At 37.2% G+C, this 135,141-nt stretch overlaps 7 protein-coding genes and 1 long non-coding RNA gene across 15 annotated transcripts; 5 read left to right on the forward strand and 3 right to left on the reverse strand.

Annotated features, from left to right (window-relative positions):
- Positions 1-3,059: 3,059 nt before the first annotated feature.
- On the forward strand, positions 3,060-8,259 carry LOC101895201 (uncharacterized). 4 transcript variants are annotated; one of them, XM_011293820.3, is made up of 9 exons: positions 3,060-3,307; positions 3,366-3,933; positions 4,006-5,937; positions 5,998-6,039; positions 6,184-6,769; positions 6,828-7,547; positions 7,608-7,750; positions 7,815-7,905; positions 7,965-8,259. In XM_011293820.3, the coding sequence occupies exons 1-9, from the start codon at positions 3,303-3,305 to the stop codon at positions 8,027-8,029; spliced, it is 4,152 nt and encodes a 1,383-aa protein (XP_011292122.2). In that variant the 5' UTR covers positions 3,060-3,302; the 3' UTR covers positions 8,030-8,259. The 4 variants fall into 4 exon arrangements, with proteins under 4 accessions (XP_011292122.2, XP_005182607.3, XP_058988307.1 ...); XM_005182550.4 differs by having other exon boundaries at positions 3,060-3,232; XM_059132324.1 differs by lacking the exon at positions 3,060-3,307 and having other exon boundaries at positions 3,314-3,586; positions 3,671-3,933.
- A 4,764-nt stretch (positions 8,260-13,023) lies between these two features.
- On the forward strand, positions 13,024-73,173 carry LOC101897852 (uncharacterized). Of its 2 annotated transcripts, XM_059132325.1 has the most exons (8): positions 13,024-13,498; positions 38,752-39,671; positions 61,369-61,601; positions 61,753-61,975; positions 62,628-62,772; positions 62,868-63,326; positions 68,019-69,455; positions 72,088-73,173. In XM_059132325.1, the coding sequence occupies exons 2-7, from the start codon at positions 39,185-39,187 to the stop codon at positions 69,277-69,279; spliced, it is 2,808 nt and encodes a 935-aa protein (XP_058988308.1). In that variant the 5' UTR covers positions 13,024-13,498; positions 38,752-39,184; the 3' UTR covers positions 69,280-69,455; positions 72,088-73,173. The 2 variants fall into 2 exon arrangements, with proteins under 2 accessions (XP_058988308.1, XP_058988309.1); XM_059132326.1 differs by lacking the exons at positions 13,024-13,498; positions 38,752-39,671 and adding an exon at positions 43,958-44,059.
- An 8,147-nt stretch (positions 73,174-81,320) lies between these two features.
- On the reverse strand, positions 81,321-84,573 carry LOC101897681 (putative odorant receptor 85e). Of its 2 annotated transcripts, none has more exons than XM_059132328.1 (5): positions 83,889-84,573; positions 83,631-83,827; positions 81,948-82,230; positions 81,628-81,888; positions 81,321-81,570 (listed from the first exon to the last, which is right to left on the reverse strand). In XM_059132328.1, the coding sequence occupies exons 1-5, from the start codon at positions 84,522-84,524 to the stop codon at positions 81,508-81,510; spliced, it is 1,440 nt and encodes a 479-aa protein (XP_058988311.1). In that variant the 5' UTR covers positions 84,525-84,573; the 3' UTR covers positions 81,321-81,507. The 2 variants fall into 2 exon arrangements, with proteins under 2 accessions (XP_058988311.1, XP_005182622.2); XM_005182565.3 differs by having other exon boundaries at positions 83,631-83,830; positions 83,889-84,572.
- Positions 84,574-89,478: 4,905 nt separating this feature from the next.
- Positions 89,479-92,789, forward strand: LOC101895031 (probable cytochrome P450 313b1). 3 transcript variants are annotated; one of them, XM_059132329.1, is made up of 8 exons: positions 89,479-89,613; positions 89,669-89,919; positions 89,973-90,170; positions 90,329-90,511; positions 90,782-90,851; positions 91,258-91,384; positions 91,453-91,632; positions 91,862-92,789. In XM_059132329.1, the coding sequence occupies exons 2-8, from the start codon at positions 89,766-89,768 to the stop codon at positions 92,489-92,491; spliced, it is 1,542 nt and encodes a 513-aa protein (XP_058988312.1). In that variant the 5' UTR covers positions 89,479-89,613; positions 89,669-89,765; the 3' UTR covers positions 92,492-92,789. The 3 variants fall into 3 exon arrangements, with proteins under 3 accessions (XP_058988312.1, XP_011292121.1, XP_058988313.1); XM_011293819.3 differs by lacking the exon at positions 89,479-89,613 and having other exon boundaries at positions 89,621-89,919; XM_059132330.1 differs by lacking the exon at positions 89,479-89,613 and having other exon boundaries at positions 89,621-89,919; positions 91,453-91,636; positions 91,862-92,083.
- A 537-nt stretch (positions 92,790-93,326) lies between these two features.
- On the forward strand, positions 93,327-94,376 carry LOC109612404 (uncharacterized). The gene is made up of 3 exons (XR_002194493.2): positions 93,327-93,594; positions 93,662-94,182; positions 94,246-94,376. It is a non-coding gene; the product is annotated as an uncharacterized LOC109612404 (long non-coding RNA).
- A 554-nt stretch (positions 94,377-94,930) lies between these two features.
- Positions 94,931-98,632, reverse strand: LOC101894864 (dual specificity mitogen-activated protein kinase kinase 4). Its single transcript, XM_005182549.4, has 5 exons — positions 98,233-98,632; positions 97,421-98,172; positions 97,206-97,346; positions 97,070-97,146; positions 94,931-96,596 (listed from the first exon to the last, which is right to left on the reverse strand). The coding sequence occupies exons 1-5, from the start codon at positions 98,261-98,263 to the stop codon at positions 96,422-96,424; spliced, it is 1,176 nt and encodes a 391-aa protein (XP_005182606.1). The 5' UTR covers positions 98,264-98,632; the 3' UTR covers positions 94,931-96,421.
- An 869-nt stretch (positions 98,633-99,501) lies between these two features.
- LOC101894704 (BLOC-2 complex member HPS5 homolog) lies at positions 99,502-104,342 on the forward strand. Its single transcript, XM_005182548.4, has 4 exons — positions 99,502-99,820; positions 99,879-100,235; positions 100,718-100,864; positions 100,930-104,342. The coding sequence occupies exons 1-4, from the start codon at positions 99,740-99,742 to the stop codon at positions 102,886-102,888; spliced, it is 2,544 nt and encodes an 847-aa protein (XP_005182605.2). The 5' UTR covers positions 99,502-99,739; the 3' UTR covers positions 102,889-104,342.
- A 15,306-nt stretch (positions 104,343-119,648) lies between these two features.
- Positions 119,649-121,870, reverse strand: LOC101897343 (intraflagellar transport protein 56). Its single transcript, XM_020036432.2, has 6 exons — positions 121,719-121,870; positions 121,112-121,656; positions 120,597-121,044; positions 120,203-120,535; positions 120,018-120,145; positions 119,649-119,951 (listed from the first exon to the last, which is right to left on the reverse strand). The coding sequence occupies exons 1-6, from the start codon at positions 121,719-121,721 to the stop codon at positions 119,753-119,755; spliced, it is 1,656 nt and encodes a 551-aa protein (XP_019891991.2). The 5' UTR covers positions 121,722-121,870; the 3' UTR covers positions 119,649-119,752.
- Positions 121,871-135,141: the final 13,271 nt, after the last annotated feature.

The raw sequence follows: 135,141 nt of genomic DNA on the forward strand, positions 1-135,141 counted from the left end.
CCATAACAAGCGTTTTCTTTTTTTTGAGAGTTTATAAGCAGTTATAATTAAAAGCCGAAAGGGACTAATATGGGGAAAGTACCTATACCCCCCTCTAAAACGATGAATCTGAACCGATATTCATCATTCATCTATTCTATTTAAGCTGATATTACACTTTTTATGAATAAGGATATATATGAGGGAGCCATATCCAAATCTGAACCGAACTTACGCATGTGAGGACTAAAAAATACAAAATCGAATGAAACATACATATGGGAGCTATATCTTAAACTATTTACACCAAATTTGATACACTTTCTGCCAGATTGAATTCATTTATAAAGATATATATGTGAGGACACATTTATCAAATCAAATGAACAATATATGTGGAAGCTATAGCAATATCTAAACCGACTTCCATACTTATTTTTAGGCTCAATTCGGTCGTGTGTGTGCCGAATTCCATTCAATTTGGACTAATACCATACATTTGGTGCACAATGAAAATCAAATCGAAAGAAGACATATACGGAAGGTATATCTAAAAGTTGAGTGATTATCTCCAATTCAATAGGATTCGTCCTTGGGCCATACAAATGAGTTGTGCAAAATTTCATCTCGATCGGGCAATAAATGCGAACTAAATTTTGTCCACAAAAATACATGGACATGCGTACGGACGGACATGTATAAATCGACTCCGAATGTGATTCTATGCAGATTATCAGAAGGAACTATGGATCTATTTCGCTCCCTTCTCTAAAAGATTTACAAGTTGAATGGCAAGAAAAAGCCTCAGCTTCATTAACATTGATAACAATGTTGTTGATTGCCTCTACTGAATTGCCAACCGTTTTTAGCAGTACTCTGGTGCAGCAACTTATCATTGCCCTTCATCATTTTGTTTTCAAGGGTCGGTTCCGGATTTATTTCATCAATACCTTTCATCATTCATTCAACCATGATGTAATCACATACGAAGTAGGGCAGGTTAACCAAATTCGAACAACAAAACTATTTATATTACAAGGCTGTAACTTCAAACTTTATGAATACAAATGCAAAAAGTTGTTTTGTTTATTTTAAGGCCTATATAAGTTCGGCCAAGAAGACTACTTTTAGCAACAATTTGGCAACGAACTTTGCACTATTGTGATTAGACACTTCGAATTTCGAATGAAAACAGCAAACTTAGTTGTCAGATAGACTTACTTATATAGGCGATGGTTTATTGGAATAAGCCAAATAAAAAATGAAATTGGTCTACAGCCATGACTTAACTTGTATTCATTGTGGCGACGTCCTAAATATTTTTTTTGGCTAGATGGCACAATTACAGAAGGCAGAACAAAGCTACCTTTCGAAATTTTTACACAGTTTGTGTATGTGTGTGTATTGTTTTGAATAAAAAATGTTGGTAGAACAGTGTTGGCATGTTTGTTAGGAATGACATAGTATTTTGTTGTTTTGAAAAATAAAAAACAAAATATTTACAAAATTAATGATTGGAAGAAACGTGCATTGCGGACGCGCATTAAGGCTATTCGCCAGTTTTGCCAGGGATTTAAAAGATCAACCTGTTTAAATCATACTTTTTGAAAGAAAATCTAGACATTTAATTCACTTTTCGCGCTATTTAATATCGAATAAATGAAATGGAAGAATATCGAATAAAAAAAATGTTGCATGCTAATTTGACAGGAATTGGGCATGGCCTCAGGGCTGTATTTCTGTAGTTTTGCGAAGCTCTCATGTCATTTTATGTAATAATAAACAGTAGGATTTCATGTTTGTTTATATGCTATAAATCTCTCTTTTATTAAAGGACGTCTCGCAAAATATCTCCCTTTTTTAAGGCACGGAATGGATTTTAGATATATGCTGTCTTATTATGCATGTGTATTTCCGTGTGTATTTCAAAATTGCCATAGGACAACAAAAAATGTTGCTATAACACACATATGTTATTTATTTCATTTGATTATATTCTATTTTATAAAAAATAATATTTTATTGATGAACTTTTATCGCATATTTAATTTTACAAACAAACAACACTTTGATTAAATTACATTTTTCGAATGCGAATAGGACTCGCTGTGATGCCAAAAGTATACATGTACTATGGTAGGTAGTCGCATCGACACAACTGTTGGGACCATAAGCTGTCAAACCAATTTTAATAAATTATTCAAATTCGTCAAAATTGTTGAAAAAGCCATACCAATTGAAAAGTTTTGGTAAAATCTCCTAAATTTCTGCCATATGCCATAGCTTATTTTCTTTTTAAACATTAATAAATTACAAACTTTGTAGGTGGTTTTTTATTTTTATGTAAGACAAATCAGCTGATTGTTTGCAAGTTTTTGCAATTAACTTTTTTGATACATAATTTTTATATATATATTTTTGCATTCGCATTATGGATACGCATGGTAGAATAATTTACAATTTGATGTCAAATCAATTTTGAAATTAAAAATATTGAATGAAAAAATGTTAAAATTCGTTAAAATTGTTGAAAAAGGCATTTCATAACAACCTTAGATTGTCGTCGTATAAGAAAACGTTTTAAAAATGTTGACATATCAATGTTCTCAAGTGTTGAAGCATCTACCTGTATTCTTCCACCATGATGCTTTACGTATGCATCAGCTGAGTGGCAATTATAACTTTCTAAGGACGCATGGTAGAAGAATACAGGTAGTCGCATCGACACAGCTGCTGGGACATTGAACTGTCAAACCTATTTTGACTTTGAAAATGTTGAATGAAAAATTATTGAAATTTGTACAAATTGTTGAAAAACGCGAATTATAATAGCCTCCGAATGACGTAGTACGTAGTATATGAAAGTATATAAAATTCTACTTATATTTGAAAAAACATTTAAATTTTTTGACATATCAATGCTCCCAAGCGTTGATGCATCTACCTGTATTCTTCTGCCATGGGCGTAACACAAGGTTAATCTTCAATAGTATAAATGCGCTATAAATGTACCTTCATTGTAGAATTTAAATCTAGTTAATTGTAAAATGTGAACCACCCTGATGACAATCAATCGATGGCGTGGCCATCGGAGAAGTTGCCGGCGTCATTTGACGCTCTCAGCGTTGTACTCTTAAAGTTTTTAAAAATTTCATTCGAATTATAAAAAACGAAGCGCGCCTGTACTAAAATTTTTGGAATACATTATAAAAAAACGATTAAAAATAAATATATGCGGATACATGGCCGTACCGTAAGTGATAACCTGTACCCAACAAAATAAGTTTAAAATTGGTCGTTTGTAAATTGGTTGCGTACTGCGGATGGCGTCAGTGTTTTTCTTGTGTATCCTTTGATGAAAATATTTTAATTATGAAATTATCTAGGTGCAGAAATAGTGATAGTTTAGAGCTGTCGGAGTACTTCAACAATGACGACAGCGAAGGATATCGTCTGGCAGAGTTCCTGCAGAAAAAGCGTGGTCGTGTACAGAGTCAGAATCTTCTTTTCGTAAACAATGAACCATTTCGCTTGAGCGTGGACGTACAGACAGAGAAAGCTGCAGAAGAAACAAATCGCGAGGAAGAAAACAAAGCCGGGGAGCGAAGTGAAAATAATACTATAAATGCCGATAGTAATGAGGCGTGTACCAATGGGGACGTGACTACTAATAAAAATAAATCATACCTAGCTTCTAGACGCGAATGTGCTAATACCACTAATGTGCGTTCGCCGCCAGCTGTGCCCACAACAAACAACTCGCCTTTATCGAGACAATCTTCACCATTAAGGCCTTCAACAGCGCTGAGTCCGAAGTTCTCGGCAGCTCTTCGAAAGAGTGGTGGGTATTCGCCAAGTGATTATCTGCGACGGTACAGTCTGAAAAGAAGGTCGAAACTTGGACGTCGAACGTTACTGCAAGAATTTGAGAATACTGTTTCTGACTCAGCATTTGTAAGTGAACGCTTTGTCCAAAAATTTTATATTAACTGATGTGTGAGATGTTTATTATACACTTTCTTATAGGCTCCCGACGTATGTAGCACCCCATTATCGCAGGAAGCCTCTCATTGCAAGGAAACATCTAAGAATGATGAAAATGTTGCGCCCAATTCAGAGGGGTATAAAAATACCACAATTGCTAATGAAAATGAAACAGATAAGCTGTTCACAACAATGCAATGTAAAGACACCGAGTTGAGACAAATGTTGGAAACTATTTTAGAGAAAACATTAAAAACAACAGAACAATTTGCTGGAAGAGATGACGAAAATAACTCCCTGGCGGTAAAACCTGCTGGAGAGTATATAGAGAAATCGCCTATTAAAAGGGTATATACTTTAGAAAAAGGTGAAAAGCCTGGACAAGTTGTACTTACGCCAGAAGTAAGTCCATTTGTATCACCACGTAGTCTTGATCACTCTAACATTATGAGAAACAAAAGCGTGTGCAAATTAAGAAACAAATGTTCCAAATCTAAATTGTCCAGCCGAAGCTTGCTGTCAAATGCATCTGTTCTGCCCAACAATACCACACGTGCTAGTCCGAATGTAACCCTTCCAGATGTTCGACTTTCTGGCAGCCTTATGGAAATAAGTCCCATTGGGAGTCATCACGTGACACATAGTAGAGGCTCTGTTGCCAACGACAACAGAAGTGCTATGAATATTACTCTACTAACACCAACAAATAGTAGTTCACTTAAAAAAAATGCCTTTTCTGAAAATGTCGTTACCAATCAGTCGCATGTCACCATTAGGGTGGAAAGCCCTAGGTTTATACGATCGCCACAGGGATCCAATCAGTTTAATGTCAAGAATAATTGTTCAGTTGCATCACATGGTGTTCGTTCGCCATCTGTAATCGCTTCACCTGACCAATGCCGTATATCTATCATATCTTCTAGAAAAACCGATAATGTTTTATCAAATGACGGCACAATCGATGAAGAGGTCCCAAATACCCAACATGTTAATATTTCTTTTCCAAACGTTTCAAATAATGAAAGTATGATGGTTCCAGAAACGCAAGAGGCCTCAATAGAAGTTCAGAATTGCGTAAGGGCTCAATCGAAATCAAACATGGTAATAATACCCGTTAATCAAACATTTAACACCACACTTCCCCAACGATTGGCAGATTCCACAGAAAAAAGAACAGAAGAAGCCGAATACCTTAAAACCCCGCCGAAAGAAAAAGAACCAATAAGTGAACAACAGATCAATGACGGTACAGATGACATAAAACTGACAGATATCATGACGGATGATGAGGAGCCTGCTCCTAAGACAATTCTGATACAATCAATGGAGAATAATAGTCAGGGTCCCTTAAACCTTGCTGCGGGAAATAGTAATACTCGCTCTAAACGACTGCGGAAAAAATCTCTACCTAGGCGGCGTCTTCAAATGGAACACTCGCAGATTGCCAGTACCGAGACGGAAACAGAATTGGCTCCTCTGTCGCTTCATCATCAAATGGGACAGCGCAAGCGCAGCTCCAGGAAGAAACAGATACCATTAAATAAAGCACCCGGCACTCCTTTAAATGGCGAGAGGTTCGCCCTCGAACTAGCACGAATGAGCAATTATGAAATACTTGACTTGCGCAAACGTAACTCCATGGGGAGAGTTTTCGCCATTAACGGAAGAAAATCATCTCGAGCTAAACAGGAAATCATTAAAAAGCAGCTTCAACTCGGCGATGAAATAGAAATGGAACTTAAAAGAAGAAATCGTGAACTGTCTAGGAAGGAGAGTGGTGAGGATGGTGAGGATGGTGAGTCCCACATCAGGAGTAGAGATGTAAGCGTGCAACATGTTTGCGTCAATGAAGTGGTTACAAAAGATCAATGTTTGCCGGCACCAGATGAGTTCCGAGATGTTACTTTACAAAGGGACATGGAAGAATACAATTCTCCTTTAATTGATGAGAGATCCAGTGACCGTGTATCATTCGTAAGTAAATTCGAATTAATTAGAATTAAAATTACATACAATATATGTTCTGAATTACAGATGACAAGATCAACTCAAAAACAAATACGTAAGGAATCAATGGTAAGTAGTAATTTAAAAGTGACAAAATGTGTTCTGCCTGTAATAGCCTAAAGTTAAAATATAATATTTTAGTATGAAAAAAGCCCAACTAAGAGTTAAATTAATGGGAGTTATATTCAATAATTATTTTTTTTTTGTTTTTAGCCTGAAGTACTGCAACACTATTTGAATATACCTAGTAGAATTAGTCAGAAAAAGAAAAGCTCTATTAGGATGTCAAAACCAAGACCACTTTATACGCGAGGTTTCTCGGATTCGGAAGACAAAACACTTGATAGTTCTTTGGAGAAAAATCAGGCTGACACAAACGATGCTGTCAAACAAATTACTTTACCATTTGTGCCCTCCCCTCCAAGATCGGATTTAAATCATTTGTCATTATATAAAGCGGTTTCCCCGCCTCCACCCGAGGAGCAAAGCCAACATATAGACATTGCATCAGCAGTGACGAACCTACCCCCACCTCCACAGTTTGAGTCGGATTCTGGTATTGATACTATCGATAGAAACTCACCAATGCAAAGTCCTCCAGAAGACCCTTTAGATGGGAAGAAGAATGAAGATGATATATTCAAAAAACCCATAGCTGAACCCCCAAAGCAACGGCGAGGCCGCAAGAAGAAAAATAAATCCATGATATCTGTTGTTAGCGACGACTTTAAAACGACGGATGCGATTGCGGAATCTGCAGACGCTTCCAAGGAACATTGTACTGACTCTTTAAGTAACTGTAAGTGATCAGGAAGAAAGTTTTTATATAATATATTCCGTTATTAATTGTTTTACAGCCAACCTTCGTAGATCGAAGCGTGGTCATGTGCCACTTAAAACTCCACAGCCATTGTTTCAGTTATTATTTCAAAAGGTACTTGGTACGCATGAGAAAACAAGAGAAAAAAGAAAACTACATGTCAGCACAAACGCTTCTGCGGCAAATGGGTCCTTGTCTAATAGTCGAAAAGCTGAAAAGAAATCAACTAAAAAAGATTCAAACTTTTCCGGAACCGAAAGGGTTCCTAAGGATAATGCAAAAATATTGAAAGTAAAAAAAGTAAAAAGTTCTAAAACTAAGAGTTCTAAAGAAATGTTGTTGGACAACAAACAGAAAGATTTGAGTGACGTATCGTTGGAGTGTGGCCGACTAAAATTATCTAATCCACCGCCTATTGATCATTTTAACAACATATTCGACAACTTGCGAAATAATAGTACTGATTTAACCTCAGACAGTGCAAAAGATGTTCCAGACAAACCCATTAAAGAAAAGAAATTGCGAGTGCGTGTGGCACGAGTGAAATCATTGAAGCCTCCGCCAACTACTAACACTGCACTAACGGAAAATAATGTGGAAAGATATGACGCTCACGCTACTTCCGGGGAAGCCGCCTCAGTTACATCAAGTGCTGATACTAATAGCTCAAATTTGGCGTTAATTTCATGGCTTAAAAACATAACAGAAACAGAGACCATACCAAGAACTGATGATATTTTCAAAGAAATGCGAATTTGTAAGTGCCTTACTCGCCATAATAAGTTCGTTTAAAGTTTATGTGAATCGTATTCTCTAGCTAGCGCATCCAGTCTTGGCTTTACCGAATTGCAGGGTGTAGAATATGCTTTTTACGATACAGAGGACAAAGCAAGTTTAGGCTATCTTAGATTTAAACCCCGACAAATAAAGCCACGTAAAAGAGCCAAAAAATATCATTTGGTAAGTTGAATATCGTTGTTTAAGGTGCGTCAAATATAATAAAAAAATTTTGTTCCCCATCAAGCATTTTGTTACTTTGGATGGTAACTTTAGAATCACAGCTAACGATAAGGAAAGAATTGTTGGTCCCGGTGATATGGTTGCTATTGAAAAGTGTAAGTTCACATACGATTTACCCACGAACACATTCAAATATTTTCTTTTATTTTTTTAGCTGTTTATTACGAAATTGAAAATTTATCTGATGACACTGGCATTCTTATGGTCATTAAAAAATGACCTGAATATATATAAACTTAAAATTATTAGTGTTTTATGTAATATTATTTTGAGTTATGTAGTTACATTTTATTAATACACAATCTATATTTTTTAAGTTATTCAAATTAATCTGGTAAATTGGAAAGCTTGTTCAAAATGAAAATTACGTTCAAATTTTTACATGAAACTAATTATGTCCTTAAAGGTATTGCTTAAATAAAGTTTTTCACATCGACACGGAACTGAAACCTCTGTTTTTCTTTTCATTTCATTTATATGAGAAAATACACATATTTTGATTACTGAAAAATGTGTTGGAGAACAATGAAAACAACCAGTGTTTCATGACTCTATGGAAACTCTATTAAAACATTTTTCGTGACAAAAACTTGCAATCTTGATAAAATTAAACATCGTTCACTCAGTGATGGAAATCTATTCGATTTGTGAAATCGGAATTTTCTAAATGCTATCACAAAATCTATATACATATATAAAATAAAGTTGTGTTAGTTACTACGCTTATAACTCAAGAACCGCTGATCTGTTTTTAACGATTCAGACAAATTCGGAATTGTATCTTGGCAGAAAAAGATAAAATCCAAAAAATCGCGTAAAAACGTGAAATTTAACATTTTCATTTTGACTTTTGGAATGTACAATAGTAATGTTTTATTTTGCATGATTTTTTTTTATTTTGACTTACTATTTTCGAGTGTACATTTGTAGTGTTTTTTTTTTTTAATTCTTATATGATGTGTAGTCTTTTTGGGGAGTTAAAAGCGGCAACGGACAAAACGGGTTGTTATAGATTTTATGTATTTATTGGGAAAGTGAAACTATACGAATGAAATCATTTCAGAAGAGGATAAGCTATTAACAAAACAGTTGCAGGCGGGCTACACAGAAGTGTTGTACCGAATCATGTGGTAGCGAAACTGAATATATGATGTCGAAATTATTTAATGCGGTCACACCACAGTTAAGGGATAATTACTCTTTTAAAGTCGCTAAACATCAAAAAAATTTTTCGAGTTTCTCTTCATTAAATGAGTGCGCAATACGATATTAAATAGCGGTCTTTCATGCCTATAATTGGCATCTAGCTTTCAACTCTAGGACCTACATCGTGCTTCAGCTGGAAGATGCAAACACGGTTAAACAAACAAAAATTATCGACAAAGCGTTATGGGACTCATTTAAAACGTGGACCTACTTCGTTCACATGACAATAATCCGTCCAATGAGAACTCAAAATGCAAAATTCATTGGGACTGCAATCAGTGAAATACCGACCTTTTGCGGGTCATAACCCCCGCATAGGGGTACAACCCGATTTCAAGCATATTTTACATTTTAACTATATTTTTCATACTAATTTCGGCAAATGTTTGTAATTTGAGAAGATTTAAGCTATTTTGGGGTCTTGGCGACTTTTTTAATTGTTTTGCCCTTATTTGATATTTTGTTTTAAAGGGGGGTTGAAAACATTTTCTCATGAAATTTTGAATTTTCAGAGTAGGGTCCATCTAAATCTTGACCTAAATCGTTTGGCTAAAAAATTGTACTTAAGCTACTCTGGGGTAGAGAACCATCCTTCATAATCGTCCACATAGGCATTTTTTAAGTATAGTCCCCACATTAGTGTAGACCAAAGTCCACTTTCCCAACCAATGTGTAGTCTAAAAGCAAATTTTGTATTCTATCGAATTTGTTGTAACGCCCAAGAGAATATTGGTTGGGAACGTAGATTTGGGATGTATTTATGAAAAAACATACGAATATTGGAAAGTAGCATGGGACCAAACATTTTTTTAATCGTCATTGAATTATACTATGACGAAAAATATAGGTTTTTAAAACTCGAACTAAAGCCTATGGCTGAAAAATAAGATCAGGCTATTCAAAATACCAAAAGCCGAAGTGGTGAATATCTATTATAATTTTTGCCATGAATATTTATCTATTTAAAAATTACTATGGAGTCATTACTTATAATAAAAAATTTGCCGCTTACATAAGTCAGATCTGTTATTTATTATCCCTTAAAAATATGCATTAAAGACTAAAAGTACGGGCCGGCAACGCGGACCGGGCCAGCTAGTAAGAATATAAAATTTAATTTCTGCGAAGTAAAAAAATGCATTATCATTCGATATTTCTAACAAAAAACAACTACAATGTGAAATAAGCCATTTTATAAAGTTCAATATTACGTAATTTGAAGTTGGACGTAAGTCAGATCTGTTATTTATTATCCCTTAAAAATACGCATTAAAGACTAAAAGAACGGGCCGGCAACGCGGACCGGGCTAGCTGGTAGGAATATAAAATTTAATTTCTGCGAAGTAAAAAAATGCATTATCATTTGATATTTCTAACAAAAAACTACAATGTGAAATGGGCCATTTTATAAAGGAGTAGTTGCATTAACGTTTACCTTTAAAGTTAGTTTATACACAAAATCTCTACCTGGTTTAACCCAGATAATTGACCAATCACAATAAATCTGACTATCAGGCATTGGCACAAGCGAATTCCGAACGAGTTAATTCCTGACAATGAAAAACGAACTTAAAACTCTAAGACACTTTTAAGTAAAAAAATGTTGCTTTATAGTTGGCAAATTTTAATTGTTTTTCAATTGACGAAGCAAATTTTTAAAAAAGTGTTGGCACATCATTTTCGATCAAATGTATTGTATATGTATTTCGATATGTTAGTCAACGCTTTAATCATTTAGGGGCAAGCACAGAAATTTATTTATAAGTTAAAATAAATTTGTTATTAAAATGTTCACAATGCACTGGGGGATCCGAATCATCTTTTAAATTCCTCCGTCGTATTTTTTCAGTATTGGTTATTATTTACAAACTCCAACAAAATGAACTTTCTTTTTTTTTCTATTTGTTCTACAGTGTTTTGTAATCATGCGGTGTGTTTTGATTCCACATTCATTCGTTCTTTTATTCATCTGCGTTGCATCATTCATTCATTCGGAATCTGAATAGGTTAAAACAAAAACGATCGTCTTTTGTGACATGCCTTGAATTTATTGTGAGTGGTAAATTGTAAGGGTTAATCCGCGTAGTGATTTTGTACGTAAACATACTTTTAATCTAATAGTCGAACTAAGTCGCCGGCGTTTTTTTTCGAATCGAATTTTATTTTCAATATTGCCATTTGAGAGCTTCCTTGGTATTCTATAAGAAAATGTGACGATGAGGCAGACTTGTATTGGTTCTGACTTTGTCTTTAGAGATTTGATGTCGACTAGTAATTGTTTAGCGTTTATTACAAAATAAAATAAAACTGTAAAATACGGGATTATAATAAAAAATTCAAATCAGTTTAATAAATGAGTTGAAGAGTTAGAAAAAAATTAATAAACAGTCAACGATGTAAGAGAATCCAAATTAGTGCCGACCTCGACAACAAGTCGACAAGAAGAATAAAGATGATTAAGTGACACAAACAAAACTTAAATTATTCGAAGACGATTCTTGGTAAACCTTCAAGATTTCCAAGAATTAATTGTTTGTATGGATGTAGTTTCCGATCAAAACTAATCATATGCAGTATTTTGTTTATTAAATAGTTTCAAAATGTATATTTATTGACATTCGAACATTCTTAGTAACAGAATTTCTTCGTCTTTACTCCAATACACTTACTCCTCCACAATAAGAAAATTCCACGTTTGTCGTAATGTGTGAATGACAACGATGGTTTTAGTACTGTGTATGACTCAAATATATTTTGTTCATTGGAGTTGTGTTTGTGGAGAATTTTTAAAAAAATTGACAGATCGGAAGGGACGAAGAGTACAGAATTTACACCACAGATACACGCTAGAATTGAAAATGTTAGAATGAGGATCATTGTTCGCTTGAGCGTTTTGGGAGATGCGTACCCAAAAGCGCAAAAAATAATCTTAATTCAGCTCCCTTGGTATTCTAGGTCAGAATTTCTTACTGAAATAGATGTTGATTAGTATTATGAGATAAGGTGATTCTACTGGAATTTCAAATACTGTAAACATTTACCATTGGCATTATGTGAGCTGGTAGAGATTTTAAATACGAATGGTGGGTCGGTTAATCTAATCGTTTCTATTTCAATTATATTCCACTAACGAAGTAGCGGGAACTTGCTAGTTGAACAATTCAGATTGAGATTCTTCCTGCACTGACTGGGCAATGCGAAATAAACTTCTTGGCAGTATCGTTAGATAAGTTTAATGAATTCAAGCATATGTAAACAAGTCTGATTATCAAAATGCATACACAATAAAATACAGCTGACGTAGCTGTCACTGCAGACATCACAGTGTCCAAGCTGAGGGAATAATCATACCGTTCAAGGGACAGTTCGTATTCCTGGAATCGTTATTAATGGCTTAAGGATACATTACACAATCGAGTCAGGGTTAATTCAAATAGGATGTCACTGAAGAGCACTATCTGCCAAACTATCCCAATATGGAAGTGGAAATGTGTCCTCAAACCCATTGCTGTCGGACGACTTCTAAAATGCAATTAACATTGCAAGGGAATATAGTGTTGCAGGAGAAGGAGTGTATTTGGCCCAGCAAAAAGCAACAGTTCGCTGGTACTGGAAGTTCTCCATGGAAATTGGCTGAGGCATGCGCACGACATGTCTGTTTATGGAGTAGTTGTATTGCCACCAGTGGTGTGGTGGAATGTTATTGAAACAAAACAGTTCTCTAGTTTAAACTCAAGATTGCGGCCACCTCAACTTATGTTGTTGTTTTATGAGAAACATCCCACAATGTCAAGTGACGACAGATGTTACATGACGAATGTTATGACAGCCTGCTTTTGTGGGCAAGCTCTTATCAGCCGTATTGGCGCCTAAATATTTTTGCCCCCACCAATTTCCAGGTGGTGCTTTCCTTACCAAGTAAATGCATTGTTGTTGAAATTGACTGGAAGTTCCAGTTATTTTAATGCCCAACGCACGAACTCAACATTCATGCGGAAATTCATTCGTTTTCAGTTCCTATTAGGTGTTCGCGGCTGACGGCTAACAAACGAACAGCACGCTACTCTACAAGGATCGAGTTTATCCCCAGTAGCAAATGTTTTCAGCTCGGAGCAAATACACTAATAATATATTTCGAATGGCAGGTCCGCAACAGTGGATTTAGTGCTGCTTCATCGTTATACGTCGAATTTTTAATTTTACGATGGTGATGGCGACGGTGCCTTCGCATATTCGTTGCAAACCGTGAAGAATGTACATATTGTAACGGTCGTTTCTAAATCCAAAACCTAGAAGTGCAAGTGTTTCTTATTTTACAAAATTAAAAGTTACAACGTGAAATAATTATACCGTTTAAGTGACGGGAGTTTACATCAAGAGTCAGTTCGAAGGTCTGTTCAAGGGATCGTTATAAATCGCAAGCCCAAGGCGTACGCTAGGATTATTGGTTTAAGGATTATTGGAGAGTAACCTAGTGCCCCGGTGAGTTCAGTGGAATTTGTTGCATTAAATAACAGTACTACCTCTGAATATATATATATATATATATATATATATATATATATATATATATATATATATATATATATATATATATATATATATATATATATATATATATATATATATATATATATATATATATATATATACATGAGGGTTGTTGTTTTTATAAAAACAACAATAAAGGGATAAAGCCTGACCATTTTGCAACAACAAAATACTACGGTATCCCGAACAAACAGGCCACACTGTTCTAAATAAATAATAATTAAACACAAAGGTACAATGTGGAGAAAAGTTTCCACATCAACTCAGATAATGAGAGTGCTTCCAATAGTTTTTTTAATTTTTAATTTAAAATTATTGAATTATTTAAATATCGCGATATAGCTCTAACTCCCACCCGATGTCCTATATACAGGCTGAGATAAAAAACTGCAAAAATGTCAAACGCCATATTTTTTAATTTTATTTTATGAAAGCAAAAAATGTCGGAAAGAGCATCAAATTTTAGAATAAGTTTAGATTTGTTCGAATTGGTCAGCTTTGCCACGAATGATGGCCTTCAAACGGCCAATAAAACCGACACACGCTGCCAGAATATTGCCCTGCGGGATTTTGGTCCATTCCCGGCGAAGCGCGTGCTTGAGGTGATCGACACTTTGGTATTTTTTAGTGCCAACCAGACACGATAGCCCAACGGATTAATATCCGGAGATTTTGGTGGCCATTGTGAAGCGAGGAACCTCATTTTGTGCGATGGAATGTCCAAGGTCTGTGGCCAAAATGTTTGCGTGGCCAAGGCGATAATATTCGGCGTTTATTCTGTTGTCACGGTCGATTATTATGGGCGGAGAGCGACCATCGGCTGTTTTGGCGGACAACACCATCACCATGGCCGGCGTTTGAGTTCTGGTGGGCAACCGAAGGTGCACATTTTCAGCTGACCTCTTTGGCAATTAGACACGATCATTTTGTTTTTTTTACAAACTGCTGGACAACAAATCTTTTCTCATCGGAGAAAACAAAGTTATGACCTTTTTGAATAAATACGATCGATCGTAACTGCTTGTCATACGGACCTCATAAAAAATTAAATATTATTTACATTCCGACAAAAATCCTAAATTTGGCGAACATTTTGTTTTTAAATTGGTATGGTTGAACTTTTTTGCATTGCACTTGAATTTTTGCATTCACTGATAATGCGACGCTTAAATCATATGTGGGCAGGAAAGATAAATGGTAGTTCTACTGTCATGCATTATTCAAGTACCATTCAACAGGATGGAAGAAAAATTGCCAGAAATTATTCTAACAACAAAACGAAAGGTACATATTTTTATTATAACTATCATTTTATTACATTCCAATTTAAAACGTAATTTGCGTAGATACAGTAAATAAAATGTTGCCATGTTGCAGTTCCAAAAGAAGTCAAGCAGATGGATTTCTGCGCTAAATGCACCGATTATTTTCGAAGATATGCTCCCCGCTTGCCCTACAGGTAAAAAAGACGTATTTTCTTGCGTGATCTTGGACTAGCATTAGCTAAACGGTACATGGAACAGTGTGGCTTGTTTGTTCGGGATACCGTAGTATTTTGTTTTTGCAAAATTGTTGTTTTTATAAAAACAACGTTTATTTATTAGTGGAGAACGATGGTAATGTTTACCAGGGGGTAAGGCAGGGAATATCTAGGTTTCGGAAAGAGCCACCAATCCTCATCAGTTCCCTTGTTTTTGTCTGGGATATTCTCCCCAGAAGTTATTTTAAAAATAACTTCTATGACAAAAAACATTTGTTACCCAAGTTACGAGATCGTAAGCTCAATAGAAGAGGAACCAAAGAATTATATAAAACTAAAATTCTTTTGGAAAGTCTTCAGGTTTATGAAAAAAGACATTCCACGATCGGAATATGCCACGTCTTTACTCACAAATATATGAAAAGAATCAGCAGCCCTTAAATTTGCCATTACCGTGGTGTTGTTTTTGCTGCAAGAGAGTTTGTAAGCATACCCATAATAGACTTTATTACTAAAAAACAAGTAAAAAAGCTTGTAAACCCTTCACCTAAAATCATCAAAATACCGAATATCGGGAGGTACCTATATACGAAGACGTCGATCTGTACAGACAATTGTCTGTCTTAGGCTGTAGTATCTATTACGAACTTGAAATATCAAATTTGAAACAGTTCCGGTGAATAATGTCGCTAAAGTAATCAAAATACCGAATATCGGGAGGTGCCGTTATATGGGGGCTATACCAAAAACGTGTACCTACATGACCCATTTTCAATACCAAAGGTCCTGCAGACATAACATACATTTGAGTAAAAATTTATCAATCTACTTACAAACGGAATGACAAACTTAATATACCCTCCATATTATGGTGGAGGATATAATATCAAAACTAGTTTTTCTTTCCGATATTACTTTTTTTTTTTCAATCCCATATGTGTAAAAAATTACACATATGGTAACATTCGGAATATTTTTTAGGGTTCGATGAGAGATTTGTAGAGTTTTTGAATGTTTCTACTACTTCTTCCAACCAATCACCACTAACTTCATTCAAATTTGCAATGTAGTTGCCTAAAAAAGTTACCTTCCACATTTTTGCAATTTGGATTGGTCAGAGGTATTAAAAGTTCGGCCCATCCGAAGTTAACATCTTTTTTGCCTCTTTACGTTTGCATTAAGTTGGAATAATAAAAGTGCTTGCATAGCTACACATACTCGCATATACAACATTGGACAGCCAGACTAGACCAGCCAACGTAAACTACCGACAAAACTTTTTCTTCTTATATACAGTTGGAAATAACTCACAATTCCCGAAACACATTAAACGAAAGACCACGAACCACTTAAAACCGCAATGGATTTTTGGTTTATTAAAAAAGTAACGTAATGTTGTTTCTTTTTTTACCGTTTGTTCATGTTTGTTTGAGGTTTCATGTTATGTGTATATATAGTGAGTGGGAAAGGGTAGGGAGGAGGTAAGGGAGGGTAGACTGTTTTTGTTTATCCGTATACAACAGTCAAAAGAAGACAAAGAAGTCGAATAGTTCCATTTAATGATCTGCCCAAATTTACTGTCCAATTTGGATCATGTTTTTCACCGTTTATTTGCCGGTTCGACGGACGAACCTCTTTGGTATTGTGCACCAAGTATGTAATATCTTCTAGAACAGAAAACATTTTAGAAAACGCATCGAGTTGTTGATAAAAGCTAATTTGCCTAATACGGTCAAACTCGTTTTAGGTATACCATAGATACCAATCATGTTTCATCCGTTTAAAATTTAGATAAACAACTAATACCAAAGATTTATGCAAATAATGTGTGCTGCTCTTGTTCAATTAGGGTGCATATTGGATCGTCTAATCAAGTTTCGACTGAAATAAAGTGTGTCAATTTGGGACCAAGTTAGGAAAAGTATATGCATGTTCTGATCCATTATAAATTAATTCATCTTATATATGATCATACCATGAGTTATTATGCCTGGGGCTTACGAAATAAGAAGGAATTAAATATGTTTGGAAGGCCAATCAAGACAAGAGCCTTAAAAGTCAAAAGTAACTCCCACGTACAAGTCTTATTGCAATGCTGTAGCTGTCCGGATATATACCAAATGGCCATGCATAAAATATTTGGAAGTAGAGCTGCATACAAAATAGGTTAAGTTTGAGAAAACGGTATGAAAGAAATCCTGTATGGACTTCTATCATAACAAATGCAACAACTTATTTAATTAATTGGCTTTTTCTAAATAAATAAATAAATAGGACAAAAAAGCGGCAACTAGATGAAGGCATTAGATTTATTTTTAAAACCGAGTTCTGTATATATTTCAAGATTTAAATCATCACAATATGGAAAATTTGCCAATACATACGTTGTAATAAGCATTTTTGTCACAACTGAATGTGAATATTTTGTAAACAATGTTTTTATCATTATCAAATATCAAATACAACTAAATTTTCCTTTTTTGTTGCAAAATAGTTAGGCTTAATCCCTTATTGTTTTTAAAAGACTTAAAAAACCTAACTATTTTGCAACTACACAATACTACGGTATCCCGAACAAGCATGCCAACACTGAGAATTAATTGGTGCTTCCATTTCACCGTTATTGAGATTTTTCAAAAAAAAAAGCAAATGAAAAGAAGAAGAAAAAAAAGAAGCTTAGGGAACTTTGGCAGCGTAGCTTTGATCCCTTCTTCAACATGCAGTTAATCCAACTTGATTCATATTGGATTTATTATTTCCCACATTGGCCAGCTGAATCGGCCAAGCGTGTATAAGTTTCACTATTTTCTGGTTCGACACGTAGATTAAATGTGATAAAAATACAAATATAGTATTTGTTTATGAAAAGTATATATTAAAAGTACTTTTTTCAGGTCTACATAAACACTTGACAGTTTTCCTTTTCTCACACACTGCATGTCATTGACAGGCAGTTCCGACTAGAAGAAACACATCCAATTATTAACAATCCATGTGACAGGATTGTGACATGTTAAAAGCGATTCCCGAATGTACCTATACTGCGATAAATAGCAACCTAAGTCCTGATAAGCTGTATTTAATATGATTTGCCAATTGTGCCAATAAGTTTTTTCGAATACACAATATAAGATACAGGATCACGTTATTGAGTGGAATCTATTATTAAACCACCACATTTTGTACGTAAATGGTCTGGTTTGTCATGTCATTTCAAAAAATTTACTCAGTAAATGTTTTTCTGATTCTTCTCCTTACAAAGACTGAACACATGCATACATGTGTGTGTGTGCACAAATAACCCAACAAATGGCGGAGACACAACCTAGCTAACGGCTAACTGCTCTGACTTTGTTTAACTTTGCCTAGAAATATAAAAACGCTTTTGTTTTCTTTTCTTTTCTCACACGGCGGCAAATCATTAATTACGAAGCGTGCTGGCCATTTAGGACAGGGTCAGGCACACGACAATTGAAAACGCTGAACAACAATAGGAACATAGATTATGCACTGGCCTACCCTAGTGGGAGTCTACAAGTGTGGGCAAAGGCCGACAATGGCTTTTGTACTTTTTTCTTTTTATCATCAACTGTTCCCAGTTTTTGAGAAACTTGCAGGCACTACTAATAGACTTCTAATTTATCCGATAACTATCGAAGGGAGAATCTGATGTGGTCCGAATTTGGTACGACGTATTATTTATAACAAACAAAAAATAAGCTCGGAGATAAGCAATATCGCACCACTTCTTCCTGCACCACACACACAAAAGTTGAAAATGTTACAAAATATACAAATATCATAGCGATCGAATGGAGTAAACTTGGCATAGCAGTATGTTGATAAACCTAACGTCAGGTTTGAAAATGGATCCTCTCGAAATTAATGGCTTAAAATGTGCGAAGAAGATAATTTTTTCCCTACAGGCAACATGGAGTGAGAGTTTGGCACAGTGCAAATCTTACCATTTCGTATGATTATAACTTTTGCGAGAACACATCTAAATTTCCTAAAAGCCACTTCTCGAAATGAAGAGGGTACTTCTGTCCTTTGCATTGATGCTGGTCTTCTAGATCCTGGCAATTTACATTCGCGAATGAATCTTGTTATTTGTAATGTTTTTTTTTTTTGGAAAGTAGTCCAATGTTTCGGGGTTCTATTCCAAGGGGTTTCAGGTTTTCGGGTCAAAGGTTTATTATTATAGCCGTTGCGGATGTAAATAAAAACTCTAACATAACCGAAAAATGTTCGTTGAAATTCATTCAAGATGTATGTGTAAAAAAATGCACGTTTACAAGTTAACAAAGTTAAAACAAAGTTTGAATATAATGTCATCGATATTGTTTATTATTACTAATAGTTTTCTCTACCAATACATAGAGAGCAATACATAGCAGCTGAACATATGTTTTTGTTTGTATCTACAGATACAGCAAATTTACTTTACTTTATTTTGTAAATAAAAATAATTTAAAACAAGTTAAAAAGCTGTAAGTTCATTCGGGCCATTCGGACCCTCCACCATTTGGAACGAATTTGTAAATTTTCCAAAAATAAAATCCGTTAAAACTTCTGTTAAAATTTAAAAAATACCGAATATAGCCGTTGTATTGGGGTCTTTACGACGTGGACCTACATAAGCATTGTTTGTCATAAGCCATTGCCATATTCAAATTCGAAACGTGAAATAAACGGTGAATAATGTAGCTAAATTAATCATAATATCGTATATAGGGAGGTACCGTTATATCTGTCACAGGCTGTAGCATCCATTACGAACTTCAAATGCCACATCTCAAACAATTTCGGTGGGTATTGCACTTAAAATCGTCAAAATACCGAATATAGGGAGGTACTGACATATGGGGCCTATACGAAGACCTGGACCTGCATAGACAATTTTCTGTTACAGACTGTAGTTCCCATAACGAAAAATTAATATGTAATTTGAAACAATTCTGGTGAATAATGACGCTAAAATCATCAAAATACCGAATATTGGGCGATACCGTTATATGGGGGCTATATGAAAACGTGGACCTACATGGCCCATTTACGAACTTAACCTGCCTACTGGTAAAATAAATATGTGTGCAAAATTTTAGCCATCTATCTCAATTCATTCGAAAGATAGCGTGATTACAACAGACGGACATCGCTAAATCGACTTAGAATTAAAGGTTGGGTCTGACATGAGTATTTCGAGGAGTTACAAACGGAATGACAAAGTTAATATACCCTCCATAGTATGGTGGAGGGTATAAAAATTGTATGTAAATGGAAGCTATATCTCAAATTTGACAGAGGTATTTCAAGGCTATATGTGAAAAAGGTATGGCTGGTGGCATAGATGGAAATTATGTACGAGAGCCAATTTACTCACTCTTAGAATACAATGTTAAACAAAGTAGACTAATAAAGCACCGGATTTTTAACAGTAAGTGAAAAATTTAATAAAAATGTTGGTGTTAAAATACATAGTTCAAATCGGTATGCTAAAATCCACCTATTTCGGGAAGATACTATTGCATTTGTACTCGGGTGAACGAATGAACTGTGCGAAAATATATCTCAATTCGTCAAGAATGCAGCCTGTACAATGTTTTCAAAAATACAGGATCCAACGGATGGACACGCATAAATCGACACACACACACTAAATAGTGTCCCATATATTAGAAGGGGAAGAACCAGAGCCTCGTACAAAAAGATTTCGACAAGTGGTAGAACGGCAATGCGAAAAATTGTCGAAAAACGCGAATTATAATAACCTCCGAAAATTGCCATTAGCTATTGAGCGAACAAACAGGCTTATGGCCCGTTTTTTTTTAATTAAAACGAAACGAAGGCAGTCACTCGAAGTCTAGTAAGTTTGGGTTTCCCTAAGCTCGTACATATATCGTACGGTATTCCACTAATGTACACCAAAAATTATAATTTTGCATGCAGATTACAATTTTGCAAATTTTCCGCAAACTGTTTTCCTCAAAGCAAGTGATTGAATTTGAAACCCATCTGTATAAGAAATGCTTACGTTTTCGATAACACTCACCATTCGAGTGGAAGACTGAAACAGACTGGATTTCTTTCGAATATGAAGCCAACGAAGCCTCGCGAGTTCCTCAGAGAAACGGTAAATAATTTTGTCAGGGCATTTCTTATTTGGAAAATAAAATTAAAAATTTTTCGATAACAATTATTATAGAAAATTAAGAGAGTTTATCTGTTCTCTGTAGAAATGAGTTTTTAAGCATGCACGTTCCTATTTGAAACAAAAACTCCCAGCCCTGTACACATGTTCCGTGACATTATTGCCAATCCATTGTATTGGAAGAAGAACGTATTCACATTTTAATTTTGACAGAATCCTGCCACAGCCTGATGTTTGTGTTTCATTTCGGCATGAGCGATGGATTCTACTATCTGGTTGTGTTTGTTGTTCTTCAAAAAGAGTTGTGCCTTACTCCCAACTCAGTCTGTGACACATTCCCAATAAATTGCGGTCATTCCAATTCCATAAAAACCACTTACATAAATACGATCATCCTGTGTCAGTTTAGAAATGGACTTATTCTTAACTCGATTCATGAATGTTCTTATGAAGTGTGGTTGGTGTAGGAGTAGAAGTTGTGATTGATGGTGTACATGGGAGAAAGTAGACTGTAGAGTAGACCTCGAAGCCAGCATGTAGAGATGGTATTTACCCGAGTTCATTAAAAAAAAACCAAATACCCTTAAAAATAGTTATTTCCCCATGGGATTTTACCCACTGCCCACTTTGGGATTCCATAATACTTGTCGCATTTATTATTTCTTTGGGTCTGAAGCAATAACATTGCCTACTATGGATTATGATTATGAATGTGATTTTCCTAAAAGGAGGTGGGGGTCGCATAGGGAACCTTTTACAAATTATATGTAAATGGCAGAAATCCTCTTGGCATAATGGGAAATAAATCAATATGGCCTTTCACCCACTATGGAAATACACATGAATATGTTCTTGTACACACGTACAAACGTGCTCGAGTACACCAGGACATTGTGTTGTTATGTGTCCTACCGCCTGAGATTATATTATCAAATTAGGAATGAAGATACGTGGGCAAGTATTCCCCTCATTCACACATCAACGTCATTGGGCAGGTTGAGATGTTCGTTATGTCCCTAACCTCCACTATGATTGCAATTTCTCCGGATTTGTATTAAGTTAATGCCTCTACTTACATATACACTTCACAAAATATGTTCCATTTTTTAGGGTGATGGTGATGGTCGAAAGGGCCAATTCTCACCACGGCCAAAGAAAGCAATGTGTAACAAATCAAGTTGACACGGTGACCAAAATGTGAAGTTATATGGGAGCATTTTGTGAGCGTGTGACCAATCTACTAATATTTCGCCATCAATGTATCCTCTCTGAACTTAAAAAAGCGAAACTACATGAAATTTGGTGGGAAAATGCGTCAAATGCGTATTAATTATTTTGACCGAAAGAGATTGTACATATTGAAACCCTTACATACGTAGGCCAACGTAGCCAACCAATTTCCAAAGTTCTACATGAACTACTTCTTATGTATAGCCCCACTAAGGAAAGTTCGACCCGGAAACCTCTATAGACAATTCTATACCTTCAGGACTGTCATCTACCAAATCGTCTTAAATACCGAATATCGGAGGGTGTAGTTATAGGAAAACGTGGACCTAAATTTACAATGTTCTGCTGGCGGAGCTAGAACCCATTATGAACTACAAATACAAATTTTTAGACAAATACGTGGAGAAATGTGGCAAAAATCATCAAACAACGGAATATACGGAGGTACGGTTATATGGGGGCTATACCAAAACGTGGACCTATACATACAATATTTCGCCACTGGAACTAGAACCCGTTATGGACTACAAATTTCAATTTGTAGACTAATCCGTGGAAAAATGTGACAAAAATCATCCAAATATTTTGCCAACAGCGCTAGACCCCATTATGCTTTACAAATACCAATTTTTAGCCAAATCTGTAGGAAAATGTGGCGAACATCTTCAAAATACCGAATATCGGGAGATACCGTTATGTGGCGGCTATTCCAAAACGTGAACCGATATATCTCATTTTCAATACCAACCATCCTAGACACAATATCTTTCTAACCTTTACGTCAAATAATATGAACGCATGGGTCTACGTTTTGCTTTAGCCTCCATATAACGGTACCTCCCAATATTCGCTATTTTGATGATGCTGTCACATTTGTCCCCGGAATTGATTTAAATTGGGTTTTTAAGACTAGACAACAATCCTTGTAGTATAGAATTGTTTGTTTAGGTTCCTATGTTGGTATGGCCCCATACATCGGTTCCACCCATTTTATTGTTCTTTGAAATCATTATCTACATTCTCCTACCGATCTCACTGGTATTTGCTGCTTAAAGTGAAACACGTTTGAATCCAGATACATTTTTATAAAAAAACGTTTTCTTTGGCTAATGGTGGAGGGTTTTTTACTTGTTCTTTTTTGTTTTTTATACACTACACCACAAGGTGGTCAGGGTATTATGTCTTTGTACATTTGTTTGTAACAGGCAAAAGGAAACGAGATAGACCCATAGTTCCTTTTGATGATCTGCATAGAATCACATTCTGAGTCGATTTATGCATGTCCGTCTGTCCATGTATTTTTGTAAACAAAGTACAGTTCGCATTTATTGTCCTATCCAGATGAAATTTTGCACAAATCATTTGTTTGGCCCAAGGACGAACCTTATTGAAATTGGAGATAATCGGTCAAAATTTAGATATAGCTCCCATATATATCTTCGTCCGATTTGCCTTTTATTGTGCACCAAACGTGTAATAGCAGGCCGAATGGTATGGAATTTTGCACATACAACCAGGTTTGGCCTGAAAATAAGTATGCCAAATTTGATCGAAATCGGTTCAGATATAGCTATAGCTCATGTATATATTGTTCATCCGATTTGTTATTTTTGTCCTCCGCAGCCCTAATATGCACTCTGTAACAACAATATTTTGGGAAATATATCAAATACAACTCAGAAATACATTAACTAAATTTTATCGAGATCGGTTCAGATTTGGATATAGCTCACATATATCACTTCGTCCGATGTACCTTTTATTGTGTACCAAACGTCTAATATTTGTCCAAATGGGATGGAATTTGGCAGTTACAAATTGAGGCTAGAATTGAGGCTATAGCTCCCATATGTACTCTTCATCCGATTTGTTATATTTGTTACCCACAGCTGTAATATGCACTCCGTAACGACGATGTTCAGGGAAATATCTTTGCCAAATTTTATCGAGATCGGTTCCGATTTGGATATAGCTCTCATATATATCTTTATCCGATTTCAAGTTAATTGTGCACCAAATGGGTAATACAAGTCCGAATTTAAAAGATACAAGTATTTGTATCTTTTAAATGCGGACTTGTATTAATTGTTATGCGGAGCTCTACTTTAAGACCGCCCGACTTTAAGACTTTCTTTACTGGTTTGTAAATAATACATCCCATAGAAAGGTAAAGGGAATACCCTATGTAGCTCAAATTGCTAAATCGTAATCGCGATAGAGTTACTGAGTCGCTTCAAGTGTCGCACATTCTATTATTAGGTATGTACGATGACATTTCTAGTAGAAATTACTCAGTACAGTTTACCTAGGCTCACGTCCAAACGTTGCAAAGAGTTATCGAACGACAATCAGTAAAATCTAACAAAAAACAGATGTTTCGAACAATGAATACGTTATACTTTCAAAAGAGTAAGAGAATGGCATCAAAACTGCAGATTTTGTTAGTGACAAAATGGTATAATACAATTTAAATTGCTTGTCAACGGAAAAATAATTAAAACGAGTAAATGATTGCCAGAAATTTGTAAGCATTTCGCATCGACCACACTGCAGCTGATGCTTTCGGTTAAATTTTACTGAGTAAATTATTCCAGTAAATTTTTGCAATCTCTCGATAACCTAAGTGTCAAAATTGTTTTCTAAACTCGCTGCCTTTAACTTTACTTTGGGTTATCGGACTAAATGTTGTCGTACATACCGATTTTGGGAAAATCAGAACGAAGATGAAATTATATTGGTTCACTCTTTCTGTTATCTCCGCCACGAATAGCCAAAAACATGGCAAATATTCGAACTGGTATAAAGTGATGGATTTGGCCAGGTGCTGACGCGAACTGCCTTCCGTACCTGAGTGTGGCGTTAGGCAAAGTGCATATTTATGGCACATTTTTGATTTATTTGAATTTAGCTTGGTGTAGTTGGCTTTCCTTTGTCATTGGTAGGAGAATTCAACACACATTTCTTGACGTTCATTCGCTTGTCCATTTGTGCGTGCGCCGTGTCTAATAGCGTACTACGTATTGTTCCAATATGCGTATCGGGTATTCCAACATTTCGTGTTGGAAAAAGTGTTTTCGTTGTTGATTCCTCAAAAAACGTAGAGCAATTCAGAGCTATTTCAACTAGGAATGGCAGTTTAAATTGCTTTTTTGTTGTCAACATTTTATGGTCTTCGTCCTTTACCTTTCATTCGGCCGTAGCATCTTGAAACATGTCCTTGATGGAGGATTTAGAAGCTTATTTTATATTTTGCTTTTACCTCACGGTCCTGCCCCATCAACGTGTATTGTATTGCATTGTTCCGGGCCATGACAAAAGTTCATGAATTTTTCATTAATAAAATGCCGATATTGATTTTTTCTTTCTTTGGGTTCTTTGTTTTAGCCGCTTATTGTTTTATATTTACCTAGAATTTTTGGTGTTGGCTTAGTGGGGAGTCAGCCGCTTTCTTTTGTCTTTTGCCTGTCTCCCCGACCAGCTGTGTGCCCCCAAAGGGAAATGACAATATGCAAAAATGTCGCTTTCAATTAACTCGTTTGGAAATGAATTCACTGCTCGGAGTAATTAGTTTTATTGACAATCGAGTTTTATTGCATTTTCCATTAGGAAATCCATCATTTCACCTCCCCATTGAAGTTGTACGCCACACAGTTTATGCATTCCGGTGGCAAATGGAATGCTCCGTGGAGAGGCCAGTGAGGGATTAGACGCGATGTCCACTGTCGTTGTTGGCTTATTCATTCGCGCCAAGCCTGGTTGATGTTGGTGGCAAGCTGAGGGCCGGAGACGGGTTAACGGATCCTTGTCATAGTTTGAACGAAACAACGTTTTTTCATGTCATTCTTAACCCTTTCATGCCCACAGTTGCCTATAGGCAACATTGTGCCCATGTGCTTCTAAGTCCCGTTATTTTGAATTTTTTGACATGCGGTTTTTTGCATTGTGTAGTTATAGGAGTTGTGCAAGCTTAAATCCATCTTTTATTCTGTCAGCTAGACACGACTTCATTCAGTAGCCGATCTCGGTAAAGTGAACATTTAGCGAAAAAAGTGTGTATAAAAAAAATTAAAAAAACATTAAAAAATTTTTTTTTACTGTAAAACCAAGTGCAGAATATAAATAAATAAAGGTAAGTGAGTTATGTAAAAAAGAAAAATTATAAGATAAGTCTTTAGTTTATTTATAATATTTTTGTAAAAGTGCTTTTGCCTATAGGCAACATTGGTCAAGTGGTATTTTCTGAACAGTGTACATTTCTTTATGTTCAAAAACATATTTAGATGCGACCAAAAGGTTTAACACAGGCAGAAATTGAAAAAATTACAAATTTTGACTGGGATGTTTCTGAGGATGAGGAAAATGAAGAAGAGGAAAAAACTGTGAATTTCGAAAACATCATCGAAGAAACGCTAAAAAATGTGATTGATAGTGGCGAAAATATGGAAGTTAATCTAATTGAGGAACTAAATAGCCGTGAAGATGTCGGAACAGGATCTGAAAATAGAGAGGTTTTACAGGAGATGATGGAGAAAATTAATTTTCAAAGTTTGAGGTGGAGGAGTCAACAGTTTACTGATTGTAACACCACTTGGAAAAGCGAAGTGCTCAGCAATGAAGTGAAACAACCAATCGAATATTTCTTCCAGTTCTTTACAGATGAAGTTTGGCAGAAGATTTGTGAAGAGACAAATTTGTATGCGTTACAAAGTAATGGAACTGAACTAAAATGTAATGTGTTTGAAATAAAAAGATATGTTGGTATATTGCTATACCTTGCTGTAGTCAATATTCCAACATATCGAATGGCATGGGCAGAAAATTTCAAATTGGCGGCAGTTGGAAATGCATTGCCAAGAAATAGATTTGAAAAAATTAAACAATTTTTACATTTTAACAATAATGCTGCTCAAACTGAAAAGGGTCAACCTGGGTATGATAAATTATACAAAGTTCGCCCATTGCTGAATTTTATAAAGAGTAAATTCAATGCAATTCCCCAAGAAGAATTCCAAAGCGTTGATGAACAAATGATTGCATATAAGGGTATTTAATTTAATGTGGTTATATTTATATCTTTCTTTCTAATCCAGTAATATATATTTTATTAGGTCAACACAGTTTGAAACAATATCTGCCAAATAAGCCACACAAGTGGGGATTCAAAATGTTCACTAGAGCTGGTGTATCGGGCATAATGTACGACTTTACTCTTTACATTGGTGAAGGAACTTGTGAGTCTTTTGGTATGGGAATATCATCAGATATTGTTTTAGCTTTGGCATCCAATATTCCGATGAACCAAAACTTCAAATTATTTTTTGATAATTGGTTTACGTCAATAAACTTGATGATTGCGCTACGTCAACGAGGAATATTATCCGTTGGGACAATCCGAAGCAATCGTTTGAAGAACTGTGCTCTATGCAGTGAGAAGGAGCTTCAAAAACGAGGACGGGGCTCATTCGATTGTAAATATGAGGCAACGCACAATTTGATTGCTTGCCGCTGGTATGACAACAAGAGCGTTCAACTAGTTTCCAACTATATAGGTAAAAACCCCATGAGTGAGTGCAAGAGATGGTGCCGAAAGGAAAAGAAGTTCATGATAATATCTCGTCCAGGTATAGTGGAATGCTATAACAAACATATGGGTGGGGTTGATCTTGCTGACATGTTGATGGAATTATACAAAATCAACCACCGCTCAAACAAATGGTATATGCGCATAGTATACTGGAGTTTTAATGCTTGTATAGTAAATAGTTGGCTGTTGTATCGCAGAGACCTCAAATATACAGACGGAGAAGTAAAGCATATGCCACTAATAAAGTTCCAGTTGGACATTGCTAACGAGCTTTTGAACGCAACTCAAACAGCTGTTTTCCCAAGGAAAAGGGGTCGTCCAACATCGCTTCTTTCAATTCCTTCATCACCAGTTCTTTCGACGGCCTCGGAGTCAAGTTCCCACAAAAGAGCATATGTTACCGAACCTCCCAAATCCAAACGATTTGACAATATTGGTCACTGGGTAGAATGGGGAGCAAAAGGTAGATGCAGGTTATGCCAGACTGGTTATCCGCGTTCCAAGTGTAGTAAATGCAACGTATATTTGTGCTGTAATCCACAAAAAAATTGTTTTCTATCTTTTCATACCTAAATTTCAATAAAAAATAATAATAAAGAATAATACATGCTTTCTTGAAATTTACTGATATTGCCCAATGTTGCCCATAGGCAACATTCTGTAACTGATGAACCAGGATAAAAAGGACTTTGAATTTTTTATCAGTTCATATGTGAGTCAAGACTAACATATAGAGCACATAAAAAGAAATTTAGGCCCGTGCATTTTAATCCGGGCATGAGAGGGTTAATTAAATTAAAAATGTAAAATGCCCTGATCCCTATTTCTGTTGATGGCGGTCGGTTAGACTGGATGCCGTCAGCAATTCTGGTTGTTTCGAATACGGAGCTAGTCAGTTGCATGGGCCAAATGTCACATTTGCATGTTCGACGATTGCACTCTTAAGGCGATCAAGGGGCACGCAAACATTTATTTTTGTGAGAGCTTACGAGAATTGGCTATTTCCAGCAATCAGAGGGACTTTAAGACTAAAATGGTGCTCCGATGAATCAAGGGTAAACCGCATTTGAAAATGAGTACTTCTGGAAGGATAGCTCAACATATTTTCTGGGTTTCTTCGTCACAAAGATGCTGCCCCTGAGATATTTATTGTTGCGGTTGGCGTTTCATTTTTAACTGTCGCGTGACTTTAGGAAAGCATTGTCCTCTTTCGAATTTGATTGGAATCATGGTACAATGATATTTTCTTGGCTTAATATGTCATCTTTATTTGCTTATGTATGTGTTTTCTTTTCAATAACAAAAAAATTGTTCAGAAAATTTTCAAATTCGGGTGTTTTCAAAATGTTTATTTCAACGTATGCATCGACAAAATCTAGAGTTTTTGTAGCGAAATAATCCTTGAGATATATATAGTACATGATTTTGAAAAGAAGTGCTGACCTTTCATTCAGTTAATTATTTATTCAAAATAAATGCAACAAGTTGTTTGATTTTTTATTGTTTTTTTACTAATTCTGACATTACAAGCCAAACAGGTAGACCTCTATAGTTGCAATTTTTCAAAGTTGGCCTACCTTCTCTTCATTGTACCATGATTGGAATAATCATAAAATTATTTATTTTTTGATTGTTGAGACAGGACTGCAATGGCAGCAATGGCTGATGCTTAGGTCTAATATAGCAAGCAAATTGATCGTTCCCAACCGACTGTATTGGCTGGTGGGTATTAACATCCATCTATATTGTAGTCGATTTTAGCTTAAATCTAATCTTTCGGGCCTCAAAGTTATGGTAAAGCCTATTGCAGATATTATTTTCCATTGACCTAATTTCCCACATACAAATAATATTTGCCCGCTCCATTTATTGTCTGTTATTTGCCGTATTGTCAAATCCTGTCGTTGTTTCAAAAGTTTCGAATTGCAAGATTGCCTTTTATGAAACTTACGTATATAAAAGAAAAAAATTATATGTTTGGCCGGCCGAACTTTTTATACACATTTTTCGGGAATTCCGAAAACGATATAACATTATAAGCTGATCATGAATGTATACTTAATGAGATCTCCGACGAATATTTTAGGGTATTGCATACCAAAAGTGACCAATTTACTTCCAATCTGCATTTCCAGTAAATGTCATGGTAGAGGTGAATTATAGGAAGATTTGAATTATCTTACATCCTAAAATATTACCCGGCAATATATGGACGTGTGCATTTATTTGCATCAGCTATTGTCAATAGTCGCCGAAAAATACAAATTTAACGGTAAGAGTTATATGTATTCTAATACAACACCCGATCGATATTTACACTATTAGCTAGTTTCGGTATTGAACTCGCCGAGTCCCGAACTTGGGTTTTGCCTTTGTAGTCGGACACACACTTCCAGAAGCGGTTATATGCTGCTTCATTTACAATGTTTTATTTAAACACAGTTCGCACGAAAAATATACATGAATATGGCGTTTCCTTTTGGACATATTTGGCACATACCCTGTAGGAAGGCTGGGGTTATGTGTATTCATGTCACCACTTTGGTCTACTACCTATGAGATATTGTCAACACTTTGTCTACAAGTTTTATTTCTCTTCGAATAAGAGGAAGCATAACGAAGACAGCTGATAAATTCTGATTCTTCTCTCTGTTGTGAAGCTTACAATTTTGACGGCTGTGAAAAGTGTTTTGTTAAAAAAGAATCTAGAAATCGATTTGATGTGTAAATTGAACTGAAAAATAAAAGCATAAGCAAACCAAGTTATAGAGGACTTGTCAAAAACTATCAGGTTTACTGGTGACAAAGCCAATAACAAGTCATCTGTTATTCACCATTGGCATTTCCCACAGGGTAGTTACTGTTCTGTCTTAGGAAGAAAGTTCAGATTGAATGTGACCAATCCCTCTTTTACTAGTATCGCCATTAAAAAGTACGGGAACACAACAATTACCTCTTAGTGGGTTATTCAGCTGATACAGCTACAATGCTGCGGTTATTTTGTATCTTGTTTTTGTTGTTGTTTAGTATTGTCATTGCCATAAAAAGAAACTATCAATAGATCGAGATAGTCTTAGAATGAAAGAATTACAATTAGTACTAAGTTGCAGGTTCTGGAGCAGACATATGCGGTACCCCAAGGTACAATGAAATCAAGGTAGGCTTAGTTGGAAAACATGCAAGTAAGGAGAACTTAGTAACATGGCCCATATACGGTTGGCCAGTAAGCCCACATTTGAAATATTACGATTTGAAATTGAAAGAGAGTCAAATCATAATAGTGCAAATACCACCAAGTTTATTGTCAAAACTAGCCTTCTAGGCCGACCTTATGCAGGCCTTGGATTGTAATTACTCTCAAAACAAATAGAACAAGTTCTTATCTTCTATATATATAAAAGAAAGTTGTGTTAGTTACTACGCTTATAACTTAAGAACCGCTGAACTGATTTTAATGATTCATACAAATTCGGAATTGTCTTCTATCCGAAAAGGATAATATCCAAAAAAAATCGCGTAAAAATGTGATATATTAACATTTTCATTTTGACTTTTGAAATGTACAATAGTAATGTTTTATTTTGCATGATTTTTTTCCATTTTGACTTACTTTTTTCTAATGTACATTTGTAGTGTTTTTTTTTTATTTTTGAATTCGAATATTAATACCAATTTATTTAATTGACTTGATTTCTTGAGAACTGAAATTGATGGCGGGTTACATGTGGTGGATAAACCGAATAGATGATATCGAAATAATTTAACGCGATCCAAAATTAAAAGATAATTACTTTTTCAAAATCGCAAAAAATCACGAAAAAGAGATCTCATTGCAAAAATTCTCAAATCGGGAAAATATCGAAAAAAAAATTCAATGGAATTGAATTTTAAAATAAAAGTACATTCTATTGACAAACTTTGTAAGGATCTTTAAACAGTTACTGTAAAACACAGCGAACAAGTTGAAGATTTTTTTCAATTTGTTACTCTTCTTTTGTCAATTTGTTTCAATTTGTATTATCATATTGAATTCAGTTGATTTTTTGTGAACAAAAGAAAGAATTTTTCACTATATAGGGTAAGTGAGCCTAAGTTCGGCATGTCCCAGTTGTCGGCACTTTTTATTTTTAAGCCCAAATAAATGAAACTATTATAACTAAATGTATTTTGTTTACTTCAAATATATTGTCAGCTATCTTTGTGCACAATTTTGCTAAGAAAAGATGTATTATTCTAATAAAAATTAAATTTTTGTCTGTGAAGGTCCTCAACAATCCATATTCTTAAGAAAAGTACAATAAAGACGTCGAATCAGTTTAACTAAACAAAAATATTATATTTTAATGAATTAATTTATTATTATTATTAATTATTCTTACAAAAAAATTGGTATGCCAACTGTTGGAAAATACCATACCGACAATTGGCAAGTGGTGCCGACTACTGGCAAAAAAGCATTGTTTTAATAAAACTACAAATTTATGAAATTTAATAAAAAGTTATTTAAACTTTATTTATTATTGCAAAAACTATACAAAATTTCGAATCTGAATAAATTAATTTTGTAATAATGAAAAGTTCCACTCAGAATGGTGAGCGATTAAAAACGCGAAAATCCTAAAAGTGCCGAATACTGGTACACCCAAGAGAATATTGGTTGGGAACGTAGATTTGGGATATACATCTATATGAAATAAATTGTGAAAACAAGAACAAATTACAAATATAAGAAAGTAGCACGGGACCGAATATTTGTTGAATCGTGATTGAATTATACTATGATGAAAAATATGGACTTTATGGGATCTCCAACTTACAATTTAAATGACAAATAAAATTAATTCCCATCTTACGGTAATGGCTGTAAAATAGCTATATTTTTGATTTGGCTTCTATTTGTCATATTGAATTATAAGGGGTAGAAGAAATTTTTCAATGCAGGTCGATGTTTCGGAGTAGTGCCCATATAAAGGTACCTCCTGATTTTACCATATTTCAAAGGATGTGGCTAAAAACGTGTATTTGGGGGGTGAAAATCTTACACAAATATTTCAAAATATCTACAAATTTTAGAATTTTCTCCATATAATCAAGTCCACCTTATGGCGGACAAACAGACCGACATGGTTAGGGGGACTTATGAGGACTAAAACACAATCTAAGGTGTTAATGTGTTTAAAAAAGTAATTATCTTTGGCTATTCTTAAATCATTCAGCCCTCAATTATGAGGTGTACAAAATATAGTAAATTCCATATTACTGCTCATTTGACTAGAAAATTTTGCTACGATTTTTACCATACTAAAAAATAATTTGATCCTTTACATGGGAATAAGATGATATATACTTTTTAATAGATTTGTGTAGCACATCCACACATTTGAAGCCCACGGCTTAAATATGGGTACAGGTATTTTAAAACTCTTATGTCAGTCATATCTGTGAATAATTATGCTTTGAAAAATATGCATAATAGACAACAATTACGGGCCGGCAACGCGGACAGGGCCAGCTAGTGTATAATAAATAATAAATACAACAATAAAATAAATGAACAAAGAACGCGAAAACTGAATGAAAGAGATCAAAGTTTATTTCAAAATAATGTTCTGTATTTCCCAATAGTTTTAACTCGCAGCAAAAAGTGTAAATGTTGTCCATAAATACATTGTAAAGATGTGGTACACGTTTACACGATTTAGTTTTAGCAATTACCTTACCTGTCTTGGGCATTGGTGCTACTCTATATACCTACCTCTATATCAGGTATTCCAAAGGGGCAGATTTTGAAAGAATAAGGAATTCTCCAACGGTCATTCTTTTATAAAAGCCTAGGCGAGCTATATCGTAATGTACATTTCCGCATAATAAGCAGAAGCATGTACACACAGAATATTCTACCTTTCGCGAATGTTGATTGGGATAAAAAACATTGCGGCAGAGGCGTTCCAAGCACTGCTGACGTTCGTTGGTTGGTGTGTCCATTCGACCATGGAACATGGGTCTTTTGCTGGGGAAATGTGTTTATATTACGTCCTTATCAGTGCCGGGACATCATGACAGTGAAATTAATTAACAATCACATTAACACTCGAGGTTGATGGACACAAACGTGGCGTTAAGTTGCCATCTGTTCGCAATGGAGTCATTCATTCATTCATTCAATCAATTAGCAATCCATCGAAGAAGAGGATGACAAACACGAATGGTTGGGGTTTTAATAGGACTTGCTTGTTTTCCACACATTCAAGTGTAACATGAGGTGTGTGATAACATTGACATTTGACCCCTTTAAGAATGTGTTCAAAAATATTCCTTTATTGTTGAGTATAATTCTACTCTGAGTTCATGAATATTCGTTTTCCAGGAAAGTTAAGCCGATTTCGTCACATCTGTCGCAAAGAATCTTTGCCGGTGGCGTGCTTTGAGGATGCTTTCCAAATTATCGTAGTGCAGAAATAGGTTTTGGTAGACTAAAATAGAAACTTATTGGAAGCTATGCTGTATTCACAGAAAAATAGAAGTCTTTTCGCATCAGCTCAATCAGAATGTATTGTGAAGTTGTAAAGAAAGGCTTTCTCCAAGCTGTTGCTTTTCTGTTTATTGAATACATATGGTGTTTTTCTCGATCAAAGGACTAGAATTCTGCCCACATTTTGTCATTAAAATCGGTTCAAGTTTAGATATAGCTCCCATATATATCTTCGTCCGATTTCAAATTTATTGTGCGCCATATTCAAATTCGACCGAATTGGGCATAGACACAACTACCTCTAATTTGGCGAAAATCGGTTCAGATATAGCTACAGCTTCCATATATAAGTTTCATCCGAATTCGTATTAAAGTCCCTCACATACGCACTTCATCCGATTCCACGCTTATTCCGCGCCAAATTTGTAATATCAGTCGATATGGAATGAATTTCGGTACATTCGACTAAATTCAGCCAATAGTAAAAATTTAATTATTTTCAAAGTCATATCATACACTTCGTCATATTTAGTGTGTGTCGGTTCGGAGTAGGATATACCTCCTTTATAATAGTTCCTTTCGATATGGCTCTAAAGCCAAAATATGCATACAAAAACGATAAATTCCAAATATGAACCTTAGTTTCTTACTGGTAGCTCAACTAAATAGGCAAAGTGGTTTTGACCTTTTTTTACTGGTTGTTAAGTCCCAACGTAAAGGCCCTCTTTGTTTGGTAACTTCCAAGGGGATTTTATCAAGCCGGTGTCATTAAATAATTAACATAAATATTACCCTATTTCCCAACAAAGCGAACATAAAAAGACTAGTCCAGGGAAATATAATTTGGGGTCATAGAGCACTAAAATGCAATAAATCGATTCGTTAATTTCAAAACCATCCATGATCGAAGATTGTACCGTAATCAGTAATTGAATTTGTCGAGATACATAGTATCACGAAATTGGGTTTACCGTACACTGATAGATTTATTATTGTCATGTAAATGTGATCCGAATATTTTGAGGAACTCATAACGGAAACGTAGGACTTACGAATCGGATTGGAGACGTCTATCATAAGCAAACTCTCTTTCCCTGTCAAACATTTAGTTGTGTAATCTTCAACATGGACTATACCCGCTTTCTAGCCAATTTCTGGAATAATATTTACTCTTTACGAAAAATACACGATTTGTACCATCAATAACTATATGAAGTTTAAAATGAGGTTTTCATCAGGGTTTGAAAGTGAGGAGAGCTCGAAATATATAATTCTGCTGTCCGCGGCAATGTTATTGTTTTAAATTCGAAATTTTAGGCTGTAGTCGCAGTCATAAACAGCAAAATACATAACCATTGCGTTGCCAGTTTGTCACTGTTATCGAGATTTTCTTCGCTGCGGTATTACCTGTCATCAACAGCGTTTTCGTATAACCCTTGTAACGGGACCTCCGATATTCCGTGAGATGAAATAACTGCAACTGACTTCAGACTGCTGACATTTCTAAGCCACTCGTCCGACAGCTGTTAAAATTACTCCAGTGACAGCTCATTATATTGTTTACAAGCGTACAAAAGCATTTTGGTGAGAATTTTCTAGAAAAAAAGTTATTCGTGATGGAATTCAAGCGTGATAGTGATTTCTTTATATTTGGCTGGAAAACTACAAGTGGCTATCGTTAGAGCCCTCCAGCATTTACATGTGAATAAATCTTTTGTGTCTCGTACCATCGCTCATTACCGTGATACTGATAGCGTAGCCCGACGTCAAGGAAGTGGACGGAAGAAAACAACAACATCAACAGAAATAGTTCGAAAAGTAAACGAGCAACTTGATCGCAACCCGCGTCACAGTGGCCGATAAATGGCTCGTGAGCTGAACATATCGCAATATTCCATCCGGCAAGAACTTACACTGCAACAGAAAGAAAATAGACTCAAGAGAGCTAAAGAATTGCTTCGCTTGGCCGAAAGTGGCGAGCTGTCGAATTTGGTTTTCTCCGATGAGAAAACATTCGTTGTCTAGCAGTTTGTAAACAAACAAAATGATCGTGTTTACTTGCCAAAGAGGTGAACTGAAAATGTGCACCTTCGGTTGGCCACCAGAACTCAAGCGCCGGCCGTGGTGATGGTTTGGGCCGCCATAACAGCCGATGGTCGCTCTCCGCTCGTATTAATCGACCGTGGCATCGGAATAGATGCCGAATATTATGGCGAAAATATACTGGAGGGTGTATTAAAGCCTTGGGCACGCAAACGTTTTGGCCGCAGACCTTGGACATTTCAACAGGACTCAACACCTTTGCACTCAGCACGCGCCACCCAAGAATGGTTACAAAATGAGGTTCCTTGCTTCATGCCAGCGCACAATGGCCACAAAAATCTCCGGATACCAATCCGTTGGACTATTGGGTCTGGAGTATTTTAGAAAGCAAAGTTGGCACTAAAAAATACCAAAGTGTCGATCACCTCAAGCAAGCGCTTCGCCGGGAATGGACCAAAATACCGCAGAGCAACATTCGGGCAGCGTGTGACGGTTTCATTGGCCGTTTGAAGGTCATAGGTGCCTTCAAAAATGAACAATTCGAACAGATCTAAACGTTTTCTAATATTTCGCTTTCATTCAATAAATTAAAAACAATGTAAAAATTATGGCGTTTGACTTGGTTGCAGTTTTTTTATCTCACCCTGTATATGTATATAATATAATCCGTGGCAAAATGTATTATATCTTTTTCGACGGACATGTTTAAAAATTGGTATTTGTCGTTCGTAATGATTTATAGCTCCGGTGACAGAGCAATGTATGTGTAGGTCCACGTTTTCCTATAGCGTACATATAACGATACCTTCGGACATTAGGTATTTTGACGATTTAAGTCAAATTTTCTAACGTATTTGTGTCATTTGTATTATATATATATGGATCCTACAATCAGTGTCAGTGTCAGTGTCCATATCGATCCACTGTTTCCATAGAAATATTACCCACCGATATTCGGTATTTTTATAACCATAATCACATTTATCCACGAAGTTGTTTCAAATTTTGTACTTAAGACTCGCCATAAGTTTCCGGTTTTGGTGTGGCTCCCATATAACGGCACCACAAACTTTATTGCTTTTTGAACACCTTACCGCTTTCTTAAACTTAAACTCTATCGAACAGTCTGGGCACAGTCAACGTTATCTGATGTTTAAATTGTCGCAGCACAGCACCAGTTTCCGTATTTTTGTTTCTGAGGACTGTGGCTGTTACTGCTAGCTGTACCTGGTCGTACACACTGTACAGACAGATCGTAGTAAATCTTGGAATATGGCAGCAAATACGATCGTCTTATTCAAAACCCAAAGATGATGTTGTACAGTATGTTGCAATGCTACGTACCATGCATATGGTACCCAGATCCAAAATAGTGACTACGCTTCCGCATTTAAGGGCTGTCCGGATTGAGAAGGCTGGCAGTTTGCACCACCTTGAATGATGACTTGCGACAAATAGCATTCCCATGGAAAAGGTAATGATGAAAACAAATCCAGCATTTAGATTTCAACACAAAAACCATTAGTCATATTAATCCCAACAGAGTCATTAAGTCGTAAAAGAACAAATATGAATGAAGGAAGGCAAAGGTAAGAGCACGGCTGAACTTTGTTACCGACGACACAGCCTGTGAACTTCACGTGGACACGGGGAGGTTTGCCGCAAGAGGAAACCCGCCCAGACTTGGCTGTGTGAAAGAAAAAGCAACACAACATAAACTGGGATAAATGGGTAAAGGCCGACAGAACACACAAAGCAGCCAGAGCACGGCCAGATAGGGACGGGGCGGAAAGACAAATACTTGTACGGTAATGAAAAATTAAAATCAAAGTACACATTTACGAGAGTATAATCGTGAATAAATTGTTATTACTTTTCCTATCCAAATGTTTTTTCTTTCTTTCTGAAGACAACTGTCTTCCGTCGTCATCTCATTTGCGGGTTCGAAGCGGGCGCGTAAGTCTTCTGCAAGATAAACATGGCTTCTGTTGATATATTTTTTATTAACTTTGCGTTCCTCAGATGAATATTTAAGTAGCTTGGACGGCAATCGTTGCATCCTTTTGATCGGAATCTTTTTAAATTATTTTTTTATTATTTATTTTGTGAAAATGCCTGAACAGCTTGTGCTAACGTCCTACAGACGTTAATGTTGTTGGAGGGTCCTTACACTACTGGAAAATTTTAATTTAATTTTATTTATTTTTCCCCTTTGCCATTTCAGGTATTGAGGGGTGGAGTGGTCGTTAATTGCCCGCTCGAACGATGAGAGGCATGTTTAGATTGAAGTTTGAAGAGGTCAGTACAGTGGCGTAGTTTTCAATGCACTGCAAGACATTTTGAATGGCCATTTCGAGAGTCCTTGGAAAACATTGCCGTCGCAGCGCACACGGCTTTGGAAGAAATCAAAAGGTTAATTACGAAATTGTTGAAGCGATTACAACAGTCAACAGCCGGAACATGGCCGTGCCGTTTTAAACAACAAATTTTCAAAATAGCTACTCAGGCCTGAAACTAATGTTGGCGATGACGACGATGACGAGGGTGGCGGAGTTCCACGGCAATTCAAACACTGCAGCTGGCCAAAGGTCACGCACTTACTACATGGCATATAAGCATTTGTAGATTCCTTGGAATAACCACCTAAGACAAGTAACATGGAGGGACATTTTAAATACGAAACGAGCAAGGAAATTTATTTAATCTACAACAATAGCAATAGCCATCAATGGCCATCGAACACAGCGCTAGATTCTGAATACACTTCGTCGCTTCACATTCTGTCCAGTTACAACAACAACAGCTATTTCGATTTCGACTACGATTCTTATTTCAAAGGAACAGACTCCCTAGCGGGCGCTGCTCCAACCCTCGTCCCCGACGCGAATCAGGCACAAGAGGCTCACACAACTTCAAGTCGGCCGGATGAATTGCTCGTCAACAGCCACTTTAACAATTACTGGGCATTATTGGCACTGATATTGGTGATAGGAACAGCTGCTGGCAACATTCTCGTTTGTCTGGCTATCGCCTGGGAACGGCGCCTGCAAAATGTCACCAACTATTTTCTCATGTCGTTGGCCATAACGGATCTGATGGTGGCGGTATTGGTCATGCCTTTAGGCATCCTGACCTTGGTCAAAGGTAAGAGTCTGGAGATTACTTTGTTAGTCACCAATGAGAGGGTCTGTTTAGTCCCGAGTTTAACCCAATTTAATTACCTCTCGACATATATTGAGGGGGAAAATACACGGATCTTCAATTGTCTCCCGTTAGATCTGCTCACATAAATGGCTAACAAATGAGAAATGCTAGAGATCGAACTCAACATTTTCATTATTATTTAGTACCCAACAGTTTCCACACATCCTGTCGTGTCTAATCGCAGTAGTGAAGCTAGCCAATATTGGAAACATCACACCTCGGTCAATAACAACTTAAATGTGTGGATACTTGCTTTCCTTGATATCTAGCCATTACTAGGATAAAATGGTATTTTGAGGATATATTCGAAAGGCGGTGCATTCTATGACTTCTTCTATGATTTATTTTAAAATTGTGGTCTAGTTACAAAAAGGGATGGTGATGTTTTGACAAAGTATCAAACATAGCTATAGGACTCCTCACATTGCTCTGTGGTGAATTTGTTGGTACACAGGAGCAGACGCACACGGACGGCTCCTTTGAATGGCCGAACTGAGTTAAGACAGACAAGTCAATATTCTGACATTACTCAATTTGTTAAATTGTCCCCCGTTAGACCCATTTGAAATCAAAGGATTGCCAAAATGTTGTAGAGCGCTGAAAGTTGTTGTGTGTGTGTGTCCCTCCAAAGGCTGTCGTCGAGCGCGGCGGGAAATGAATGGTCGGCAAAAGATTTATTCGAATTATTGTTATGTGTCACACAAAACCGAGAAGCAACACCAGCAACGAGAAGACGAAGCCTTTTGCAATGAAAGACAGTTTCTTTGGAATTGTAAGTGTGTGCGTGTGTGCGCATGGCAAGCGATTCTTTTGTGTGGGAACATCACAAATACAAATATCACTCATACGTCACTTTAATTTCGCAAAAAGTCCTTCAAAAGCCTCCAATTGTTAGCATTTTGCCTCCTTTGTGCGATTTGCGATGAATGCGGGCTACCTTTTCACGTTGCTTCCATTCAGAGTTTCATAAATCATTGAGCCGTTTGTTGGTTATCGTTTCGTTCGAAAGGGAAGCCGAACATGAAACCCTTTGTTGCAATACGAGTCTTCGGGAGAGTGTCCCTTTCCAACTGGCAGAGGCTTTGCAGCGACGAGCCTTGTGATGAGCGTAGCTGTTGGGGGTGAGTGGAACGTCTCAGGCATTCATCCGTCTTGGCTAAGTCATCAATTATCAGCGTTTTTTAAGTAGAATATATTTATAATGGCCCGACAGCAAATTGAATCCTCTGCGGTGTTGGCTGTTTGATGTTTCAGTCGCAGAAAGAGTTTCTGTTTGTCAACGCTGCCTGTCTGTCTCTATAATTCCAACGCCCGCATTTCATTTGTATTAGCGATGCCAAACACCAGCACACATACAAATGTTGTTGTTGTTGTTGCTTCTGCTGCTGCTGCTGCTGCTGTCATTTTCATTGAACTAAATAAAAACGTCAATTCGTCTAGTAATTGATGATGACAGCTAACAAAAGGAAGCTGTTCATAAAGCCTCCCGGAAAATCCCTTAACAAATGAAAATCATTTTCCTTGCGAAACCAAATTCTAATGAAACAATTTGGGTTCCCAGCCATGATCGGATTCAAGATGGCAGAATGAAATTAAAAATATACATAAAACCACAAAGAAAATTTGTACTTCGAATCAGAGTGAGCGTAACGAAAACTCTTTTTTGGCAGTCGGATCTAGGATTCGAATCATGCGCACGACACATCCAACATTATAACACATATTAGATGTGGAAGGATTGTACAGGTTGTCCAATAATAGTAGTACCGAATATAGTTAGCTTCACTGAGCCCCATCAATTAACTAAATAAGGAAAGGCTATAGTCGCACGGGGCCGACCGTGTGATACCCTACAACACTATAATATATTGGAAAACCTCCTTAGCTACAAACATATTTTAGTCTATTATTAGATATAATGCCGTACTGTCCTGTACAAATTTTACCTATGGTTTTTTACGGATATATTTACCCTATATTAACACTCTATGTCGTGCTGATGGGTATCCAAAACAATTACGCATAAAATATGTGGTCCATTTTACCCGCTAAATATAATTCAGAGGTCGTCCACAATGCTACACTTTTGCACTGTTCTAAAACCTGACCTAATGCAAAATTCCGTGACGATTGGTTGTTAACAATAATTGCGGCTTGAATAAAATACTCTCCTTTTCTGGCAAGAGGCCATTCCGAATTTGGATTAGTGGAAATTTTCGTATTTTTTTACATCAAAGTTATGATCTATTTTACCCGATAAATATTGTTTGAGGACCAAACAAAATGGTAGGCTTCTGACCAGCCTTAAACTCTAGTCTAATACTATACATAGCTAGATCGACTCAGCTCGGCGAGATTAGATCCATATTTAGTTTCCTATGTCGGGGACCAATATTTCGACGTGTTACATAAGTTTTGGCCCAATCAAACTTATAATACCCCCAACACGTAGTGCTGTATGGTATAAAAACATAATATTCCTCATGTCGAAAAAGAAGGCCTGATCGAAACATCAACAACACACATGTGTATTTTTTCTTCAGTAACATGACTGCGTGTTGCTGACTGCTAGGCTTTATCGTTAAAAATGACGATTCCATAAAATTATGTAACACATCGAGAAAAGAAGAAGCATCCATTGATTGACTTACTTACCTCATGCGCTCATTTTATTGAATCGTTTAGCCATGGTAGAAGAATACAGGTAGATGTATCAACGATGGAGAACATTGATTTGTCAATTTTTTTAATGTTTTTTCAAAAATAATTAGATTTTTATATATTTTCTTATACGACAAATATCAAAATTTTTTTCAATTCCAAAATTGGTTTGACAGTCTATTGTCCCAGCAGCTGTGTCGATGTGAATACCTGTATCCCTCTACCTTGGGTTTTGTCGAACAAGTTCGGTGTGTGAACCATGCAGATCCCATATCGAAAAGACCGATCCTTTTCCAGCAAATGCATCGGTTTTGAGCGTCCTTACAAACGTCTCTTAATTTATTTGAGCGCCAGACGCCAACATTTTGTTGGTTAAGAGGCGTAGACCGTTGAGCTATAGAACATCGCAGTGGTCTATCTGACTAGCAGCTACAAAACCTTTAATAAATATGAAGGCCACCTTTAGCGTTTTATTTAAGCGGTTCTAGGAATCTATTTCCGATCAGGCTTTTATCATTTATAAATGTAAATAAATACAATTCCGTTATTTCTATCGCATCTATTTGTATCCATTCTCCGATGGGGGTGTGCCGATTATTTTGACAATTTTCCAATTAGCATTTTTTATATTTGGGCATGTATTTCGGTACATTTATCTGCTTACATACATACACACTCCATACACAATATGACTGGTAACGTCAAACGTGTGCCCAATTTGTTATGGAGGCCTAAAATAGAACAGGGATACAAATTAAATGCTATGACTTAACGTTCTATTCATCCGAGTCCTGTGCACAAATGTCAAGCGTGTTGTAACAGGCAAAGGACCCTGCCTGATGAGTTCGTATGTCTGTGTGAAAGTCTGTACTTGCTATCGGGCTACGGATAATTTAAAGTGTGCTAGTATTATTGTAACCTGCAATTTGCCATCGATTGCCGGTTGTTGCCTCCACACAATGCTTTCTTGGTTAAGGGTTCGGCCCCTGTTGCCCTTGCAACGGCTTTTCCAGCATTGATAACATCGGTTGTTACTTTGGAATACAAGCAGTGTTCGTGTAAACTTGACTTGATGACTTTCGACCAAGTAGAAAATCAAGGCCGTTGCAATTATTTGAATATCGATTGCACGAAAGAGAAACCTTGCGTCCAGTGACCAGCCGACCACACCTATACATGTTGCCACCGTCTGTGTTGGCAAGGACAGCTCTGTCATTTCCCTCCTGAACTTGATAATAGGTTGTGTTCGTCACTCGAAGTGTATCGGACGTAGTTAGATTGAGCGATTGGGCATGCATTTATGCTCTCCGCATGGCCATGGCTGTTGCTTCGCACATGGCCTACATGCTATACCACGGCAGGATAATGAATGACGGACGGAAATGACACAATTTGCGGCACTTTGAGTAATTTGAGGACAATTTAGTCCTTCACTGCTCTGCTGCGAAGGCTTATCGAACGTCCTTTATGTAGTAAATTCCTACAGTTGTCCCTGAAGTAGGACGGATGATCCAAGTAGCAGTTGGCTTTCAAGTCTACAAAGAAATCACAGTACATCCAACGGGCAGGATACTCGTGGTTTACAATTTATTATCAGTTGACGGTTTGTTTTGGAATATTTTGACTTTTTAATGGGCCGGAGGTGAAAAACAATATTTTTTCCACACGTCCGTATTAATAGAGAAAACAGAAGAGAGGTTGTTTTCATTGCCATGTAATGTGGAATGTCGCTCATGTTGGATTGTGTTCACGAATTCAGTGAAGTGAATTTGCGATGTTAGGACTGTGCTAATAATTAAAAAAAAAAAACCTGCAGGTACTTTAAATTAGTAGTGATTAGTTGACCTACGATTTCTATGGGAGGTGCGAGGTCAATAGAAGTGTACATCACGATAGATGCTAGTAGTTGTTCAAGGACCAGGGATCATATGTATATAATAAAGTCCTTGGAGTTTGTGACCTCCCCCCCAAGATTTATGGCAGATTTGTTTTTCACATCTGTATACTCAAGTCAAGTCTTATTATCAGACGTGTTGTATTTTTATGACGACCAACACCGCCGTTTCCCATTATTCTCTCGTTTTCATGCAAACATGTTCCACAAGAAATATATTCGGACAATTGCACAATTTTAGTTTTATTTAACCTCCCCCACCCCCATAGGCCAATAAAACGATGCCACCGATGACACTTTAGAAATAAAAAACAATTCAATTGAGTTAAATGCCAATTCTTACATCTGTTGAACAGGTCTCACAACGAGTGCTGTTGAAGAGACAGAACAATTGGAGCCATGGGAATAATGACGACTTGTATTACTTTTAATTGTTTGTTGCTAGTCAAAACTTGGCATGCGACAACATTAGGCGATGCTGGAGCACCCAAGTAGAAAATGTTTCCATTGAAACACCTTTTGGCGAGTTGGGCACCGCAGAGATCCCTGGCGTGAGAGTGCTAATTTAGTCGCAACATTTTGTGTTGGCGTAATGTTCCGTTTTCGTTTCAATTGACAACGGAGTGCTTAGTGGAGCCCGCTGTGGAAAGCCGCTAAGATTATGGAAAGGCGATAGAACGAAAACCATGTATCTCAAGTGGAATTTGAATAATGCCTGGCATCTATCTTGGCTTGGACTGGAAGAACGGGAGGACATCGAACAAAATACAAATGAAAAGACTGGAAATAGCACAAAATGCGACCAAAGGAAAATGTCCACAGCGCTGCACAGTGGCTCATCTTTAAAACAGTGGCGGTCAAACGAAAAACGTTGGCTGATTGATGAGTAGTACTCTTTTTCAAACAAATATTAAGAACAAAATATGTTTTCGAATTAATGTTCTCTGTCAGATCAAATTGCAAAGACCTAAAATGGCGAAGACTAGACAAAATGCATCCTGAGCAAATGGTTTGTGGCTATACTGTCGTGAAAAACAGCTAATGCCAGAGGCATGTTAATATAAAATAAACAATTATAGAAAAGAATGACAAATAAAAGTTTAAAAAATCCAAAAAATTGGTTTCAACATTCTATTCCATAGTCCTTCCCAATTAATTGTTGCTTTTTGCTTTGGCGGTTTACGATATTTGGCTGTTGTTACGATATCATAACAACAAAGGTATTTACACCTGGTGATAATATTTTGTCTCTGTCTTGTCCTATCTTTCTACTTCTATGTCTTTGCAAATTGTTAATTCAATTTAGCCATGTTGTTAACAAATAAACTCTCGACCACATTTTCCTACCGAACTGGCTGCGATTTTCCATTTGGATCTCCTATAAAATAAAATTAATCAAAAATATAGTTCCAAAAGAATATATACATAATTCGACCGAAGTAAAACGTCAATTAGATTCTTTGTTAGGGAGAAACTGACACAGTTGGATCTTGCGGCCAAATATTTTGTTACACCCTCATCATTTGATACGCCGAAACATGCCTCAACAAAATTACTTTTTTTGGACGAAATCCGATTCAGAATATTTGGAGTCGATTAAGCGGTGACTGTCAGTCCGTCTGACTAGCTGGCGCGTTCGATCCGATCCCAATATTTTAAACAAAAAAATCTGGTCTGTCCTTCTGGTACTTCGTCCACAAAGGCCCACAATTTTCAAAGTTGGCTAATCTAAATATACCTCTCAACCACCGGTGTGATGTAAATATGGAATTTATCCGCCCACTCCTTCTGTTACCTCCCCTCAAGGGGTAAACATTTTGAATAATTATAACCCTTATAACATGCGAAACAAGTCAATATCGATATTGGATATGTCCCCACAAAAGGTTACACATATATACACAATTCGAATAGTGTTGAATCTCTTTAAACGAGGCTCATCACAATATTGTCCATCCGGGTTGGATGAAGTGTGATAATGGAATACACCTGACATGTTGAAGTACATATTTCAGACTTATGTCAGATGCGAATTGGACCCATAAACCGACTGACACTATTGCCACTGGCTTTTAAGTCAAAAGAGTTAATTTGGTCGAAATTCAATGAACGGTTGTATCAGATGGCAGCTGTTCACGTATGACAATACACCAAACATCGGCTTCAATGTAAGCCTTTTCTGTCATAGGATCGTGATATCCCTCACGAACTCCAAATACCAACTTCAAAACAGTTCCATTGAAAAATGTGTCGCAAATCATCCATATGTTGTATGACGTCTATGCCCTTACCTTAGCCTGTCCATGTAGGTTATTTTTAAGGATGTTCTCTGCCAATTTTCAGCAATTCAATTTCAACATACCTAAAAACAGGAGGTCTAGAAATATAAAGGTTATACTTAATCATGGACCTATATCCACCCATTTTCAATCCGTAAAATTTCTACGAAGCTAAAATACATTTGAGTAAAATTTTACTAACCTGATTAATTCCGTTCAAAAACTGAAGTGATTTTTACAGTCGGGCGGAGGGAGTTGCATGGCTAAATCGACACAGAATTTTATTCCGATCTACAACATATAGACCTTATAGAAAAAAGTTGAGTAGTTGAGGATGTTTGTCTGCCGGAATACCGACTGATACATTCTAAATTATTTATTTTCTGTTCCACGGTGCACTCCACTGCTATAACAGCGCTTTGTCTACAACTTTATTCTTTTAAGAATTTACCCTTGAAAATACTTAAGTGACAGGATATTAAATGATAACGAAAAAGATGGAATAACACAGAATAGCATCCCCTCAACACCCACGCAAGTCTCTTGAAAGTTATTGCTATCATTCAAAAGCACATAAAGCAAAGCTGAGACTACGTTGCTGGCCTGGATGGAAAGGTAGCCACATTTACATAAAGTTTTGCTTCAAAGCATCAACGCGCTGGGGCTGGCAAGTGAGGAAACCCAAAAAAAGTCATTCTTCATAGCAAGAAGCACATTTACCCGCCTAGTCTATATCCCAAAATCAAAGGTCATTGTCGAACCATTTCAATGGCTCGATTCAATACATATTTCAACGTCGTTCGAGAATACGTGTGTGAATGGCATGGTTCGTCATGAAAGAATTTTCACCTGCCACTAAAGCTAATCAATATGTATACTTGAGTGGAGCACCCACAACCACACAAATACACGTTCGAACGCCAATAACATCGACTCGCACTTCCTTCTACCGACCCATGTTGCTGGCAAGTACGCCAGGCCGGAAGACGTCATCGTCTTCTGATTGGGCGTCCATATTTCCATTATATCAGACTTTTCGTCCACGTCCCGCAATCGCCGGCTACTTCTGTTCAATGACCCTGAGACAATATCTAAAATAGAAAAATAAATATCGTGACTTAACTTTCGGGGCTCTTTTTACTTCGTGAGGACTTTGCCAGCTGCGTTGCTGCTATAAAAACGTAGATAGATTAATTTACTCCAGATATGTAATCAGAAAGGCGATTAACATATTCCACGCCTTCTTTAGAATAGCTGGAATTTCAGTAAAACCAAATTTTGATTCTTGCTACTACAAAATGTCCTGTAAGGACTCTGTTTTAATTTGTGAAACTAGAACAGATTATTGGATTGCAACGCGTAGCTAGTCTCATCTCTTCACTGTTTGAGTTACGTTACGAAATACCGTCATACTGTTTTTGGCCCCAAGTTCATATTGCCGAAGTTGATCTGATGTCTTTTTGGCTTATTGTTGACTTTAAGAATAACTCATTTAACCTTTCCAAACATCAACCTTTTTGATCTAAGCTAGACGCGAACGTTAAAAAGAGGATTATGGAATTTTCTGACTTGTCCTTCTTACAATTTTAGAGAAAAAGTAGACTTGTGTCGATCTAGTCCATAGTTCAGTACGCCAGCTCCTAAACGTATGAGTGATTTCATATCACTAATACGCAGTGTTTTCATACAAACTACCGGAATCCACGGAAATAGGTAAGGAACTCGTTCGTTCGATCATATTAGGTTGTCACCACACTAATATAAAGATAAGTATCCGCTCTGTTATTATATGCAGGGTCCGGCAAATAGATTTTTTTGCAAATCCTTCAAAAAGCTACTGAATATTTTTAGTTCTTTTTATACCCTCCACCATACTATGGAGGGTATATTAATTTTGTCATTCCGTTTGTAACTCCTCGAAATACTCATGTCAGACCCAACAAAGTATATATATTCTTGATCAGCGTAAAATTCTAAGACGATTTAGCCATGTCCGTCTGTCTGTCTGTCTGTTGTAATCACGCTATCTTTCGAACAAATTGAGATAGAAGACTAAAATTTTACACACATATATATTTTGCCAGTAGGCAGGTTAAGTTCGTAAATGGGCCATGTAGGTCCAAGTTATCACATAGCCCCCATATAACGGTACCTCCCGATATTCGGTATTTTGATGATTTTAGCGACATTATTCACCGGAATTGTTTCAAATTTGGTATTTGAAGTTCGTAATGGATGATACATCCTAAGTCAAAAAATGAGCCATGTAGGTCTATGTCTTCATATAGCCCCGATGTAACGGTACCCCCCGATATTCGGTATTTTGATGATTTTAGCGACATTATTTAACGGAATCGCTCCAAATTTGGAATTTGAAGTTCGTAATAGATACTTCAGTCCATGCCAGAAAATTGTCTGTGCAGATCCACGCCTTCGTATAGCCCCCATATAACAGTACACCCTATATTCGGTATTTTGATGATTTTAGCTACATTATAAACAGATTTCTCTTCAAGTTTCGCATTTAAATATTGCAATAACTTATGACAAAAGTTGCTTATGCAGGTGTACGTCGTCGTATAGGCATTCGATATTTTTAAGATTTTAACAGAATTTTAAACGGATTTTATTTATTTATTTTTGTTTTTTGTAGCAAATGGTGGAGGGTATTAAAAGTTCGGCCCGGCCAAACTTACAGCTTTTTTACTTGTTTTAAGTACTATCCTTCGTTTTAATAATGGAAAATAATTTCATTCAAATGGCTTCAAGGTATATTTCATCAATGGCTTCACGAATATTGCCCTTTAAGGCGTCGATTGTATTTGGTTCTCATTTGAAATAAAACTGCAACAGTGTCAAATCGTAGCTTTGAGGTGGCTAACCGACATGAATATCCTCTTCTCAATTTTTGTGAACAAAAATTCGTTCAACAAAAATTCGTTCAACAAAAATTCGTTCAACATGGTCTGATAACGTAACAAGTACTTGTCTAGGTGCATCAAGCATAAACACAGTCATATTAGTTCAGCGAAGAGATAAAACTAAATATCTTTCAAATTAGACATGGGCTACGTGTTATATATATATATATATATATATATATATATATATATATATATATATATATATATATATATATATATATATATATATATATATAGACTAGTTCTTTGAATCCGATTAAATAACCCAATGATAGTTTATATAGGGCAGAAACGTGACTATATATATATATATATATATATATATAGACTAGTTCTTTGAATCCGATTAAATAACCCAATGATAGTTTATATAGGGCAGAAACGTGACTTGTTTAATTTTCTTCAAAATCCTGACTGTCCACAAAGTTCTAACTATGAACAGAGTCTCGCGTAGTTCGTAAGTCAAATGGCTGATTAAATCGACTTCATACAAATTGGCCGAGAAGGCAACTTTTTGTCGTACATATCAGGAACACCACACACCCTGTTTCAACTCAACCACAACGTGTAGCGCGTATGATTAATGTTTCAACAAAAATAATCATACGTCGTCCGTGCTTTTATGTATTTATATTTGGAACAGCGGTGCTAAACACACACACACAAAACCCTACATATATGACAGCGTCGCATGACTATTTTTGGCTCATCAAAATATACAATGATTGAGGATATTCCCATTTATAGAATCTTCGTGTTCGTCTTTCGGAACGACAACTCATTTCAAAAGTAAATACTCACATGTGCATGGGTAATTAATTACGTACACGTACACACACACTTACACATGTGTTTGTGCGTTTGTCGGGTAGCAGGAATAAAAAAAAATGAACGGATGATTAGTTTTACGTTGCTTTCAACGATGTTTGGCTCCAGACGATTTATTTTTCAAAAGTTCTTAGCTCATGTGGGCGGCTATTATTCGGGCATGTAGGTATTACGCACATGTCAGTTTGCTGACATCTGGAACATGAATTATGGCGGTTCTTCACAAACACACTTTAAAACAATACCGGACGACATGCATCGCTTTATGTCACATGTGCTCGAGCCATGGAATGATCCTTGAATTACGATTGCTGTCGCAGAAAATATGATCGCATGTGTGATACACATTCAAAAGTTGTGTGACGGTCGGGTCTACTCGCTTTGTGTGAGAATGTTGTTCCTCGGGAAACACACCAAATAACAATAGAATCAGATCCTGTATCTATGCGGATATACAGAGAAGTCTGCTTTTGTCGGTAAAGATGAAGAAAACATCTGTTTGCAGAGAATGATTCGGCAAATATAAACTTTGTATCTTCCGTGAAAATTATCAGCATCACAGTACCAAATAAGATTGGAGCCTATCCATATCACACGACCACCCAAAGACCGTCTCGTCGAAACACTTTTGCCGAAACCTAAATAGTTTCAAGCATTTCGTTTTGTTTCAGCAGACAGAGGGGATTATCCTCAAATATCGGCCATGCCCATTGTTCTTAATTGATTGTTCTTAAAAAATACAAAGTAATTAACTTATTTTACTCATGGCCAATTAATGAGAGTCCGGCTATGCGGCAACAAAGCTGAAGGTTCTGAGTTCGATTAATGCTGGTGTAGAAGTAAGATTGCAAACAACTATTTATGTTTGCAACGGGGAAATGGGCTCCCAAATCCATTGTTAAACCAAACTTTTAATACCCTTCACCATACTATGGAGGGTATATTCTTGATCAGCGTAAAATTCTAAGACGATTTAGCCATGTCCGTCTCCCTGTCTGTGTGTCTGTCTGTTGTAATCACGCACACATGTTTATTTTGCCAGTAGGCAGGTTAAGTTCGCAAAAGAGCCATGTAGGTCCACGTTTTCCTATAGCCCCCATATAACGGTACCTCCCGATATTCGGTATTTTGATGATTTTAGCGACATTATTCACCGTAGTTGTTTCAAATTACGTATTTAGAGTTTGTAATAGGAACTACAGTCTGTGACAGAAAATTGCCTATGCAGGTCCAGGTCTTCGTATAGGCCCCATATATCAGTACCTCCTTATATTCGGTATTTGGACGATTTTAGGTACAATATTCACCGAAATTGTTTGAGATGTCGTATTTGAAGTTCGTAATGGAAGCTACAGCCTGTGATAGAAAATTGTCTATACAGGTCCAGGTCTTCGTATAGCTCCTATTTAACGGTACCTCCTTATGTACGGTATTTTGATGATTTTGGCTACTTTATTCACCGTTTATTTCAAGCTTCGAATTTGAATATGTAGGTGCACGTCGTACAGGCCCTAATATAACGGCTATATTCGGTATTTTTAAAATGTTAACAGAATTTTTGGCGAATGTTATCTCTTTCGAAAATTTTCAAATTCGTTCCAAATGGTGGAGGGTATTCAAAGTTCGGCACGGCCGAACTTACTGCTTTTTTACTTGTTAGATGTTCGTTTTGTTGTCCCACAACTTAATATTGCAGTCCTTGTATATAATATGTGTTGTGCATTATTTTCGTCAACTTTTACCACCAAAAACGACCATTTATTTTTGTATGAATATCAAATTTCATTAAAAAAATTACATGTAAAAATAATAGCTGAAAAATAGGCAAGGAAAACCCGTTACTTGGTAATGAGAACTTTCCTTTAAATGCTACAACTCAAACAATCCCTTCGAACATGTGGCCAAAATCATGACAAAAACTTAATTCCGGGGATAGATTTCTATTGTGAAACAAGGTGGTTTGCCACAAACTGGTTAGAATGCTAGGGATTTACAAACTGAGCTACATAACGGTAGTGGAAACTATAAATTTGGAGCTGGGATTCGAAACGTTAAGAATACTTTCTCGCAAAATCACTCAGCATTCTTAGGCGGTAACGTGCAATCTCAAAACTCAGATATTTTCAGGCCCAAAAAAATCGAGTAGTATGTAAGCTTTCTTATGGACGAGGGCATAAAACGTCGTTGTATTTGTTATATCAAATAAATTTATTCACGGCGTCAATAATTGCCAATTGAAAAGCTATTTCTTTTCGCTCGGTTTCATTTTGTAAAGTAAGATGATGGAATTCTGCTGGCCAGCATACCACGTCGCACAGTGTCACGATCGTGGCTAAAAATAGTCAAAACCATGTGCCTCGTTGTGCTAATTTATTGATGAGAATCGATAGAAAACGTATCAGTTAGAAGGAATCTTAATTTTTGTATTGATAGGTCAAGTATTTTACTATATGAGGATTTGAATCCGACAATTGTAGATAGGAGTTGTGGATATTTTTTTTCCTTTATTTGTCTAAAATAATATATTATGTTATAATCAATTTTTTGAATATTTAAAGCATAGGTCGCTTCAAATGTGATTAGTAAGCTTTCTTGAGATGTAATAAGCTTGTTTCCTCACACTGTTGTACTTATTTCCTCACTTTTGTAACGCAAATTTTGAAAATAGAGGAGTGGAAAAAAATTTTTATGAAAGTGAATATAGATTTTATTTATAGTCTGGGTTGAGAAATGTGAGTACAAAAGTCTGATGACGAACATGTTATTTATAATTTTCTGTGGCCACCTCAATAAAAAAATATGATATCTTGCGGAAATGGGTAGAAGTGACAGATCGGAATAGTTTATATGTTATGTCTACACTAAAAAAATTGTTGGGGACAGAATGGAAATGGAATTACCAATAAAAATAAATGGACAAAATACCGAATATCGGAAGGTACCGTTATTTGAGGGCTATACGACAACATGGACCTATTTTCCCAGTAGTTGGTCCTCGGCATAATAAGTGCCTGTACCATAATACATCCTCTTCTGACGACTCTTTCTATTCTTTGCCACCTTTTATATGAACTCACGACATAGTGCGTCGTAGAAATGTAATTCGAATCCATTTCGGGGGCCTAACTTGCACAAAATTAACTTCTCTGTGTAAAATGTACAAACAACACCTGAAATATACTCATTTTCGGAGCCAACCCACCTTGCTGATACCCCGACCGTCTATTATCACGACAGTTTGTCTGTTGTGTATTGGTTACATTACGTGCATTAAACACTGTTCGTATCCGTGAGATAAGCGATTATCGGTGTGAATTTTACGAATGTTGTTTTATGGTTTCAGCAGAATTGCACACCATCGCTCGACATGATAACATGTGCGTGGACACCATCCACTGACGGCGGCCACACAACGGAGGTGAGCAGTACATTTGAGCCGCATTGAGTGTTTGCAGAATTCCACTTCATAGCCACCGACGACCCATCCGGTTTTACCACCCATCAGACTCGATATACTGACGGCACTTCCCATCTGCCCATCTCGATATGCAATATTTATCCAAACAAACACTTGTTCGGAATTCCATCCAGGCCTTTCAAAATATTTGAAGTGTCCCTACAGGACGATAATGTTTGTCTGGTTAGCCATGGGTGTGTATGTTGTAGAAGCTGAGGGCAAAGGAACACACAAATGCATTTCAATTGTTTGGTACGATGAATGGGAATTGTTGGGATGGCTTTAAAATTGTGTACAAGGTTTGGGGCTACGCAAGTGTTGTGGCGTAAAGCTCCGTTTTCGTTACGGCTACAATGTGTTTGTGCAAAAACGAGAGATGCTATTGTTCCTGTACTACATCGGATTTGCAAGGCCTAACGATAGCAACGAAGCTGTCACGACTATAATATTAATTTCTTTCAAGACCAATTATTAGTACAGCCTTCGGTGTTTACATGACCACCTCATTTCAATGTCTCTGGTTTTCGCAGAGACGCTCACAAATCAAAATGCCTAAGTTTTAATAAACGATAGACAATGAAGTGAAGGGAAATTATTTATCCAATATGAAAAATAAAAACAAAATATCATTTTAAAATATAATATGGAAAAATGTTTTTTTTTTCTTGTATGCAATATTACAGCCTTCTATCTCAATTCGTTCGAAAGATAGCATGATTACAACAGACAGATAGATAGACAAACATACGGACATCACTAGATCGTCTTAGAATTTTACCTTGATCCAGAATATATATACTTTGTAGGGTCTATTATAAATATTTACAAATGAATGACATAGTTATTATACCCTCCATAGTACGGCGGAGGTATAAAAATAAATAGGTTTTAACCAGGGCATACAAAAAATGACAAGTTAAAAAGCAGGAACTTTGAATACCCTCCACCCTTTGAACGAATTTGCAAATTTTCAAAAAAAAAAAAAAAAATCCTTTAAAAATTTTGTTATACCGAATATAGCCGTTATATTGGGGTCTATACGACGTGGATCTACATAGGCATTGTTGTCATAAGCATATTCAAATTTAAATAATGTAGCTAAAATCATCAAAATACCATACATAGGGAGGTACCGTTACATCGGAGCTGGACTTGCACAGACAAATTTCTGTTACAGCCTGCAGAATCCATTGCGAACTTCAAATACGACATCTCAAATAATTTCGGTGTGTATTGTACCTTAAAATCGTCAAAATACCGAATATAGGGAGGTACTGATATATGGGCCTATACGAAGACCTGGACCTGCATAGACAACTTTCTGTCATAGGCTGTAGTATCTATTTCGAACTTCAAATACCAAATTGGAAACAATTCCGGTGAATAATGTCGCTAAAATCATCAAAACACCAAATATCGGGAGGTGCCGTTATATGGGGGCTATATTAAAACGTGAACCTACATGGCCCATTTAAGTACTTAACTTGCCTACTGGCAAAATAAACATGTCTTTTAGCCTTCTATCTCGATTCGTTCGAAAGATAGCGTGATTACAACAGACAGACAGACGGACATCGCTAAATCGACATAGAATTTTACGCTGTTCAAGAATATATATACTTTGGTGGGTCTTACATGATTATTTTGTGGAGTTTCAAACGGAATGACAAAGTTAACATACCCTCCATAGTGTGGTAGAGGGTATAAAAAAATAGTAAATATGTAAAAAAATTGTGAATAAGGAAGTTTTTAAGGAACGGTTACCATATACAGGTAACGACTACAATATACCGGAAAAGTTATGGTACACACCTACTGTAACTTCAATGCGCTCAGATTGAGCGGATTCCATTTCAGGAGTCAAGTCTATTCCGATTTTCATACTAACTCAAAGTGAAATCAGTTTTTGCAGCACACATTTACAAGTACTGATAAAAAATGTTAGCTTTAATTCAAAGAGAATATAGATCTATTAGAGTCATACGGGACCGCTTGTGTACAGGTATGCCACTAGCTTTGTGTTTTTCAAAAAGGTTATAAGAATGTGCTCTCAGCAATTGCAAGTACGTGTTACCAATAACCCGAAATGTTCATAAATGGACTTGAGTGATTCTCTATGAAACCCAGAGGAATTTCATGAGGGACAGAAACATAAATTCCATGTCATTAGAACAAGTGGGGGCAGCACGTGCAATGTTTCTCACAACCGGAAAATAGGAATACGTATCCGTCCATTTCATTATACGAAAGAGAAACCACAATGGCTTCAAACTATGGGCCCGTATTACGGGCATGACATGGTAATCCGTTAGACGACCGGTGCACACCGAGCTTCAAATTCCATCTGCCCAGAGTAATTCATGTATTCAGTGTCATCTAAACGTGTTTCAATGTTGAATGCCACAGACTCAGGCAAACAAACCACTCACATACATGTTTACAGACATGTGTGTACATACATACATACATACATACATATGTATAAACATATCCATTGCAGAACGAACACAGACCACTTACCTTCGCCCACTGAAGGAGGATGAATAAAAGGGTTTTTGTATTCCATTAGGCTTCATCATCATTCGCATTCTCAGCTGTGGCATTCATCGCGTATTACGGCCTGTGGTAATGCCTGGGCTTTCAATATACACACATATGCACACATGTACATTTGCAAACACACACACAAACACCTACGAACGTACGATTACAACATGAATGAACTACCACATCAATGTGTGGCATCATTGAGCGTCATAAGGAATACGTGTCAATAAATTCCTCCATGGAACATCTACCCCACTTAAAAAATACTCGATGGAATCCTTCGACACACAAGATTACCACCGATGAGTGTCTGTAATTGTGTACTTATTGTTTGAATGGTAGGTTGTTCCTGCGTTATTTTTTGTGGGATGAGGGCAGTAATTTGATAAATTGGAACCTTTTAAAATTACGACAGTCCCCTTACGGAAGGAAACAATTTTGGCATTGGGAAAAAGGGATCGAAATGGCAGACAAAAAAGTAATTAAATTCGGTAGGGTCAAACGCGCCATACGTTCCACACCTAGCATGTGATGAATACGTGAGAGCAAGAATGACTTCTAGTCATGGCCAAACAAGAATAATTATCTTGGAAGCTGTGTTGGTGGTGTTGGGAGGCGCAACAAGTCAATGATTGTAGAACTTGCGGTTTGGCGCCGTTTGAGGCATAAGTCAAGTGTATGTGTCATCTGATGTCGCACCCATAGCTACTGAGGGTATATATCATTTGTTATGACATAGTGGTTTTACAGAACATGTCCCTTTGAAGGAAATTCCCTTCGCTAGCCATGCTCGTCTGTTTGTTTCTCTATTTTGGGCCCCTCCACCTGACATGCCGTCCACAAACGGACAACATTTAAAAAACAAACAAGTATTTCTTTCTTATATTAACTAAAAACGCCATATTTTCATTCGAGTAAAAAAATCCACACCAACTGCAAAGTAAGCAGACCCCGCTAGCAAATCAAATGCGTCAAACATAGATATCTTTTTTTGTTGTTGCAATAAAACCATGTTCACAGTTGGACACAATTCTAATGTCTTCCCAAGTAAAAGCAAATTTGAGTTATAGCGTAAATAATAGAAATACACATGTGTAGGTAAATGCATATGTATACACACAGGATTACATGGCACTAAAACTTTGGCTGGTTTCACGTGAACACATTTTGCCGTCAGTAGACTCTGATTACCAGGATCATTATGATTCTAAGTTGGATGGATGTCGTGGTTCCATTATCATGCCGAGTACTTCACAACACTTGTTAAAGACGTTAATACAAATCCGTTATACAAACGGCTAATTTGCATTACAACACCACTTAAAACCCGTAAAACGCCGCACAAGGACATCATAGCTAAAGCTACCACATGTTGAGAATAACTCGAATGTCATTCTAGAAGTACTTAATAAGCTGCCTACCAACCGATTAAAAACATGTTTGGGTTTTGTCACAAACACAAACGGCAAACGTTAAATACTCGCAAGAAGTTTCTACGCAGTTGAACGTAATATAACTCTGTGGCATATACATACATACACACGTATACATGTGGGCTATACCCGTTCATAGACGGAATAATATGACATTAAGGACTGGTTGGTTGTGAAGTTCAGATGATGCTACAATGATCAAACAATGCCAAGAAAAGTCCCAGCAATAGATTTGGAATTTGGAAGAGTAATGAAGTTCGCATTCTAGTCTGATTTGTCATTGTCAGAGATTGTCATTTAAGCGAGTAAAAAGCTCATAAAACCTAAAATTTGCAAATGACCGGACGGTGGAATTTGTCACGGGAATTTTAACCCATTTCTCAATAGCTTGAAAGTGCCTTTTTATCGCACTTCGGTGCAATGCATTCTAAGCAGGTGTTATATTCGAATTCATTCGATAAATGATGTTTAATCGAACAACTTCATTCGCCAAACATACAATTCTATATGCCAACGCTACGCGCTGACCCGCATCAACTTCAAACTTATGAAAATCCGTATGGCTGCATTAACAACGCGTCAAAGTTGAACATTTTTTAGCTTTTTGTGTAAATTTGACAAGCATTTGTTTTGTGTGTAATGAGCCTTGTGTGAGTTACCCGAACACAACGCGCAGCGTATTCATCCTGCGTTGGCTCCAATGATTATATACTCACAGTTCAGAAAATGCGTTTATCAACTAAGACAAGAAATCCCAAGGTGGACAATTTGAAACTTTTCGTTAAATGATTGTGTACAATAAAAGGTGTCGTACTTCAAGTAAAAGATACCGAACCATGTTATCGGTATCATTTGTTGTTTCTCACCTTCGCCAGCAATTAAACATAGCCCCTAATGAATGTACATTTTTTTCTATAGTTCGTTTTTATTTTCGACCATGGTACAGTTATTGCAGGTAGCAGCAAAGCGCGGCTGATTGGACTTTAGGGTAACAATAGTGTCAAATTCAATATAGCGTTTTGTGATTTAATTGCATTTCTTGATATACAATGGGTATACGCCTTTTTTGATATAGAATTACAATGCATGACAATGTGAACAAATATTTCTAAAAATAATTGAAAAAAAAAAAAAAGAAATACTGTAATAATTTACAAAACGCCAACCGCGATGGTGGACAGAAACTTTATTCGAGGTAAAAAATCAGTGACACCACATTAGGTAATATAGTCGCGTATTTCATGTTTCCTAAACTTGCAAAATGTAGAATACTTTATTTGTATTCGCAGTTTGGTTTCAATTTGAAAGGGATGTTGGGTTTTCCATGATTTTCGAGCGATTTTCAAAGTGTTGAGAGGTGTAGACCCACAGCTAACAACTATACATTCAGGGAAAAGGATATGAACGCATTAAAATTATATATTTTCAGAACTATTCTTCTGCATTTGAAATTTAATAATCCCAATTCCAAAAATGTACATTTTTATATTTCAAAAATAATTTATTGAAAATTAATCGTTTTGCTTATATTTAAAGACATTAAATTCTGACACTTGTCTTACGGACTGAAACAAATTTGTATGTCGTTTTTGCTACGTTTGTTCTACAACAAGACGTACTGTTACCTGTTTTATTCTACCATGATTTTCGACAAAATAAAAACACAAATAAACAGACATTTTGTCTGAGTTTTGTAGGCTCGTCGGATTTCGGTAACATTCATTCCTTCGGTCCGTTTAAATGCAAAACCTTTATGTGTGTTATCCCACCGATAACTAGTTCGTTCGTGATCAAATCACCATAAATCTGACTATGGAAAACAAGTGTTTAGTATTATTGATGATGCTCTTTTCAATGAACCGTTCAATCGAACTAGTTCGTTCGTGATCTAAGCAACTCTAGTCTCTATTGATTAGAGCGATATTTTGGAAGAATTGACATTTTGTTATGAAATGTTGTGATCTGCGAACTAAGGGTGTGGAATTTTGTTTTTCCATAAAAATTGTCTTCTCATCATCGACTTCTAGAATATGTGCATACCAAACATATCCTTTGTCTATATATATGGATGGATAATGCTCCAGGTATAGGACAGCTCCGTACACAGTGCATAATAGAATATTAGACAACTGCTGTGACTAGCTATTCAATACAGAAAAGAAATGAAATAATTTGCATAAATTTTACCTAAAATAAATCATGCAATAGACAGCATCATTGGCCCGAGAGTTGTCCATTAAGAGAGCGGGATTTTACTATTCGATGTACGAACAAGCTATCACGTTTTACCACCCTCCACCATCGTATGAAGGGTATATTAAGTTGGTCACACATAGAAATAAGAGTTTTAGACTCCACAAACTACATATATTCTTGATCAGGATACAATTCTATATCGATTTAGCGATGTCCGTCCGTCTGTGGAGATCACTCTAGCTTCTGAACTAAACGAGGTAGGCTGATAAAATTTTACTCAGACGTGTAATATTGAAAATTAGCTAACTGTGCCGACAGATTTAAGTTTTTTGTGTGTTTTAGTCACAACTTTAACCTGAATTTGTTGTCAGTATTTGCAGAATGGATTTCCATTATGTAAGAAACATCCTTGAACTGTCAATATAGGTCTAAGTTTTTTATATCCCCATACGAGTATATCGGTATTTTGATGATTTTAACGACATTAACCTGCGGAATGGTTCCAAATCTCGTATTGTAAGTTCGTAGTGGGTACTACAGTATATGATAGAAAATTGTACATGCCGGTCCAGGTCTTCGTATAGACCCATATAACTATACCTCCATATATATTCGGTATTTTGATGATTTTTGCGACATTATCCGCCGGAGTTGTTTAAAGTTTCGTATTTGAATATTGTAATGGCATATGACAAAAATTGCATATACAGGTCCGTGCTAAGTACGGTAAGTCCTCATATTCGAAAATTTGCAAATTACTTCCAAATGGTGGAGTGCATTTAAAGTTCGGCCAGGCCAAAATTACTGTTTTTTTACCTGCTTCGGATTGTCGTAATGTTTATGAATTATGTGTTCACCTATTTGTTTACGAATATGTGAACTGTCACTTAGCCAGAATCCTGCGAAGGCTGTGTGTTGGTTTTCGCATAAGCGACAACACCTTTTCAGCATTCTTATTGAGCTCGTACCGAGGTGTGTCCATGAATATTACTAGTTCGGTTTCATTTCCTTAGCGTTCAGTTCCTTTTCGTATAACCCGCGACATGAATTCAATTGCCTTTGTATTTGATGAACGGAAATGACTTCTCGTGCCATTCCGCTGTTATCGCCACAAAGGAAATCACCCAAATCTGTAATCAAATTTTGAACGCATTTGAAGAAAAGTAGTTTGATTTTTCGGTGCTCACCTTCGAGGATAGAAGATAGTATTGCTTGTGACTGTAGCCAGCAGCTAATAGCTGCCGTAGTGGTGTCACTAAACACCCGCCAACTAAAATGAATCTGTACATGCTCAGATGCAACAGTTGTCGGAGTTCATCCTCAATTCCAGGTTCGAACTGTCACGAAGGACAGCCCTACTCATTGTTGTCAACGACCATAGTATTTATTTTAGTTGCAACTCCATTTCTATTCCACAGGATATTTTCCCTTGGGCTCGGAGCACTGCCTGACTTGGATTTGTTTGGATGTGCTCTTCTGTACGGCAAGTATAATGCACTTGTGTACCATTTCTGTGGATCGATATCTGTCGCTGCGTTATCCGATGCGCTTCGGGCGGAACAAGACACGCAGACGGGTTACTTTGAAAATAGTGTTTGTGTGGCTGCTATCCATCGCCATGAGCCTGCCGCTGAGTTTGATGTATTCGAAGGTGAGTACTCTACCGGGGAGTATTTGTATTATTGTTGGTCTTCCATGCGCCTATACTACTGCGTTTGGTAGCGTCAGAGGCATGCCTTTAGACAGGAAATATCAATGTGTAGTGACCGGTGTTTAATCCGTGTCTTTTCTTGTCCCTCTAGAATCACGCTTCAGTTTTGGTTAATGGTACTTGCCAGATACCGGATCCTGTGTACAAATTAGTTGGATCGATTGTCTGCTTCTACATACCGCTGGGCGTCATGCTATTGACTTATTGCCTTACGGTGAGGTTGTTGGCACAGCAAAGACAGAATCTCGGTGGTCACAACCAAACAGCCGCACCCGGCTGGGCAAGTGGATGGCTAGGTCAAACACCAGCTCTAGGTAAGTTTAATCGGACACACTCATCATCATTTCCGTGTCATCCGCCCACAGGGGGCACAGAAGGAATAAATGTCAACATTTGTGTGAATTTGTCCATAGTCAGAGGACAACATTGTCAAAACTACATATACATATGTACACACACATACAAGTTTGAGGACACCCCTCAATGTTTACACAGGGACGAGCGCATGTGGCTTTTAGGAGACGAAGTTCATGATATGTTTGCGTGTGTGCCTGTGTTTGTGAGGAGGGATGCTCCCACTTGAAGATTTAAGAATGTCATGTAAAAATCTGAATAGGCGGCAACGCGTTGTATCCTTTTCTCGAAACGTCAAATCCCTTCTCAATAAACTGTCCGTATGAAAGCGAATAAGTCGACACTTGGAATTATAATACGGAAGCAAGGAAGGATATATGAATATGAGTAAATGTAATTCTGGGAAATAAATACGTGCATAATACATACATCATTTCCGCACTCGCCTTTCATCTGGTAACATAACGAATGCGGTATACAGTGGGCCCCGGTTATACAAAATCGGGTAAATATTTCGTTAGAACCTAGATGCTTGCTCAATCGAATTGCCACCTTTAAACACTCTTCGCAGACGTCGCTAGGTAATAATCATTTATTTCTCTAATTGAACAGAGCGCCGTTGTACCTGGCGTCGGTTGCTCAAAACCGGCCATAATACCAATGCAACGTCTACGGCATTGCATGCTCATTCTGCCAATTCCACAGACACAGAGCTGTCGACGCTGGATAACCATGAGCTGTGGCTGCCAGAATCAAGGTAAGTTCGGAGGCATTTTTGAACAAAGCACCCTTCCACCTTGTATCTCGCCCTCGGTACAATGAATTTAAGGTAGCTTATTTCATTTTATGCAGTGTTCCAGAGCCAACGCCAACAACAATGACAGCCTTACACCAATTCGGAGCCGAAATGCTGAAGCTTTCCCGCGGGTTGGAATCGGTGGTCTCTTCATCGACAGGATCCCCCACAAAATCGGAATTATCCTCGGCTAACATGCTACCCTTTTTGCATAGCCCACTGCAAAAGCAGCATTCCTTACAGTCCGAGGGAAGTCAACCGACCTCACAATACCCGCCACACAACCAAGCTCAGCACCAACTCGTGCTACTGCCCGCTACCCCCACTCCAATGTATGCCACCCTGCATCAGATGAAGCCCCTCTACCACCCGACTCACCCATATATACATCAGCCGCATCTTCAGCAGCCATCGGACTTTCGTGTTCATAACAAAGCAAACCCTTTGTCTCTATCGAACGCACATCCATTCCTCCCCGCTTTGGATTTTACGAAGGACTCCAAAGCACGAAAGCGGTAAGTGTAGAGTATCACTGAAACCAATGAGCTTTTACAAAAGAGGTTTTCTAGCCAACACAATGCCAGCAACAAACAGCAAACTAATTCATTGTTATTTGGTTAGGAAGTACGGCAAGTCACTTTTTAGACATATTTGTTTTAGCCGTCTACGCCAGTGCAGCCAAGCATTACACACAGTGTAGGGAAGTCCATTACGTATAGCGTTAAATTATTCAAATCATTTCCCCTACACACCCTCCGGCTTGGATGCTATCGGCAATTGAAAATTAAATCGTGTCATTGTTTGAGTTTGCCGGTTTGTCGAACAACATGTCAAGCTGGAGTAAACGAAAAAAGTGTACGAAGAGGGATTGTGGATTCAATTCAAGCAAAGGCGATTCAGTCCTCCATTATCAACGACGACTTATTAGACAAACCCTATCGGTAATCTTGTTAGGGGTTCGAAGATAGTCTGAGATTGCCGCCAAGTGTTCTATCGGGCCTCCTTGTCGAATGGGGGATGGGAATATTGATGGGAATTGATAGAAAAATATCAATTAGATGAAATCTGAATTTTGGTTGTGATACGTCAATTCGACTTTTGTAGTAAAAATATAATGTAGTACATTACGATCAGCTCTTTATCAATTTAAAGCATCGGTCGCTACAAATGTAATTTGTTAGATTTTTTAGGGTGTAATAAGGTTGGTTCAACCTTTATTTGCTTGTAAACGCAGGTCATATGGTTTTTACACTTAACTAACCATGTAGTAGGTATTTCATCACTTTTGTGGAGTTCGAAAAATGTCGCGAAAGAAAACAAACGAATCGATTACGGTACCGCTCACATGAAGTAACAAACTTTTAAAATTTCAATGCCAGAAATACCCAAACAATACGATTGCCTTAATGTACTTCGGCTGCGAGTTGCCGAATTGTATCGTTTGCGAACGAATCGCTAGGAAATGTTTCCAAACGTTAGCTGTGCGAAATGATGACTACTATATTTAAAGTAGTCATTCTAAATATTTTGTTTGCGAAATGGCCAGGCTCAATCTCTTTATTGTTGTTTTTATAAAAGCAACGTTTGTTTATTAGTGGAGAAAGATGGTAATGTTTACCAGGGGGTAAGGCATTGAGCTATTGAGCTTACGTAAAAAAAGTTTTTTGTCATAGGAGTTATTTTTAGAATAACACCTAGGGAGAATATACCATCTTTCTCCACTAATAAACAAACGATGTTTTTATAAAAACAACAAGAAGGGGATTAAGCCTGACCATTTTGTAACAACAAAATACTATGGTATCCCGAACAAACAAGCCAACACTGTTCCATTTTGTTTGCACCTTGTCGATTGTATGATAGACATAATTAATGAATAAAAAGGCATACATTTAACTTGCTATTAATTTTTACTTTATTTGTAATGAGTTCATATAGAGGGAAACGTTTGCAAACGTTTCCAATAAGTTTTGTCCGTTTCGTCACTAAAGTTGCGTCATCCAGCCGAGTATATTTCAGTTTTGTTTCTGTTTCCACTCCTCCACACAAACAGTACAAAATAGAAAACAAGTCCCGTTATCTTAATATCTGTTCTGTTTTGTTTCGTACATCGAAAAAATACATAACGAATCGATTGAAAACGTTTGATATAGTTTATTTTCGTACGCTGATAAAAATGGTTATCGATTTTATTTGTGGGTGAGTGAGTGAGTGAGTACTTTAAACGTTATGCTGCTGAGTTTTGCGGGCGAACGTGTTATTTATAATTATCTGTGGCCACCTCAATAAAAAGTATGAAATCTTGCGAAAATGGATATAAGTGACGGATCGGAATAGGTAACATGTTATGTTTACACTTACCAAATTAGCTGAGCACAGAATGGAAATGTAAATTGCTAATAAGGCGAAAACAAAACTTCTGGGCATTCAAATAAGATTGTAAAAAATAATATTCTAACCGAGAAAGAGTAGAGACAGATTTAAAAAATTGGTTCGGTAAGGTGCATTTGATTCAGAATCTATAAATTTGAAGGTTATTCTTATTCCACAAATTCAAAACTTATCATTATTATTATTTAGAAACCTGATAACTTCACATTAATAGGTCGACAAGTTCAGCCAGAACCAAACACCGATGAATAGGTGAGCTTGTCTCATCGACTTGGGTGGAAGTCGTAACAACATGTTGTTTTTATACCCTCCACCATACTATGGAGGGTATATTAACTTTGTCACTCCGTTTGTAACTCCAACACAACAAAGTATTTTCAATTCAATTCAATTCAATTTTATTTATCCAATAACTATTTTCTAAGGAACATAGAATACAATTTTTGAGATATATCATAGTGATTTACAGCAATTAAATTTCATGTAATAATTTATAAATAAGAGCACTAAATTTTAATTGATTTATAGGAAAAAGGATACAAATCCTATATTTGAACTACAAAATAGAACACAACAAAGTATATATATTCATGATCAGCGTAAAATTCGAAGTCGATTTAGAGATGTCGTTTATCTGTCTGTCTGTTGTAATTACGCTATCTTTCGAACGAATTGCGAGAGAAGGCTAAAATTTTGCACACATGTTTATTTTCCCGGCAGCCAGGCTGTGTTTGTAAATGGGGCATGTCGGTTTACGTGTTCGTATAGTCCCTATACAACGGTACCTCCAAATATTGGGTATTTTATACGTTACCATCTTCAGGCCATTTTTCTTCTCAATTATTCATGATTGGAGGAATTGTCACTCGACGGAAATGCTTCCCGTGGGAATGCATAGAATTCCGCCCGGATATTCATGATAGGGCTGAATGTCAATTATTTTCTTTGAAAAGTTTTATCAATAAAATTATGTTTTTGAGGTACCTGAAGTTGACTATTTTACCCATTTACGGACTCAATATAGAAATATTACGATGTAACAAATTTGGATGTAATCGGATATTCCTTTCGAGAGTTACAGCGCGCGTCAGCCAATTGGTCCTGAAAATGATTTCGTCCAAAGAGACCTACATATGGCCTAAACGCGTATTTCGATAAGCCATATCTTTGCTCAGATATGAACCAGCGTAACTAATTTTCCATGGTATAACTGGAAAAAATCATATCTTCCACACGTTCTCGGCTTGATTTCGACAATTGCTGGCCTGCTGGCTCTCCTTCTGTCCCCTTTCAAAATGGATCTACACAAATACCATGGAAAGAAAAAAAAACATATTCGTACGCATGGTTGATTTTATACCAGGAGATTGTAAGAAAGTTTTTATTTTGGTACTGTCTTTGCAAAATAGAGTGGCCCTGATATAGATTTATTAGGTGTGTTCGACACCTTTCCCCGTAAAAAAATACTCTGTAACTTGCATCGAGGAGATTTTCCCTCCCACCTCGAACAAGGTTCTGTAAAAACCAGCAAAGTGTACGTGGGATACTTTTATACGAATTAAAATTATTCATTTTTAGTGAAACCCTTGTGATTTGATTCTTTCTGAGGATCCAACTCCCTCGTTAGAGTTTGAAAACTCTCATTAACTCAAGTGTCAAAACTTTTCTCCATCTCTAAACAACAGTGTTGAACAAAACTGGTTGATCTTTAATCAGAAAGGAATTATTTCCGTTCGGTTTGGATTGAATGTGGGTATTATCAAAATGTCATGAACGGAAACCCCCAATTCCGGGATAGCGAAGTTTGTTCAAGAACCATTTTTGCATCGTAAGTTCTGGTGCTGCGGTTAATTAGAAGCTATTAATTTCGTCCGAAATTAAATGTTCGAAATTTAGAATTTCGCAGAACACGTCCTGCTATTCCCCCAATCTGATCGAGGAGCCTTGTTGTCGTTGATGCCTTATCAGCATTTTTAGCCACAGATGGTGACAAATAAGGAAGGCGAACATAATCCACATTTTAACATCGATTTAGTCACGCTTGTATGTGTGTGTGTGTGGGTGTTTACGTACGCAACCCCGCACAATCGAGCACAGTCCATCTGTGTGTACTCGTGCATGTATATATTTTATCGAGTCTGTGGATGAGCCTAAGTAGCCGTGTTTGTAAATTTCCATTGCATCTGTAAATAGAATAAATTTATAATGGCGTTTTTGAAATGCTTGCCTCTTCTGTGCGACGCTGTTTCGTACCTCAGCGTGCTGAGCAGAGCCGTGTGTGTATACGAATAATATGCATGAGCCATGAATGCGAACAATTTCCACAGATTCCATTCTAGTTTCTTTGTTTGTGTAAAATACAGATTTCATTCAAATGCGTCACCAGACTTTACGAGTGCGACGAGCAGTGTGGGTGGGGGGGGGGGGGGGGGGCTTGGTACATGCCACCACTAAGAAGCACTCCGCTTGCAAAGGTCTTAGTGTCCGATATTATAATCCGTTTAGGCAAAGCCAAAGCACAAACAGTTCGTCTGTTGGATTCTGACGTTGTGTATTTTGTTATTGTATCTGTCGGTCGGCCTTCTTGTGACAATATTTTTCCATAAACCAAGATATATTTGGAAGTGTGGCGAAGTAAGGCCAAGCAGGCCAAGAGGTCATAGATAAAATGTTAAATATAGATAAAAATAAAAATTAAATGTTTATCAAACAATTGCAAACACTCATTTTAGATGTCCGTTATAATTGACTGATGAAAGTGAACAGGGTTTTATTTGGTTGATAAATATTCATTGATGTCTCCTAACTGCTTTCAGATCCTTGTGCGACGTCCGCGGAAGCCGCAGGAGACTGTGTGTATATGCCAAGAAACGTAGAGCATCTATGGCGGCATGCATACAACCACCAAATACTCCCACAACGCCCTCCACATGGAACAGAAATCGTTTCTACAGCTTGCCTCAGAACACCCTCTTTGGGAGACAATCATCCCTGTCTCTGCACCGCAACTCCTCCGAGGAAAAGCTTGCCAATAGGGGAACTGCGAATTCACCCACGAAACCCTGCCACTCCGACACGGAAATGGATACTGGCGAAGCACTCAAAATTTGCACCGACAGCGGGAATGATGAAGGATACCTCCAGTTTCCGCCCATATGCACGTGTCCCTATTTTGGAAATCGTCCCCTATCCAACTGCATAAAACCGGCCGAGGTGAAAATCGTTTCCACAACTTTTAAATTAACCACCAGCACGCCGTGTGATGTCGCACCAACGATTGCGGATGAGAGCAATGCAAACCTGACAAATACCCACACAACATCCAGCCTAAGTCCACACACCATGTCCATTTTAAATAGCAACCACTCGTCGAGCACACTGACTGTTGAGTCCAGCAGCGACGGCTGCTTCCTGGCAGCACCACAGACACCAAAGAGAAAACTCAGCATTTCAAAAACCGCCTCCATTGTGACGTGGGATTCTGGAAGACACCGCAGGAGGGGATCAAGCTTCGGAGGAGCGCGCACATCTCTATTACTTACGCCCACCAAGACTGGAGGCCTTACTACGTCGACATCGGCGACGCCTCTGAGAAGATCTGCAACACTGAGGAGCCACAACAATATGAACTATGCCGGTAGCGATGCAGCCACGTCGACTGGCATGAGAATGAAATCAAAATCCCCCCACTCTTCGCCGTGCTTGTTGCAACGCAACCAAACTGTGCGTTCCCATCACTCGCGCAACTCTAGTGTGATTTCGAGGAACTCTTCGCGCCACGGGCGCATCATAAGGCTGGAGCAAAAGGCCACCAAAGTGTTGGGTGTTGTGTTCTTTACGTTCGTAATACTGTGGTCGCCTTTCTTCGTGCTCAATTTGCTGCCGACAGTGTGCGGCGACTGTGAGGACCGCATAGACCACTGGGTGTTCGATGTGGTTACCTGGCTAGGCTATGCCAGTTCCATGGTCAATCCCATATTTTACACCATCTTCAATAAGGTATTCAGGCAGGCGTTTAAGAAAGTTCTCCTGTGTAGGTATTCAGGGACTTCGTCCAGTTGGCGCCCGCACAGGTAGCACAACCAACCCACCTTGTCCATGAAAATGCCACTGGGAAATAAACCTAAAATGGTGGAAGTGGGTCCAACTGAACGCAATTGCCGCAAATCCAAAGCGCACCCGCGTTCCAAGAAATCATTCAAATGGCACGGCTTTTCCAAAAGTTTCAACAGTCGTGGCAGATGAAAAGGATGGTAAGTATTGATGAGTCGAACAACATTGCAAGGGAATAAACAAACCAACAAACAAGTTGTGAGCAAACATGACTTGAACGAAGCTCTATCTTCGCAAGCAAACAGCTCACATGAGTGGAGAGCTGTCTCAATCTAGTTCATACTTCAGTACGCCAGTTCCTTAAAGTAGTTGTAAAGAGTGATTTCATAAATGTCATATACTTCATATCAATCATACGCAGAGTTTTCATACAAACGACCGGAGTCCCCCGAACGAGATAAGGAATTGGTTCGTTCTATCGAACTAGAGTTGTTTACCAATTATTGTTGAATTGTTCATAACGGGGCGATCATCCTTGATGAGTATGACCGGTTTGATTCATCCTTGTAAAGTGAGTGATTTGATTTGATTAAAACACAAAGGATCGAATCTGAGCAAAATCACGTTGGTTATTTATTATTAAATAATTTAATAATTTATTAGACTTCAGTGACTTATATCTAAAAACCAAAATCTGTATTTAAAATAAAGCAACACATCAATGGTATTTAATAAACAAAAAATGTTTAAATATACTTTTTGTGATTTCACAATATCGGTCATTGTGTTTCGCACCAAACGCCGACCTTTTCGTTTATCAGGCAGTGTGTAGTTTATACTTGCAACACTTTTGGTTGCACCATCACAATTCGGCTACATTTCAAATATTGTAAAAGTCAAAACCAAAACTGCCCCGACTCGATTGAATGGTTGAATAAAAAATGATGCTGAGCAAACTCGATTGAGAGAAACAATGATTCAAACAAACTGAATGTTCGATTCGATCCGATGCGAAAACGATAATTTCATGCAGATCAAACCAAACGAATACACCAACAATAATCAGGGAAGAAACCGAGTACGATTGAAACTTGTCATACTCTTTAAGGAACATTTAAAGCTTTTCTGGAGGATGTACCCGATGAAGTTGATGAGTTGATGTATACAATTTTGAGACCAAATCATAAATTGACAGGACTATGAAGAAATCTCGATATTGTTTTAGTTTTTTAAGAGTTACTGTTGCTCCTTTTCAACTATCTTTTGTGGTGGAGGTATCCATAGGATGGGACCGAAATATTCCATCTTTATTCTTAATCAAATTTTGTTAGGAATATATCTAGCAAAGTTTGAACAAACTCGATGAATAATTTCGCATCTGGAAGGAGCGGGCAACTAGCCAAGGCTCCCATCCTGTGTAGGTCACTGCCTTTGTCTGATATTAATATTACGATGTGCCAATTTAGAACCAAATCTTAGAACTCGATCCAAGTTTGACATAAATATTAGGGTGTACACAGTTTGCCCCAAATCTGATAGTTTTCATGCGCTCCTGTCAACCAGTCAGACAGACAAACATTTTGTATACTCTCTGTAGCCATATGGCCGAGGATATAAAAATCAACGACTTCGGTTGTTATTCATGTCTGTGGTATTATTGTAATTTACGTCAACAGTTGAAATTGGTTTGGCACACGATGGGAACCAAATGCCGCCACCGACTTCACTCTGGTGTACGCTGAAAGACAGAGCAGCAATGGAGAACTTTTAAGATACTTTTGTTTATGTTACATTGCTAATAAAGACCAGGAAAAGTAGTTGTTTTATAGGATTCTTACAGACCATTCGCTTCGTTATGGCCACTCCAGCTGTGGCTTTAAACAGCAAAGACAACAACAAGTCATACAAGTGGTATGAAGAAGGATCCAGGTGTCATGGTACAGCATGCCTTACACGCACGAATGATATTTGATGTAATCTGTGAATCAGTCAACGTCTTGAAGACAATCATCGTAGCACTATTTGGCATGTAAGAACTTGAGCATAATCCAGAACAACATTCGTTTGGTGTCGATGAATATGCAACCAATTTCGAGACAAAAACACACATACACACATTACTTTAGAATAAAATGTCTTCTTTCCTCACACCCAACAAACTGGACAAGGCTTTAAAAAGTGTGTAATAGGAAAACTTTTCACTGTCCCTTGGAAAAATAAGTGCTAGAAACAAATATATGGTAGGGTGTTTTTTACACCCCCCACCATATATAGTATGGAGGGCATATTAAGTTTCTCATTCCGTTTGTAACTCCTCGAAATGATCATTCTACACCCCACAATGTATATATATTCTATGTCGATTTAACCATATTCGTCTGTTGAAATCCCTCTAGCTTTCGAACGAAATAGAGTAAGTTGATAAAATTTGGTTGAGATACATCCTACGTCCATAGTCATATGGGCCATAGAGGTTCACCTTTATGTTTAGCCCCCATATAACCTTACCCCCGATGTTCTGAATTTTAATGATTTGCGTCACATTGCTCACTGGAATTGCATCAAATTTTGTATTTGGAGTTCCTAATGGATACCACGTCCAATTGCTCGTACAGATCCTCGTCTTTGTATATCCTCCGTATATCGAATACCTCCCTATATTCGGTATTTTACTGATTCTTAGCTCTATTTTTCGCCATTATTATTTCAAATTTGGACTTCGTAATTGACTTGACTTGACCCAGTTCAAATGCTCTACTCAGTGAATCGTTGAGATTGAACTATACAACACTTGTGAACACACTTTAATATATTTTCCGATTTTTTTTTCAGTAATCCTGCGATGGCTGTGCAAATTATGAAACAAACAACCTGATGCGCGTTAGACAATGACAACACCGAGGTCTCGAGGTCTCGGAATTCTTGTAAATATCAACTAATATAAGGGAATCATTATTGGAGAGTATTCATACAGGCGCACCTGTACCAGGGACATCTTCTGTGTACATAAACATATATATATACATATACGATTTTATAGATTAATTAATTTTATACTTCCTATGACTTATGAACGTTAAAACGTAGCAATAGTATATACATAGTAGAAGCAGGGTAGAAACATTTACCGTAGCGTACCTCCATGTTAGGGACAAAGAGAAAATATTGTTGGAACTTCAATATCAAAACTCGTTAGATATTCTTTCTCTTCTATTCTGGAAATCGCCAAGAATGTGATAATCAAGAATACATTTTCCTTGGACTAATTCTCTCTCTTTCTCTCTCTCTCTCTCTCACTCACTCACTCACATTAAAAATGTGTCGAATTAGTTTTCAACAAATCATTCAATGTGATTTAGTTGTGGTAGTGGCCCGAATCTAATTTGGAATTGTATCAAAGGAAATAAGTTTTTGATTCCACAGGGTAACAAATGGAGAACTTCAATAGGAAGAGGAATTGAAAATTCATAACATTTGATTGTACCCTAAGTTTTAGTCTATGTCATGCGTTTGCTAGATTCGTGTACCAGACATTCGTACACACACACACACACACAGTCACATACAAATCCAATATCTGTCCGTAGTTCCTATTGTTCCTAGCGTTACACAATTCGCCACACGCCATCATTCTTTTTTGTTTGTTGTTTTTTTTTTGTTTTGTTTCCCCTTTCATTTCTTGTTCCCGTTTCGGATGTGGATTTGTATTTATTTTAAAGCAGAAAAATGAGTATTAACATATATGAATGTTATTCTATTTACGAATGTGTGTAACGAAGCTCTACTTTTTCATATTATGTTGTTGCTATTGTATTTTCGTTTTCCAAAAACAAAAGATCCCATTGTACCATACAATAAATGTTTATATAGCAGTGATGGAAAATAGAATAAAAAAAATGAATAGCTGAAAAAAGAAAACACAATTGTCGCCTCGTCACTTTAATCTCAGGTCCTACCTGCCAGGTAAGTATACACCAACACAACCCAAAACAAAGGGCACCTTATGGGAATGCTATAACGCCGATGTTTTCTTATGATATTTATTTTTCTCTTGTCGAAAACAATTTATGTTGCAGTTTTCGTGAAATCTGAACAGTAATGCGAGCAATGTTCCTATACTTGAAGATGTTATGGGAGATGTGATTTTACTCCAAAACAAAAAGACAGTATCACGTAGAGTTGTTAGATTTTTTTAGCCCACCCAAAAGATTGTCACCAAAAATGAACCTCAATGCAATGCAATTCTCCATATATATATATACATATAATTTTTAATTTACAAGCTTAGAACTATGTTTGAATTCTGGAGGGGCAATCAGATAAAGGTATTTTTCTTTCTGTAAGACAATTAGTCAAGGAACGAGCGAAGAATTGAATTGATTGAACGTGAGAAAACGGTTTGATATAGAAGAACTGTGACGGTATGTGCACTGACGGAGCGCGGGCTGTGTGCGGAAAAAAACAGTGTGGTTACAAGAATTCTTCAATAAAAATCCCTGAGCTTTGCGGACTCATTGTTGTCTTCAGAGAAACTGTGCTTAATACAGTTCTAAGAGTTGTAAATCACAGACGACAAGACCGTTGCAAGTTGCCATTATTTCAGAAGTTGTGAGAAGAAATGGATAGAATTCATGCATCTCTTCTTTTCGAAACCGAGACACGATGCTAATTCAGGGGAAATGTACTGTCGCCATCGGTTGAACAACGTCATAAAGTATCAACATACCGTGAGAAGAATTCGTTCTTAAGTTATCGCATTTAAACGAACTTAACTTGTTAAGGAGTAACTTTAACACTCATTTTGGGGACGATATGAAAAAGTTTGACTCTCGGTTGCTGGAAAGTATCGTCACTACTTTATGCCCATGTGAGGCCGGATTTTCGGCGTTGGTTCATGTAATAGTAACAAGTAAAAAACATTCGCCCGGGCCAAACTTTTAATACATTTTTTTTATAAAAGTATCTGAATTTCAATTAGAAGATTTTATACTTCAAGGATTGTCATCTAACAAATCTTCTAAAATACCAAATTTGAAACAATTTCGTGGGTACATGTGACTAGGATTATTAAAATACCGAATATCGGGAGGTGCCGTTACATGGGGGCCATACCAAAACGTGGACCTATACATACAATGTTTCGCCACCGAAGCTAGAACCCATTATGACCTACAAAGGCCAATTTTTAGACAAATCCGTGAAAAAAATGTGGCTTAAATCATCAAAATGCCGAAAATCGGAAGGTACCCTTATATGGGACCTATACAAAAACATGGACCTGTACATACAATGTTTCGCCACCAGAGCTAGAACCGATTTTGAACTACAAATACCAATTTTTAGACAAATCCGTGGAAAAATATGGCAAAAATCATCGACATACCGGATTTTGTAAGGTGCCGTTATATGGGGGCTATACAAAATCGTACATCTATACATAAAATGCTTCGCTGCCGAAGCTAGAACCTATTATGACACACAAATACCAATTTTTAGACAAATCTAGACAAAAATGTGGCAAAAATCATCGTAATACCGAATATTGGGAGGTATCGTTATATGGGGACTATATAAAAACGTAGACTTATACATACAAGGTTTCGCCCCACGAGCTAGAACCTATTATGACCTACAAATACCAATTTTTAGACAAATCCGTTGAAAAATGTGGCAAAGGCGACTGAAAGGCGTTGGTATTGAAATGGACTCTAAACGAATGGAAAACTATAATGACAAGAAATTGGAAATACATCCTTCCAATTGAAATAAATTGTTTTTACGCTATTTTAGTATTAAATAAAAAATGATATGTGTTACCTTTATTTTCTCTACAGCAAAATGGCAGCGCAATTTTTTAAGTTTTTTGTTAGATGCGTCGCAATCCAGTAAACTTTGGAAACAAAATAGCTTACCATGATGGTGGTGCAATTATATTTTGACCCTGGGCGCTCTTATTCACTTTCGTGGAAGTCATTGCTCTATAACTTGTACTAAGAAAATGTTCTCTCTTTGACTTTACGTAATTTACCTACGCTAGGTTCTTGTTTAGACTCCAAGTTGTTGCCACGAGAAACTCGTTTCGTGATTATTTTGTGCCTTTAAGTTATTTGGAAGTGACCCATCGATTGAAGCTTTAAAGCAATGCCTGTAGCAGGGCCTCGGATTTAGGGATCCATTTGGCAAGATGTTATTGTCTCCATGGAACTCAAGTTTTGTATATTTTTTATCAGGAGCAGCAAGAGCACAGGTGTGGCAGCTTGCTTGCCATATTAGTTTATCGTTTAACGGCCGACATTGGGTTAATCCACAAAAAAGATGCTTGTTCATGCAGTCGCCTATTCACGCTTTTATGACAAAGTCAACGGTTTACTAATTTACTGGCACAAGCTCAGAAACCACACTGCAGTCGAGCAGAGGTCCGTCCGTCCGTCCGAGTCTAATTTCAAGTTTATTAAAAGCAATTCGCCACATCACCATGAGTGAAACGGATTTTCCTGTTTGGTATTTTCGGTGATCTCTAACAGCTTTACCCACAGCAGCGAAGCACAATGTGATGAAGCACAATTTGCTTGTACAAGAGAGGGCGAATTGTGCGGGGCTTGGGCACCTTTGATGTCCTTGGTTTTAGTTGTTTAGGCACAAAACATTGCTTTGCGCGCCGATACATACTTACACCCATACATACATACATATATTTTATTTTTAGTCCATTGAGTTAATTATTGTTTTTACATTGGAAAATGATTCTGGATTTATGCTTTGTTTTTGTTTTTGCATGGTCACAATGACTTCGGTTCAATTCTGTAAGGCTGCCATTATTTAGAGGTTCATAAAGGAGGTGGGCCTCTTCTTCCTCTAATACATCCTCTGTCCTAGCCCCGCATCGCAGTTTTAACCGACAAGGCGTGTTCATTTGAATGATATGTAGGCCGCGAGAACGTTCAAAACGCGTGTTCTTTAATGTCGGAATTGTCGAACAACTCTTTAAAGGTGGAGCACATTGATGCTCACACACACACACACACCTCCTGTAATGGGTGCGTCGTTCTGTGTTCCGGGAACAACGGCCAAAGTCGCTGAGTAAAAACATTGAAATTGTTTCAATTGTCTGCCAATGTAGTTTACTAATACCGCGGTCACATTCCTCCAGCGTAATTTTATTCATTGGCGATGGTTTGTTGATTAGTTCAACAACTATGCCTGGAAATGAGGGTTGGTGTTGGAATATTGCCAATTAAAACGGTTGTAGTGTGGAATGTCATGGCCGAGTTGGCCAAAGACGCACAGCCATAGGAATCAAGGCTGTGTCCTGTGCTCTGCAGATTGGCGTAAATCAAATTCCTTGAGTATTTCAAGCGAAAAATAACACTTTTTGATTGTTTCCAATTAAAAGTTCCTTCCATGCCTGCGGTTTCGTCGTCAGAGTCCCTTGTGGAGATTTGCTACAGACTGCGGCTGTATTGAATCGAAGGCATAGCCCGGCCTTTGTATTTGAAGAAAAATGAAATACTTAACATTCCAAGTTTGATTAAATCAATTAAATTTACTATGGGTCAATTTTAAACATTTTTCGGCAAGTATAAAATGGGCCACCTGATTGGTGGCACATCATCATGAAGCAGAGAATTCTGAACAGGGTTGTGAGGTCAGTTCTGGTAAGACTCGGAGTCGTACCTGAAACCCTATCGTAAGATGTGGTAATGTGATTTGTAACTCTCAAGCCGTCTTAATCGGTGAGAATCTCGTCAAGATTATCGGCTTTAATTCAAATCGTAAGATATGATGAATGCAAAAAAAAAAAAGATTTTCTCAAAATCGACACAACTCTTTCGAACGAATCAAACTCTTTGATACAATTTGTATACCTTACACCACACAGTGGCAAAACAAAGAAAAGATAAACCGATAGTTCCTATTAATGATCTTTATACCCTCAGCCATATGGCTAGAGAGTGTATGTATCATTTGATATGGCCAAAACGTGCCTCATCGAAATAACGTTTCAGGACATTTGGAGTCGATCTAGCGATGTCCGTCCGTCTGGCTGACTGGTGCGCACGATAACTCTCGAAGGGAGTATCCGATTTGATCCAAACTGTGTACATCGTAATATTATTGTGAAACTAAATCGAGTTCGGAGTTGCACAATATCTTGAATATTTATAACTCTTATAAAATGTTATGTAAGTTGTCTTCAAATTACACACATCACAATATTTTTATTCACACAAGCTCTGGTGAGGTACACTCCTTCTGGTACCTCACCCACCAAGGGCCAAGATTTTGAATATTCTTGAAGCACATAAAACACAAATTAACATCCAATTCCATTTAGACTTGGCATATTTCCATAAACACAAGACCTGTTATAAAGATGCTAGAGACCGCACCATTTCTTCTGGTACCTCCCCCACATAGGGTACAAGATTTTTAAAAACAAAACGCTCAAAGAAATCGAAATTAGCATCGAACTCTCTTCACACATACAAATATTTTTGCTAACGCAAAATCTGTTGTGAAGATGATATATATCTGCCAACTCCTTCTGGCCACAATTTCCAATAATAATATCTGTCATAACTTACGAAACAAGTCCTAACCATCTGAATCTGATATAAATATATAATTTACTGAAATTTATGATTTCGCATAAAATTGAATATAAATGTTCGATCTCCTTCAAATTTTACACACAAATATTTTTATCTGTATTAGATGAAGTATGAGCACTTAGCGGAATACTTCGGTCCGCTATATTTGTTACATCACGCATACAGGATAGGATGGGCATCCGATTCTTTTGAAATGCCGCATCCCAATTTTGCTATCTTATGATACGTCCCCTACAAAAGAGCAAAATTCAGAATAATTCAAAACTATATAACTTGCAAACCACTTTAGCAGTTATCTTCGAGTATCTAAATATTTCTACCAACTATAGGTATAATGGGAATATGTGCATATATCGGTTCACTTCGCAAAGGGTCATCATTGATGACCATAATGAAAGGATCTAACTCTTGTAAAAAGTGGAATAAGTGACCGATGGTCTTCAAATCTAATATATGCCAATAATTTACCAAACAATGTGAATATAGGGTACATCGGACCACTATTTCTGGTACATACACAAGTAATCGGCCTTGCTCACCCTGGGCCGCCATTACTGATTACTTGTTATTATAGAAGTTATGTTGCCTTGTAAGTTTTATAGCTTACTGGTAATGCAAATGTAGTCGCCATTTTTTGGAAAATTGGCAATGCACAAAGTGGCACGTACTACTTCAACTTGTTGGTGAGAATGTATACTTTTGGAAGCCGATACGGTAAGGTCAGCTGCAGGCTTCTTTTGCTTTCAAAACATATTGTTTCCATTAGAAAAACCTCATAATAAATACTTCTGTTTGGACAAGTAGAACATTTGTGAAACAAATTTTGACAGCCAGAGAAGATTGAAATCTAACCTGTGTAATAAATCCGTAATGTTTGACCGTATTTCAGAATAGACAAAAGGGCCCCAGAATAAAGGCTTTACCCTAACAGGCAAATCCTAAAAAATATGGGATAATATGGGAATTAAAAAGGGACAGTCTGAGCACAGTAGACCAATGATACCCGATTGGGCTGTAACTTGATATTAACAGACGGACGAAGTTAAAGTGTTTAAAATCTTAGAGTTATCAAAGCTAATAAACAATTTTGTCCAATAACTTTTACAAACTTTTTGTTTATCTTTTTTATTTCGAAAATATTGGTCATCATACAGATAATCGACGCAAGCTAAGTAATGAAGATATACATTCTCCTCCTTCAACATCGTCTCCATTCACACACACTCGAATTGACAAGTAATTATTGGCGTATAACAATGGCTCCATCCTGTTCAAGCAAATGCCTACCGAGAGGGACACAAAAAAGAGCATGGAGCACACACGTACGTGCGCCTTCAACCCACGCATTTCCCATAGGTCAAATCGTTTTTGTAACTTTTTTTAACTTTCATAATAATGCTATTAACTGATTTTTCGATACGAAGAATCCGAACACATTTCCGAAAGAACAGACACACATGTGCGCACGGTTTGAGTCGTTGATTATCATGGGAGCCGCACCAGCAACAACACATCTCGCAAAGGAACAACAGCCAAGAGAGCTTAATGACTTGAAAAGTTTTTTCAGCTCCTGAGAATGCCGCGTTGAGGGCAATATAACTTTTCCATTTCATTTACGTGCCTCCGCATAGAAATGTGTAACCTCACATACACGCGTTTATTGGCAAAACTTTTCATCCCAAGCGAATGAGTAATCGACCGACTGGACACGAAAAAAGGGTTGTGTTTCCTTAAATTTGACAAAAGGAAAACAGCAAATCAATGCAGGATATTTCAATTGAAAGGAATAGCTACAATGGTAATCAGAAAGAGAGAAGAAGCGGACTCGATCGATGGGATTTACATGCTTCGAGCTGCTCGATTATCAATATAATCGATTGAATTTGATATGATATATGGTGTGACGTCACAACATTTCGGCACCTTCTTCTTTCAATGTCGAGATCCAATTCACTTAGAAATTCAAGCCATTACATTTAAAAAAAAGAAGAATCTTAAAAACTCAAATGCACCCAAAATCCAAACTTTGTTTTCGATTCTTCGGTGGAAAAATATTTTTCTCCGATCTTCTCAGATTTGTTTCCTAAAAATATGGGTTTTTAGAAAAAATATCGCAAAATATTCGACATCGAAAGCATATTATTGACAAGCTGAGAAAATGGTGAAACTCTGCTGTGAAAATGAAAAATTAACAGCAATATTGCCGATATAGCCATCGACGTGTTTCAAATTTCCTTATGAAACTTTAGTTAATCCGCTAGATATATTTTGCTGGCGAATTGGATAATGTGCCGGTGCGATGTAATTAACGGTAGAGACCTCGCCTAGATATAAAATAGGCAAATATTGTATTTTGATTGGGAGGGAATATTTGATCATTTTAACAAAAAAAAAAAAACGTTGGGTATGATACCACCATTTTCAGCATCATCCTGCATATAAATACACAGACATTTCATCCAAATGGACCACTTTCTAGTGATTTAAACGCAGCATGAGCGCTACCATATCATGCCCTTGGTTTTGCGGGACTAATCTAGCCATGGGAAAATACACCTGCATAAACCTCAAACTTTTCTTGTCTACCTTTCGTCTATTTGTTTTAATATTTTTAGTTTTTGTTGCTATTGTTGTTTGCCAATGATCCAATGGTAATACCAACTATACCATACCGCAAGAGAGGTTCACAATCATGATGCTGGCTGCTGATAAATAATTCCACTGAGGAGAGTGGAGGAAAACTATGTGTGCAAAGTAAATATTCCAAATTCCTGCCTCTACAAACATTTCACATTTTATTTAAAGTCTAATTGCCGCCGGCTGATAAATGGTTTGGAAATATAAACTTTGTTTAGCGAAGAGATAGAGAGAGAGTTGCACTGGAACAACGACAAACGACAAACAATAACACCAAAAAATAAGCTGTTAAGTCGACCGGACGGATTCTTAATATAATCCACAATTTGAAATGCAACACTTTAGGTCAACAGCTGTTGACATTCAGTATTCAGGAGGTAGTAACTTAGAATACCAAATATATGGGTCTATAAATAAGTTCTTGCATAAAATGTGTCATTCATACCTTACCTCCAAACACCAACTTTCAAACAATTCCCTTGAAAAATGTGTCTAAAATCATCATAGTATCGAATACCGGGGGAGGGTATAGACTCCATATACTACAACTTGGACCTATCCATATACTTCATGCCGTTTGAAAGCTAGGGTGATTTCCACAGACAGAGGGACTTCACCGAATCGACATAGAATCGTATGCTGATATATACTGGGTGGGGTTTAAAATTCCTATTTCGAGAAGTCACAAACCGATTGAAGAACTTATGATGCAGGGTATTAAAAGTAGAAACGTGCTGAATTAAAGCTATCCTTGCAACACGACTTTTTGATAACTACAACATTATTCTCAAATTTGATTCGCATGCGGAACGTAAATTTGAATAAAGTAGAACCACAGTGCTTGCGTAATATTTTATTGAAATATGCATTTGATTGATGTGCGAGTAATTAATTTTGAACGAAAATGCCGTTTTATGCTAATAGGTGTTTCACATTAATCAGATAAGACTGCTGGTGTCTCCAGTGTGGATCTGGCAAAATGGCTACATTTCTGACTTCCTGATTACTGATTCTTTTCCGCCAACTTCTGCAGGAGTGTGAGGAATGAAAAGGCCTGTGTAATCACCTATAAAACGAACAAAATGAGAAAACGTTCTGTCACATCACGTACTCCGAACATTACCGAACGTAGTCGCTGAACATCCATTCGATAAAATTTACCAGCTGTGACGACTACAACTCGCTTGCTATTGGCCAAAAATATAAAAATATCCCGCTTGATTAGGTTGCCATTTAACCACCACCCAGATCGCCAGAAGGCTTCACCCACACGAATGCTGTGGCTGCTGAGCAGTTCACCACAATATGTGAACATAAGTAGCTCGGATAGAGTCAGAGCCAGATACTGAACCAAGTTAATAGTCCTCATCGTAGAACGCTCGCCCTGCAACATGAAGACATTAACACATTCATTACTGAATCATACTCACAAAGCGTTCTCACCGCCACGCCTACGAATGCCAGGAGACATAGTTGAAGAGTGATCTGAAGAGATTTGATAAGACAATACGGATTGAACAGTCCCTCCAACGTATTGCAGCTCTTCAAAATGAATTGGTGCAAAAGGACACACTCTACAAGTGAGCTGTGTAGGGCTTCCTTAAGACTCGGCCGGGAATTGGGTTTGGAGACTCTCAGGGCCGTTAAATCGGTTAAATGTTCTTCCAAAAGTGCGTACTGGTTCAATTCATCGTCAGCCGGCCTTGGTAGGTCACGTTGAAGGTTCCTATTTTAAATTGGTTTGATTGAAATCCAAAATATTAAGTTTTTAATAAGTTTTCAAAGGCTGAGCTCGGCATGACATTTTCGAGATAAAGTGCCTGTTGTCGGAAGTATCTTGTGTAATGTGTGAAATTGTTGGATAATGGAAATGGATCTGATATCAGCTCGAACATAATAAAATTCATCAAGTTTTCAAAATGAAGGGAAAATAACAACTGACTATGAAGAGGGGGTAGCAGAAGGGTCTTAAGGCACTTAACAGATTACTTCAGCAGGTAACCGGAACAAGAGGGATAATAACCTCAATATTGGAATAAGTTCAAGTTCAAAGTTCACGGGGTCAAAATATTTGCACCGGGCAGACCACCTCTGTTGTTACGATATCGTACCTAAATACATGCCAAGCAGTGTTAAGTGATTTTTAACCACTAAGACAATACCCAACCCAATTAATTGGGAGCGCCAATGGAATATAATTTTGAACCCACATTTCTTAATTACTTAAAACTAATTAGTTAAAGAAGTGATGCTTTAATGTAATTGAGTTTTCTCACAACTCTTTTTCGTCAGAGAACCCATAAATAGAATTTATATATCCATGATCAGGGTAAAATTCTATGCAGATTTCGTCATATCAGTCGGCTGTCTGTCTGTCAGTCCGTTTGAAATCATGGTGCTCTATCATTAAGTATAGCTTTGAATTTTTCACAGGAGTTGGTATTACTCCTACGATAGCCCTCATATAATGGTACCTCCTCTCAAAAAATATCTAATAAAGATATAGCCCATATCGGATAGCCGATCGACCACGTAATCAAGTTGGCAGATGGTAGAGGTTTCTGCTCGTTCCAAAATGCATGTTGTCTAGCCTTGGCAGTTATTTGTCTTTGCACTTACTAACGAATAAATATCGACTTTGTCTTTCTTCGAGTTGCGTAAACATGTAGTACATCTAAATCGAATATACAACGATTTGTGGTAAAGAAAGCAAGAAGCCATTTTCTATATCTCTACAATAAAATGAATAAAATGACATGACACATATCATCTGATATCTTATTATTTATCAGCGAAGTTCGGTACGATCTGTCTGTATTTGGCCAAAATAAGAACATTTTAAATTCGGGTTCAAGTTCAAGGAACAGTCGGATTCTTAGGAATTTTAATGGACATTCGGCACTTGCAACAACAAAATAGACAAAATGCACTTGACAAGGAAAACTATTTTAAAGGAACATTTTTATACCCTCCGCCATAAAAAGGATGGCATAATAAATCTATCATTCCATGCATAACACCTAGGAGATACGGTAATGAATCCAGGCGTGATGGGTTACGATGTTTACGACAATTTTACAGCAGAAAATGATACGCAGTGTTGTCAACGCTTAACGCATCGCTTACCGCAATGTAATGAGATCTCCTCCTGCCAACAGCTGAGCGTTATAATCAACATTCTTTAGGCTGCAGTAGAGAACATCAAACTGACCCAGCATAATTAAAACCACCGACACGAAAAGGGCTGAACCGTTGCCAAAAATACAACCCATTAAAATCTGACACCACAGCTGGGTGGCGTAGACGACTTCGTAGACGACGGGCTTCTGAAAGGCGCAACATAACAATATCACTCACATAGTGGCCACCGTTTGCAATACAAACCAATGCATCGAAGGGGTACCAACACCGCAAGGGCAGGGTGTGAGAGCGCAGCAAAAGAGGGGCTAAGGCCCAGCAAACCACTCCGACACAGCAAGCAATGAGCCAGTACAACGTAACTTTGTAAGCCAAGCGGATCGAGTGTTCGGCACTGACAAACGTCAGGCCCGCCATTGAGTGATGCCGATAGTTGGCATTGATGTCGCCAATGAAACTATTCAAAGCCTCCGCATTGAAGAGCCAGTAACAAGTCGCGAAAGTGGAGAAGGAATATATAATAGCCATTGTCAAGGCATCCGTAATCTCCTCCAGCTCGCCATTGTGCAGCATGTCCAGTGTCGTCTTCACATACAGAATCGCCAGATGCAAGTTCGAAATCACACAAAAAATGCAGTAGCTCTTGGCGAACATGCCGGCGACGTTTTTCCACCCAAGGGGGAGGCGTCTCTCCAACTGCATTGGTACCTGACCCATGAACTTCATAAAAAGCAGCTGAAGCTTGAATACATCGTCCTCGCGTCCACTGTCATGCTCTGAGTATAAAACATCCGAATCGCCACCGTAAAAGTACACCGAAGGAGTCATCCTCTGCCGATTGAAGTTGGCCAACATGTGAACTGACCGTCCTCCAGGGTCCATTTAAATACGCTTGCCGCCAGTGGGCAACCAATTAGTAAACTTTGCATACAAATTCGTTCACTCGTTTAAATTTTTAATGGAATGGAAAGACGAACCGATACAGGCTGATTAGGACAGGTGTGGTGTTGTGCCACGTCTGTAATTGTTTAATTGTCGCACACTGGCTCACTTGCTAACATCCCCTGTATCTGCTCGTCCGAGTGTGAGGGAATGGTATGTTGTCCGAAAGTTTAATTGATAAAGGAAAGTTTCGGTCAACACCCACTGCACTTCCGACTGACAAACCGCCAATTTAATTAGGGAACCCGTTCTAATTTTTAATAAAAAGTCACCAAACAGCATTTACCTTGGTTGGTAAATAGTTTCATTCGAAAGGCAGTACTTGAACATTAGGGGGAGGGGTTCCAATAGCAGTGTAACACTGTTCTTTTTTAAGTCAATGAGAGGGTATGAGGACAGCACTTCGCAGAGAAGTTGCTAATGACAATTTTTAATTTATATGAGGGGGAGTATTAGCATTCAATTTCCAATAAATCTCAAGAAACGGTATACACCTTTTAAACCAAGAGAAAAGTTCAAGGTAGACTAAATAAATGGCCATAGCTATAAGTACTATCCGGCGTGCATGTGTGCGGGGATGAATGAGGCACTGAAGCCCTGCTTACCAATTGGGCCATGCGAAATGATTTCGAACGTACGTGCCTAATATACGCTGTGAGTACACCTGTATTTAACATTTCTTCAACTTTCTTCTAATAAAAATTGAAATCCTGATTTTCGGCCAACAAAAAGTTTGCTCCAAACACGCATTTTTGACATCACTCTGGTATTTTTAAGCTAAAGATTTTTATCGCATTGCGTCACCGCAGCATGACAAAAGACCAACCAAAAGACACGTGTCCTCCGCTCTATTCATCTTTAGCGAACTTGCTAACTAGTGAATTCAACGGAGCATATACTGTGTTTTTTTTTGACGAAGCAGACTCGGCCGGTTTTAAAAAAAATCAATCCCAATATAGTGTATCGCTAGTGCTATTACATTCTCCTGGTATGGTTAGGTGGAGATTAAAGTAGTATGAAGTATTGTAAGCTAGTAAATCCTGTAGATCTCTATAATAATACCAGCGTCTATATCTTCTCCCAAGATTCTGGATTATACAAACTGAATATATGTGAATGCGATTGAATGATTTTCATCAAGTGACGATTCAATGTTTCTCTTGAATAGCTTTCTTAGAAAATGACAGTTTCCCTTGGTTTAGTTTTTTGTCTTATGACGTTCTGGACCGAACTGTACTATTTTGTCTATAAAACAATCAGACTAGTTCTTTTCTTCAGTTAGTTCCAATATCGTATTTAGTTTTTTGATCAATGACAATCTGTTTATTTTGTATTGGGTATTTTTTTTTTTGTGTTAACCTTTAATGATCGTTCCTAGTTTATTGAAAACGATTTTCGACAGGACCATATACTTTTCAAAGAAATTTTGCATAAATTCGATTCGTGTACTGGATCGTTCGAATTGGATAATAATTTGTCAACAGCCATGGCAGAAGAATACAGGTAGATGCATCAAAGCTTGGGAGCCTTGATATGTCAAAAAAAAAAATAATATATTTTTTTGAAATATAAGAAAATTTTTATATGTTTTCTTATATGACGACATTCGGAGGTTATTATAATTCGCGTCTTTAAACAATTTTAACAAATTTAAATAATTTTTCATTCAACATTTTCAATTCCAAAATTGGTTTGACAGTTAATTTTCCCAGCGGCTGTGTCGATGCGTCTACCTTTAATCTTCTACCATGGTCAATCGCGTAAAAATTATTTGATCACACCTATTGTGACCATTTTACAAGCTATCATTGACCATTGTAGCCGTATGTGCGTACGTATGTATTTAGCAAGTTGACAAACACAAAGTCAACAAAAAAGTAATTCTCCTCACGGTCATCAAATTCCATTATTTGGTCATGAACAAAGCCACACAAGCTGGGCCATAGATGGGAAATAATTCACGACAGAAGAGGGAAATTAAAGTTTTGAACCATTAATGCAATTCAAACCCACATAAAGATGTAATGATTTCCCATTCTTTTCGCCGCATGCAATTTATTATTAACAACGCTTTGAAAGTTTCTGCTTGCATCCTCTTCATAGTGAGCGAATAGGGCTGCCAGGACTGTTGGTCCAAATTGTCGCCATTCCCAAAGGGCGCAAATGATCCATATTATTTCTATGAAGAAAATGTGAAGCCGGTCAGTGTAATTTGGTCTCCACTGCCTAATTTCCAGCAGTGCCCACTATTTATATCCAACGATCTATATCTTATATATTGTGAATTTGTTTGAAGCCATGGAAAAATAAAATGAGATAGACATATAGTTCTGAATCGATTTGTTCATATGGACGAGCCCTATTGAAATTTGTGGTTGTTTGTTATTGAGGCCTAAATCCGAAATATCTGACCAAATGGAATCGATTTTGCCACATATGTACTACCAAATTCAGGCAGGTTTTGTGAAATTAGGTGAAACCCGGTTAAGCTGTACCTCCTGTATATATGTTTTATTCGATTTGAAATTTAAGCCCCTCAATGCCGCAAGCTGTACCTCCTGTATATATGTTTTATTCGATTTGAAATTTAAGCCACTCAATGCCGCAATTAGTCAATGGTGTTTGGGTTTTTAAGTCTAGCTGTACCTCCTGTATATATGTTTTATTCGATTTGAAATTTAAGCCCCTCAATGCCGCAATTAGTCAATGGTGTTTGGGTTTTTAAGTCTATGATTTACGCAGACGACGACTCAAGTCTTTAAAGAGGACGCTGCATTAATTAAATGCCGCAGCATTTATGCAAAACGGTTCTGATTTCTGTTAATATGGGTTGTTTTCGTTTAAGCTTTTAATACACCAACTCATAATGTAATAAGAGTAATCTCAAAATATTAATTGCATGGCTGCTTCCATGGCTGCTGTCAGAGGTCAGATATCGTACAATATGTAGGAGAGTCTATATGTTTCAACATTAGATAGAGTGTCATGCGTATAAATATAGAAAAAGTGTTACGAAGCTATGCACAGGACAAGCATACGCAAGGTACATACGTGGAGGTGTGAATCAGAATCTGCCCCCAAGAGACAGACACTTATTTTGAACTCGTTTTGATTTAATTTTCTCAACAGTCTACATGTTCTTAATAACCTCTTGTAATAGGGTAAGTGTGCCTAAGTTCGGCATGTCCCAGTAGTCGGCACTTTTTATTTTTAAGCCCAAATAAATGAAACTTTTATAACTAAATATATTTTGTTTACTTCAAATATATTGTCAGCTATCTTTGTGTACAATTTCGCTAAGAAAAGATGATTTATTCTAATAAAAATTAAATTTCTGTATGTGAAAGTCCTCAACAATCCATATTCTTAAGAAAAGTACAGTAAAGACGTCGAATCAGTTTAACTAAACAAAAATATTATATTTTTATGAATTAATTTATTATTATCATTAATTATTCTTACAAAAAAATTGGTATGCCGACAGTTGCAACATGCCATACAGACAATTGGCAAGTGGTGCCGACTACTGGCAAAAAAGCATTGTTTTAATAAAACTACAAATTTATGAAATTTAATAAAAGGTTATTAAAACTTTATTTATTATTGCAAAAACTATACAAAATTTCAAATCTGAATAAATTAACTTTGTAATAATTGAAAAGTTCCACTCAGAATGGTGAGCGATTACAAACGCGAAAATCCTAAAAGTGCCGACTACTGGTACACTTACCCTACTGTAAAGCTCTCATTTCGTTAAAAAACGTTACTCTCTGTAACAGAGTATAATATGAAGTTAAGCCGAAAATTCTCTCAGTACGCGTTACTGAGTAATTTGTACTGGAAAAGTTATCGTACATACCCATTTACAAATTGTGTACATGTTTTGTACAGACAGAGGCACCAAAAGAGGTGTTTATTTACTTTATTCTACATTCCTCCGGAACAAATTCAACATCAGCTCGGCCAACGATTGTTTTGCAATTTTCTACTTTTTCAGATTTTCGCCCATTGCTATTGAGAGATGGCATCCCTAGCCATTGGCGAACAAATGTTTTGCGAAAGAAAGCAACACAACGGTACGGGCGGATAGCATTCCATTGTGTTTGCTGTAGTCTATTTGTTAAGAAAACTTTTCAATTTATCCCAAAATTAAGTTAACTTGTTTTTGCCCACCACGACCTTTATTGTCAACGTCGTAGCAAGCGATTCCCAAATGGTATTTCTGTTGCATAATTGAAGAAGCAGGAAAACATGCATGACACACACACACACAAATTTCGCTAAAGCATTTGCGAGTTGTATCGATATATTGGTAGATTAAGGCGCCAGAATATCACAACATTTTCCTTGATTTCCAAGTGCAGACAAATTTATGCGCCAGGACATTTTTCTACGGGTTGTACACAGAAACAGTGGACTGATTTGTCCGGATGGCAATATCGAAATGAGGATTTACTTTAAATCCTCAGCCTGTTTTCTGTATATACCTACATATATTGTATTAAGAAGTACAAATTAGTGGAAAACATCACTTCTAACGCTTAAGTGGTGACGAAAGTAATACGCCAAAGTGGAATATTTGTTATTATTTCTTAAAACTTTGGATATGAATGCGGGCAACGCTTCCCCGAGGCGATAGAAAATGTCTGCAGGGCAATAGAAGATTCATGTTGTACCTGTGCACACACATGCATATGCATACTGGCTTGTATGTTGAAACAATTAGTCGTAGACACATTTGAAGAAGTGCGTACAACGTACCACACGATGACGGCTCTTAATCACACAGCGAGGCTTAAGCGTTAAAAAATGTTTTGTCTCACAATGACAACGGCTTACAAATTGCCTAATTAATCTTGACTTTGACAATATTTCATAACTTTGCCAGCAGTCCAAGTTTCTCACGGAATGCGGTACAGGGTGGCCAAATGTTTCGTAACAGACTTGTTTGTGTTCCGGACATTTCTTTTTCCTCTCAAATCTTAAAGCCATAATTTCCTTCTTCTTAAATTTGTATAGCCTCTTACGAGTATGTATATATGTTAAAACTATTGTTACAATTATTTACAATTTCATAACCATAGGACACCCTATTGTGTTTTTATTGGCATATATAAGAGAACTGTTCAGTCTGTACGTACAGCAGTCGACGCGTTTGCTAGCCGCTATTGGTTGTCAGTGATGCTAACAATAACACATTTGTTGATAACAATATTCGCCCTGTGGATATATATCTTGTGGTCACGACGAAAGTTCTACAAGGTCTTCCTACAGCTTCCAGGTCCTTGGGGATTGCCCTTGGTGGGCTTGGCGTTTAAAATGATGAAACCGGAAAGTCTGTTTGAAAATTCCCAACCCATTTTTTTAATGCATTCGTTTGTCCATTAGGTGTTCTACAGTACATGGGGGACTTGGCGAAAGAATACAAAGCACCATTCATTTCGTGGATGGGTAGCCAATGCTTTCTCTACGTTAATGATCCGGAAACAATGGAAATTATTTTCAAATCACCATGCTGCACAAACAAAGGAGACGTGTATCGTTTTATGGCCAATGCCATAGGAGACGGTCTTTTCACTTCCAGCTGTAAGTTATTTGAACCCAAAAATTGAAACGGTATATGTCGACATAATGACAGGAAACATCCACACAATACCAGTCCATGTTGGGAAGGCAAAGAACAACCCAACATGTCATTTGACATTGAACTATAATTGCACTTTTTCATTTGCCCAAATGCATAGCCCCTCGGTGGAATAAGCACAGACGCCTACTAAATCCAGCCTTCAGCCGCAAAGCCATTCAAGCCTTTTTACCCGTTTTCAATCGCGAAGCCAGCACCCTTGTCAAAAAGATGGCTGTTACTCAGGGTCAAACGCTTGAGATTTATGGATTATTGAAGAAAATAGTCCTGGAAATAGCATGCCGTAAGTACGAGTATATACCTCTACATAAATGCATAAACTTGGCTATGTCACCCAAACCACCCACAACGGACAAAGAACCGAGCGATAATATTAATTGTTTTTATGCTCTCAAATTTGACTCAACAGTTTTGTTAGATTCATTTAAGAGTCATTTGTAAAGTCATGAGTGATTTCATTATTCCGGCTTTCCTTCTTTTTTTGTTTTCTTCGTCCTTTTTACAACGCCGTTCTACATCCCATACCAAATTGCTGCCTTTCTTCTTTGTTAAGAAACGACGATGGGGAAAAAGATGAATTTCCAAGACAACAGATCAACAGCAATATTCGAAGCATACAATGGGTAAGTAGAACCGCTAGAGTTTAACGTTGAATACTTTTCTCAACTGCTTAACAAGAAAACCAGTTATTAAGAAATTATTTTTCAACTGTCTGACTGTCTGTCTGTCTGTCTGTCTGTCAGCAAATGAAAAGCTTGTATTTTCGTAATTTGCATATGCCTTTTTTAAATTAGTTGGATACCAATGCAACATACAATAGGGGAGTACGATAAGCTTGTAACGATTTGTATTGGATGTTTGTGCCATAATCCAAAATTCAGTAAGTAAGAGTGAGGGAAGAGAACCCTTTCAACGAAACATTTTCTTAGGCAAAGCTCTAAGTTTTATCAGCTCTTTAAATGAATTTTTTTCTGGTAATAGTCATCCTCCTTTCATTGCATCGCAATACTAATTGTCTTATTTTCACAGCATTACAGAAACATGCGTGACGAGAATGTTATCCCCTTGGTTGTACTTGGATGTTGTGTATCAGTTCTCTGCTTTATACAAACGGCAGCAGCAGTTCAGTGTAGCCCTACAAAAATTTGTGGAAAACGTAAGATAGCTGTCACCAAGTTTTATAGTCGTGCTTTGATGAAGTCTTCCTTTCTCATTTCCGAACAGTTACTTGCAGATGATGGTCAGACAGAAGTGTCACATTCCCAGCTTGGGGAGAAGTCAAGAGAGGATAGAAGCTTTAAACTAGAATCTCAGAATTTGTTAGACATAGTACGAGAGCATATAGCAGCTAACCAGTTAACCAGTCAAGATGCAAGAGACGAAGCAAATGTTATAGTGGCCGCGGTTGGTAAACAAAGAAAATAAAAGGCATGTTTCACAATGTAGAACGGGATACACCAATCCTTTGTGTGTACTTCAAAATTTTGACTTTCATTCGATTTAAAGATATTAAAAATTCGTGTTCAGTGAGAAACTCACTTAGAATGTTTTTTTTTATTCATTTCCTTTCGACATTGCGAAACGGGCCGAAAGTCTTATTGACTAATGAAAACTATTCCTTTTTCCAATATAGACATTCGAGACTACATCGACAGCCCTCTACTTTGCCTGTTTGTGTCTTGCTATGCATCCGGAGTGTCAGGATAAATTATATAAGGAATTAGTTGAGATTTTTCCTAAATCATACGATAGTGCTGATACCCGTTCTGGCATAACACTGGAACAACTCCAACGTATGAAATATATGGATATGGTGATGAATGAGTCGATGCGTCTCCTTTCTCCCGTTCCGATGGTACTGAGGCGCGTATCTGAAGATTTTCACTTCCAAAATGTTTCCGGCGAGAGAATACTTTTGCCGAAAAACACTCAAATTGCGCTCGACATCTTTAACATGCATCGCAGTGAAAACTCTTGGGGTCCGTATGCAAGCTCTTTCGAGCCAGAACTGCATTTTGGACCCAACGTCCATCGACATGCATTTGCATTTTTACCCTTTACAAAAGGACTTCGCATGTGTCTTGGATATCGGTATGCACTGGTGCTTATGAAGGTGATGCTGGCCCATATATTTCGAAACTTTCGAATATCCACAGAATCACAGTTAAAAGATTTGAATGTAAAAGGTACAATATCCTTAAAATTGGGTGATTATCCTTTGTGTACAATACAAGCTCGACATGACAATTTATTTACTCAATGAAAAAAATGGTTTTGGTTGTAAATGTTCTCATTTTGTAAGGCATGCCCACATATCGGGACAACGTCGATGTCAACAATATTATAATAAACGGTTTTCATTTGTTCATGGGGATCGAAAGCGGGGAAAACATGTTATAGCCCAAACACAATGGGGACTTTTAACTGAAGCAGTTATGGATTTGATTAAGGTTTTTAAAATTAAGAATATTATAAATACTTTTTGATTGAATGAAGTTTTTGGAACCGCCCATGGTTCTACTGTATTAATTGAAAATAAATAAAAAAAAGGAAAAAAAAAATGGAAAGATTTCTCTGTGTATGTTTTATATCACCATATTTTAGGTCTTTGCATAACATTTGGGTAAAAGTCCAGAGAAACTCTGAGTGCATTTTTCCATATTTAAACAAAACAAATTAAATCGAAAAAGTGTGCCTAAATAAGGCTATTTCAGCAGTCTTCTGCCACAAAAAACTATATCCCTTGCAAACTCTACATATCGAATTTCAGAAAATTCCACTGAAAAATGTGGTGTGGTTAAAATTATCGAAATACAGAATGTCGGAAAGCACCGAAACATGAACCTATATAGGCAAAAATCTGCCTCAGGTGGTAGAACTTAAAAACTCTAAATATCGAATTTTAAACAATTCCGTTTGAAAAAGTGGTTTAATTCGTCCAAATACCGATTATCCGTAGGTACTGATATATGGCCCATTTAGAAACAGACAGGCAGACATCGATAAATCGACTTAAAATTTTACGCTGATCAAGAATACATATACTTTGTTGGGTCTAACATGTTTATTTCCAGGAGTTACAAACCGAATGACAAAAGTTAATATACCCTCCTTACTATAGCTCACATTAAATAATAATGTGAGGATCCCTGTAAGAAAGTGAAAGGAGGTTTAAAATTCTTGATCATATTGTAGAAAAGAAGAATACGACGAAACTTAACAACAATATCAAAGGAATAACTACGAAATATTTACCCTGTCGACATGTTTCAGATGAATTGACATGTAGTGAGTTCCAGTTTATCACACTTTCAAGCAAACGTCAAACAAATACCATTTAATAAAATAAGCTGCCCTCTGTCAAAGGTACGAAAAAAACAGCTTGTAAGTAGACCTTTGAGAAATTTAAATCTAAAGATACCTCAACACACAGCTTGCATTGTATGTCTTCGCGAATTGGATTAAGTGTTTTATTCATAAATTGAGGGAAAACATTAAAAAAACTCGGCTGTGTTAACACAATTTAACAGTTTTATAGCCACAGATGTCACACAAGCCAAGCCGTGTGCAGAAAGTGATACTTCAGCTATGTTGAGCAAGATGAACTAAGAAACCAGATGAAATACGCAATGTTAACTAATGAAAGTAGATATAGTTCGGCTCATTCGCCCCTCGGAGTAGTTCTTTCGAACCACTTCGTTCCGGATCGACAAAGATCAAATAAATATAAATAAAATAAAAATATATATAATATAAATTCTAACGCAGCTCTGAAACAAAATGGTGAATTGATGGAATACTGGAAATTTGTTGGACAATTTGGTTGTAACATAATGTACACGCCATAATATTCTTTTCAGAATCTTGTAATATAATTCTACTAAATTGTTTCATATCTCAGTTCAAATTTCTTCAAATCGTATTATTTGGTCCAAGGAGGAACCCTACAGATTGGTACAATCATATAAAATACAGAATAGAAATACACTTGCCAAATATTGACGATTTTTTTTTCAGATTTCGATATAGCTCCCGTATCCGATTTCAATTGTATTGTGCACCAAATGTCCAATATTGTCGCTCCCACATATATGTTTCATCCGATTTGATATTGAAGTCCACCTACAGGTTACTTACATCATAAAAATATCCCCGTCAATTCAAGTGGAAATCGATTAAGATATTCTATGGCTAATTATAATACTGTTTACTTCACATAATTTCCCAATATAAACCTACGGTGTAGTTCATCATGAAGTCGACCCTACTTTTGTCCTTTATTTACTGGTTTCTATGATTTTTCCAGTCATCACGACTTTTTTATATCGGTTTGAAAAATCTCTAACCAGTTTCATGTTTTGATTTGGAGAATTTGAATTGTTATTCTCCGTCTCAAAGATTATTTTTGGCAGAACTTACTTTCCAAATATATTAAATAAACCAGATATGATTATGATAGTTTGACATAGTTAACACCTTAAAATGCTCATTCAGATGTCATCGAAGATTCGCTGTGTATCTAGAAGATCAAATGAGGAACAAAATAGGGAAAACATGTACTTTTCTTTAACTTTAAAATTGGCCATGGATTTCTCCATGCACCTAATAATGGATCTGCAATGGATGTTATAGTTAATCTTTGGTAAACATCAAACCGTCGCTTCATTAATTCCCCTCAGTAGGAAGAAATAAAACACACAAACGTTATGCATTAATTTATTTTCAGTTTGTCTTGTAGTAGTTTAATTATTTAAAATTAAGTAAGTACGACTGTATTTGTATGTTTGAGTTAAAAAAAAAAAATAGTAAGAATTATTATGTTAGAATTCCTAATAATGTACATTCGAACAAATTCAGACGTCATCATGTGGTTGCTGTGTTGTTGGTATGTCTATAAAATATTCAGAGAGATATGGACGAACTGTTACATATTTAATTGTAGTTTACAGAATGCGCTTTCGAATTTTGGAGAAAAGGAGAGTTCAATATTTTACGATGGTGATCAATTTTAAAATGGAACTGGAGATTATCGGCATGAGCACGAGAGGACACGCATTGCCTGTGCTTGTGAAGCTTAGCTCGTAAGATAGTTTTGGACGTTATATAAAAAACGATATTTTCGCTTCCTTTTTTTAGATAATTTTTATTTATTCCTTTTTTTTGTAATAACTAATTGATCCTCTTAAGCCTATTCATCTAAAGTGGACTACAAATTGCTACAGAATGTTTTGCTGTTTGAATATAAATTTAACAAATACTTCTTTACTTATTTTACGAATATAAAAGCTTTTATATCAGTAATGGCAAACCGTGGTAATATTACGACTATTTTTTTTTTCTTTTTTGTTTTTGCATGTGTTTTATAAAATATTTAAAAATTGGACGCATGCGGGATATTTCGCCATTTTCGTTTGCTCCGATTAGCTTATAAATAATAGATTGTAAAAATCGAAGCACAGAATATCTCGACTTAGCATAATGGACAGAGGAACGGCCAAACCGATTCCGTTATTCTAATGGGGGCGTTTGTTCAAAGTTGTCAATTCTTTGCCAAGCCCGCGCTCAATCTAATGCAGATGCTTCTCGACTGTGTAAAGAGTATATGTGAGTTTTTCTTTGTTTATTTTTACAAAAAAGCGATATATTTTTGAATAAGTTGATTTTATTAAACGATCTTGGTGAATCGTCCTTGCTATGTGTGTATTTTTGTTTATGTGTTAGTTAATATTTGCGTAAAATTGGTGTCTTCTCGTTATAGTTATTCGCAACATTTCATACTATTGCGTTTGTGGGAAAATGCAACTCAAAATCTGATTTTATTTGTAAGACATTTTACACATTATTTAAAAAAATACAAGGCAAATAATTCTAAACTTTAAGCTTCTTTCACAATTAGTTGTTGTTGTTTCTGTGACCTTTTAAAAGCCTTTCAGCGAGTTTGTGATCAGTTTGCTATGATATAACATTTTAAGTATTTTTCATTGCTGCTTAATTAATTATATGATTTTGTTTACGTTTCAATTGGAGAACTACGCTACGAAATGTTCCAACATGAAATCTTACCTTCTATCAAGTAGACAACAATGCTTTTGCATGGGTTTGTTTTTTCCTAACAGATGGTTGGTTTTCTTATTTTGTTTTAATTAGTTTCTCAAAAAATGAGGAGTGATGAATTTACATGTTTATGAGTCCATTAACTTTCGGCTGGTTGATTTGTGGTGAATTGCGTTATGCCATCACTTTCCATGGCCTCTAAGATGTCAGTAACATAGGCAGCTACGTCTGTGTTACTACGTTCTCCTCGCAATATGAAAGGCATCTGTAGCAGGCGATCATATTTGGGGCGTTCACTTTCATTCTTGATTAGGCTAAAAAGAGAAATAAAATCATATAAACCAATGAAATGGTGGAAAAAGATTATAATGGTTCGTCAGTCACTGAAGGGTTGTTGGTATTGGAGAAGCAGTGTTCAGTGTTCTTTTTGATTTTTTTCATTTTAATTAATCAAACAGGCCACTGGAACCGTGTTTATTTACAAGCTTTCTGAGAAGCACCTCTTCCTCTTTAATACTTTGTCTGTCACATGGTGAAAAAATAATAATTGGAAAAGGTGAAGCTGTTACAAAAAAATCTGAAAAACACCACCAAACATCATATTCATTACGACGTCTTTCTTGTCCAAGCTTACTGTTGGCACACTTTTTTTAATTCCGCCAAGAATAGAACCGGCTCGAGAAAATATATAGTTAAGCTACAGAATGTACAACATTGGGAGATACGCCACTTAGATAATGATGTGTTTCAATGCATTAACCAAATATATAAATAAATAATTACATACCAAGTGTTCACAAAATCCACGAATTCTGTGGAAAATTGTTGACCCGGATTAAGACGTGGGGGATCGCCCTGAACGACCTAGTTTGGAATAAATTACTTAAAACTCTATGAATTTATGCAATATGACTTGTATTTACTTGACATAATTGTTCGAAAACCGAGTCCCATTTTCGGTATGGAAAGGTGCCTGTGGCAACTTCCATCAAGGTGATTCCCAACGACCAAACGTCGCTTCTGACATCGTAGCCTCTCGCACGTTCGGGATCTATTCTTTCTGGCTAAAAAGCAAAAAAAATCATTGTTGAGAATTAATATTAATGACGGAAAAGGAATTAAATAATGGATACCCTACCGCCATGTATGGTCTGCAACCTGCATCCTTCGTTTTAGCAATAGAATCGACCAACTGGCCTGAAATGCCAAAGTCACACAGCTTTATGTCACCTCTTTTGTGCAGCAGAATATTGCTTGGCTTAACATCGCGGTGAATAATCTTTAAGTTCTCTTTAAGATAGTTCAAAGCGTGAACAGTGGCCACAGTTATTTTAGCTAATATGGATTCTGGAATCCTCTGTTCCTTATGCTCAAAAATATATTTATAGAACTTGTCCAATGAAGTGTCCATTAGCTCCATACATATCCAGCAGTCGCCCTCTTTGAAGAGCGCTCCATAAAACTGAACAATGTAATTACAGTCGTTCGATTTCATAACCACCTCGAGATCCATCAAAAGTTGTTTTTGTTCCTTTTCGTCTACAGTTGAGCGAATACGTTTCACAGCCATAACCATATCATTCTTCTTGAAAACCATCTTGTTGACAGCACCAAATGCACCGCGACCAATCTCCCCCAAGTCCTCAAGATCCTCAGAGGTAAACTGGTATACGTCATTAGCATTCGGACCCACTTGTAACTTGCCACAAGCTTGCTGTCTAATTCGCTCTCTTGTTCTCTCGGTAGGCATGTTCACAGGTAATCCACCGACCACCATGCTACTTGCCGACGTTGAAGACGCTGATCCAGATGATGTTGATGACAGCGATGGCGGGTGACGTTGTACCAATGGATTTATATTCAATTCATTAGGTGGTGCCCTTGGTCGCCCTTAAATACATTGAAGACTTAATTTTTGCACTTGACGTTACAAGGAGAGGAATAACTTACCAGCAAATAAATTCTTTGGACGTTCCGCCATGTTATCAAATCTATGTTCTCTTAATTGGAACTTGTACACCGAAAAGGGCGCGACCTACACCGATCTCCCTTGTGTTTACTGAAAACGATCCTTGCAGCAGAACCACAGCATAAGGGATTTCTAAATCGTCGTCCCTTCTGGACCAGTGCACAACAATATAAATGACCAGAGACAGCGAAAATCAAAGAAGAAAAACAGATTATCCACGACAGCACAAATATATATTTTTGCGAAAATGAAAATTGAAGGTGTCCAGAGTTATGTAGTATATAATATCTCTACATATTTGTTTTCCAGTCAAATTTTATTTTTCTTTTAGCTCAGGCAGGCTCCTCCGAAATAGGGTTGTGTAAGTCGAGTAATGAACGTCAATCAATGGTTCGATGAATGCTGCCAACTTGAAAGAGTTCAAAGAGAAATCAAGAAAAATAGTGCCAACCAACAAATTTGAAGGAATGGGAGACTTTTAGAAACCTAGATACGAAAGATGAAGTTATGAGGATTCCAAGATTACGAGCGTGAAATCCTCGTAATAAGAGGGAGAATGCGATGGAAAGGCAAAATCAAGATTAACGGAATTACGGTAAGATGCCAATAGCATGTTTACAGTTTACCGGCTTTAGAAAGCTAGTGGATTTGTGTGGCCAACTACGTGGCATATATGTCAAATAAATCCTCATAATACACTTTAAGTCCTGTCATGACCTTTATATCAGGACATCCTATCCTATCCTATCCTATAAAACCAGCTGACTTCATCCGTATTGCCAAAATTCGTGCAATTGTGAATAAGACATTCCAAAATGTGAACAATTCCGTTAACAAACCATGCCTTCACTTTAATGGGGCTCGTTCCTAATTTAGACCAGGCGAAATTATTTGCCGTTATTTGTATAGTTCTCTTTCGAGCTTACCCCTTGCAGTTATATCTTTTTATCTTCGCCTTATCTCTCTTTGTTCATTATATGTGTATAAAAATACCTAATTCCTACCGAATCACAAGTACCATTTTTTCATTTCCATTCCCACAAAGAGAGACTTTCCGCAAGAAAACTTGGTAATATCAATTTGGCTATCCATTAAAACGACTGCAAAATCAAAGCTTAAAGTGTTGATATCAAGTTTATATAAATTTTTAAATCCTTGTAGTTCTGGAACACACCATTTGAATCGACGATGGGCCGAACTAGTTTCCTTTTTCGTTCAGTGAACATGACAGCCTTTTGTTTTGATTTTCATCTTCATCGCACATTCCCGCTTTGGTCCTTATTCCTTGAATCTACGGCGGCGATTTTTTAGTCGTAGCTTTGAACTCTCCCATTTGTGGTTGCTCGACGTGAAAAATGTTTTTCGTATTTTCCTTAGCGTAGAAAAACGTCAGATAATAAGTGATCCCAAATAGATAGGCTGTAACCAGGAGTAGTGGTATAAAGATTCTTCTTCACTGATGACCAAACAAGTGCACAATCGTCCAATATGAATCTGTACTGCTTAAATAATTTCGTTGATTACTCACTCGCCGTACACCAGCCGTTGAAGCACAGCAATCGCATCAAGGTATGTACCTTAAGGACATTGATATGGATGACCTAGCTAATGAGAATATCACCTACAGTATACATGCTTCGATATATCGGAAAACTATATTGTGCTTGGGGCTTCTTCGGGGTCATTGTACTTGTTTAATCGGCAGGGGAAGTTTTTGCATCTCATTCCCAGCAAACATGGAGCCGTGAATCATCTGTCGATATCGGCCAACGAGAAATATGTCGGATTCTCTACGCAGCGTTCAGTGGTGTGTGTCTATGTTGTTAACTTATCAGCGCAGTCTGTGCCGCAAGTAATTTTTACGAATCTCTGCAGCGATGCATCCGTTCAAGTGACTTGTATGCACTGGACGCAAGATGAAAAGCAGTTCTACTATGGCGACTCAAAGGGTCAAGTTAACCTGGTGCTATTGTCCACATTCATAGTAAGTAGTATTTTATTTATTTATTTCGTTTTTAATTGGTAATTGCAACAAACCTTTTATCACTTGAAATCGGTTGGAAAATTGAAATCTCATAGTTTGGGGTGTACGGACTTTGCACGTAAAATTACATGTAAAATATATTGGGACAATTAGAAACACAAGGACTATTGGAATTAATAATGACCAACCAATAGGGGGTTGGTTACAGATTGATTAGCTAATGAAAACCCACATTAAAAGTTCCCTTCTTGCTCGGAACATCGATTTTACTAGTGCAAATGGGGCGTCCCGAAACGAATTAGTTTACTTATTTTCTATAAGGGGTAAATCCTTGCATTTTTCTAATAAGTCATATATGTACATAGTGCGCTTGCCATACTCACATCATTTGTTTTGACTTTTGTGCACACGCTCATTTTGGTTCGGTATAATCTTCACACTTTATAAAGAGCCGTATTTTATTTCAATATATCTTTCTCAAGGGCACCACTCTTATAAATATGTCCATCCACCCGATACTCTTTCTGGAATCTCCCATTGTTCAAATTGATGACTTCGAATCACTTTTACTTGTGTCGAACTGTACCAAGTGCATACTGTGCAATACCGAGTACGAGGAATACAAGCAGGTATGTTACAATGATAAACGTAAAAATTAAGTGCAACTCGATCTTAGATAATGTGTCGTTCATAGATTGGAAACAAACCCAGAGATGGAGCGTATGGTGCATGTTTTTTCATTTCTTCGAACGAAGCGCAGCAGCCCTCGCGTATTTACTGTGCACGACCCGGGTCTCGCTTTTGGGAGGTAGACTTTGAAGGGGATGTCTTGCAAACACACCAGTTTAAGTTTGCGTTGGCATGTCCGCCAAGCAAGATTCACAAGGACTCAGACAATGAGAATGATAACATGTGTGGCGATAATGAAGGCAATGACGAAATGCTTGACTACCAGCCTCAAAACTTGCAGTTTGGAAGAATTCAGAGACTCAGACAGGACTTCTTGGTGTCTTTTACTGAGCTGGGACTGTACGTTTTTGATATGCGGAATTCCAGCGTCGCACTTTGGTGTAATCAGTTTGAACGAATAGTAGATTGTCGTGTCGTTGGCAATGGAGAAATCGTGGTATTCACACAAACTGGTTCGTTGTATTCGGTACAAATGCACACCCTGCAGTCACGGGCATCAGCGCTGGTACGGCAGAATAAATTTCTGGACTGTGCATGGCTAATGCGTCGGAACGTAAAGTACTTTGCCGACAAGGCAAGAGAGGACTACGAGTTGGGTTTGTTAAATCAGATAAAAGATTTCCTCATGGATCGTCACCAGTACGAGTTACTTAACGACCTGTCAGTAATTTTCGATGCGATTGCCCAGTGTGAGAACAGCGGTGATAATAACAGCTCCGGTGGAAGTTCAACTGCCGCTGACAGGAGCTGTAGTCTTGGAGCTTCGGCAATTCCATGTCAGAGGAGCACAGAGGAAAGTTCCCCGCAGGGCGTCTACGTGTTAGAAAATGCTTTCTGTGATAACCTTAAGAGTCAGAAGGGAGAGAAACATTTCAAAGATGCCTTGTTAACGGTGACAGGCAAATTTGGTAAAAATATTATCAAGTACAAGTTTAACATATTTGCCGAAGAACAACAGAAATTGGTGAGGGACTTGATACCCGCAAACGAACGTTCGCTGCCATTCAAAGACATTAAGGCCATATATGAAAATGATGAGGAGATTGTGTGTCGCACAAGGAAGGCGCACTCTTCCCCCTCGCCAAGCACATCTCAATCGTGTCGCAATAGAGTAAAAAACACTGGGACCGGGCAACACATTACCGCTGAGGAGAAAACCATATACAACTTGTATTTGATTTGTAAAAGCTCTAAATTTAGTAATACGAATTTTGTCGAACGATATCGTTCGTTGTTCGATGAATATTCGGCACCAGAACTGATATCACTGCTTGAAAAACTGTCAAGGGTGATGGTCGAGCATGGTGATGACCCGGAGCAGGCTCAACGGCACTGTTACGAGATGTACTTTCACTATTTGAATCCTGAGCTCATATGGGAAATGGACGACGCTTCTCGAGACTACATAACGCAAGGATTCGTTTTGTTGAATTCCTCGGACGATATTGTACGGTGTGACAATTGTATGTTCCCCTTGAGATTCGACAATTCATGCGTGTTTCATGAACTTGGTTCAGTGTTGTTGCGCTACTACTGGTCACGCAATGAGCAAGTCAAATGTTTCGATGTATTGACCCGCGTCCCAGCTCTATTTGACATTCTTGCCAAACTGTACTTGGCCGAATACAATATGGATAAGGTTTTGCCGATTATTCTAAACTACGGTCAGCCGGACTTGCTCATAGACATGGGGAAAAGCTTCACACTCAACGCATGGGCAAAGTGCTTCGAACACTTCGTGGATTTGCATCGTGGTAGACTAACTTGCATAAACTGCGAGTGTATAACAACAGTTGAAAATGTCAACCGTCATTTTTTCTACACATGGAATTGCTTCCTTGGCATTGCTTTGGAATATATGGAGGCGGATGAAATACTTTCACTAATTTTTAAGTGGTCAAATTCAATACCCAGTGATGCCATAGACCGTGAATTCTATTCACGTTGCCTTCTGAAGGGTTGACCGGCCAGACGTTTCCCGCAATGCCCGCGCATCAGCCCACATCCGGATTTTTTCGGCGTTTAACTAAAATCGGCATTGATCGTTCCAAGTTGTTCTATTAAGAACTGTGCTTGTTAAAAGTACTCTCTATTACAGCCAAACTATATAGCATTTATATAACATAATAGTTTATACCAAATATAAAAATAATTATTTGTATACTTTCTCTTGCGACCGCTAAGATACTACGACATGTTTATTGCCACCTAACCAAGTTTAAGTTCATTGGTTTGGAAAAAAATCGATATAACCCAAAAGCTTTAATATTATTTATTGCATTTATTTTTTGTTCATAAACCCGTTCGACTGTATGAGTGTTACTTAAAAGAAACTAAGTATGTTTCCCTTTTACACGAATGGCGTTAAGAGTTTAATTTAGGTAACCCATTTAATATAGTTATGTGAATGTATTCAGTATTATTTTTACAATGTATACCACCATTTCGGTAATAATTTTCGTAAACGGTTAGGTGGATTTTATCGAGTTACGGAAACAATATGCTTATTAAAGATCTTTCATTTAACACATTCGTTTTTTTTTCGAAGCCGATAACTATTAAACTTATCCAACAACACTTGTACTCAGTTTTATAGGACTAAAAATTATGCAAGTCAAGCTAACTAAATGTATATGGATTCAGAAACACATGGATGTGCTGCTCTTAGAACAGTTCAAATATAACAATATGTGGAATTAAAAATTTACAATTAGCAGTTACGCACCCTTCCTTCCAAATACGGTACAAGACATATATACTCACTTAAGACATTTCATTGCATGTAAGTTATGATATTTACACCATATGACAAGGCAAATAATAGATTCCAAAATACATATGACAATGTCGAATTCAAAATGTCAAAACTATACTATTTTTAAGTTTATGAGGACACAGTGTGAGTCCTGATGAAATGTAATATGTCATTATTACCAATTCATGCTTATAAAGTTTTTTTTTTGTTTTTGGAAGGGAATGCCGAAGTAAAAATAGAATTGACGCATTCAACTTCCTGCTTACTATACAACAATTTTTTCTTCTAAACTTTACCTGTCTGATACAGGCATACTTTCATATGTAATTTTCACTCTACAACATTTACAAGGTAGGCCCTAGGTATCACCTGAATTTTGGCCTACCTAATACCCGACATACCGTTCTCCATTATGGTAAAATGTTTTACACAGGTGCAGTGTCCAAATTTCCACGCTAACCGAACTATTATTTTGAATAATATGCAAAATAATTTTGATTGTTTTCAGACTCTGTTGAAATGACATTGCAACATATGTGGGGAATAAATTTGCGATGTCACCAAACTGTAATTATATTAGAAGATCTATAAAGTCTAACTTCCCATGAGTATATGTAATATTGAAGAGAAATAAAGAAACCAAATAATGTTTTGTATGAGAATATTTTATCAATTGATGTGAAGTTAGAGTATAACTATAAAATGTGTTTTTATTTTGTGTGTTATTATTTTATTTGGATCGATAGCAGACATGACAAATTCATGACAAATATTTTTGTGGAATATTGGATCCCTTTTATCAATTCTTAAAAAATGCGTCAACAGCACTACTTTGGTGACTCGCTTAAATGATAAATTGTTTTATTGCCGGAGACTCTGCATAACTAAAATGCAATAATTTCAAGCAATATAGCTCCGAAAATTACGTTTTAGTTCTACTATCATAATCTTGTGATTCAAATTCCGTTTATTTTATCAAGAAACCTTTCATTAAAAGAGACTTATAATTTTTGGTGGTTTTGATGTTTTGAAGTTTTCGACTTTAGTTCGGTGTCATTAGTACTTACACAGCATTTATTTATTTTCAATTAGAAATATTCTATACGACATACATTTACATATATTGAAATGTTATGAAAAAATCAAATAAATATTTATGGATATAAATTTACAAATAACTGATTGTTATTCAATTTTATTGCTACACTGCGGAATTGCAAAAATTATTAAGGACTGTCAATATTTTGTCTTTTGTCAATATTTGTTGATATTAAAAACGAAACAAAATTGGCAAAATGTGGGGGTGGGACCGGGGGCTACGTCCCTGTTTTTATGTATACTATTGAAACTGACTAAACAGTGTGAAAATGGAATAACTTAGCTTTATTTGATAAATCTATACATTTTCTATAGAACGTAGTTCCGGACACATGAATGGTTTGGGAGACTCATGCGTTACTATAGATACCACTTGTCAACAATACTAACTCGATTGAAAAGGTGGCATATTATAGTACTGTATTAGTATTTGCTCAATATTTGCTGATATTAAAAACTAATGGCAGCGACACCAACTTTGCGTGATAGCTGGGGCACGAATGCTGAATTCACTGACGGATACACCTGCCAAAAAAGTTCCTTTATTAAAGTAAAGTCGAGGAGGGATCCAATACGTCGGGGCCTAGGCCATTCCCGAACAAACTTAAATAATTTTGATAGGCGAAATTCTTTTACAACTCACTCGACGGTAACTGAATCGGGCAATTCAACACAACCTCTTACCACGAAGATTCAAATAACTCCGTGCCCGCACAATCAGAGATTGCAGTTTACAGAACAACGCTGTAATTATGAGAGCCTTGTTCAGAACAAATTAGACCTTTATTCCCGGACTAGATATGTTTTAAAATCCCAACCGTGTCACGCTAGCCTTACAAGTTCTGTGGTTGAAACCATTGGCGATAAAGTTCAAACGATGATTTCGGATATTATTTCTGCTGAATTTTTAGCACTAAGAGAGTTCCGTCTTAGCAACAGAAATGAATGTTTTGGCCAGATAGAACCTATAAGGGAGCAGCGTTATCATACCTCTTTTAACAAGGAAGCAAGTGACGACTACTCAACACCGCAGCTGCAGAAACACCTATCATCCACACCTAAGCCCTATGTGCTACAGCAAAGCCTTTTGAGGGGAGAAATGAATAAAGATGTCCAAAATCGTCGTACCCAATTAGACTACTTGGCCAAAGGACTAAATAAAAGTTGTGCTCTCAGTTTTCAGGCAACGCATTAGCGTGAGAATAAAAACTATTTCCGAGAAAGATATGACCTGTTGTATTTTGTTTTTGTTCGTGGGCGTCGAACGGACCTTCTCTAGCCAATTACGAACTTGAATTTCAAATTTAAGCTAGAAACTTCAAATCACTTGCGGCAGAACCGTAAATAGGGGATTATTATAAAGTGCCATATTTTCGATTCCCAATGTCCTAAGAAAAAAATCAAAATAATGTGTGATGCACTTCCCATACAATGGCATGTTGGCAATTTATGTTATTCTGAAGGAAAGAGTAAATATATATGCATGGCGAAATTCGACATAAAATAAAAATATATACTAACAAAATAAAAAGAGAAGATCGAATCTGGAAAATATTTTATTGTATGCACTACAAGGCTCGTTAGGTAGGAGTTTTAATGGCGGAAAATGTTGTCGTGCGATACTTATCTTTCGGTTGAAGGCATTAAGGTAGGAGTTTTAATGGCGGAAAATGTTGTCGTGCGGTACTTATCTTTCGGTTGAAGAAATTAAGGAACAAAAGGACATAGAAATAATAGAGTTGCAAGGACGAAATTCTATCAAAAATCCTCATGTGATCTTAAAAATAAGCTACACATGCTGCAGACAATTTCAAGTTTAACCAACAACGAATCTGTCATTCGGGGTTCGTAATACACTCATTAGACCCAAAAGAATTTTCCGGTTTCGATCGCTTTTATATGAGGCCATACACAAACGTGGTCCTATTTCTATGAATCTTTAAATAATATTTAATTTTCATGAAAAATGTGGGACACACTTGGAATCGGAAACTACAGTTGTATGGGTGCTTTATCAAACGAAAAAAGAAGGCCAAACTCTGTATAGGGAGTGAAATTAAGAGAAGTCCCCTATAATGGGTAAATATCATCTCCTACAATGTGTGTTCGTATGTAGGTACGTACATAATATATGTAATTAATTGAAAAGTTTTAGAAGTAATAGTAGTGTAGATTCGGAGTCTAATAATTCGCATTAAGAATACATTTTTTAATATTTTTTATCTGTTAAATGGGCGTATGTTGTTACTTTCTCTCTGCCTGTATGGACAGCTAAGCTGTGTGATTCTGTATTATACAATGTATTTATACATACTGATAACATATGAAGGTTATAAGACATAGTGGGCTAGGATGAAACTAATCCAAATAAAAAGAATTTTACCCAGGCACCTTAAAACGTTTCCGAGTAAAAGGCGCATTTAAATAAGGCATACTTAGAGTAAGTATAGCCCAAATTGTAACCAAATCGATTACGGCCATTTGTATCCGAGGTACACCAAAACGTGGACCTAGAGAGAAGATCATATTAGTTTTGTGATACAAACTTGTTAGCCGAAACAAAGAAAAAACTTCTCGCCAGAGTTATGTCCCTTACACATAACGAATGTCAGCATCACTATTCTCAAAAAAACCAACACTTTTACATATGGGGTCTGTTTGTGGACCAAGTGAACCTAAAACATCGTTTCGATTCTATGCGGACAAGAGGCGAAACTTTAAGCTGATGAACAACAACTCTTTGCAAAGAAAAGACTTTTGCCATTTCTGGCTGATAGCTTGTGTTCGCCTGTACGTCAGCCAGTATGCCACACAACACCACTATTGCTTTAACAAATAATTAAACCACAAATCTTCCATGGCAGCGGTGTGGGTGTGTAGTGGGACAGAATTCTCTATTCGTATGTCGGCAAGTGAGCCATATCCTTGCAAGAAACCTTGTGGAACATTATGTTCTTCTTAAGTTATTAGCGGTTTCTCCATGAGCTGAAAGTGTTGTTTGGTCTTGCTGGCAATAATTTGTTCAGTCGGAAGATGCGTACAAACAACAGGGATAGGCGGGCGGATATTTCCCCTATTAAAATTTTAATTGAAAATGTGTATCTCACGAGCAGAGGAAATTGGGCGCAATAGTGTGTATGCAAACACATACGGAAACATCCCAACACAAAGCCGAACTTCTATAACACATTTCACATGTACAACACACAAACATATTTCGGAGAAAAACTTTCTTTTTACCATCGGCAATAAATAAGGAAAATGAAGGGCGTATAAAAAACTGTCTAATATTTAATAAGTACTACATTTTCTGAGTAATTAAATTTGCTGTGCAGTGTTTCTTTTTCGTATCCATTTAACGCATAGCTGACAAATACCAAACATTCCCTAATGGAGTGTAATAATACATATTTAGAGCAACAATTTCATTAGTGACATTATGGCATCGTCACCTTGAGTAGCGATTAAGGCCTCAGCTTCCAGTGCTTCAATGTAATTAAGGGGGAAAGGGGAAATTTTAAGCAGACAACACTTTCACCAATTCGACATCAAACCCACACACGCACATAGGTTATTTAAAGTGACGTCGTCTGTATGAGGGTTTGCAGTCACCGTCGTGATATATGTATGGCGACACTCACACCTGCTTTTGTTCGCTTTTGAGGGAACCTTAGTTTGGTTGATGGGAGTTTTAAATGGGTGAAGGATTTTACTTTGTCATAAATAATTCAAACTCCATTAAGAACAGGCATACATTTTAAATTTGACATGTGGTAGAGAAGAAGCTTCCAAAACACGTTGAACGATGTAGTTATATATTTTTGTGTTTTCGCCAAATATATAAAGAAATAAATACATATGCGAGGCAAAGAGTAAGTAACGGCGGAACTCAATTAATTCGACCGATCTTAACTGGTTCCTTCAAACGTTTTGATACAATTTTACAAAATATTATTTGAAAATAATCTTCCTTGCTGAACGCCGGCTCCACTGTCAAAATTAGACATCGGCCCCTGCGTTAAGAACCTCCCACCATTGTACACATCCAATTAGATTCCAATGTAAAGTGAAAATCTTACATTTTACATTAAACATTTCTATAGCATGGTTTTAAGCGCTCAATGTTAGAAACACTATACTAATTAGTATACTTGTAGTATGGTTAACCAGTACGTTAGCGTCGAATTCATTTACACATCAAAATACGTGCATTTGTTTCATTACTTTTTATTTCTCACACTCTAGAGTAATAACGTTCATCGAAAACATTTAGAAATCAAAACCAGTAAAGAAAGGTCAAAAGTCGGACGGGTTCGTTTGACATCAAATGCTACCTGTACTTTGTTTAAAAAAATACATGGACAGACGGACATGCATAAATCGACACGAAATGTGATTGTATGCAGATCATTGAAATGAACTATTGGTCTAATTCGTTTCCTTTTTCTATCTTACAAACAAATGAACAAAGGCATAATACCCTGACCACAGTGTGGTGTAGGGAATAAAAATCCTCCAAATAGTGGCACTTCGAATATTAAAAAGAAAAGTAATCACCCTCCTGTTTTGCGCTTCATTTTTCTGTTTTTAGATGAGTAGCGGTAGATTAATGTTTATTTCCACTACAATTTAATTTTTTTTGGGAGCCTTTTAACAATTTAGAGTAAAGTTGTATAAATCCATGCTGAACCTTTTCTACCAACAAAACTACACAGAAGATTAAACAAGCAAAAAAAAAAAACACCTAAGTTGGACCGGGGCGAACATTTAATACCCTCCGCCATTTGGAAGGAACTAGAAAAAATTACGTCGAAACCACCGGCTAAATGATAACTGTTATATGGGGATATACGAAGACGAGGACCTGCATAAGTATTTTTTCTCATTGGCCTTAGTTTCGATTCCGAACTTTCTTTGAATTCCCAATTACAATGTGCCTTTTGACAACACACTTAGTTGTCAGATGGGCTTACTGACCGACCTTATACAGGTCATGGTCCTGTTGCATGGGACCTGTATGGAAACGTTGACATATATTGCCCATCATTCATAACAACACATGTGCTCAACTTTTATGGTGAAAAATGTCGAAGGGGTACGTCGGGCATTAGGTCGGCATGTAATTTTAATATTTAATATAAATAAACCCTGTCTAAGAACTCTACACTTCTCAGACAGAATTTTATGGTTTTAATTTTGGCAATCAAACATTCACTTTCCGATAGATAAAAAATGATGTCGGACAAATAAATCGTTTTTCGTTATTACAAATTTTATTTAAATATGAACTGTCCGATGAGCAAAAGGTCAGACCACCCCGTTTATCTTTTAACGTAGAGTTTACTGAATTCAAAAGGTCAGGCCACCCCCGTTTAGCTTTTTACGTAGAGTTTACTGAATTCGTGTTGCCATTGGTTGTGAAAAAATAAATTTACAAAAACTAATCATTTTATTAAGGAAAAGATGAGAACGAGATAATGTAAAGTTCACATTAGCGGGTTTCCTTTTCCCTTTTCTACTACTTCTCTGTTACTTCTAGTGTTCCTACAGTATGGAATAACAAAATTGGACCAGAAGAAAAAGATATAAGAACAGGCTAATATCTCTTTTGTACATTTTCCCCAAACATAACAGTTCCAATTTTCAAACCCGCCAACTTTGGCCAACTTTCGTTTGGACCTATATCCTCAAAACAGTTGTTAAGGTGTGGGTATGCCACCCTATTTTATGGGTTCTCTGCCTGGACACAATCGTCCATACAATGGGTCGCTTATCGTTTATGATTTTACCTGCATACACAGACATTGTAGATTAGCTCTTTACCACAATATCCGTTTCTCGACATTTAGTACGGTATATTTGATAAGAGGCTCCTGGTTCATTTTCAGAATCCATTCTTATTGTAGAATGCCAGAAATGCATTCCATTCGATATCATTAATCCGACCTTGTCCATGTTAAGCTCAGGCTGGGATTCCAATAAATCATGGTGTCATTGATGATTCGAGTAATTATTTCCGCCCACCCGTCATGCGCCCGGTCCACCCACACTCGACACCTGCGACCACTGCCCACGTAAATAAATCTGCATTGCAATACGATTTAAAGGCCGTCTGTCCATGTTGTCATGGCCGAGTGTAGCAGTAGCTGCGGATGCACGACACATGAGCGAGAACCATAATGACAAACTGGGGGCAGATCAGCATATGCTTAAGCAGAGATTATGTCCAAGTGTAATGATATAATAACAACTCCCCTGAGACCATTAGCAATTCAAAGCATGTTTCGTCGTAGCAATTATGGAGCAATGCAATTATGCCTGAAATCAATACCGGCTGCATGGACACCAACGGAAACCGGATGGGCAGACAAGAATATGAACGTGCTGTAGACATTTGAAGCACGGACACGCACATGTGTCCCGACACACGTATGTGTGTGTGTGTGACAGCTTTAATGCCGTATCAAGGCGGTCAGATGCGGTGATTCCACGTAATGCAAATCTGGTCCGAAACATTTAAACGCCCCATTTCAACACCAACAGCCTTAGAAATTGTAAACTTGCGCCGATTAATTTAAACTAAATGAATTTATTGTTATTACTTCGAAACCATTGTCATCGGTCACCATGCGACATGCGGTTGCGGTTGGCTTGAGATCGCAGACTCACTTGGTTGCTCGTGACGATTCTTTCCCATCTGGTCACCTAGGAGCTGCAATAATATCGGAACAGATTTGTCTTCGAATTTGCCTAGAACAATTTCAAAGTATTCGCGCAGAGGCTGGACATCTTCACACGCACATTCCTGCGCAAACATCTGAGCCGAATAATGGAAGCCATGCCATCGGAAGTAGTCCATAATTAGTTGGTGTAGCAATAGCGTCGTAGGTGTATCGACGGATGGTTTCGGTGTCAGTGATTTTGATTCATTGTCCCCCTTCATCATAGCCACCATTTTGGTTTGTAATAAACAGCGCACATCCTGGAGAATACCGTCTTGGTAGAACTTCGTTTTGATCGTGGCATAAAGTTGATTCATGGCATTCTCTTTGGAGATATTCCTATTCGACATTTTACACGTCGGATTCAATGCACAAAACAAAAATGCAGTTGAGGAACGTTAATGTCAGACGCAAAAATATTTTTTTTTACAAAATATGTTTTGCCGTTTTAATTCTCCAAAATAAATTGTCAAAAAGTTAAACAGTCGAGTGATTTCGCCTCCATCTATCGCCTTGCTTTAACTTCCTAGGCTTTGTAGTTGGTGGTCTGACTTGTGTGATCAGGTGAGACAAATATATGTCTACACACCGCATAGATTTGATGTTTTCCACAGAGGTTTGCAGTGGCCAAAAAACCAAGTGACAAAGTGAAGTAAAGTGTTTTCCGACATATATTTGGATAATTCCGCATTTGGACGTGTTAATTGAGGCATCATATTCCTGCAAAGATTTTAGCGACGCAATTACTTCATCCAATGTTAACGTCGGTTTATTCAGCGTACGAAAACAAACGAAACGAATAACGTACTGTACGTCACAAAATTTTAATTTCTTTTTCAAATGTTTGTACAAAACCGTAGACATTTCTATGCCAGAAATACACAAAAAGTACGATCGCCTTAAAGCACTTCGGCTGTGCGTTGTATCGTTTGTGAACGAATCGTCAGGAAACGTTTCCAAACTTTTGCTGTGCGATACGATGACTGTTACATTTAGAGTTGTAATTCTAAATATGTTTTTTTACCCCTTTGCATTGTATGACGGACAATTAAAAGAAGGAATTAATCTTAATATTAGTTTGGACCATGGCTCAACCAGAAAGGTTGCATAACTTCAGGAAACTAGGAAAAATGCAGATCTGTAGCGGAGTCTTATGGTGTCGAATAGACTTTTAAATATGCAACAATTGGTTTTGTTTATTTGACAATATTTTTAACCAAATTACCGTGGTACAATGAAATCAAGGTAGGGCACTGAAACCAATCGACTTTAATTTTTTTATTCGCTGTCTAATTTGTGCATGTTTGTGTTCGATTCAATCATATAGAAATTATTGAGGAATCATTCAAATTCAGTTATAATCAAAATGCATATTACAACTTTAGAGAAATAAAGAACATAACTGTGGAAAGAAATGTAGACCTTTCATTCAATTTCCGCGTTTGTTTATACCCTCCTCCATTCTATTGAGGGTATATTAGCTTTGTCGTTCCGTTTGTAACTCCTCGAAATATTGATAATAGACTCTACAAAGTATATATATTCTGGATCAGCGTAAAATTCTAAGGCGATCTAGCGATGTACGTCTATCTGTCTGTCCGAATTGAGATAGAACTCTAAAATTATGCATACATACATAGTTTACCATGTCGGTCCAAGTTTTTGTATAGCCGGTATAACGGTACCTCCCGATGTTCGGTATTTTCATGATTTTAGCGACATTATTTCAAATTATATATTCATTGTACCATGGGTACCATGGTACAATGAAGAGAAGGTAGGTCAACTTTGAAAAAATTGCAAGTATAGAGGTCAACCTGTTTGGCTTGTAATGTCAGAATTACCATCAAAACAACAAAAAAGCAAACAACTTGTTGCATTGATTTTGAATAAATAATTTAAAACCGCGAAAACTGAATGAATGGTCAAAATTTCTTTTCAATATCATGTTCTATATATCTCTTATGGTTTATTTCGCGACAAAAACTGTAGATTTTGTCGATACATTCGTTGCAATAAGCATTTTGAAAACACCCGAATTTGAATATTTTCTGAACAATTTTTTATTATTGAAAAGAAGACACACACATAAGCAAATGAAGTTGACATATTAAGCCAGAAAAATAAAAAAATTTAAATCATATGGTAGTTCTGCCCTACCTTGAATTCATTGTACCATGATGGGTACTACCATGGTACAATGAACAAGTTGTTTGATTTTTTATTGGTTTGATACTAATTCTGACTTTACAAGCCAAACAGGTATATACTTGCAATTTTTTCAAAGTTGACCTACCATCTCTTCATTGTACCATGGGTTCACGTCTTCGTATAGTCGTCATTTAATGGTACCTCCCGATATTCGGTAATTTGATGATTTCAGCAACAAAATTCACCGGATTCGTTTCAAATTTCGTATTAGAAGATCTTATACAGATCGTATAGCCCCCATATGAGGGTACCTCCTGATACTCGGTATTTTTATGATTTATGCGACATTATGTAACAAAGTTCGTATTTAAAGTTCGTAATGGGTACTACTGCTTATGAAAAAAAATTTCGCATGCAGGTTCACGTTTTCGTATATCCCCCATATAACGGTACCTCGGATTTTCGGATTTTTTTGAAATTGTTCAAGTTCCTTCCAAATTGTGGAGGGTATTAAAAGTTCGGTCCGGCTGAACTTAGCCACTTTTTCACTTGTTGTTTATATACTCAAAATCAATGCAAAAAGTTGTTTTGTTTATTTTATAATAAAAAAACTTGTTGCATTTGTTGGACAGTAATTCTGGTAGGCCTCTTTGTTTGCCAACATTTCCCACTTAGCCTACCTTCTCTTCATTGTATTAGCATTTCAAATAATTGTTTTTTTTTATTCAAAACTATGCACACACATATACAAACTGTGTATTTGTTTGACAGAATTAGGGGCACCAAATGAAAAAAATTGCATTTAGGAGGTAGCTTTGTTCTATCTTCTTTAATTGGGCCATTGTTTCTACATTAGTATGGTGGAGGGTATAACAAGTCCCTCTTTTATATCGGTTGTCTTTCGTATCGCATTTCGAGAAAATATAGAACGACGCAAACGTTTCATGTAGTTTATTTTCGTTTGCTGGGTTACATCGTGGTATATGAATATAGGTAATATCAAGTGGAAGATTGATGGCAGAGAGCAATAGTTATGTCACTTGAAAAATCCAATACGAATATTATCAAAGAGGTGAGAGATGAATCATCTTGGCCGTCTGAGACCACATTTTTCTTCTTCAAAAAATAATTTCTTCTCTGTTTTCAATTTCATTAAATTGTAATGAAACTTTATATAGCATTTTCAGATTAAATGAAACCTTTTGCAATTCAAATGAAACTTTTTGCAGCGGGAATGAAACCTTTTGCAGTGGAATTGAAACCTTTTGCAGTGGAAATGAAACCTTTTGCAGCGGGAATGAAACCTTTTGCAACCGGAATGAAACTTTTTGCAAATCAAATGAAGCTTTTAGATTTTTAGAAGGAAAAATAACAAGACATTTTTATTTTTAGTAGGTTTAAAATTAAATCAACTAATTATAACTAATATATAGTTACAGAGGAATTTTATTGATTATTAATACCTATGTTTTTATAATTTTTTTTCTTAAAGCTTCCATAAAACACAATATAGATGCAGAAAGATTGAAAAAAGTTTTTCAAGGTATTTTTTTCAAAGGACCCGAATTAGGTACATTTTTATAATCTCCTCCATGGAAAGAGGATATATTAAATTTGTCATTCCGTTTGTAACACCTCTAAATATTCGTCGTAGACCCCATAAAGTATATACAATCATGATCATAGTTGATTTAATTTCACCTTTCAGTCCTGGCCATCCCTATAAAGGCCAACATTTGTTTAAATTTCTCTTTTTAGCGTTAAGCATTTGGAATTTATAATATGGAAGCATTTTATATCAAATCAATAAAGAACCATTTGTTATTACAATAATTGAAAATTTAAGAAATAATATAAATAAATGTAGATATTTATAATCAATAAAAATCCTCTTTTTCTAATTAATTGATTTAATTTAAAAACTACTAAAAATAAAAATGTTTTGTTATTTTTCCTTCTATAAATTTAAAAGTTTCATTTGATTTGCAAAAAGTTTCATTTCGGTTGCAAATGGTTTCATTTCGGCTGCAAAAGGTTTCATTTGAATTGCAAAAGGTTTCATTTAATCTGAAAATGCTATATTTGTTGGTAGTAAAGTTGGCAATTCTACAAAACGTTAGTTACCTTTACCTTACCTTAGTTACCTTCTAATAATTATACCATGACCATGGAGCTACCTACCAAATACGGATAGCATTCAACAATTAAAATATTAGGTGCGAATTATAGAAAAGGTTCGATACTATGTACACAGCGATTTGTAGTCATCGCTTTTTTGTTCTTTTTTCTTGTCGCTGGCAGGCAGGTACCATAGTGCACTGCAGCGATAGTTGGTTGATGACTTTACACTGGCTTTTGCATCAACTTTCAAGAACGTGGCTAATAAAGACTTTCGTCGTATTCGCGGCAAATTTAATTGGAATTAAGAAAATGTAATTGCGATCATGGCAAAGGCAATGATGGCTCGGAGCATAAGTGCAGCGCAAAACATAAAATCGTCTACAAAGTTTTGGCATTGGAGCAAGAAATACCTTCGAACACTCCCATTACCCTCCAATTTATTCAAGCCGCCAGAACAGAATGAATGCCGGCACTTTTGTTTTTTGTATTTTTTTGTTGGGAGAGTAGTACGACTGTTGAAGTCACTTCACCATGCCACCCCAATCGCCACCGCCCCACCCACCTCTATGCGCCAGCCAGAAACTTCTTTAAGAAATTAAACAAATCCGTTACTCAGCACAGCATGCACGTGTTCAACCTGTGTCTGTTTGCCACTTCGTCGCATTAGCCGAACTCGCCAGTGTGCGTCTGTTTGTGCATTGGTACACACACTTGTAGCCATGGGGGGACGGGGGTACTGTGGGTGGTGTATCTGTGCAGACGGGCACCCACCATAAAGTTGGTTCATATCGGCTCGCCCTATCAGTTACAAAATTTATAGCACTTAATGGAATTTAAAAGTTTGTTTATTTTATGTCGTTGCAGCAATGCCACATACTCGAGGAACTGCTCCACACCGGTGCGTTCGTTCATCCAGCTCTTTTTGCTGACTTTTTGGGTTGTGTATTTGGGCAAACATTGTTGTTTGAGAGCTCGGTTCTCGTGCATTTCGTCCTTCGCTTGCGACAAGGAAAAACTAAATATCCTTAAATGAATTTATGTTGGAAACGATAATCATGCAAATTAATAGTTTTCCTTTTTATTTGCTGCTATGCTGTGCTTTCGGTGCAAAAGTTTTGCGAGGGAGTGTTCCAAGGTAAACCTTTCTGTGTACTTTACCAGGTGGTTGGCAGCAACGGCAGAGGAATCTTTGAAAGGGGAATGATTTCCTCGTTGTCTAGTGAAAAACCGAAAAGGAGCTGTAAGAAAGATATAAAGTATGTTTGCGTTTCACTTGATGAAGTAGCTCCGAGCGATTCGTGGAGTACCCATGGCATTTGAGATAGGCGTTTCAGTGATTTATGTGTGTCCATACAGGTATACTCTCAGAACTTCATCGGTAAGATCTGGTTCAAATGGTCAATGGCTTGCAAATTGAAGTTGTTTTCGATTTCGTAAATTTCATTATGGCCTCAGCCTCATGGCTACTGGAGTATGTTTACTCTCGTCGGCAGTCCGACTGATTATTCCGTATGTATTTAGACGCTTTTACAGATTTTTGGGGTAACTACGCAACAATTGTGGAATTGCACGAGACACATCACCTAATTGGAACTCGTAGAAAGATAAATCTAGAAAATATCTGTAACACTGATTTTTTAATTTAATTTTTGATTTTAATTTGTAATCACTCTACAGGTCGCAATTATGGTCCGATCTTTACGAAATTTAGAATGGAGGTGGGGTTTGGGCCAGAATAGAACCCTATTTCTTTTGGAGATGATCGCATAATATTTAGGCGTTGAAATGGACCAAATACTGAAAAAATTCCTGATTTTGCAGTTGCTTTATAGATCGCAGTTACAGACCAATCGACTCGGAAGTTGGCATGTGGCTAGAGCTTAAGGCTGGGCAGAAGTCTTCCAATTTTGATGGTAATCGGGTAATATTTAGTAGGTGAAAAGGCCATGACACTTAAATAAATCAAATTTTTCATTAAACCGCGAATATTTTTAATCCCGGCGAAATCACAAAAAGACGAACAGGTCAATCCTGACCGTTTCGTAGATGCCGATAGTAAATATATCGGATATATATAGCGAAATATGTACAATACATATACAATGGGAGGGATGTTAGCTAAAATGCTTATATCTCAAGAATGGCTGGACCGATTTTGACAAATTATGTCAATTCAGAATGCTCTCTTGGCATAAGAGAATAAAATCTAAAAAAATCGCATAAAAATGTGCCAATAATGGTGTTATTATAGATTTTGTAGCATTTTTTTATTTTTTCATATTTTTTATCGCATGCGATTTTTTCAATTTGACTTATAATATTGAAATGTACATTTTGTAAAATTTTTTCACCTTACAACACGGGTTGGGGTTATTATATACAGATTGCATTTATCGTCCGATCTTCACAAAATTTTTCACAAGGGTAGGGTTAGGCTCAGAAGAGCTATTGTTTTCAAAGATGACCGCAAATATCAAATCAAAGAGTGCGCAAATGTCCCTGGTCAAAATGGTAAGGGCAATATCTGGGCAGTGCTCCATGACAAAATTTCAAAATGGACTTGGACATAAGGGTGCTTCTAACATATTGTAGTGTTGTAGGGTATCACATGGTCGGCCCCGCACGACTATAGCCTCAACTATCGGGCTACAGTGGGACAAATCAGTTTCAAGCCATCCGGGTCGATCTTGAGGAGTCCGTTTGTCTGTCTGTTTAGTGCGCACTATAACTCTCAAAGGGAGTATCCGATTCGGTCCAAGTTTGGTACATTATAATATTTTTACAATTCTTAGATCGAGTTCGAAGTTGAACTATATTTGTCCTCTACTTCTGGTAGCTCCCCCACAAAAGATCAACATTTTCAAAAATAATAAATGACGTCATAGAAAGTGGATGGATTATCTGATTTGCAAATCCTTATATTTGTGTCAGTATTAGGTCTGGTGCGAAAATGGAAAACATCGGTACATTCTTTGTAGTTCCTCCCTTTCGAAAGAGTTACAAATTTGAACAATCCTTAAGGAGAAGAAAGAGTCCGTACATTTCGAACATTGTAATATTTCTACAAACCCAAGATCTGGGGCGAAGATAGCATATAGCGGACCACTTCTTCTGGATCCTCACCCACACTACATCTACAAACAGAAGATATAGTTTGAATATGGGATTGACCCACTCATTCTGCTACCTCTACCATATAACAAAAAAAACATATCTATATTTAAAGTGAAGGAAGTAGTCAATATAGTTCAAACCTGGTACTTTGTTATATTTAAACATAGACTTAGGTCAGATGCGAAATGGACAAAGTTGCCCCCTCATATTGCTACCTCCCCCATAACGGTTCAACATTTGGAATCGCTAGTGCTTAAGAAATATCAGAGTCGATAATGAAATGCCAGATATCATCGCAGACTAAGGACGATGCACGCCAGTCACATTCGGGAGTTTTGTCCTTCGTCGTAGGTGACGTTGTGAATGCTTTATCGCCATCTGCATTCGAAACAGTGACAGCAAAATAACACCTATCAGTGCCCGATGAAAAGGACTGGAGGATGAAAATCACGCGCCACAACAAATAAACACCGCTGTTAGCACATCCATCCGTTCACTCATGGTGACTGGGGGTGGTCGGGGAGCGTTCGTGTGCCTGTGTCTGTTCGTCATCATTAGATTGTTTCGCCCCGTTGCCGGTAGACAACACCTACGAAGTGGGTTTTATTTATCATTTCCATATTTATCCATTTATTTGACAAATAATGATGACTTCTCTGAAGCATGCTTGGCTGACATTGCCATAGCTCCACTCTGCTAGTGCTTCTGCCCCCAAAGGAGCTCTGCGGAGGAAGGGGACTGGGAAATAAAATAAATACTGTGTGTAGTCGCTTTGTTTTGTTTTATTTGCAAATATTCATTCAAGTGATTGTTCAGCCAGATCTGTCAGAAACACAGCTACGGCCCGGCACATTGTTGCACTTGCCCTACTTGAAGGCTGACATGTGCTTGCGTATTGTTTTGATCATGGCCTCAGCTTGGCCGTTGGACGAGTCTCTGAGCAGGCCGATGACGTCGGTGATGCCATTGAGGGGTCGTCCTTTTTCAGCCTTGGTTGCCAGTACATACAGGACGCCGGCACAGGCACCTCGTTTGCCCTCCCAGTTCTCTGGACTCGGATCAAGCCTAGGAAAATGGGGAAACGCAAAAGATTATTTGGTCACAGTTGGAAGGTATGGAAAGGACTTATACTTTTCCAGCATATCAAAGGCCTTGGCCGACACCCAGAACTCTTCGCATTTGTAGCACTCATTGGCGATTAGTTGCAGCAGCAGAAATGCTTCGGAATTCGTATCCCTTGTTATGAATATGTTCCACGCCTATGGGTATGGATGTCAGGATTAAAAAAATTAAAAAAAATGCATGGCAATGCTCACCAGTTCTGGCCTCCCGGCGTGTATGTGGCATTTGGCCAGTATCATGCAATAGGTGTGTTGGTTTTTAATGTCAGTGTCCGTTATTTGGAGTAGCAGTTCTTCGGCCTCTTTGTAATAGCCAGTGGCGCATTTGGCTTGGGCGTAGTTGTAGTTGAACGTGTCATCGTTGACGAAATAGCTTCTGATCGAATTCATATAGACCAAAACCTCTTCGAATTGGCCGTAGAGGAAGAAAGCCGACGCCATGCTTTGTCTTCCGGGTATGGTGTCGCACTCGGTGGCAGAACTGCCAACTAAGTGGAGATTTTGCTGGGCAGTCTTTATGTGCTCCTTCTACATTACAGAGGGTAGTATTATTATAAAGTCCTTGTCGGGAAGAGAGTGAATACTTTACCGAACCCAACTGCTGACCCAGCGCCGCGTGCACCACCCCCTTGAGGATATACTCGTGAGGAACACTTGGTTGCACCTCCTTCATTAGGGCATGGGCTTCCTGGACATCGCCACTCTTAAGGTAGAATATTGCCAAGTTCAAACGAGCCTCTGGCACAATATTCAACAGAGCGGGGAAAATCTGCAGGGCACCCTCGCCATTACGAAAAACAACCAGATTGTGCCGTATTAGATCCGCCCCAAACGTTCCGTTATCGACAATGTTCTTGATCTCCTGTTCGGCTACGCGTCCGTTGAAGAGCCGAAAACGATTACACGCTTTCAAGTTAATAGCTATGGTGCTGTCGGGATGCCTGCCCAGGTATACATCCAACACTTCCTGCGACATGTCATAGTAGTCGAGCTTGTAGAAGCACAGGGCCAGGTATACATTGATGGCGGCATATTCCCTGTAAGTGAGAGAGATTATTGGTGTGCTCGCCATCCGCTCTCGCGGGGACGTCTAATAGAACTTACTTGTTGTCAAGCAGCAACCTTTTGTAGATATCGATTGCCTCCTGGTAGTGGGCCCTCAGATAGTGCAGCGATGCCACACTCAGCTGATCCTCCACCTGGTCCCGCAGAGATTCGTGCATTTGCATCACCTGCTCTTCGTTGTTAAACTTGTGAGCCAAGTGTAGCATCAAGCGCAGCTTAAGCGCGGTGTTCGGAATTAGCTCTATCAGTTTCTGTGCCTCGTCGTACATTCCCAGATAAAACATGCACACGGCCACATTCAAATTAATTTCCTCCGTCGGGGATTCCACATCATTAATGTGCCTATACACCTCCAGGGCTTTGTGGTAGTCGCCCAAATGGAAGTGGCAGAAGGCAATCCATTGGTCGATAGCCACTTGTTTGTCTTCTTCCTCTGAATCACGGGCAAACTCCAAGAAGGCCTTGGCTCCGGTATAGTCCCTTTTTATGATGAAGTCCTCTAAAGATGGAGGGGATTTTTTTGAGCTCGTGGCACTGGGTATGTGCCGGGAATTCGCCGAGTCAGTTTTTCCGCGTGACAATATCTGCAATTGAATCAAGTCGATGGAATTTATAGCTCCTAATTTTATGATTTCCTACGACATACCATTCTGAAAAATATGTGTGTCTTCAACTATTATGAACTCTGCTGGGTGTATTGCAAGGCATTACGCTTCAGTGCTTGGCAACGCATTCGGTTCCCTGGCAACGGTTGATAAGCAGAAGACCTGCATTATCGACCCTATTCCTGGAAAAGTGTTCGTAGATACTAGTTACACGTTTATATCTCAAGGGCTAAGCAGTACGGACGCGATGCGCGTTATTTTGTGTCAAGCGTCATCGATTAAAAAAAAATACAAAACAAAATTGCAAGAGGCAAGTTCAAAGAAGAATCTGGACTTATATTGTTCATGGTTCCCATTTGATTGTTTTGAATTGAGCCACATTCGAATTCTTTCGTCGCGGTATCAATGCCAGTCGCTTGATGTGTCTTCGTTTCTGTCATGGTAAAATTAAGAAGGTAAAGTCATACAATCATATGTTTACAATTTTTTCAATATTATTCATTTGACAACACCTTCCATTTGTTTAAAAAAAAAAATATATATATATATATATATATATATATATATATATATATATATATATATATATATATATATATATATATATATATATATATATATATATATATATACATATATAAAATCCATGGTAAAATCATTGTATGTATACAAACCAGAGATGGGAACCTGTTTTTTATGCATTGAAATTTGTCAAGGTAGATAGTAGAACATGCAAAGATGAAGTCTTAGTTTTACCATGGGTTCTGTTTTGGTTCTAGTAGTTTTTAATACCCTTAGCCATATGGCTACGACCAAAACGTACCCTCGGTCTCTTTGGACGAAAAAACGTTTCTGGACATTTGGAGTAGATCTAGCGGTGTTCGTCCGTCCGTCTGTCACTCTGGCTGGTTCGCTCGATAACTGTCGAAAGGAATATCCCATTGCGTGCAAACTTGATTCATCGCAACATTATAGCCAAAATTAGATCTAATTCGGAGAGGGATAATATTGACCCATCCTTTTTGTACCGCCCTCAATAATAATTGAATAATTGTAATTCTCTCGACATTCGAAGCGTGTAGACGATTTGCTTCTATCTTCGCTTATTCGCTCAATATTTTATCTCGATTCCACCCCGATAGAAAGAATTTGAAAGAATTATAACTCTCATAAAAAGCAAAATAATTTACTGATGTTTACTGCATTACTACGCAAAATGCTAGACTTCCACCTACATCAGATCTAGTGTGAATATGAGATTTACCGGAACACTCCATCTGATACCTTTCCCATAAATATTAAACATTTGAATAATTTTAACGCCGCCATTGACTATGAAAATATTTCCCAGCTCTATTCAATGTTTGGAAGTTGCAATATTTGTCCTAACATTAGTCCTATTAAAAGTTTGCTCTTCTTATTGAGGAAAGACAAGGAATCATTGCAACTTTTAAATATAAAAATCTTCACATCTTCACAAAAGCAAGTAAACAAAGGCTATTGTCGCGCGAGGCCGAACATGTGGTACTATGTAACATTATATTATGTTGGACTTTTTAAAACAATCAATCGAAATACAAGGTTTGTCCTCTACTTTTCAATGGAAAGGGTCAATATAAAATGCATGGTAAAATTGAGAAGGTAAAGTAATTTAAAAAAAAAAAAAAACATTCCCATCTCTGCATTTTCTGTAAATTACCTTGTCAAATTTTACGGCATAGAAAGAAGGTTCCCATCTCTGATTTGAGTATGTACAATGGATTTATAAATATACATTTTGACAATGAGATGTTCTCAAATAGTTTTGAAAAAAAAGTAAACAAACGATTGCACGACTATACCTTCGTAATTCTACCATGATAAAATGTATTAATTGACAATTAATGGAGCTTCGTGCAAGTTATCGTGGCATTTGACCTATTTTTACGTCGTGCTATTTTCAAATTTAGATTCCTCTATATGATGCTGCTGCATCTTCGAATTTTTAAATATGTCCTTCAACGAAATTAGCATCAATATTGTGGTCAGAGGCGCGACTATGTATATGTGAGAATCGTCGAGAATTTGTTGTGAGAACAAATGCGACCTGTAGTGTGATCCTAATCAACATGGTCAGACGAACGGACAAAAATAGCTGGGTCGACCCAGCACGGCGAGATAAAAAGATATATATGTAACATCGTGGGCCCTGGTACTCTCAACACATAGTGTTATAAGGTGTACAACTTTGAAAAATTCACATAGAATTGGGGGTTTTCTTTCGCATTGGTTTTCTTTCGAAATACATAGATATTTATAAATGTACTAGCTGAACCCGGTGCGCTTCGCTTCCCCTTTTGATTTTATATGCATTCAAAATTTTTTTACGAATATATGTTGGTTAAAAAAAACAAATTTAAAAATTAAAAAAAAATTATTTCACTACTTTAATACGTAAATAACCAAAACCATTAGAAAAGCAGTAATATGACATAGATACACGAAGGGTTTGTCCTTCGAATTTATTTATTTCATAGCAAATACCAAGCGTGCAGTAAACTGCAATCTTTTGAAGTTGAGTGGCATTTCTATTGCAATTAGTGAATTCGAGATAGCAACATACGTCGCCGTAATAAGCGTATTTCAAATCAATTGTTGTGTTGTTTTTTAGTGATAGCCTAAGGCGTTGTGGGTCACTGGTTCTTATTAAAATCATATCCCAATCTGATCCGATTTAAATATAATTTTAAAAAAATTACTTTTACACCAAACTCCGCCACACCTTTCATATTTCATTGAAATTGATCCGATTTGATTTGATCTGATCCGATTTAAATATAATTTTAAAAAAATTACTTTTACACCAAACTCCGCCACACCTTTCATATTTCATTGAAATTGTTGCGTCAAATATGTGAAATCGGCCGATAATATCGGAGCTATATCCAAATCTTAACTAATTTCCAATTAATTTGTCACATTTATTATTGTAACCAAATTCCGCCACACATTCTGAATTTCATTGGTATCGGTCATATATATCATTTTTGGTGCATAACATGTATGAAATCGGCCGAAATATATATGTTAGCTATATCCAAACCTCAACTGATTTTAATATAATTTGGCAATTTTTTCTGGTGCCAGATTTTGTCTCTCTCGTTTTGGGTGCATCAGATATGTGAAATCGGCTGAGTATATATATGGGAGCTATAATCAAATCTGAGCGTATTTGAATATAATTTGTCAAATTTATTTTTGTACCAAATTTAGCCACTCATGCCGAATTTCATTGGAATCGAACATTCATATTGTGTTTGAGGCATCAAATGAACGAAATCGGTCGAAAATATATATGGGAGCTATATCCAAATCTGAACCGATTACAATATAATTTGGCAAACTTATTTTTGTTCCAAATTCCGTTACGTATTTCAAATTTGGAGACTGTATCTTCAATAGATATGTGCATATAAAATCTAAATTTTTGGGAGGTACCTCCGATTCTGATGCTATATCTCCAGTTCCAAGTGGAAATTCAAAAATGTATATAGCCTATGTTACTTTCAGGCGATGTTGCAGTATATATGGAAATTTTCAGGAAAATCTATTCAGCGGTTTTCGAGTCCATAAATTACAAACAAAAAAACAAACAAACAAACAAACATACAAACATTTTCCTCTTATAGATATAGATGTACATATTAACATAATATTGAACTTATTGAATACCATTATCTTACCATCCTCCACAATTGCTGCATGTCCTTCTATAATTTAATCAATTGACTCGCTAATAATATGAACGCAGTCGTGGCGTTCAAGCCATCGTGTTTCGTAATTGGGTGTTTGATGGATCTCTTTGTTTTTTTTTTGTCTAAAATTCTGATAAAAAAAGTCGATCGTTTCGGTTATTTTCGAAAATACGAACATATTTCCGAGATAATGGAAAGTATTTTTCTTATCTTCGGATACCTTCGAAGCAATGTTAAAACTTATGTTTAGAATACGCGAAGGGCTATGAATATATTTAGCAGCAGGGAACTTTGCCGTTACAAAAGTTTGACCCCATTGCTGTTGCCGGACATATTGAATGTTTCATATTAACCTTGTCCTCTTAGATACATAATAAAGGATTCCACTACAAAAAGTGCTGCAGATAATAGTGACTGCGAGAATTTTTTACATGGATGTTTAATTAAATATACATACTATCCAGCGCTGTCAATTGTGTTCTTTTCATATTTTTATTAATTCTAGTTTTACTCGCGTCGTTTCCACAACAACAATAAACTACTGAAATGCTTTTCAATTCCAACGCCTCCAGCTTTTAACACATTTTCATAATAATAACTAGATTATGGGAAATTAAACACCCTAAACTATTGAACCAAAATATGCTGCAACTTGTTTTGTAGCAAACAGTTTGAACATTAATTTCGTAGTTTTTCTAAATTTTACGTCCGCACCTATAAACGTGTCACATTTTTGATTTTTTTTTCTGCAAAATAGTTTCTTGTTTCTTGGTTTCGTTTGTTACAACAAACATTTAATCGTGAAGGAACACATGTTGTGAAGGAACTCATGTTGTGAAGGAACACATTTAATCGGGTTGGCGAATGCTTGTCGGAAAATCGCAGTAATTTTGTTTTTTTTTTCGAAATACTTGACTTAAATTCCAGTGCATGATTTTTTACAAAAACAAAAGTGATCTCGTGCCAGCTCTTTTTGCGATTCCTTTTGTGTTACCCAAGAACGGAATATTCACTCAATCTTTTTCATGACATCTTCATTGATGTTTGGGCATATCGGGCATAACTTTGGTCAAAGGGGGACTTTCTGGAAGCTTGAACAGGTTGTTGATTGTGTAACATCCCAAGACCAGACGAACATAACATAAGGTTCGAAAGCGTGCTAATATATGGATGCTGTAAAGTTACGCTAAATAAGTGAAAAGAAAGAAGATTTAAACGGATTAGATGATTTTATTAGAAATGAGAATTGCAGAGCATTTTTTGTTATTTCAATAAAATATTAATTAGATGAACAACAAGACTGACTGTTTTGAAATAACAAAATAATTGCGGCATCTCAACAAATAAACACTAAACACAACAGAAGTAGATAAATAAATTACAAAAATAGATCTGAGTTTTTTGAATATTTGTTAAATGTTTTTAGTCCTTCACGAAAATGGGGGTCCGATGGTTGCCACTCAAGACTTAAAGCCGTGTTTTCTATCCCTTTGTGTTTTCTATCCTGACACCTCATGGCTTAACAATTTTCGGTGGCGTCTGACCAAATGTAATGCGAACAGTAAAGCAATTCACTCTCATACTTTGTGTGTGTGTGTGTGTGTGTGTGTAGTGCACTAGGCTCAAGTCTGTGTTCTTTATTTGTTGTCAAGTGTGCATGAAAATTACACACACACACAAGCACAAGCAAACTGACCTTTACGTTGAATCGAAACAAGTGAAATTGTTGACAACCTTTCTCTTTTAACAGGCATTCGCCAAACATATGGGCGGATGGAGCATTGCTTTCGCTTCATTTGGCCATCCTCTCGTCTGGCCATCGCTTGAAGTACGAAAAAGCTTAGCGAGATGAATAGCATGGCATGTAAAAGTTGTGAACATCATTTTCACCGCATAATCCCGGGCTTAAGTGGACCGCCTGTGGAGTTGCGTCTAAAGGAAATTATAATAAAAACTCATAAACCGCAACAAATTTTGCCATTATTTTTTATGGCTGACTTTGCCTGCTACGTTCTCTGCTTACGCCGGCATCGACCACCATGCAACTGACTGGGTGCCCGGCGAATAGCCAAATAGCCTGCCTGCCTGACGCGCCGTAGTGCTCAGCGAATCGTTGGCTTTGCATTGGAATGGAGAACTCTGCCAACTTCCACCTCTTTGTTTGTGGCGTGGTTGTTGTTTAGGTTCAACTTGAAGATGGGCCTCCCACGGTCGTTTTTATTATATTCCATTATAATTTAGAGGTATTCAAATTTATAAGCCCCTTTGTTGGGGGGTGTCAACGCAACCGGATAGCCTTCTCGGGGGACAAGGGTCATTTGGTTTAACTTTAGACTCTGAATATGGTTTCATGGCACTTTAATTTGCTGCTTCTCGCATAGCCGTTTGTCATTTGCTTTTGTTTATTCCTGCGAAGGAAAATGAAATTATGACAGTATTCCTTACTGTTCATTATTTGGGATGTTTTGTTCCAGGGAAGCATTCAGGAGAGATGTATAAAAAGGAAAAAAAGAAAATAACGTAACAATAATATGAGAACAGAAACGAAAACAAAAAGTTTCCCGTCCTCCAGTGACAATCTTCCAACAAGTTGTTCAATCATATGCTAGATGCCTCAACCTACCTTTAAACACACAATGCGAGAAAGAGAGAGAGAGAGGGGAGGATGAGGGGAGGGGGTTGAGGTGGTTTGGAACACGGACCTCTTATCATCACTTCCAACGACAGATACGCGGGGAATAATATTTAAATTATAGGCCGTGTAGAATTTGTATGTGAAAACTTGTGTAAACTGTAAATTAAAGAATTTAATTTCTTCTCCGCTATCGTTGTTGTGGGTCGTTGCGCTGCTCGTTCTGTTCTGTTCCTTTTTTGAATACGGCTTCTAATTTACAGCTGCACGAGCTATTCCACAATGACACATATAAAGTTTGGCCGACTCGTTCTAACATCGATGTCTCGGGAAAGATGAAAGTCTTTGAAGTTATTATATTAATTCTCCTTATTCCTATTCGTGTTTTTCTATTTGACAAAAATGACACTTGATAAAATGTAACTGTGAGAGTCTGCCCGAAGTATTTCGAAAACAAAAAAAATAAAACGTTAAAAAAGTTTGTGGTGGGTTGTGGGTGGATTGGTGTGTTACCAAAGTTTGGCAACATCCAGGAATACTCTGGAAATAAGCCTTATTAGTATGCAAATAAAATGTGATTTGTTTCCTATTTACTACTCGACGTATATATGTTTCATCTCCTCGATATTCTTCTCTTTATTATCCAGCAAAGCTTCAATAGAAATAATATGCAAAATAATGGCAAGACAAATGCAAAATCTGTTCCGACTTCTACAAACATATAAATATCTTATCAATTTATTTTAAAGACCTCAGTCACTCACCTCAATTCAATTCAAGTGGATAACATTTCACCGTGAGAACATTCGCAGACTTATTAATGCCCGATCACTTATCGATTTGGAGTGGATGTGGGATCGTCTGTAGACATCGAAAGAGTGAGGCGTGTCTTACTGTCAAGAGACTTTTTTTTTCAATTGTAATTTCAATACTTAAGAACTATTGCATTTGTATGGAAAAGAAAAATTCGAAGAAAGCTTCAAGCTTCAAGAAATGGACGAGGATTGGGGTGTTTGCATTGTCTGTATTTGGTATTAACTTGGATTTTAATGCACAACTCGTTGCCTACCTAAATTGGTGGCCATTTCGGACAAGGCTTTAAAAGTATCGTTTTTGTTGCTATTTTCCCATTCGTCTTTATTGAATGTAGACGTCGTTGTCTTTAATGTTTAAATGTGCAAATAAAAACTGGTGCACACATACACACACACAACACACCACGAGCCGCATACAAACACACACTCGTGCATATTTCTAGTAGTCGCATTCAATGTGCAATGTCAGAACGCAGTAGACAAATCCACAATTTTAAGTTTTTGCTCAAACGAATGCCGTTTGTTTGGTTTTTATCCGGACTTTTGTGACTGTGACTGTTGTTGCTGCTGTTGTGTCTTGAGGAAACTGAAAACCAAAGAAAGTGCACTTGACTTCCGGTTAGCGAAAAAGGCAGAGTTTTTCTATGTTGCCCAGGCAAGTCTTGATGGTGGTAGCATTTTCTACCACTGCCAACAAACCGCACGAACAACTTGGTTATGGCTGAAGCGGCGACACATGTAGCGGCTATAAGTTTAAAACTTAAAAAGCAGCACGCTGAACTTTTTAACCAACATGAGAAGCCGTAACGTGTCTTCGCATGCACTTCCCCCAGATTCGCACAACCACAAACCTCATGCTCCTGCTGCAGTTCATCTTCAGGAGGCAAATCCTGGAGCAGCACTTCATGTGGAATTTCGAGGACCGAGAAAGCGTTGAACATGACTTCGTTCTCCCCTATGCGTGTGTCCTTCAGTTCGTTAATGAAACGTACAATTTGGCATTCAATTGAATTATTGCTTCGTCGGACTGATCAATACCTGCCTCACTAATTACACTGTGCAACAGGCATTATGGGATGTGGGAAATCGCAAAAACTCTTTTCATATTTAACCTCTTTCAAAGACAATGGACCTCCACGTTGAAATGTATTTCTTCTACCAATGATCAAAAGAGTAATCCAAATAACTCTATCTCAAAGCTTTATCATAATTATTGAGAGAAAATAAGGCAATATATTGGGACAAATAAATAACAATTTTTGTGGCCTGTGGAACCAAAAGCCTTATTTGGTATTTGGCCATTCCGAGAATTGTTGCACAGTGCACGATTAGTGCTAAGTCGAGTGTTTTAGTAGCTGATTTGACGATCTGGGTTTCAAACAATGTGTGTCGCATGCAAATATAATGGCTATTCTCGTCGAAAGACGGACGAAGTTGATTTAAGCCAATTTCAAAGATCTACCTTTTCTCTAGTCCACTGAGGAGAATCAATTCAATCCAGCATGTATTGGAATTGCATTTTAATAATACAGTAAATAAGAGAATTGAAGATACCTAATTAGAGTATGGTTGTCCAGCTTCCAGCAAAATTCCTTTTGAGGATGACGTTAGGTAGCTGGATATAGTTCGAGTCGAATTCGGATCATGAAAGGAAAATTTCACACCATTGAATCTAACAAATGGTCTCGACATCCATGGTTCGTTTTGATTTTCCAAAAGTTCGAAATAGAAACCTCCTTTGCTCAACAAGTTTTTCCGTTGGCCTTTCCACCTTTGAATTCAGGGTTTTCTGTTTCCATTTTCACGTTGTGAAATTGTATTCTGGCGGTTATGTAAACATCTAAGAGGCCCTCCGTTTAGATTTGGCCGAAATGCATTTTGTAAATGAAGGGACAAATGCCGGCCACTGAGCTGGAAACATTTAATAGTCTGTTTGTGGTCACACCGGCAACAGGCTTGTATTGACAGACATTTTTGTTCACACAAACATGCAACCATCTGTAGTTGCGTCCGCTATTATCTGTTTGAGGGGCGATGCGACTCCCTGAATGTTTCCGCGAGCACACGTTGATGCGCCAAAGACAAGCACACATTCACTGTTTCGTTCTCATATTTTGGCCAGCGTTTTTTTTTTGTTTGGTGCGTGTGACATTTTGACACACAAATGATTATTCACTGGTCGTTGTGGTAGACCGGCCTACGATGCTCGGCATTAATGGTCTTAACCGCATCAAAAAGAGGATGCTGTCATATGTTTGCCATGTCACGTCTAGTACTGCCACTAGTAGGGACGAATCATCCAATCTCCCCCATGCGTAGTGCATCTGCATCTGCCTGGGTATGTGTGTGTGTATGAGAGAAAGAGAATTGAAGAGCTGTCGGAGAATTGGCGAATTTCTGTTGCCACTTTAGCTCGGATTCAGTTGGCCAGTGAGTGGTAAGTGGTCGCTGGTTATGGCCCAGAATGCTAATATCAATATTGGTTCTATTACAATCCAATATCTAAATGGTTGTTGCATTGGCGGACGCATTGAATCGAGCGATAGACACGAACGCTCGGTTTGCACTTTCATCAATTTGTTTATGGCATTGCACCATTGGCAATCGGTCATGAAAACCAATAAATAGTAATTACCTTAAGAGAACTGTTGGCACACATGTTCACACGAATGTAAGGATACAGTTGTGGCCATGCAAATAGGAGCGTCAGCATTGAATTAAAACCGTCGTAAAAATGGATAATTTTTAAAATTCGCGCAAGGAATTGTTTCAATTGCCAAAGTCGAACATGTTCAACTTTGACATTTTTTACGCCCGACGTATTTGGGTAACTCCAATTTAAATACATGTGTTGTGATGTGTGGTGAAAAACGTCGACTGAGTACGCCGATTTTAGGTGACGCTGTAAAGAAGGCCAAATCCAAATATAGTAAAAGTACTAAGTTTATTGTTAAATTGTTGTCAAAAGGCCTTAGTTATAGCCGTTTGAAGTTTTGGATTTTTAATCGATGCTGGAAACATTTTTTTTTGTGAAACAACGTAGGTTAAGTTAACATTGTTTGCTTTTTATAGCCACACATACAAGAATTTGAAGCCAAAAATTGCAAATGACAACCGGTCGGAGGAGAAAAATTATGTAACACCTCGAAATATTGATTTCCCACATAGGAAAGTATATATGGATCTTCCTATCTCGCCGAGTTGAGTCGATCTAGCTATGTATGTCCGTCCGTCCGTCTGTCCGTCTGAAAAACTGAAAAAATGTCGGATTTTGCAGTAGCTATACAGGTCGCAATTATAGACCAATCGACGCGGAATTTCGTATGTAGCTAGAGTTTAGGGCGGGGAAGAAGCCTACCAATTTCGGTGGTCATCGGATAATATTTAGCTGGTAAAATAGACCATATCTTTTGTGTTGAAAAAATTCAAAATTTTTCATTGAACCGCGAATATTTTAAATCCCGGCGAAATCACAAAGCCATGGTTACTTCTGATCTTTACATTGATGTTATTATCCGACAAAACGGATATATAGCAAAATATGTGCGATATATATGTTTATCAAAGAAGATATGCTTGAAAAATCTCTTATATGTCGAGAACGGTTGAACTGATTTCGACAGTTCTCATTAATTCAGAATGGCCTCTTGGCGGGAAAGAAAAAAATCGCATACATATATCTCTCTAAAGACGAAAATATGGATTTTGTAAAATTTTCTCATATTTTTTCAATTTTGTCATATTTTTGGCATATTTTCATTTTGAATTCAACATTTGTTAATATTTCTACAGCTAACAAAACTAAGTAGTTAGGATATCATATACAGATCGCATTTATGGCCCGATCCTTACGAAATTTTGCATGGAGATAAGATGAGGGTCAGAATAGGAGCCTACTCTTTTTGGAGATGATCGCCATATATTTAGGGGTTGAAATGGACCAAAAAACTGCAAAATTGTCTGCAGGTCGTAATTATCGCCAGATCCTCACGCACATTTGAATGGGAGTTACCGGACATTGCAAAAGGATGGCCATCCAAAAATATTCAATGTGTGAAATAGTTTGCCAACTTTTGTAGACAAAATACGAAAATGTCCATTCCAGTGACTTTTTGGAGAATTCACAAATACAGGAAAGACGCACTTCTGACTTTTTCGTTAACGCTGATTTCGTTCAGTCAAAAACCAATAATAAATGTTAATCTTTTGCCACTTCTGAGAGATTATAGGTCTTTGGGAAATATTGGTTCCAGATCTAGGAAGACCATTTACGTGCAACATCTACCAATAAATTGGAAATGAGCAAATTAGTTTAAGTTGCTATTATTCGAAAATTAGAGAACGAAACCTGATGGTTTTCTTTTATTATTTGTCACAATATCTTGTGGAATACTTTCAAGTATCTGGCCTATATGAACTGTATCGTTTATTATAGTGTTGTAGGGTATTCAACGGTCGGCCCCGCTCGACTGTAGCCTTTGCTTACTTGTTTTTAACTACGCCCATCTAACCTTAACTCGGTCACATTTCGGCTTTGATTTGATTCTAATACCAAGGTGTCGATTAACAATTCGAATTCGAAAATTTTCTTGACCATTCGCATTTATATTTAAAATAGTTAATATTTTGAGCGAGTCAATCAGTCCCATAGCTCTGCTACTGTATGGAACATCAATGTCTGTGGCAACGGTAGATTTTACATTACCAATCACTGACACTACCAGCAGAATATGATTAACCGCAAAAAGGCATTTGCTATTTGTCTGCTGCTTTCCCTGGCTAGCAATGGAATGGCTATCGTTTCTACCAACATCTCGTTGGGCTGTGGCCAGGGCGGGCAGTGTTTGCTGCGTTCGGCAGCATTTCATTAGTGCATGCACGCTTGTGATTTTTTTGCTCATTTTTGATGCTGGAACAGGCAAGCTAACCGTGAAAACCACAAGGTTAGCTGTGGCATCCATTAGTGCAAGAATGCGTTCGGCCTTTAATATTTGATTAGTCTTATTTGCAAAAGGGCAATAAATGTTCACACAAACGTATGTGTAACATGTGAAAGCTAATATTTTGGTCTTACCCACGAAGATTAAAACCATGGGAATAATTAAAGTAATTCCAATCAAGGGTGTTTTTGCCAATCAACCATCTTCCAAGATTCATAGATACCCAATATATATGGGGGAGGTAGCTAATCCATGGTCCAAAAATTTTTAAAACCGATAAAATCACAAAAGTCGGAATGGTTTTGATCGTGAACCATTCCTTTATAGGGACAAACGTATGAATTGGCCCCGTGGCTGGGACCACCAAACATGGCTGATGAAGGTGATAGTGTCTCAGTGGATATCCTTTTCACTTCAAATTTCAGATTATGAAAACACTCGAGATACGAATGTGGTAGCTGGACCAAAAATGGAACATGTCGAGTTACAAACGAAATAAATTATGTTTTCAATGGAGTATAGCGTTCGATTGGAAATAACATTATAAATTAAATATTTCCAGATGCAATGAGGTTGAATTCTCAAAAATCAAATCTCTGTTTGGCAACCAAGTTTGTTTAAAAAAATTATTGCTTGGAATTTTTTCAAACCGGAATATAGGAAATAATAAACGAGAAAATGAATGGGGACGTGACCAAACATTAAATTTTCGACATGTGGGGTGACATGTTGCGACTTTGTTGTACTGCAGACCGCAGTAGGACTATCCGACGACCTGGTGACAATGGACCTATTTGTTTGTTTCTGGTACCAACAAGAGTTTAATACCCAGTTGTGTAGGTCAGAGTATAGCAATAGTTATTGCGAATTCCACATAGAGATGTGGTTTGTTGGCGCGTATCGCTAGAATTGGATTAAGTGTGATCCGTGTTAGAAAAAGTATTGAATAATATTCATTAGTTTTTTAATTTAGTTGACAGAAATGCATCTGACTCTGGTTGAATGTCCATTTGACAATCCTTGGAGCATCTGGACCCTCGAGTGAAAGTCCAACGGTTAAAAAGATGATACTTTCGTCGGAATCTATGTAACAACATATGTATGTTGTGCAGCACATATGACATACGTGTGAGTGTGTGCGAGCCATTTTCTGCAGACGCTTTCAATAAACATTGAACTACACAAAAACTTGAATAAAAAAGTTTTGATTTTGGATTTCCTGCGAACTTCAAAGGAGTAGTAACAGCGAGGTGCGGTGCTTAAGTCCCACCGTTCGTTCGGTCGTTGTTATGGCGTTGTCATAAAAGTGTGGTATATTTAACGTCATGGTAAACGTTTCTTGA

Source organism: Musca domestica, unplaced genomic scaffold, assembly GCF_030504385.1.
Source record: "Musca domestica strain aabys unplaced genomic scaffold, Musca_domestica.polishedcontigs.V.1.1 12, whole genome shotgun sequence".
NCBI classification, from domain to species: domain Eukaryota; kingdom Metazoa; phylum Arthropoda; class Insecta; order Diptera; family Muscidae; genus Musca; species Musca domestica.

What these genes read in the sequence shown, in the direction of transcription:
- LOC101897852 (XM_059132325.1), top strand. Translation starts at nt 39,185, where the DNA reads ATGGAGGGACATTTTAAATACGAAACGAGCAAGGAAATTTATTTAATC. An exon ending in CATCCTGACCTTGGTCAAAG is followed by an intron (nt 39,672 to 61,368) that starts GTAAGAGTCTGG and finishes TCTATTCCACAG; the next exon opens with GATATTTTCCCTTGGGCTCG. An exon ending in AGGTCAAACACCAGCTCTAG is followed by an intron (nt 61,976 to 62,627) that starts GTAAGTTTAATC and finishes CTAATTGAACAG; the next exon opens with AGCGCCGTTGTACCTGGCGT.
- LOC101895201 (XM_059132323.1), top strand. Translation starts at nt 3,352, where the DNA reads ATGAAATTATCTAGGTGCAGAAATAGTGATAGTTTAGAGCTGTCGGAG. An exon ending in AAATACGTAAGGAATCAATG is followed by an intron (nt 6,040 to 6,183) that starts GTAAGTAGTAAT and finishes TTTTGTTTTTAG; the next exon opens with CCTGAAGTACTGCAACACTA. An exon ending in TACTGACTCTTTAAGTAACT is followed by an intron (nt 6,770 to 6,827) that starts GTAAGTGATCAG and finishes ATTGTTTTACAG; the next exon opens with CCAACCTTCGTAGATCGAAG.
- LOC101895031 (XM_059132329.1), top strand. Translation starts at nt 89,766, where the DNA reads ATGCTAACAATAACACATTTGTTGATAACAATATTCGCCCTGTGGATA. An exon ending in TAAAATGATGAAACCGGAAA is followed by an intron (nt 89,920 to 89,972) that starts GTCTGTTTGAAA and finishes TTTGTCCATTAG; the next exon opens with GTGTTCTACAGTACATGGGG. An exon ending in CAAATGTTATAGTGGCCGCG is followed by an intron (nt 91,633 to 91,861) that starts GTTGGTAAACAA and finishes TTTCCAATATAG; the next exon opens with ACATTCGAGACTACATCGAC.
- LOC101897343 (XM_020036432.2), bottom strand. An exon ending in ACGCCGGGAGGCCAGAACTG is followed by an intron (nt 120,146 to 120,202) that starts GTGAGCATTGCC and finishes CCATACCCATAG; the next exon opens with GCGTGGAACATATTCATAAC. An exon ending in GCCTTTGATATGCTGGAAAA is followed by an intron (nt 119,952 to 120,017) that starts GTATAAGTCCTT and finishes CCATTTTCCTAG; the next exon opens with GCTTGATCCGAGTCCAGAGA.
- LOC101894864 (XM_005182549.4), bottom strand. Translation starts at nt 98,263, where the DNA reads ATGGCGGAACGTCCAAAGAATTTATTTGCTG. An exon ending in TTTTCGAACAATTATGTCAA is followed by an intron (nt 97,147 to 97,205) that starts GTAAATACAAGT and finishes ATTCCAAACTAG; the next exon opens with GTCGTTCAGGGCGATCCCCC. An exon ending in GTGGATTTTGTGAACACTTG is followed by an intron (nt 96,597 to 97,069) that starts GTATGTAATTAT and finishes TTCTCTTTTTAG; the next exon opens with CCTAATCAAGAATGAAAGTG.
- LOC101897681 (XM_005182565.3), bottom strand. Translation starts at nt 84,524, where the DNA reads ATGGACCCTGGAGGACGGTCAGTTCACATGTTGGCCAACTTCAATCGG. An exon ending in GGAGATCTCATTACATTGCG is followed by an intron (nt 82,231 to 83,630) that starts GTAAGCGATGCG and finishes AATTTAAAATAG; the next exon opens with GAACCTTCAACGTGACCTAC. An exon ending in TGGCATTCGTAGGCGTGGCG is followed by an intron (nt 81,889 to 81,947) that starts GTGAGAACGCTT and finishes TTCATGTTGCAG; the next exon opens with GGCGAGCGTTCTACGATGAG.
- LOC101894704 (XM_005182548.4), top strand. Translation starts at nt 99,740, where the DNA reads ATGAATCTGTACTGCTTAAATAATTTCGTTGATTACTCACTCGCCGTA. An exon ending in AGCACAGCAATCGCATCAAG is followed by an intron (nt 99,821 to 99,878) that starts GTATGTACCTTA and finishes TATCACCTACAG; the next exon opens with TATACATGCTTCGATATATC. An exon ending in AGTACGAGGAATACAAGCAG is followed by an intron (nt 100,865 to 100,929) that starts GTATGTTACAAT and finishes TGTCGTTCATAG; the next exon opens with ATTGGAAACAAACCCAGAGA.